Consider the following 144,179-nt stretch of genomic DNA (forward strand, 5'->3'; position numbering starts at 1 on the left):
CTGGGGAGGGTAACAATGGTCTTGAATTTCCTCCATTTGTACACAATCTGTCTGACTATGGATTGGTGGAGTCCAAACTCTTTAGAGATGGTTTTGTAACCTTTTCCAGCCTGATGAGCATCAACAACGCTTTTTCTGAGGTCCTCAGAAATCTCCTTCGTTCGTGCCATGATACACTTCCACAAACGTGTGTTGTGAAGATCAGACTTTGATAGATCCATGTTCTTTAAATAAAACAGGGTGCCCACTCACACCTGATTGTCATCCCACTGATTGAAAACTCCTGACTCTAATTTCACCTTCAAATTAACTGCTAAGCCTAGAGGTTCACATACTTTTGTCACTCACAGATATGTAATATTGGATCATTTTCTTCAATAAATAAATGACCAAGTATAATATTTTTGTCTCATTTGTTTAACTGGGTTCTCTTTATCTACTTTTAGGACTTGTGTGAAAATCTGATGATGTTTCAGGTCATATTTATGCAGAAATATAGAACATTCTAAAGGGTTCACAAACTTTCAAGCACCACTGTACATAGGTGTATAGAGACCCATTTCCAGCAACTATCACTCCAGTGTTCTAATGGTACAATGTGTTTGCTCATTGCCTCAGAAGGCTAATGGATGATTAGAAAACCCTTGTACAATCATGTTAGCACAGCTGAAAACAGTTGAGCTCTTTAGAGAAGCTATAAAACTGACCTTCCTTTGAGCAGATTGAGTTTCTGGAGCATCACATTTGTGGGGTCGATTAAATGCTCAAAATGGCCAGAAAAATGTCTTGACTATATTTTCTATTCATTTTACAACTTATGGTGGTAAATAAAAGTGTGACTTTTCATGGAAAACACAAAATTGTCTGGGTGACCCCAAACTTTTGAATGGTAGTGTATATCTACATTAATTTTTGTATTAATTTAGTGCAAAGGTGTTACATCTGTGCGCCTTGGCGTATGCATCAGATAGACTCTCGGGCGCGCTCCGGACAGCGTGCGCGCCAAGCGGACTCTCTCACATGCTGTAAACAACTCGCACCTGCACAGGATTAAGGCGCAATCAGTGCACCTATATAAAAACTGTGAAAACACACTTACTTTGCAAAGTATTGAGTTGCATTGCTGATACATTACCGAGCCGTATTTCCTTGTTTGGTTTCCTGATTCCCTGTTTCTCGTCTTTGATTCTGCCAAGTCTATGATAGCCTGTTTGTGCCTCGCTCGACCTCTTGCCCGTTTCACTGTTTTATGATTTTGCCTGTCGTTCTGGATTGTTTACCGTCTTCACTTGTATTACTAAACACACCTTCTGCACTTACATCCGTCTCCCAACCATCTCTGACAGAATACTTCACACTCCCTGACAAAGAGAAGCACATTCACCTGTTCAGGAACAAACTAATGTTAATGGCGCTGAAACAGCCACCGTCAAATGGTGCGGTTGGAGTCTTGTTCTTGGACTCGACTCAGATCAATAGTGGACTCGACTCGAAATTTTTTTAATGACTCGGACTTGAACACTGGGGACTCGAGACTGGACTCGGACTCGAGGTTTAGAGACTCAACTACAAGACTGTGTGGACGTGCTGAACAGGAGAAAGCAGGCGAAGGATAATCTGTTTCAAAATGCCTTCCTGTACAGAGAGAATTTTTATTATTATTTTTTTTATTTAGTTTGTATTACCACATACCACCATGTTTCTCCTGTCCATAAAACGTCACGACAGCATTACTGCGTAAAGGCGTAGCCTACTGAACATGCACAAAAGGTTCCAGGTGCAGAAGGCAATCTGATCAAGTGATTAAACAACAACAACAAGTTTAATTTATACAGTGCCTTTCACCAACCCATGGATACTTTACAAAGTAATGGCACTACAGAAAGAGAAGCAAATCAACCGATAGAAAACATGACAGATAGGAGACACGGAAAACAAAATGACAATTTACATGAGCATAAAGATAACAGACAAGCTCAAAGCACTGAAAAAGACAGAACAGTCAGTGATCAGGAGAGGAAATATCAGGAGCAGGAATAGCAGAGAGAGAGAGAGAGAGAGAAGAGATAAGATTTGAGATGATTTTTGAATTTGGGAAGAGATGTACAGTACCAAAAACACTGACGGAGAGAATTACACAGCTTTAGGGCTGCAACCCCAAATGCCCTGTTAAGCTATAGGGCAAATCAGGGAAGTAGGTCCTACACTTTTTTGTTAAAAAAAAAAAAACATGGTATAAAGAATGTAGCTTTATTAACAGTGCAATAGAACAAACAAAGACATAATTACAAATTAACTGGCATCAAATTAAATGGGAAAAGTGCAACAGTTTTCCAGCAAGTCAACTTTTTTTTTTTACAGTAGAGCCTATTCCCTACAGGTGTAGGACAATAAACCCTCAGCAGAAGAGTCCAAGTTTCAATTTCTATAAAGCCAGTTTCCAGAAAAGTTGGGATATTTTCCAAAATGCAATGAAAACAAAAATCTGCGACTTGTTAATTCACGTGAACCTTTATTTAACTGAAAAAAGTGCAAAAAAAAAAAAGATTTTCAGTAGTTTTACTGAACAACTTAATTGCATTTTGTAAATATAAACAAAGTTAGAATTTGATTCCTGCAACACACTCAAAAAAAAAGTTGGGACAGAGGCATTATTACGATTGTGTTACATCACCTTTCCTTTTAATAGCACTTTTTAATCGTATGCGATCTGATAATAGTAATTGTTACAATTTTGCGATTGGAATTTTTGTCCATTCTTGCTTGATACAAGACTTCAGCTACTCAACAGTCTGTGGTCGCCATTGTCTGATTCTCCTCTTCATGATGCCCCATAAATTCTCAATAGAAAACAGATCTGGACTGGCAGCAGGCCAGTCAAACACATGCACTCTGTGTCTACGAAGCCACACTGTTGTAGCCTGTGCAGAATGAGGCCTGGCATTGTCCTGCTCAAATAAGCATGGACTTCCCAGGAAGAGACGTCACCTTAATATCAACATATGTCTCTCTCTAAAATCCCAATATATGCACCAATATATCAATGATACCTTCACATACATGCGACTCACCTATGCTGTGGGCACTGATGCACCACCATATTATCACAGATGGTTGTCTTTGTACTTTTGTCAGTTAAATAAAGGTTCATGTGAATTAACAAATCACAGATTTTTTTTATTGTATTTTGGAAAATATCCCAACTTTTCTGGAAATAAGATTTGTCCAGTATTTTATTTTACTAGGTACAGTTATACATCCTTTCAGGGTGGCATGGTGGTGCTGTGGTTAACATTGTCACCTCACAGCAAGAAGGTTCTGGGTTCAAGTCCAGTTTCTGTCCAGGGTCTCTCTGTGTGGAGTTTGCATGTTCTCCTCGTGTCCGGGTGCTCCAGTTCCCCCCACGGTCCAAAGACATGCAATTAGGCTAACTGGCTACTCTAAATTGTCAGTAGGTGGGCATGTGAATAGTTGCTTCCCAAGCCTAGAACGAAGGGCATCTGGTGTAAAACTATGCTCCAATTAATATGACATGTGGATCAATAGGGTCCGCATGACAGCAACCCCACACGCATACAGTAAGTGTGTATGGGACAAGCTGGAAGACATGAGTTATCATTCCGATTGGCTCCTGAGTAATCTCCAATATTATTCTACATACAGGACACTTTTTTGATGGAATAAAAACGTGTTCTATTCCCTTCTAGCGGGTTTCATTAATTTGGTTTGATGGCATGCAATATTGTTAGCGTATCGCTTATCCTACGTGTATTACATCACTCTACCCAATGGAGAATGAGCATTGAATATCTCACCTCATCTCATTATCTCTAGCCGCTTTATCCTGTTCTACAGGGTCACAGGCAAGTTGGAGCCTATCCCAGCTGACTACGGGCAAAAGGCGGGGTACACCCTGGACAAGTCACCAGGTCATCACAGAGCATTGAATATCTCATCTCATCTCATTATCTCTAGCCGCTTTATCCTTCTACAGGGTCGCAGGCAAGCTGGAGCCTATCCCAGCTGACTACGGGCAAAAGGCGGGGTACACCCTGGACAAGTCGCCAGGTCATCACAGAGCATTGAATATGGTTTACGATATTGCATGGTTGTCAAGACAACATGATGTCACACATCGGAGACATAAAACTTCTGCACTAGTGAGCGACTGTGACAATTTGTAAACAAACATGGCCGTCAGGTTTGCTTCGTTAAATACGGAAGATTTTTAAATAATTTTGAAAGAGATGCGTTGAACACCTGAAAGGAATGTGTACAGTATGTATAATTTAAAAAATAATAATAATATTGGCTTTTTTTCATGGTATATCATTTCCGTTTCCAGTTGAGAGTACGCTGTGCGCATTTTGGCTTCCGCTTCTCACCAGAGCTTTTTATTTTTCTTGTTTTTTCTCCCTTTGTTTTCTTTTTGTGTTTGCATGGTTTGATGTTTGTTTGGTTTTTCCGCCGGTTGTGGCGTACCGTAGCTCTGGACCCAGTTTTGGGCATCAGTTTCCTTTAGGCCTTGGTTTGTGGGTGGTGCCTGTGCTCCTCACTATGGACTGCAGTCAGCTTCTTGCTCTTTTAACATTGGGGTTGTACAGCGCTTATGTGCTTGGTGCGATGTTCCAAGAGATGCTGCCCGGTGGTGTTGCGGTGGCTGTGCAGGTGGTTCGGGACTTACCAGTGCTGTGTGGTGGTGCTTCTGTGCTCACTTTGTGGATCCATAGCGTGGTGTTTCCAAGTGATGTTGCCCGGTGGTGTTGCAACGCCTGTGCAGGTGGTGTGGGATTTATCTTCGTGCGCCTTTTGATGGGACTGTGGGTAGCTACGCCATTGGAATTACAATGTACAACTCGTCGTTGACTCGTTCAATATCGTGCTAGCTGAATGGAATATATCTGATATACCACTCAATGCCAGCCAATATTATTTAATTATTAGACATACGTGCCACTTTTTCCATGGAATAAAAACATGCATTCTATTCCTTTCTAGTGGCTTTATTGATGGCATGCAATATTGTTATCATATTGCTTATCCTCCATGTATTACGCCACTCTCCCCAATGGAGAATGAGCGTGCAATATTGTTATAATATTGCATGTTGTCAAGACAACACGACGTCACACATCGGAGCTCATGCGAAGATGCAATGACAAAACCTTTCTGCTGCGTGTGTGCACAATCATTTCTTTGTCGGCTGGGAAAGAGAGAAGATCCAGTGCTCAGTTTAAGTATGAAATAAATAAATTGAAAACTGAAACTAAAAACATGCCGAACACCCGAAATGCTACCAAAACTTCATTATACTGTATATTCTTCATACATATTTACTAGTGCTGTCAAAAATGTCGCGTTATTAACGCGTTAACTTGACTCAATTTTAACAGCGATAATTTTTTTATCGCGAGATTAACGCTCTGTGACATGATGCCACGCCCCGCACAGCCAGAGTCCTCTGCCCTCCCCCGAAGAGCCACGGTGCTCGGCTGGTTTCGTTTTCCCATCGGCGGCTCCAGCCCCACTTTGCAGTGGCTGTGACAAGACGTGTTATGCTCTGCAATAAAAAAAACCATTGGTACAACCAGTGTTCGAACTATGCCGATATTTTCGGGGGGGTCCCTTATTTTCCCTTGGGGGGGTGCTTGCGCTTGTCTCAGAGCACGGCTCTCCATCGCGCGCTCACTTCGGATGTGCAAATGCTTCCCGTTACACACGATTGCTATGTCAATAAACATCATTTTGCCAATATTTTAGAGACCCCCCAACATTTCCCAAATCATATTTTCAAGGGATCTCATGTCTGTTTCAGGGGATCTCGGATCCCCCGTGTACCCCTGTACTTCGAACGGTGAGCAAGCCCATTCACTTTTTTATGCTGATAAGAGAATTACAATGGTTTTTCATGTGACAAAAATGTGCGATTAAATTGCGATTAATCGCGAGTTAACTATGACAGTCGCGACATTAATCGTGATTAAATATTTTAATCGCTTGACGGCACTAATATTTACAAGAGAAAAACATACCAACGGATATCGAAAAACTGGAAAAGAGACACATCGGAGATGTAAAACTTCCGCGCTAGCGAGCGACTGTGACAGTTTGTACATAAACATGGCCGCCAGATTTGCTTCATTAAAAGTGGAAGCTTTAAAGAGACGGACGCACTGAACACCCGAAAGGCTACCAAAATTTCACTGGATATTCTTCACGCATATTTACAAGAGAAAAACATACCAACAGACATCGAAAAACTGGAAAAGAGAGAAATAGCGGAAATATCGTCAAAGTTCTACATGGAGGTGAGGAAAAGTGACGGAGACTTTTACAAGAGGACTTCACTCGTGGACTTCACTCAGCAAAGCCCTTTTGTTTTGAACAACTGCAATGTAACAATTAACTACGACCAAAAGTAACTGTGAACTTGAACTGTTAACCTGGATATAGCTTGTATATAAGTTGGACTGATGTTCAGGCTTTTTGGACTTGTACCATTTTTATTGTTAGAACATTGACTTTGTACATGAACAGTGAATTACATACATTCAATCAGAATCAGCATTCAATATTGGTAAGTTACCCCCCTGTTCTTAACTTTTTGTAAAATCTATAATTGTTCCATCGAATGTGTAGGTATAATAATAATAATAATAATAATAATAATAATAATGGCTTTTTTCGTGGTATATCAGATATATTCCATTCAGCTACTCGTCTTCGACTCGTTCAATCTCATGCTAGCTGAATGGAATATATCTGATATACCACAAAAAAAGCCAGCCAATATTATTTAAATGTCTGACATGCTAGTGATAAATTCCATGCATTTTCAGTGTAGAGGGGCCTAATCCCTGCTTTGCCTCATGGCTAATATTGTCCTCTAAAATGGATTATCAGAAGTCTACACCCCCTCTTTCAGTCCAGTTCAGTTCTCGATCAGAATGGGGTATTTCACTCGAGTTGACAGAGGTGGACAGTAACGAAGTACATTTACTTGAGTACTGTACTTAAGTACACTTTTTGAGTATCTGTACTTTACTTGAGTATTATTTTTTTTTGGAAACTTATGATTTTAACTTCAATACATTTGAAAGACAAATATCATTCTTTTCACTCCACTACATTTCTATCAAGGTCCTCGTTACTATGAAGCAGCTTTGAAAGTGGATGCTTTTTATTTTATTTTCTAAATCGTGATTGTTTTTTTCCCAGGTGACACTGAGACAGCCTGTCAGTAATCACTAGGGTCACGTCACGTCCATAGACTGTATAAAATCAAGTTCAGTGATTTATCAGCAACATTATTTGAACGCGACCAGTTGATGGCAGAATGGAAGGAGGCGGTTCTTCTGGAGAATGCACGCCCCCATGACCATACCTACAACCCATGTTTCTGAAATGATTAAAGATTCATTCCGTTTTAAATGTTTGCTTTGTTTGCTGAAAACGAACCACATCACGGCCTACAAAAACTCGCTGTCCAACCTGTGGAAGCATATTGAGGTATGTAAAGGTTTTATTCCAAGAAAAAAGCTTGCAATGAAGTTGCCTGTGCTTTTCGAGCTAATTGCAATAGCTATGCAGTCTGGTTAGTCAAATGACTTTTTATGGATTTGCCCAGCAAGTTGCCATAGCCTTGTCCACGGCTAATGTTAACACATAGCTAGTTAACTTGGACACTGTTAGTTAGCATAAAAACAGAGTTACGCTAACATGAATAATGTTAACTTTAGCATAATCTTGCCAAATAAACAGAATGTAGAAATTTTTTCTTTTCTAGTAACATTAGCTACCCAATATGATTTTGAGTTTGAAAAGAGTTTGCTAGCATGTCAGGTGGAACTTCAGCTCTACAGATTATACAACCTAGTCAGAAAATCCAGTAAGTTGTTTCGGAGGCATTAGGGTTTGTAAGCGTTGTGGCAATGATACAACAATGTGTTGACAGAAACTCACTCACTACCCGTTTTGAGTCAGTTGACACATCAGACGTGTGTATGACTAGCAGTCTTCAGCAGAGCTCTCCATTCAGAACGGTCTTGAGTTGCCTCCTCTGCAATATTCCATAGCTTCAAGTCAGCACAGACAGATTCTTTCCAGCTTTTTCGAGGTCGGCCACAGTTGTCCGCTTCTTCAACTTCCAAGGTACTACGTCTCTTGATCCAAGAATTACTGCGTTGGACGTGTCCAAACCAACGGAGACGATTGCATCTGAGGACAGTGTCAAGGCGATGGAGGTTCAGCATCCACAGAAGAGAATACATACTAATTCATGTTCCTCTTTTGACATTGCACATCCATAAAAGCATGGCTCTTTCATTACTCACAAGACGTTTTTGGTCATCTCTTCGGAGTGCCCAACATTCAGAACTACGCATACAACTGCTATATAGTTGACCATGGGTATGAAGTGAGACAGCTTTGCAGGTTAACAATGGCAACGGCTCTCTAAACTTTCCCCAAGCAGAACGAGTTCTGATAATCGTTGCCAGTTCACAACCACCTCTTGGGCAGATACCATCACCAAGGTATACAAAGCTATCGATAACCTCTAGTTTGCTACCTGCCAACGTTACGTCACTGCATGGTCTTGCATCAATCGACCAACCTCCTCTGAGACAACGCTGACACTTGTAATCTGGGTTTTCAACTAACCTCCTCTGCACACCAGAACATCTTTTGTGTACCCACATTTTGCAACCACTACAGAAAATTTAATTCTGGCCAACCCTTTTCACCACAAGGATATTTTCCAGAGATTCTCAGTGCATTTAGGTCATTACCAGAGATTACAGAAAATTTTACTTTTAATACTTAAGTATTTTTAAAAGCAAGTACTTCAGTACTTAAGTAAAAATTTGACTGGAGAACAGGGCCGTAGCCAGCATTTTAAAATCACAGAGGTCCGTGATGCATTTTCGACATATTTAAATGAAAGGGGTGAATTACACGTCACACAAGAGATCTATTCCTGAAATTACTTTTAATGGTGTTTGAACTGAATATCATCAGTTTTGAAAAAAATCATGTATGTGGCAAGAGTAAGAATAATTTAAGCTTGTATAATGGTTTGATCTGGCCCAAGCAATGAGGACAAAAGATACCCTAACCATGTAGCCTATGTAACTAAGATGCATTAACAATCTGACATCCGTTACACCTACACAAAAAAAAAAAATCTGGGAAAAAAATCAGTATACACCACCATGTGTATACTTATCCAAGGCAAACACAAATTGAAACTTTCCACTCTATTGCTTTCGCTTATCGAATGATTTATTTTTAAAATCACAAACAAGGTAGGTTACAACTGCGATGCTTCAAAAATGTAAATTTAACAGCTTCATGAAAATGCGCTGATGGTTACCATGAAAAAAACCCGTCTACTGCACTGCGTTCCTCCCCCGAGTCACGCACTCATTCGTTTTTGTGTTCTTGGTCTCAGATCCGCATGCACAAAACAGACACAGAATCAATGTTTAACATAATTAACAATGCACTTTTTATGGAGACGTTTTAATCTCATCTCATTATCTCCAGCCGCTTTATCCTGTTCAGGGTCGCAGGCAAGCTGGAGCCTATCCCAGCTGACTATGGGTGAAAGGCAGGGTACACCCTGGACAAGTTGCCAGGTCATCACAGGGCTGACACATAGACACAGACAACCATTCACATTCACACCTACACTGTAAAAAAAAAAAAAAATTAGTCAAGCCAACTTAAAAATGTAATGCAACCTGCTGCCAAAGGATTTTGAGCAAACTCAACTCCGGGCCAAATAGTTGTGCTGACTTGCTCTTTTAAGTCAACACAGAGGAGTATTTTATGTTGACCTTACTTTATTTAGCAAGTTCAGTGCATTCAAATTGTGATGTTGAAATAAATTGAAATCACATTCACATCACATTATCTCTAGCCGCTTTATCCTTCTACAGGGTCGCAGGCAAGCTGGAGCCTATCCCAGCTGACTACGGGCGAAAGGCGGGGTACACCCTGGACAAGTCGCCAGGTCATCACAGGGCTGACACATAGACACAGACAACCATTCACACTCACAGTCAATTTAGAGTCACCAGTTAACCTAACCTGCATGTCTTTGGACTGTGGGGGAAACCGGAGCACCCGGAGGAAACCCACGCGGACACAGGGAGAACATGCAAACTCCACACAGAAAGGCCCTCGCCGGCCCCGGGGCTCGAACCCAGGACCTTCTTGCTGTGAGGCGACAGCGCTAACCACTACACCACCGTGCCGCCATAAATTGAAATAATCATTCCAATTAACTTGGAAAAGCAAGCTGGCACAAAAAACATTAAGTTATCCTAAATTATTCTTTTTTTGGGCTTTTTCCACCTTTATTGGGTAGGACAGTGTAGAGACAGGAAATGAGCAGGGGAGGGATTGGGAAATGACCTCAAGTTAGAATTGAACCCAGGTCCTCAGATTTATGATATGGCGCCTTATCCACCTGAGTCACAACACCCCAAAATGTTCTTTTAAGTTCACATAGAAGAGTATTTTATGTTGAGTCGACTTGACTTGCCTTTAGAAGTTCAGTCCAACAAATTGTTTAGTTGAAATAAATTGAAATAATAATGCCAATTAACTTAGAAGAGCAAGTTGGCACATCATGGTTCTAAGTTGAGTTTACTCAAAATCCTTTGGCAGCCGGTTGTGTTACATTTTTAAGTTGGCTTGACTATTTTTTTTTTACAATGATTTAGTGTGCATTACATTTTTTAGTTAACACAAACCTCTCAACACTAAAGTTCTACTTCACTTTGCCTATTATTACACAAACAGAAACAAATGCCGACATACAAGGAGGGCATTCCCTGGCCTCTGTTGAGGAAAGCTTAGTCTATATTCCTATACAACGTCTCATGTCAGTTTCCACGGACTTCTCACTCCACCCGACCGTTGAAACTTTCAAACTTGTGAAGTGCGCATGCGCAGTGGCTAAGGGGCGTCAATCAGCACTTGAATATATAAGTTCACTTAACTTTCCAATTACTATGAACTTGTGGCAAAGGAAAGGCGTCTCAACTATTTTTTTTTAGTTACTTGAACAATTAGAAGGGAAATTTGCTCATTCAACTTAGAAATCTTTTTTCACTCAACAATTTTGCAAGTTACATTTTTTTACAGTGTATGGTCAATTTAGAGTCACCAGTTAACCTAACCTGCATGTCTTTGGACTGTGGGGGAAACCGGAGCACCTGGAAGAAACCCACGCAGACAACATGCAAACTTCGCACAGAAAGGCCCTCGTCGGCCACGGGGCTCGAACCCGGACCTTCTTGCTGTGAGGTGACAGCGCTAACCACTACACCACCATGGTACCCGATGGTCTAATCTCATCTCATTATCTGTAGCCGCTTTATCCTGTTCTACAGGGTCGCAGGCAAGCTGGAGCCTATCCCAGCTGACTACGGGCGAAAGGCGGGGTACACCCTGGACAAGTCGCCAGGTCATCACAGGGCTGACACATAGACACAGACAACCATTCACACTCACATTCACACCTACGGTCAATTTAGAGTCACCAGTTAACTTAACCTGCATGTCTTTGGACTGTGGGGGAAACCGGAGCACCTGGAAGAAACCCACGCGGACAACATGCAAACTCCGCACAGAAAGGCCCTCGTCGGCCACGGGGCTCGAACCCGGACCTTCTTGCTGTGAAGCGACAGCGCTAACCACTACACCACCATGGCACCCGATGGTCTAATCTCATCTCATCTCATCTCATTATCTGTAGCTGCTTTATCCTGTTCTACAGGGTCGCAGGCAAGCTGGAGCCTATCCCAGCTGACTACGGGCGAAAGGCGGGGTACACCCTGGACAAGTCGCCAGGTCATCACAGGGCTGACACATAGACACAGACAACCATTCACACTCACATTCACACCTACGGTCAATTTAGAGTCACCAGTTAACCTAACCTGCATGTCTTTGGACTGTGGGGGAAACCAGAGCACCTGGAGGAAACCCACGCAGACACAGGGAGAACATGCAAACTCTGCACAGAAAGGCCCTCGCCGGCCACGGGGCTCGAACCCGGACCTTCTTGCTGTGAGGCGACAGCGCTAACCACTACACCACCGTGCCGCCCCCCGATGTTCTAACGTTGTTATTATTATTATTTTTTAATCCAGTTGAATATTTAGCGTACAAATGTATTTTCAGCTCTTAAAAATGACCGAGGTCCGGACCGTGGTGGCCTCATAACTGGCTAGGGCCATGCCGGAGAACTTTCACTTCTATCGGAGTAACATTTTCAGTACTTTGACTTAAGTAATGAAGTTGGGTACTTTATCCATCTCATCTCATCTCATTATCTCTAGCCGCTTTATCCTTCTACAGGGTCGCAGGCAAGCTGGAGCCTATCCCAGCTGACTACGGGCGAAAGGCGGGGTACACCCTGGACAAGTCGCCAGGTCATCACAGGGCTGACACATAGACACAGACAACCATTCACACTCACATTCACACCTACGGTCAATTTAGAGTCACCAGTTAACCTAACCTGCATGTCTTTGGACTGTGGGGGAAACCAGAGCACCTGGAGGAAACCCACGCAGACACAGGGAGAACATGCAAACTCTGCACAGAAAGGCCCTCGCCGGCCACGGGGCTCGAACCCGGACCTTCTTGCTGTGAGGCGACAGCGCTAACCACTACACCACCGTGCCGCCCCCCGATGTTCTAACGTTGTTATTATTATTATTTTTTAATCCAGTTGAATATTTAGCGTACAAATGTATTTTCAGCTCTTAAAAATGACCGAGGTCCGGACCGTGGTGGCCTCATAACTGGCTAGGGCCATGCCGGAGAACTTTCACTTCTATCGGAGTAACATTTTCAGTACTTTGACTTAAGTAATGAAGTTGGGTACTTTATCCATGTCTGCTATAATTGATCTGTTTGCATGAAGAAATTTCATATCAAGCTTGAATCGGATTATTAACGGATTTTTATTCTGCATGTAAACGTAGCTGTTGATATTTAGGACACACCCTTCACATCCAGGTTAAGGCCCCGGGTCAGTGCACATGAATCCGCTCCGGCTTTTCCGCCTCACAGCTCCTGGCTGTGAAATTCAATTAATGACTCCGCTTCCCAGATCTCACTCCAGGGCACATCTTCCGGCCCGCTCGCCCTCTGCTAGAAATAGGAAAATGCTATAATAACACAACACAAGAAGAAAAAAAAAATGAAGCAACTTTGATCACGCATGCTCTCTTGGCGTCCAGCTCCTCTTCTTCTTTTTTTTCTCCCCATCACAACATTTCTCCTAAGTTGGAAAGTCAAGGAAAGCCTGAGCGAAGTGTTGTCCACAGGTAAGACCATCGACTAACAGTTCTGATCACTTCTTCTTCTCGCTAAAAAAAAAAAAAAAAAGTAGTCGAGATCTGTGAACTTGAATAATATCACCAGGTGTTCATGTGCTTCAGTGCAAGACATGTGCATGTTGTTATTTAGTGCGCTTGAATGTGTTTTAAATGCGTTCACACGCAGAACCAGCACTCTATTATTATTATTATTATTATAGCTGAACCTCTCTCTCTTATATACAGAAGTCGCTCTGAACCTGTCGGCTTTTTTTTTTTGGAGCTGGAAGTTAAAACTGTGCACGCCTTTAAATCCCCGTTCAAGCACCGTTTCTCATGATCAGCTTATAGACTATGATCTGCATGCATTGCTCAACCTGGTGCACAAATGGTTTTGCACAAATTTATGGATAGAAAGTGAGCTTCCGCGGCTAAACCGACTTCACACGTGCCTTGTGAAACTTGTGCACCGCGTTACACCCATTCCCTTCTTCACTTGTAGTAGGATATGCGTTTCTTTCCCTTACACATAATACATCCCCTCCTCCCTCCTCCTCCTCCACCTCTTCCCCCTCCCCAGGAGCGCTTTCCCCGAGGCTATTTTATTTTCGGATGTTTTCTATAGCAGTGGTTTTCATTCCTGAACTCGAATCCGAGACTTTCCGACTTGTTTTGACGGAACAGCAGGTGATCCAGCCCGAAGTGAAAAGTGAGTGGGGAAAGAAGTTTTGCATGCAATTTTAAATAAATAAACAAATAAATAAATAAAAAGGTGAAACTCTGTCTGTCTGTCTTGTGCGCCGCCAAATCAGTTCTTGTTAAAAAAAAAAAAAAAAAGCTTCTAACCGTGTCCAGGATGTGATTGCGGTTTCTATGACAGACTGCTCGCGCGAGACAGACGGTTCAGCCCGACACTGCGCGCGCGCGCGGGATAAACAACACCGGGATGAATGGATGGAGTTCGGATCCCAGCGCGCGCGCGCGGTGACAGCTGAGGGCTCGTGACACTTTGTAGCGGTTGTTTAGGATGAACCGCGTTTAATATCGCGATATTTGCGCTCTTTAGTAGCGCGAGCTGAATGGACACGAGGTCGCACTTTTTGTTACTTTTGCATTTTGTTCCGGTCGAGTTTGCGCGTGCGGGCGGATACAGAGCGCGCGCGCGCCTCGAACCGCACAGGACGCACGGTCCGATTAGCCTAGTGCTCCAGCTGAGGTTACTAAAGTTAGTGTACTAGGCTGTTCACACACACACACACACACACACACTTCCTTTAGCACAGTGATCGAATTAATTTACATTTCTCAGCATAAAAAAAAAATTGTGATGTTCAGCCTAAAAGAGCTTATAAAAGTTTTGGGTCACTTTGAAATGTCCTTTTTGAAAGAAAAGCACTGTTCTTTTCAATGAAGATCACTTTAAACTAATCAGAAATCCACTCTATACATTGCTAATGTGGTAAATGACTATTCTAGCTGCAAATGTGTGGTTTTTGGTGCAATATCTCCATAGGTGTATAGAGGCCCATTTCCAGCAACTCTCACTCCAGTGTTCTAATGGTACAATGTGTTTGCTCATTGCCTCAGAAGGCTAATGGATGATTAGAAAACCCTTGTACAATCATGTTAGCACAGCTGAAAACAGTTGAGCTCTTTAGAGAAGCTATAAAACTGACCTTCCTTTGAGCAGATTGAGTTTCTGGAGCATCACATTTGTGGGGTCGATTAAATGCTCAAAATGGCCAGAAAAATGTCTTGACTATATTTTCTATTCATTTAACAACTTATGGTGGGAAATAAAAGTGTGACTTTTCATGGAAAACACAAAATTGTCTGGGTGACCCCAAACTTTTGAACGGTAGTGTGTGTTTGTGTGTGTGTATATATATATATATATATATATATATATATATATATATATATAATGTGTGTGTGTGTGTGTATATGTATATATGTGTGTGCATTATACACATACATAAAACTGTCCATGATAAAGCAAATGATGCATTAAATGCATACATAGATGCATGAATGATGGCTTCCACATGCCACCTATCTATCTATCTATCTATCTATCTATCTATCTATCTATCTATCTATCTATCTATCTATCTATATCGACTGCAAATTCATGTTTGTTTCTTTGGTAACTATAATGCATTTCCTGATTTACTGCTCAGACACTGTTTGTTTGTTTTACTATGCAATATTCCATTCACTTATTTACTGCTCCTCTGCTGCTCCTTCTTTACTTCATTTATTTCCTCCTGTACATTTTATTCACATACTCATGTGCTCCGAGCAAGAGAAAAGAACCTGCATGTAAATAAACAACCAATTATTGAGTTGTTGTGGCTGTTTTGTGCACTGTGCGTTCTCATAACCTTACATAACCCTTTAATATATAACCGATATTTATACCACAAGTGCTTGGTAAATATGATCAAGCATTACGTATGTTTTACTGTCTGCAGAATCTGCCACAAGTTGAATGAAGATAACAAAGAGTCAGAAAAGATCACGGGCTCTTTAAACCCTGGGGTGTGCTTATTCTCGCCGGATCTTTCTTCTTTGCTAATTATTGTGTTGTTTTCAGAGCAAATATGTCATATCCATGGCGACCAGGCAGGTTTATTGTCTTTCTCATGCAATGGCTCACATAAGTAATTAATTACACTCTCTCTCTCTCTCTCTCTCTCTCTCTCTCTCTCTCTCTCTCTCTCTCTCTCTCTCTGCCTTCAGTTAAACCAATCATTCGGGGAAAGCCATCTCATATTTAAAATGCCTGTGGTGTCAAGGTGAAGGTAAAGACAAATCATATTTTCAATCATGGATAAATATTTTTAATTGTTTTTGCTTAAATGTATTTTGCACATTATTAGCAATAGGTCTAATTTTAGATGTTTTAATTTTAAGTGTGCATTTTGCAAAGTGAAAGAGAAACAGCACTCTGTGTGTGTGTGTGTGTGTGTGTATACTGTTCTCATGCATCTGGGCTGCTTTTCCTTCACAGTGTCATAAAGCACAGATTCTACACAGGCATTAGGACGAAAACAAGTGTTTGGAAAGAATTCAGGTCTATTAGTGAAATTCAGCCACTGAGTAATCGCAGCGTTGCCTTTCGCCGGGTGATTATCGACAGGCAGTATGTAACAGTTGATTAGTGTGTGACTTGTGGCGTTCGTGCAGCAGTGGTGGCTGTGGAATGTAGCGGCATGTGGCTCGTGTCTGAAGGTGTGCTTCCATCTGGACAGCCAGCCATCTCACACTGGCCCGAGCACTTGTACAGGTGCTCAGCTGTCTCCGTGTTGATGAAGCACTGTCATGCCCATCTGTCACTTATTTTCTTCATGTGACACTTCCTCCCCTCTTCTCCTGTCCCTCTCCCTCCTTTTGTACCTGAATCAGGAGGATACAGGGTCTTGCTGTCAGTTATGAAATTGCATATAAATGACATCTGGAAGCAAACTGTGAATATATTTTATTTATATATAAACATAGACGTTCGATTGTATATGATTTATCTCTCATACACACATTCGATGTAAACAATAAATGTCTCCATAACTGATGAAAACGTGTCAGAAATGTTTTCCATACACAAGTTTTATAACACTTTATGATGGAATTTGCTGAAGTGATTAATATTTTTTTTTCTAATATTTGTTTATTTACATATTAACATCTTTCATATTTTAATCTGAGTTACTTACAGTATATCTGTCATGTAGGCATTACTGGATAGTTTGGGAATCTAACACAAGAACCTGATAATGTTATACACTCGGTAATACTCTGAGAATGTCTGACATCTCGGGTATCGTGTCCAGTTTTATGAAATCTGTATCGAGTCACAGATTAAATAATACTTTTGTAGCTTGTCAATATACATTATATACATCTTTTTCCGCTCTGGTAGTCAGCTTTCATGGCTTGAGAGGTTTTTTTTTTTGTCCTTTTTATCTGACCTTCGGCCCTCGCGCTGGAATATCCACTCGTAATTTCACTCTATACCTGACATAAGTCAAGATGCAGTGTAATTGCTTTTTCATACCTTCCACTTTGTAAACTGCACAATGTAATGATTTGGTATCTGTATTCACACCATTGTGGGTCGTGTAAAATCTACTGCTCTTGACGGAGGAGCACAGCGGGCCTCATGTTTGTTTAATCATCGTTATTATTTTTGTTTTAGTGCAGGGGAAATGTCCTCTTTGCATGCTTGATCAAGCAGTGGAGAAATCCAATATAATTGAGGTTCAAGGTGAATTGCGTCCCGAGCTCTTCCCCTCGACTGAAAGGCAGTGACGGGGACTCTTGAGCAAAATAAACAAATCACGGCGACAACAGTAATATAGGGTCGATTTTGAAGGCATGAAATAAGTATCGATTTAAGCCTTCACTTCATAGATAAAAATGGCTATTTTGGTAATTTGTTCAAGGCCCTTTCAATAGGAACGAGAGAGAGAGAGACAGAGAGAGAAAGTGGTGGTGGTGGTGGGGGGGGGGACTGTGGAAGGAGGGAGCGATAGAAAGAGAGTGAGACATGATGGGAGGGAGGAGAGGAGAGAAAAGGAGACCAGGCTAACAAGACAGAGAAAGGGACATGCTGCCCCTTTCCGAGCTCATTATCATTCTTAATAAGTCTTAAGGAAAGAAGGAGCACTGAGTGTAAATGCAAGGTAATCCTAACACTGGCCAAGGTTAGCAGGGACACGAACACATGCGCCGTTCTCCTGTGCAGGGAATTTGTAGAAACTCCGGCGTCCATAATGAAGCGGAGATTTGTGTAAATCTGCAGTGACAGAAAATTAAGCAGGCTGTAAAATATTGAGCGCACCCTCCGATTGCAACCTGCAGTCTCAACCGGAAAATATCAGGGAGGTGATTTCCAAACCCCCATCCTTGGAATAGATGATGATGATGATGATGATGATGATGATGATGATTTTTTTTTCTTCTTCTTCTGCTGCAATATAAATCATGGACTAGGTGTGTGTGGTGTGTGAGATAGCAGAGCAAGAGTGAAGAGTAAACAGGTACTGGGGTGCGCAGTTGTTTAGACTGCCAGGTATTTATTACAATTGTGAGAAGATTAAGTGATTGCACGAGCAAAGCTGTGTTTAGCTTACGAGTGATTTTGGTGAATTATCACGCTGAGGTGGTTGACTAGTTGAGAGGGATTTAGAGCACACGGACACACATACAACAACAAATCATTTACAGTGGCATATTTGTATTACTGATGTTTGTGTCTGTCTGTGTGTTGTGTTCTCTCCCCCCCACCCCCCCTTGAGAAAAGTTTATTTTCCTCTCATACACTACATTACTCTCACGCCGTGGCAGGTTACACTTTATACTCTGTGTTATATTCCTATTTTTCATAGTCTGTGCATTTTAGAAGCTCGGCTGATTTAGTGTTTTAAGGCGGCCGGCGTTTGAGAAGTGTATAGTGCTGTAGTGCACACTCTGCTGCATTTCTAATCAGTCCACATCTGAATAATACACAATTATGCACCGCGCAACCAATGATGAAATGCGCAACCATGGCAGATCTCAGAAAAGGCGCTGCCCTTTGTCTGGTTCATAGTCGTGCCGTGTCTGCGTCTGTGTGTCAATGTCAAGATGATTTACACCCAAACAGATGTTTGGAGCCTTCAGCATAGGCTGGTTGTTCTATTTTCTGCCCTTTCGGAGGTTATAAGTGAAACGCAGATCCATCCCGGTGTTCGTAGCGCTGTTATTTTTCCGGCTTTCGGATGGAAAGAGTTGAGAAAGCTTTCGAGATGAGCCTGAGGGACTTGTGCAGGTTGGTGAGATTACATCACCTGTAGGAGCATCTCTTTTTCCCTTGTTGTATTTCCTGGCTCAAGTCTGGATGGCAACGTGCAGCCGTCCCCCCCGTCCCCCCCCCCCCCCAGGGGACGAGCCGGGTGGCACAGAGCCATCGCCATGGTGATCAGAGCCTAGAACCTGCACAAAGCAGTCCATTGTGACTGGCGTGCGTTGAGGTGAGAGGAACAAAATGTCACAGCAACGGGCTCTTCTTTTTTTCTTTTCGTTGTTTTTGTCTCGAAGGCCCAGTGGGGTTTGTTTAGCCTTTGATTCATCTGTGCCGCGGTCTGCTAAACGAGCTGTTTGTGATATCGCTTAATTGCCTCTTTTAAGTCCTCCGTTTTGGGTTGACGAGCACGCTCTTGTGTGGGAGAAGCGGTGCTCAGAACCAGGTGGAAGTGTGATGTTTATTTGCATCAGAAGTCGGTTGTCAAAACGGAGTGCGAAGGAACATATCGGAAAGGCAGTTTTGTTTTGTTTTTTTTCTTTTTAAAGCCAATTTTTACTGGGTTTTGCATGAAAGTTGAAGTATAAGGATAGACATGTACACTCACTCACTGGCCACTTTAATAGGATCAACTGTACACCTGCACGTTGATAAGCTGATGATTGAGAAATATTACCATTATCATAGGTTATAGTCCTATGAAAATCCATGACCTTGTGTTTGACATTTCAAGGTCGTTCAAGGTCAAAGGTCATGGCGGCAACTGAAAGCCCATATGGGACTTCTTATATGTTGATAATGGTAAACATCTGTCTATTATGAACCATTTTAAAGTTATAACCCTTTGAAAACCCATGACCTTGAGTTTGATCTTTCAAGGTCAAAGACCATGGCACCAAATGAAAGCCCATATGGCACTTCCTATATATTGATAATGGTAAATGTCTACCATCGACCGTTTTCAAGTTACAGCCCTCTGAAAATCCATGACCTTGAGTTTGAACTTTCAGGGTCACTCAAGGTCAAAGACCGTGGTGCCAAATGAAAGCCCATATGGCACTTTCTATAAATTGATAATGGTAAATATCTGTCTACCATCAACTGTTTTTTCAAGTTACAGCCCTCTGAAAATCCATGACCTTAAGTTTGAACTTTCAGGGTCACTCAAGGTCAAAGACCGTGGTGCCAAATGAAAGCCCATATGGCACTTTCTATAAATTGATAATGGTAAATATCTGTCTACCATCAACTGTTTTTTCAAGTTACAGCCCTCTGAAAATCCATGACCTTGAGTTTGAACTTTCAGGGTCACTCAAGGTCAAAGATCACAGTGTCAAATGAAAAGCCATATGGGAGTTCCTATACACTCATCATAGTAAACATCTGTCTGTCGGCAACCGTTTTTGAGTTATAATAGAAAATGTTATTTTGACCGAAAGGTTGACCTTTCCGGTGACCTTCACCTTGACCCGATTTAAATTTTGGGGGTAATCAGGTAATCTATGAACCATTGCCACCTACCCTGAAAATCTGAAGTCAATCGGTGCAACTGTCTGACACTAGGTTGTTAACAGACACACAAACAAACCGCACTGATTACAATAGTTTGCCCTGCTGACTCCGTCGCAGGCGAGGTAATCAAAACCAGTGGACAGTGTGATCACAGTGACTTTAACTTTGCCAGACTGGCTGGTGTGAGTGTTTCAGAAATGGTTGCGTTCCTGAGATTTTCACGCATAACACTCTGTCTAGAGTTTACTGAAAATTTGAAAATGATCAGGTGATGTTTCTCCAGTCTTTATCAGTCCTCAGTAACTGCAGATTCCTGGCTGACTGGGATGCAACCTGATCACCCTCGGAAAGACTGGCCTTCTTGTTTGGTCATTTTCCTCTAACCTTCTCATCAGCAAAGCTTTTTTTTTTTTGGCAGAACTCCCTCTCAGGGCGGCACGGTGGTGTAGTGGTTAGCGCTGTCGCCTCACAGCAAGAAGGTCTGGGTTCGAGCCCCGTGGCCGGCGAGGGCCTTTCTGTGCGGAGTTTGCATGTTCTCCCCGTGTCCGCGTGGGTTTCCTCCGGGTGCTCCGGTTTCCCCCACAGTCCAAAGACATGCAGGTTAGGTTAACTGGTGACTCTAAGGTGGTGTTTTACATTAGACCATATCCGTCTTGTTTTCGTCGCGGATGCACTGTCCGTTCACATTAAAACGCCGGGAAACGACTCCACAGGCGGGACAACTTGAATCCGCCAGGGCCCACGTATTCAATCCATTACGTATCTGATCCGGTGCTGTGTAAACATTGAGGAACGAGGATACGCTGTGCTGAGCTCTAGCTGACGTCGTTATTGGACAACGTCACTGTGACATCACCTTCCTGATTAGCTGGCGTTGGTCATGCCACGTTGGTCATGTGACGCGACTGCTGAAAAACGGCGCGGACTTTCACTTCCTGCTATTTGTCCCGAATCACTGCTCGTGCGCTTCACTCGCGCGCTCTGTGAGCTGTGCAGGGCCGGACTGCGCACCCTCCAGAGGGCACTCGCTGTTCAGGGCGGAGTGATTTGGAGCGCAGGATGCCTGCGGAGCCGGGCGTATCTGTGTATTGGCGTTGCTGTGTGCACGCGAATCGTTTTAAAAACGTTAATCTGATGATCTGCTGATATGGTCTAATGTAAACACCACCTAAATTGACCGTAGGTGCGAATGTGAGTGTGAATGGTTGTCTGTGTCTATGTGTCAGCCCTGTGATGACCTGGCGACTTGTCCAGGGTGTACCCCGCCTTTCGCCCGTAGTCAGCTGGGATAGGCTCCAGCTTGCCTGCGACCCTGTAGAACAGGATAAAGCGGCTAGAGATAATGAGATGAGATGAGACATTAACTGAAGCTCGTGACCTGTACCTGCATATACCTGCATGACACTTTTTTTCTTCTTTTCATTGACCGATGCGTGAACGTGCAGGTGTACCGGTGTCCCTAATAAAGTGGTTGGTGAGGGTATGTAAATAAAGGTGGTGATAGTTACTATGTACATATCTATAAACGTGAAATAAAATATTACCGAATTGTGTTTATAGTACATGAAGACACAGGTAGGATATCTCTCTGTAGAATTATACAGCAAGCCAGTGACCTTTAGGAAATACCGCTACATTATTCTACAGTTAAATAACATAAACATAAAAAAACAAAGTGATATACAATATTTTAACACTCTTCCTTGACTCTTTTGTGTAAATCTTTATTTTTCTCCAAGTACAGGTGCACTTGATGTCCACTAGGGGCAGTAAGTGGACTCCATTCAGCCGATGAGAACCCCCTCGCTGTGAGAGGAAGCTCTGTTTTGAATAGAAGTACAGAAAACTGGAACTCGGTCCCACACTTCTGGTTTGCACTTCGCTCTCACTAAACCCCAGTCACTGTGAGAATGTTCAACTTTCCCTGAGCAGCTGTCAGACGGCTGAAATGTTGCTGTAAAGTGAGAAAGTAAAGTGAAGTATTCCCTCCCGTCTGTCCGCTGTGTATCCCAGGTTGCGTGCTGTTGCGCTGAGGAGTGGAGGAGCGTTTATTTTATGGTAATTGATGCCAGTGTGGTAGGTGACATACGGTGGGGTGTGACAGGCGGGGCGTGAGGGCCGTGGCCACGGGGCAGGTCAGGGAAAGGGGCCGCTCTTCCTCTCAACCTGTAGGAGCAGGCAGGCCGCAGTGGCTGACAGGCTCAGTGTTGAGTTTGGCCTCCGGTGCAGCGCAGGGGCCGCGGCTCGGCCTCGCAGCGCAGCAGAGCCATCACGCTCCCTACACACACTGCCAACAGCGTGGCAATTACTGCTGCTACACACACACACACACACAGACACACACACACACGCACTGCCCGATTCCTCTTCTCGCATCGCAATCTCAGCCTGCCTTTCTTTTTCTTTCTTTCTTTCTCTCTCATTTTTATTATGCCCTTACATAATTTCCAATAGCTCTCGCTCTCAGATTTTTATTCTGCCCTTATATATGTTCTTGTAGCTTTCTTTCTTTCATTTTATTCTACCCTTGTATATTTTCCTCCCTCTTTCTCTCTCTCTCATCTGCCCTTACATATGTTCGTTCTTTCTTTCTTTCTTTTCTTTCTTTCTTTCTTTCTTTCTTCTTTCTTTCTTTCTTTCTTTCTTTCTTTCTATACTCTTATTCTACTCTTGTATATCTCTCTCTCTCTCTCTCTCTCTCTCTCTCTCTCTCTCTCTCTCTCTCTCTCTCTTTTTAATCTGCCCTTACATATGTTCTTGTAGCTTTCTTTCTTTCTTTCTTTCTTTCTTTCTTTCTTTCTTTCTTTCTTTCTTTCTTTCTTATTCTACCCTTGTATATTTTCCACTCTCTCATCTGCCCTTACATATTTTCCTGTAGCCTTTCTTTCTTTCTTTCTTTCTTTCTTTCTTTTTTATTCTACCCTTGTATATTTTCCCCTCTCTCTCTCTCTCTCTCTCTCTCTCTCTCTCTCTCTCTCTCTCTCATCTGCCCTTACATATTTTCTTTCTTTCTTTCTTTCTTTCTTTCTTTCTTTTTATTCTACCCTTGTATATTTTCCTCTCTCTCTCTCTCTCTCTCTCTCTCTCTCTCTCTCATCTGCCCTTACATATGTTCTTTCTTTCTTTCTTTCTTTCTTTCTTTCTTTCTTTCTTTCTTTCTTTTTATTCTACCCTTGTATATTTTCCTCTCTCTCTGTCTCTCTCTCTCTCTCTCTCTCTGTCCTGTCTCTCTCTCTCTCTCTCTCTCTCTCTCTCTCTCTCTCTCTCATCTGCCCTTACATATGTTCTTTCTTTCTTTCTTTTTTATTCTACCCTTGTATATTTTTCCTCTCTCTCTCTCTCTCTCTCTCTCTCTCTCTCTCTCTCTCATCTGCCCTTACATATGTTCTTTCTTTCTTTCTTTCTTTCTTTCTTTCTTTCTTTTCTTTCTTTCTTTCTTTCTTTCTTTCTTTCTTTCTTTTTTATTCTACCCTTGTATATTTTCCTCTCTCTCTCTCTCTTTTTAATCTGCCCTTACATATGTTCTTGTAGCTTTCTTTCTTTCTTTCTTTCTTTCTTTCTTTCTTTCTTTCTTTCTTTCTTTCTTTCTTTCTTTCTTTCTTTCTTTCTTATTCTACCCTTGTATATTTTCCACTCTCTCATCTGCCCTTACATATTTTCCTGTAGCCTTTCTTTCTTTCTTTCTTTCTTTCTTTCTTTCTTTCTTTCTTTCTTTCTTTCTTATTCTACCCTTGTATATTTTCCACTCTCTCATCTGCCCTTACATATTTTCCTGTAGCCTTTCTTTCTTTCTTTCTTTCTTTCTTTCTTTCTTTCTTTCTTTCTTTCTTTCTTTCTTTCTTTCTTTCTTTCTTTCTTTCTTTCTTTCTTTCTTTCTTTCTTTCTTTCTTTCTTTTTATTCTACCCTTGTATATTTTCCTCTCTCTCTCTCTCTCTCTCTCTCTCATCTGCCCTTACATATTTTCTTTCTTTCTTTCTTTCTTTCTTTCTTTCTTTCTTTCTTTCTTTTTTATTCTACCCTTGTATATTTTCCCCTCTCTCTCTCTCTCTCTCTCTCTCTCTCTCTCTCTCTCTCTCTCATCTGCCCTTACATATGTTCTTTCTTTCTTTCTTTCTTTCTTTCTTTCTTTCTTTTCTTTCTTTCTTTCTTTCTTTCTTTCTTTCTTTCTTTCTTTCTTTCTTTCTTTCTTTCTTTCTTTCTTTCTTTCTTTCTTTCTTTCTTTCTTTCTTTCTTTCTTTCTTTCTTTCTTTCTTTCTTTCTTTCTTTCTTTCTTTCTTTCTTTCTTTCTTTCTTTCGTATCTCCTTCTGCCGTCTTCTCTGGTTTCCTTTTTCACACACTCTGCATTTGTTTATTAATTCATTAGGCTTGTAAAGTTATCCTTAACATTTAATTTTAAACCATTAAAGTAATCTATGTTAATAATAAATTGTTTGTTTTTAATGCCCAAGAAACTACTAAAAATGGCCCAAGAACAATTTTACAACTTCACTTTCATTAAAAATGCCAGAGTGTATGAATATGCATCAACGAACATGAATATGCAAATTAGAAACACCTCCATGTCCTCCCATTACAGCTAGGAAAATGTCTGAAACTTATAAAAATGTCTTTCTTTCTTTTGTCCAACTTTGTTTCCTTGCTATCTCTTTCTGCCTTTTTTCCTCTTCTGTTCTCTCCTTTTCCACACATACTACATTTGTTTATTAATTCATTAGGATTTTAAATTGATCCTTAACATTTTAATTTTAAGCCATTAAAATAATCCGTTAACAATAAATTGTGTTTTTAATGCCCAAGAAACTACTAAAAATGGCCCAAGAACAATTTTACACCTTCACCCTCATTAAAAATGCCAGAGTATATGAATATGCAAATTAGAAATACCTCCATGTCCTGCCATTGCAGCTGGGAAAATTTATGAAACCCTCATGAAAATGTCCTGTTTGTCACAGACGGACTTATCGTCCTGTTCTCAGTGACGCACACTCTCTTTACCAATGGCCAGATGTTAAAATTAATATTTTTGAGTTCAGGGCTACTTTTAAAGCTGCTTGCAGAAGGTGACGGTGATGTATTTAAGGCAGCTAAATCTACACTTGTTCCTTTATGGTTCTTTGGGTAATTACATAATGACCTTAGGTCTCTAATTTCTGAAAAGGAAACCGTCTGTTATAAGGTTAAGTTCTTCGGGGTTCTTCCGGAAGGACAAACTGAAGAACTCATTAGGGTGCTGGATGAAACGTTCCTTTCTCAGAGCGTAGTAGGGTTAGACGTATGGACGCTCGGTTGTGTTCCCTCTGGACACGGCATGTGTTTAGTCCCCCTTGAAGAAGACCACCGCCGCTGCATAGCCTTTCTCAATCAGCCTTCTGCGCTAATTCCACTTCAGGATTCCACTTGGCATGCTGAGTAAATAAAATTTTCAGCATTTATTAGAATCCAGCTCTGCCAGAAGGGATTCCTCTCTTCTCCGATAATAATTAGCAGATTGATTAGGAGAACTTCAGCACACCTCCTCAGCTCTTATCTCCTCATTCTAGGACAATATTGCCGTGCCTTGGGACGGTGTAAATATTATAAGGGGAAACCCTGGGCGAATCTCATTAATGGCTGTGGGACTCTGCAGTCGTTCCTTACTGTAGTTCCAGCCAATTTTCTAAACTGTGATTAAAGAAGTTTTGGATTATTTAAAACATGCAGGACCCCTGTGGGTTTGCCATGTCACTAAGGACCTCTGTGTGCTTTTGGTGTTTCATTATTTCTTTTTTTTTTTTTTTTGTTTAAACTCCATGTCCTTTTGCCAGCTCCCTTAAGATCGATTAATAACTCACTGGAGCAAAAGGGCTTTGAAAGCACTGGTCATTCTGGGATGCATCATGCAAAACATGACAGAGATCTCTCTTTTATGTAGAAATGCTAATTAAATTTTTAGCCCCACCCCGGCACTGCAGCGGCACAGACTTGGTAGCAATTTGGCAGCTAATCAAATTGCATTTTAAATGGAGCCGTTTAAAGACGACTGCAGACTGCTCTCAGGAAGACACACTGGTGCAAATTAAGTCAGAATACGGCACTGTTTTTGTCGAGAGGAACAATAAAACACAATCCGCATCTCGACTGTCTTGTGGGCTTAAGTAAACCGTCAACTTACAGTATTTGATTTGCTGTTTTAATTAGTTAAAAGGAACACAGGTATACAATCAGGCACGTATTTGCGTTGAGAGGCAAGAAAACTGTTTTTCTTTTAATTACACCACCTCCGTTGTGCTTGTGCATGTCCTTGCAATTTAACTAACGGGGGGAAAAAAAATGCGCACAAACAGGAGGCTGTTAGATTGGCAAAAAGAGGTGGCAGTGTGGAAATGATTCATCACTCCTAATTTGAGATTAAAACCTGCTTGAAATGCTCGTCAACAAGTACATTTGGTTACCAAAAAGGCAAAAAAAGGAGAAAAAAACAATGCTGTCCTCACACATTTGATATACATCATTAAGTTCCTTGTAGCCAATCAAATTGCCCATTCACCCGGCATACCAGAACATATTAGTGACGTCTCGTTAGCAGAAAACAGATAACTGAGGGGAAAAAATGAGGAGCAGCCTGGAGCTGTTTGTCATGCAGAATGTCTAGAAAGGGAAATTCTCCCGAAATGAAAGGAGATATCTGTCTGTTTCTCAGGCATGGTATGGCTGCAGGCTCTTTCTCGGTCTCTACTTATTCTAAAACACTGAAATAAGGACTAATATAAAAAAATAATAAACTAGATAGAGATTGGGGTGGCACGGTGGTGTAGTGGTTAGCACTGTTGCTGCACAGCAAAAAGGTTCTGGGTTTGAGTCCAGTGGCCGACGAAGGCCTTTCTGTGTGGAGTTTGCGTGTTCTCCCCGTGTCCGCGTGGGTTTCCTCTGGGTGCTCCGGTTTCCCCCGCAGTCCAAAGACATGCAGGTTAGGTTAATTGGTGACTCTAAATTGACCGCAGATGTGAATGTGAAGGTGTGTGAATGGTTGTTTGTCTCTCTGTGTCAGCCCTGTGATGATCTGGCGACTTGTCCAGGGTGTACCCCGCCTCTTGGAATAGGCTCTAGCTTGCCTGTGACCCTGCACAGGATAAGCGGTTACAGATAATGGATGGATAGACTAAAGCCATAATAATTTGCGTTAGCTGACGTTTGTCAAGGTGAACATCATTTTGCTGAACAAAATAAAAAAAAAAACTGATTGAAAAAATCATGAAAATTGACAGAGTTATAAGTGATTGAAAAAAAATCCCATTTTTCATGGATCATTCTGGTTCAGTGATCCAGATCAGCACCAAAAGTCATAGCAACATAATTCAGCCCAGAGGTATTCTTCATGTGAAATTTAGTGATGATTGGTTAAAAAGTGAGAGAGAAATAACATCCTAAAATCATTAGGGTAATAATAATAATAATAATAAGAAGAAGAAAGTAGAAATATCCTGAGTAACAATTTGTGCTACTGCTGCTAGCGCAAATTAAAAAGTAACCCTTGAAATGTATTTGTTGCTGTACCAACTTGTGCTAGCTTCTTTTTCACATGCCTTTGATATAATTAATTGTCCCAGAATACTGTGTACTAGCATTAGGATATCATTTTGTTAGAGAATATAAAGCACTTCAGTAAGTTGCTGTGGATAAGGGCATCTGCTAAACGCTGTAAATGTAAAATTTGTGCGATGCCGGGATCAGTCTACCCGAAATCAGCCAGGTTTTGACACTATATTGTCATAGCTGACAAATTTCTAGCATCAGGGCCAAATATGAACTTCAGGAATGACAAATAGAGGCTTTGCACCATCACATGACCCCATAGCAACGGTAACTACGCCGCCTGGACAGGGGGCATGCTTGTAGTGCTTCGTTCAGACAAGTTAGTTGTTATTAATCAGTATGGGAAGATTCTGCTGCATGTTTGGATGTGCAAATCATTCTGAATGAAACAAAGGCATCATATTTTAAATTTGCCAAAAGTAATTCATCATCGGGGAAAAATCTCGAGAAATTTGTAAATGCAGAAGGGAAAACATTCAGCTAGCCTAGTAAACTAGACCCACCTGCCTAGCGGCCAAAAATATTTTTTGCCTAGCGAGTGGGTCTAGCCTCGCACCATATAAACAAAAACACCCCGGGCATCAAATCGTGCCCGCCAATCACAACGCAAGGTTTTTGTTTGGATTCTTTGGGCGGGCTTTTGCAGGAGTGACGACAAGGCTGCGCGACGCTGGAGAAAGCACAACAGGAAAGATGGCTACCGCTAGCGAACAGCGCGCGTTTGACTCCGCTTTGGAATCAGTTTTAGAAGAATTAGACTTGGAGTTTTCATTGGAACATGAGCAGGAAGAGGCTCTCCGCTCATTCCTTTTCAAGAAGGACGTTTTCGCTGTTTTGCCGACCGGCTATGGCAAAAGTCTGATCTACCAGCTGGCTCCGCTCGTAGCCAAAAGGATGGGGCTAGTTTGTGCAGTACGAAGAATTAATAAACAGCTTTGAAACATTACTTTTTGATTGTTTCTTATTTTCCCGTTATTTTAAATTTAAGGGAAATTATTTCACCAAACACCACTAAATAAAAACTCTCAAAAACAGTTTAAGCAAACCCTTGAAAAACACTTGGAAAAAAATGTGTATGTGGTACAGACTCCAAACTTGTGGTCATTATCTCCAAACTTCTTAATATCTAGAACCTGTTTATTAATTAATACGCATTTTGAAAAATTATTTATTTCAAAGCCTCCCCCACTGCTTTCTGTCGCTCTGACTACGTCACAGTCACTGTTGCGCTGATTGGTCAGAGTGTTGGCCTATACGCACAGAGACAGTTTGAAAGACAGCGGTTTGTTCCTCCTACCCGCTTCGGAAATGTCTACGGATCGAGGCCAGACTAAATATTCATATTTAGTTTGGCTTGCCAGGCTAACATTCAGCGGGACTTGGTGTCGAACGGAAAGGTCAAAAACCCAATGGTATGCTCACTTCATTTCCACAAAGGTAAGAATTAAAAAAAATAAATTAATCACAACTGCAGCGAGGTGCTCGTTCTTATACAGTGAAGTGAACATGAGCAACACAGCAGCTCTGCATAGCCTAACCTTCACCGAGACTTAAAAAGTGTATTTACATTCAGGAATCCTTCAGAGCGTGTTGTGCATGCACTTGGGACCCAGTCATTATGGGAAATACCTGATGCTGATTTGAGCGCAATCCAAAAACGCAGCAAAACCTTCCTATACTGATCAATAACCACTAACTCGGCTGAATGAAGCACTACAAGTGTGCCCCTGTCATGGCGGCGTAGCTACCATTGCTATGGGGTCACATAACCATACAAATCCTCTATAGGTCTTGTAGTATGACGTCATCAAATCAAAGAATAGCGATGCAGTGTCTGGGATAGCCCCCAGGACAGCCCCTGAGACAGCCCCCGACACGCCGATGAAAAGTCTAGCATGTCAGAATTGTTTGTATTTACTCGCCTAGTTTGACAACTACAACGGATTCTTTGATGTTGACTTGTGTAGCCATGATTGCCAATTTCTTGACCCTTCTCCCAGACAGCATGCAAGGACGTGAACACTGATTGGTCGAGGTCAAACTTGTAGTGTTTCCAATCTCCCGACCAAGACACGGTAAGAATTTCTGGCACCATGATCATCTAATCTGACCATAGTGACCTCGTGAAAGACAAAAATATCATGTAGTGTGATCCCAGCATTAGGAATAAAACACTGTGTTGTGCGAATCACCAACAGGATGGTGTGATGTGGCACAACGCAGAACACAGCTACTGTCATCCTGAAGTAGATTATTTTTCATTAACAGCACATCTTGATTTATCAACATGGACGATTTTTCATTCAGTAAGGAGCGTCATGCACATCAGGTTTTAATTTGAAGTTGAATTTAATAAGACAAAAAAATTGCACAGCTTGTCATGTACCAAGAAACCAACCATCCATCCATCCATCCATACTGCTTATCTATCAGAATCACAGGGGAAGTTGGAGTGAATCCCAACTGACTTCGGGTTAGAGGCAGTGTACACCCTGGGATGATCGCCAGTCTATTGCAATCTATTGCTAACACAGATACGAACAACCATTCGCACTCACGTTCACACCTATAGCCAATTAAAGTAGCCAGTTGACCTAATCTGCATGTCTTTGGACTATGGAAGGAAACTGGAGTACCTGGAGGAAACCCACACAGGCACGAGCTGAACATGCAAACCCCAGACAGAAAGTTAGAAAGTCCCCAGTCGGCTGTGAGGTTTGAACCCAGAACCTTCTTGCTGTGATGTGACTGTGCTAATCATGGCATCACCATGCCAACTCCCCAAGAAACAAGAAAGTGCAAAAAAAAAAAAAAGTAACCTGTCCTGAAGATACTGCTCCAAAGCACTAACAGTGGTGACTCCTTCCATAACATCTCCATATAGAAAACTTCACCATATTAATGATGTATTCTTTATTCGACAACATATTTTTAAAATCTGTTCATTATTATTCTTAGATGATATGGCACACCTGCAATACAAGACCCTGAGGATGTTGTTATTAGAGAAACAATGATGGTGTGACCAGGCTTGCAGTACTCGAGTCCAGAACTTGGAATCGAGTTCAACTCGTGCCCTAATTTTAAGGACTCGTGACTTGACTTGAGCACTGATGACTCAGACTTGTGCATTAACTGCATTCAGACTTGTAAATTAGAGATGACGACTCGGATCTTTTCTTTAGTTTTTGTAACATGCCATAATAATTTGGCATGAGATATTTATATCTACATTAATTTTTATCCTAATTTCGTGCAAGAGAATGCACATTCACCTGTTCATAGATCATGTTCAAGAACAAATTAACGTTAATGGTGCTAAAATGCCTGGAGAGAATGTCCCTAGGATTGTCCGCTTTGCTTATATAGACTTCTCGTGTAGTGGGGAAAAATGCACTGCTGTGTGTTCCATATGTAGAAGAACTATCGAGGAGACGACGGGGACGACCTCGAACTTCAATCGTCATTTGGCAAGACTCCACCCAGAGAAGGAAGTGACACGCTATGTTCATTGCTCTGTTGATAGCTTGCTTGCTGACTGATAAACTAGCTAGTGTTAACCCTCTCTCATGTTATTTGCCCTGTTGATAGTGGGCAGGGTTTGCTGAGCAATGAACAAGCTTTTTATCTGTAGTCTATGAACTAAAATGGAGCAGTCAAGCAGTAACGTTAGTCCAACACAGTAGCAGAGACACTTTCACATAAAGGCAGCAACAGCCACCGTCAAATGGTGCGGTTGGAGTCTTGGACTCAACTCGGACTTGACTTGAACACTGGGGATTCCAGACTGGACTCGGACTCGAGGTTTAGTGACTCGACTACAACACTAAGTATGAGTGCATTCAATAAAAACCTGAGATTTGAATTAAAGCCAGAACTAGAAGGGCACTCGGAAAGTGCAGACAACCGCCAAGGCCAAATGCCATATCTTCCAACGTTTGCGAATGAGAAACTGAATTCGTGTATCCACCCAGTGACTCGGATACACACCGAAATTTACCGGGTTCTTCCTTGGCCTGCGCTATACCCTTCCACCAAGTGTCATGGAAATCAGGTAGGTAGGTTTTGCGCAGTCTTGATTGGAACCAGACAGACAAACAAACCTCACTGAAAACATAACCTCCTTGGCAGTGGTAACTGTGATCAGAGCTGCTTTTGTAGAAAATTAATCCTCACCTTCTGACCAATGGCTGTGGTATAATTAAATAATACTGGCTGGCATTGAGTGCTATATCAGATATATTCCATTCAGCTAGCATGATATTGAACGAGTCAAAGATGAGTAGCTGAATGGAATATATCTGATATACCATGAAAAAATCCAGCCAATATTTATTATTATTATACACTCTCTTCATATCAGCATTCTCGAAGGCCAACGCCAGCTTACCCATGACTCTGTGCTGTTAGCACGGCAGTCCAGTTACCTTCCAGCTGGTGTAGCATTGAGCAGGAGTGTTGGCGAAAGCCAACGCTAGCTTACCTGCGACTTGGTGCTGTTAGCACAGCAGTCCAGTTACCTTCCAGCTGGTGTAGCGTTCATCAGGAGTGTTAGCGAAAGCCAATGCTAGTGCAGTCAAGCCAGTGCTAATGAGAGCTCCTCGCACAGGCTAACGACCGAGAAACTAAGATTTCTGTCTACAGACTCTTCTTCCATACACGCTCACCACGGTATTTTTCACTCCGACTTAAGTATAATCTATATATTCTTATAGTGATATACATTCTATATCACTGCTCAACCAAAGGAGAACAAAATAGCCCTCACACACATTTACATGGAATACATATTTCATTCAATATTATATTACACATCCCAGGAACATTTAAGGTTTTTAATTTATTGGACTGTGCTGCCCTAACAGCTTATGGACTTGGATGCATGACCGGACTCTGTAGGCTATATTGTGTTTTTTATGTGTCTTTTACTGTGCGTGGATTGTGGAGAAGTGCAATGCAAGACAAATTTCTGTGCAAACAGACAAAGTATTATCTTAAGTATTCATTTCTTGATGTAGGGTAGCACGGAAGTTTTATGTCTCTGACATACCGTATGACGTCATGTTGTCTTGACAACCGTGCAATATTGTAAACCATATTCAACGCTCATTCTCCATTGGGTAGAGTGACGTAATACATGTAGGATAAGCGATTATGCTAGCAATACTGCATGCTATCAAACCAAATGAACGAAACCTGCCAAAGGAGAATAGAACACGTTTTTATTCTATTGAAAAATTTCCTGTATGTATAATAATTTAGGATTAGGACTGTTCAAACATGAATAGTGTAGGATACAAGATATACACAGCATCATATATGATATAAAAAGGGCATTTACTAATAAAGTTGTTATAATCCGTACTAAAGAGAATTGTATACCCTTTTTTTTTTTTTTAATATATCTTTTAAATCTATTCACATGATTGATCTCGTGAGAAGACAGTTATCTCGGATGACACAGTCATAGCCATCCGGTTGATCCTGTTTTGCAGTAATAGCTCTTCCATGATCAGCTTTAAATTAATTTAAGAACCTTGATAAGTGCTAAATGAATAGATTTCAAACCCACATTAACATGAAGTATATTGGATTCTATCAGTAGGTGGTTGTGTTAGCAATTCTGATCAGCCATTATTCTCAGTAATCCATGTCCATAAATGGTGCAACCACAATTTCTTATTTGATAACTAGTTAATTAATCCTCTTCATGTTCTTCAGGAGAGGAGGAGGAGACGTAAACCTGAGGCGTGGTATGATGATGGTGTGTGTGCATGTCACCTCGAACACGTCAAATGCAATTATGTTTTATCATGTGATCTTTCTTTCTTGGAAAATGTAAAAAGAAAAAAAAAGAATGTACAAATACATTTTTGATGTTTATTCTGCAGCCGCACCCCAACAGAGCACAAGATTTAACTTGGGTGGAGAAGAATATGGGTGGGGAATGTTTTCTTTTTGTCAACGTAACCTGTCCTTTTATTCACAGAAAGAACCAGTGTGACAAAAATATATGTATTAATTAATGAGGCAAGATGGGGATTGAGAAGGTTTGGTGTTCTACAAAAGTGTCGTTACTTTTTGAAATGAGTATTGGGATGATGAAGCTCCGAACTGAGGAACAGCCTCTGCTGTCAGTCTCTTTGAAATCCACATTCCAAACACTCATGGCTCATTGCCTGCTCTTTAGCTGCTCTATTTCGGGTCTTGTGATAGTGTTATACAGTGCGGTATGTATGGAGACAGACAGGAAAGACATGTTTGGCTTTGGCTGAATCTGTAAAGTTCGTTTTGGGTCGGCTATTCCTCCTGCCTGAATGTGATTGGCTCCTGAAATGACAGGCTACGGCAACTTTTTTTTTTGTTGTTCTTTATTCATAATCCTCAAAGAGCTGCAGTTGGTGAATGTATTAGTGAAAGGCTAGTCAGCGCCAGGTCGTGTCACGTGACACTGATTCGCAAATATTGTCCCTGGGCTGATAGTGCAATGTTAATGACTGGATCAATGAAGTGGATCATGCCAGGCTGATAAATTTGTGGCACACCCGGTTTTACTCATGCTGCTCACGAATGCTCGTTTTCAGAGACATGCGTCTGACAAAATTACAGTTGTTATCTGGTTAGTGTTATACATTTGGCTAATGTCTTTGAAAAACAGACATATTAGTGTGCCTTTGAAGCAGGTTTTAGAGGTATTATCATCTCAGATAAACACCCCTGAGTTGGTGAAATTTTAATTAATAAGAGAATTAAAGCTGTGCAAAGGGGAGTTGGAAATAGAAGCTTTAAAGCTAGACGGCCTTTCGGTTTCATAAAATCGGTGAAATTTAGTTCCCTCGGAAGTTTGGTCATTGCGATATGTGTATTTCTGTAATATCTCACAAAAAACAGGCCATTCTGTGGCTGGGAAGTTATTTAATTTGAGGGGATTAAAGCAAATAATGTGCATGAAATCGCTCGCTTCGCGCAGTCAAGTAGACAGAGGACGTCCGTGTGCGCATGCGCAGGTTTTTCTTCATCTTTTGGGTTTTACGGTAGCCGGCATCACACCGAGGTCCTCGCTGAGCGCTGATATTTATTAGTCTGGTCCTGCGTTTCCTTTCCTTCGTATATAACATAACGTCTTTTCTTCTCGCTTTCTTTCCGTTACTGTAGTCGGTCTTTCACGTTTCATTCGCACACTCGCGTCCTCCATTTTTCTCTCCGGTTTCAAATTTGTATCCCACAATGCCTTGCGTGAACGGGGAAAGCCCACCACGTCATGCATGACGTAGTATCTTGAATTGAGTCATGGTGAAGCAGGAAAAAATAATGGAGAATTTACTGTAAGGCCACGTGGCCTTAAATTCATTAACTGTTCCGTTTAATAAAATAAAATAAAATTGGAAGTCTGTGATTTGAATTCAGTAGCTTTCGTTTCACTAAACAAAACTAATTGGGTGTCGGGAAAATTCTTTTTATGACCTGCGCTTGAAAAATCTGAAAGGCAGTCTTGCTTTAAAGGGTACTTTTTGTTTTTCCATCTTGCCTATACTTAAAAAAAAAAATTAGTCAATTAGTGACTTAAGCTGCAGAAACAAACAAAAAAGCAACAAACATTAGTTCTTGCAAAAATAATAATGGGTTTAAAAGGTTTTGTGTGAGAGGCATTGGAAAAAATTCATAGACCACTTTTAATGATAATCATTGTTAAAAATGGTCTCTCAGTTTGTTTTTTTCTACATACGGTAGCCATATGCATGTGCGTATCATACCAGTCAAAAGTTTGTACACCCCGACTCTACTCATTCATAGGTTTTTCTCTGTATTCTGACTATTTTCTACATTATCGAACAATACCGAAGACACTAAAACTATGAAATAACACCTGGGACATGTATGGAATGTTGTGGTAAATAAATCAGTGTTACAAAAACAAAATGTGTTTCGTATTTTTGATTCTTCAAAGTACCCAGTGTTTACCTTGATGACGCTTTGTACATTGTTGTGTACAAAGAATTATCTTAACCAGCTTCATGCGGGAGTCACCTGGAACGCTTTTCAACTAACAGCTGCCTCGTCAAAAGCTAATTAGTGCAGTTTCTTGCCTTCTTAATGCATTTGAGATCAAATAGCAAATAATAAAAATACAGTAAATAGCCCTATTCCATCCATAACTGTAGTAATCCATATAGTATTATGTCAAGAACCGCTCAGCTAAGTACAGTAAAGAGAAACGATGTCATTACTTTAAGACATGAAGTGACTTTTAATTCATAAAAAATAAAGAAAAACTTTGACTTAGGTGTGTACAAGGTTTCGGCTGGGTGTGTGCATGTGTGCGTGCGTGCATGCAAGTGTTTTTCTGCAGCAAAGCAAATTTGGTGCTCAGGCAAAAATGTTGGCTTCAACAGGAAGAAAATTAAAGATGTAATAATCTCAAAAGAAAAATGTCCCAGCTTTGGAATGAATGCACACACTCTTAAACTGAGAAACAGTAAAGAAACTTTTTTTTTTTAAGAACTAAAATACGTTTTAGGTCTGACAACTTCATGTTTGCTTTAGTGTTCATTATCTCACTGGTTCGTTGCCAGTTTCAGGTGCGTTTTTTGGGATCCTGTTATATTACGGGATGTGATTTCTAAATAATTGTTTGCTTTGCATGGTTGCCTTGCATACACCAGCCACACCCTGTGATATAAATTCAGGATATTTGATATAGACACACAGAAATTGCTCCAATGCCAAGCAGCAGGTCACTGGCACCTGCTAAGTGGAACGGGGGGGAAAAAAACTGAAACGCTTCTTGTATTACTGCAGTTAGAGCCGTCAAAGATGTGACAGCAATCTAATCTGTGCTGTTTATTTTGAAGTATCGTAATGGACACTTTTGATTCACTGTTCACTTCGGTTAAAGCTAGACTGCCTTGAGATTTTTCAAGCGCAGGTCATAAAAATAATTTTCCCCAACACCCAGTTATTTTTGTTTAGTGGACAGAAAGCTACTGAATTCGAGTCACAGACTTCCAATTTTATTAGTTTTTTAAAATAGAACAGTTAATGAATTTAAAGCCACGTGGCCCTGAATTCTCCGCTATTTTTTCCTGCTTCACCATGACCCAATTCAAGATACTACATCATGCATGACGTGGTGGGCTTTCACCATTTGCGCAAGGCATTGTGGGATACAAATTTGAAACGGGAGAGGAAAATGGAGGACGCGAGTGTGTGAATGAAACGTGAAAGACCGACTGCAGTAACGGAAAGAAAGCAAGAAGAAAAGACGTTATGTTATATACGAAGGAAAGGAAACGCAGGACCAAACTAATAAATATCGGCGGTCAGCGAACACCTCGGTGTGATCAGCTGTTCGTTTAGCGACAGAATGTCAGTGTAACTGTCAGTGCACGCTCAAAGGTAAACCTGCGCATGCGCACACACACACGGACTTCCTCTGTCTGCTTGACTGCACGTAGCGAGCGATTTCATGCACATTATTTGCTTTAATCCCCTCAAATTAAATAACTTCCCAGCCACAGAATGGCCTGTTTTTGTTTTGTTTTTTTGTGAGATATAACAGAAATAAACATGTATCACAATGACCAAATTTCAGACGGAACTAAACTTTACCGATTTTATGAAATCGAAAGGCCGTCTAGCTTTAAAGAGTTCTCTTCACGGAAGAACTCATCTCATCTCATTATCTCTAGCCGCATATAAAATGAAAAGGCTGTTGGAGAGGGTTTAGGCATCTTTACCTGTGAGACGGCCATCCAGAATGATTTCTGCTTCTTGTGGTGATGGTGTTTAGAATTAAAAAAAACCCTGGTCCAACACGTGAACGTTTGCAAGTCTCGAGGCCTTTAACAAATTCAGCCGAGCGATTGGCTACAGAGGATCATCAAACAAATTAATTGTTTCCCCTCCATGGTAAGAAGGTGCTACTCTCCCAAATTGAGTGCCTGCACTTGGTTATTGCACTTTAATAGCTTGCTCGCCAAACTAACCATATATTACGCCGTGTGCAGGCTCAGATCGGAGAAGATGAATAGGCTATTAATTAGAGTTGCGCTGAGAGGGCACAGGGGATAGACTACTCATAGCCCTGCAATCAGCGTCAACGGGGCCCTTCTCTCCATACACCAGCCAGGCCACTGTCGGGTCAAAAGGCTCCACTTTTAACTTGCACATCCCAAACGAAAAGTGAAAACATCTCCGCTAGCCAGCGTATGACGTGGATAAGCCGTCTCGGGCTTTGCTGCGAGGATTCAGCCATCCGATTGCCATAAATAACGGCTGTATTGTTACACCGAGGCGAAACTAGTCAACAACTGAATCACGTACTGCTGACTTTAAATGAGAAAGTTATGGATAAAACATTTGACATCTGAGGATGATTTGCAGCAAAAAGTCTACTTTGGCTTCATCGGCGAGCCGCGCTTTCCGAATTAGCTTTTTATCACAATTAATTAAAGGAGTTGTTCCATCTTGCGCTCATCCGTGTGGGATAAATAAGTCAGAGCCAAGGATATATGTCCCTTTATTAGCTGCCGTGATCTCGCCAGCATCTGTAGCTACGGAGCTGTCTGTGTTCGCCGCGACTTTAGCGACGAGTTGTGCGCCATCAATCACACTGAGCGCTAGTTTTATGGCTCGTTTTGTTAAAAACCTCTTTTTTTAATGCAAGGTATCAGAGTTATGGCCTGTCTATGCAAATAAGGCGATTTTGACAGTTCGTTATTCATGCCATCGCCTTTTTAAACACTTAAAGGGAATAAATTCGTCGCTGACAGGCTGCTCTGAAATTGGCACTAAATATTATTAAATATTTTAACAAGTTCCTTGTAAATATGCCTTAAATGTTTGAATGATGGGCAACAAGAAAAATGGCCTTGCATCAACTTATTAGAGGCAATAAAGTGGCCATGATTTATGGCAGAACAACTTAGGACACGGGTTTTCTTTTTTTTTTCTTTCTTTTTTTTTTTTTTTTGCTTATCTTATCCCTTTTGTCCTGATGCGCTCAGTAAACAGTTAAGCGTTGTTTAAAACCCGGTGATTTTTATAAGTCATGATACATCAGGGACAGACATGAAAGGTCCAGGCAGCCCATCAGTTAGACAATCACTCTGATGGTGTACTGTACATCACGGCGTATTTTTAACATCTTTTAAAGTGCTCCTTATCTTTTTATTGTTAAATGCTTTAAATTTTGTGGCGCTGCGAGCCACGAGCGATGACTTCCAAGGCGTGTTTTTGTGTTTATAGCGAGGCGCAAGTGTCCTGTTATGAGTGCCAGTATGAAATCACTTTAATTGAACAGAGCACTATTTGAGATTAGTGTAAGGTGGTTGAGATATATGCCCAATGCAACTAAAGTTTAAGTCTTGCCATGGAAGTTTCATAGCTTCCTCATCAATATGTCCAGATCCTACTTACTACCTGCATGTTGTGTGTGTGCGTGTACTGTGTGTGTATATATAGGGTTACTATGGAGCTGAATGTTTATTGGACATAACAAAGTGTTTTTTTTTTTTTTTTTTTTGGCTATCTGTCAGAAAAGGCAGTTAGATGACTCAGAGCAGATCTTTTTTTTTTTTTTTTCTTTTTTCTTCAGACTCGTAGAATACAACGGCTTCAAAAACCGTCAATGAAAAGCCGCCTTATACTGTTGCATTCACTGTCGTGAACTTTGCCATATAGGAACGGCTATCATTGTTTGGCTTTTTTAATCTTTAATAAAGAGTTTTTGTAGTGGCCGAGGCTGCCCTCGGGCCTGCTGCTGGAACCAGGTGTGGGAAAGGCCTGCAGTTCATCAGCCTGTAGGTCTTGTTTCAGACATGACTCGTCCACGCTCTCCAGATGTTTAATAAGAGGCTCCACTGCTCTGGAGTCTTTATTTGATGGTCGTATATACCAAGTCATTAATTTATTTCAATAAAAAGCCAAGGAAATGGTATTTTCTCGAAATTGATTGCACGATATCAAAACCAGGAGTTCAGTTTGTGGTTTATCTATTATTACAGACCTTTTGTAAAAGAAACAGAACAAGAGATGAATGTTTAAGTCGCTCCATATTGAGGATCACAGTTTTCACAGATGGTTTTAATTGGCTTTATATCGCATGATTTAAGTCAAACTATAAATCATTTCAAAAATAAAAAAAAGTGCAATTCTCACACACACACACACACACACACACACACACACACACACACACACACACACACACACACACAATCTGATCTAATACGACCTATTTGCACAAAAAGAGCAGGCAAATATTGATTGTAGAAAACATATATTAGACACAACGTTCTTTTTTTCCCCCATAATTATTTTTTTTAAATGTAGTAGCTGTTTCTGCCAAAAAAAAAATTTAAAATAAATGCCACCAAATTGCCATAATCAAAAAGGTAATTAAAGGAGAACTGAAGTCATTTTTAAACTTGCTTTATTTTTTAATTAACGTGTTATTCAATTACGTTTTCGGTTTTAGTAACCTTATATCGTGACTTGTATTGGCAACTAATTGCAATTAAATATTATACTTATCGGCCTATTCGGTTTTTAGCCGTGTTGAATTTAGATCGTTTGGTCCACGGCAGGCGTCTCTTATCCACGAGATCTTCACGAGACTTGTGCGAGACTTCAAAACGTGAAGCGTCAGCCAGGTGTCAGTGCCGCCATTTTGAAAACTGTTTTCCAAACGAAATATTGCACAAAAACGAGTTTAAATGACGATTACTGCCTACTTTTTTCAAACTTTCCTGATTGCTGTCAAAACAAACAAAACTTCCGGCTTGATCACGTCAGCATTCGAAAGAGGGCGCGCGCGTCTTTTGACAACGTTGGCAGATGTCGGTCGCTTTGATTTCCGCTGTACGTTTTACTTCCGTCCTACGATGTCTCACACAGGTCTCGACGAATCTTCTTAACGGCCATTGCTTTGGCATATGGGCTGATATATTACAGAGCATATTTCAAACTCTCATAACTTGCTATAGCAGTGACAGAATAGCTATCAGAAATCCTATATTTAATAAAATGAGAGAAATAGAATTTTGATAATAAAAATTTTGCCTTCAGTTCTCCTTTAATTAGCTAGATAGCTAATTAAAAAAAAATAAAAATATATAGACATGGTATCAGAAAACTATTTTATTTATAAGCAGTAGCCACATGGTCCCATAGGGTACCTATTTTTTTTCTGTAATATCTTCCTTCATATTCATCATAAGTGCTACCAGATGAGGTTTGTTTTGTTTTGCCTGGCAACATTTGTTAATTAATTAATTAGAACTACTGTGTCCATGAGTTCTACTTTTGTCTTCAACACGCATGTGACAGATGTCTGTACAAATTTCCTAGACTGTGCAAATTAGTTATTGGACATGAAAATACATGATATGGAGTATAACAAAAAAGTTGTGAAGGAATATGATGGAGGAAAAAAAAAACATTGGAAGGATTGCATGAAACATGAAAGAAGTCCATCCTGAAATAAAACATACGGACCCCCCCCCCACCCCCCCACCCCCCGGACCTAAGCTTTATAAACTTTGAAACTTTGGATCTTGGTTTTGAATTGTGTCATGAGGTCAGATTGAACTTCTTGGCCATCGGTATAAATATAAAGGGCAAAAGGGTGCCAATAATTCTGGAGTTTTCTGGAAAATGTATGGTCTACAGATAGAGTCCATTTTCTGAAAATTGGGATGAAACATGATGGGGTGGTGTAGTGCAGAGTTACCTGTTGATTATTTTCCTAAAATAGAACATCCTGAAGTGTTTTATTTTACAGTAAATTAGTTACAAATTTTAAAATGTTATCGAATGACACATCAATGACTATAGCCATTTCTAGTTACAATTAATGTTATGGAATATCCATGAGAAGGTAGTTAACAGCTATTCCACAAAATCGAGTCGTACATGAGCTGATACGTGCCTCGTCGGTTATAAGCCGTGTACGGGGAGATTGAGTGGAATAACTGTTTTATTCTATCCACATTGACTGACCTGGATTTTGAGAAGCGAAGCATTTTTATTTTTATTTTTTTGCAAATTTGATAAATAACTTTATACAACACCGCTGGGGCGGTATGGTGGTGTAGTGGTTAGCGCTGTCGCCTCACAGCAAGAAGGTCCGGGTTTGAGCCCCGTGGCCGGCGAGGGCCTTTCTGTGTGGAGTTTGCATGTTCTCCCCGTGTCCGCGTGGGTTTCCTCCGGGTGCTCCGGTTTCCCCCACAGTCCAAAGACATGCAGGTTAGGTTAACTGGTGACTCTAAATTGACCGTAGGTGTGAATGTGAGTGTGAATGGTTGTCTGTGTCTATGTGTCAGCCCTGTGATGACCTGGCGACTTGTCCAGGGTGTACCCCGCCTTTCGCCTGTAGTCAGCTGGGATAGGCTCCAGCTTGCCTGCGACCCTGTAGAACAGGATAAAGCGGCTAGAGATAATGAGATGAGACAACACCGCTGACAAAATAATTTCCTCTTGGATTGTAAGCAAACCGGTGTAATGACAGGAACAATTTGTGAAAAATGCGATAAATAATTCTTGAAAAATAAAGGATACGTTCTTACATCACATACTTTTGTTGCTTTCTTTTTTTTTGTATTTTGGGGGGTTTTGTTTTCAAGTAGAGTTTTTATTTCATCCTCGGTTGGTTCAGCAACACGCGCCACCATTTTGTTTTTCTCTACTCATGGTATATGAGCTGATATTCTAATAGTAGAGTAGCCAATCAGAGTGCATGATTGCTCATATCCAGGGAATGTAGATAGAATAAGTCCTGGTATCACTTCTGTTGTACCCATTATGACTAGTCATTCCTTCACTAGCTTCTCTCTCTCACTTTCTTTCTTTCTTTTTTTTTTTTAATCTCTCTTGAAGTTAAGAGGACACAAAAAAAAAACCCCACGGATTTTCTATTTACTGAGGAAACTGAGAAAAAATACCATACTGTATTAGAATGAGTGAATTAACATAAATATACCTGTGATCTGAGGTTCTGCTGTCAGAGCTGTCAAATTAATCAACATGTTTTGATTTGAGAATTCAGTGTCGAGGTAATAAACAGGAACTTTTCCAGTCCAGGCTTTTAAGCGTAACACAAATTCTAAGTCTAATTCGCTGTATAATTGTGATCGCTCCTCCTCTCTCTCGTGCATGTTCGAGTGTGTCATTCCTAAGCTCATTGAGGTGATGGCTGACCCGTCAGTACAGTGCGCTTCAGCTTTCCTCTCTCTCCCACCCTTCTGCAAGTTATTTCTCCGGCTTGGCAGAATACGAGCATCTCGTCAGCCAGGCTGTAACCTTGCCACCAGCTCCTGGGTGCTCCCCCACCCACATCCGTGTTAAGACTGGAACAACGATGACTCAAAGCCCACAATGATGAGTGCACCTCGAGGGAAGAAAATAAAACTTGGGGCGTGGAGGAGAAGCAGGGTAGGCAGAGTGGCTGTAACAGTGGCTGGATGTGAGGGGGGCTTTTGGGCTAAAAGCTCAGGCAGCTCTCGCCTCGCCTTATTCGATTAAGCTGTCTGTTCCACAGGAAGCGCTGAAAGGCACTGGCGATAGTATCGCTATGAGGAGCGCCACGCGCAGACCCACAGACAGTTGCCAGTCCTCCTCTTTTGAATGCCAAAGTGGTCTTCAATCTAGTTAGAGCCGGACTGGCCTATCTCGTTCTCTCCAAACTCCCCCTCAGGTCCTGATTAGCGGGGTTAAATATGAGGAGCTCTGTGTTGGTATTTCTGTGGTCGCTTGTGTGCTGTGCACATTGCATTTTTTAATTATTTATCATCCTTCTGCCATATGCCTTGCAAGTTTTTTTTTTTTTTTTTTTTTTTTGTCTCTGCAGTTGCTCTTTGTAGAAGAGATGAGTATTTTGGAATGTTCAGAGTTTGGACTGCATTATTTAAAACTTGCTTGTAAAACCCAGTTGGGGCAGTGTTGGCACAGTAGGTAAAGTCTCTGGGTTATTGATCAGAAGGTGAAGGGTACCACCCTACTGCCACCAAGCTGCCACTGTTGGGCCCTTGAGGAAAGCCCTTAAAGCGATGAACCAGGAAATTTTTTAATTACGGGGTCATTATACATTAATCCAAGAAGTTCTAGATGAAAAAATTAAGCCGACTTTAGCTTAAAAAACAAGTTGTAACATCAGTCCGTCGGGCCATTTCCCCGGGCGCTGCCATACTGGATTAGCCAGATACATGGATGTATTAGGAGACTAAAACAAGCGTGGCACTGCGTGACACAGGATTCCGCATGACAGCACACCATGTCATGCATCAAACAGATAGAAGATAAGCAGGTAAATTATATATATATTTTTTAAATAAACGGGCAATAAACTAGCCCCTACTTTATTTTGATTCCTTTTCTAATACTGCATTGCCATAATTTTTGTCGAGAAATGCAAATAAATTGACCGAGAAGTCATGCTAGACCATAATATAACCATTAACTATAGTCTAGTTGTCACAACAGAAGGACTCTCAGCTCCGAACTGACTCACGCACACGCCATGAATGTGAGACACCTGCACGGGATTAAGGCGCAATCAGCGCACCTATATAAGGACTCAGAATGCAGGCTTAGTTTGCGAAGTATTGTGTTGTTGTGACACGTTACCGAGCCATGTTTCCTGACTAATTTCCTGGTTTCTGATTCCTGTTTCCTGTTCCTGGCTTTTGACCCTGCTTCTGTCTATGATATTCTGTTCGTGCCTCAGTCGACCTTTTGCTCGTTTTACCGTTCACGATATACGCCTGGGTGGCATGGTGGTGTAGTGGTTAGCGCTGTCACCTCACAGCAAGAAGGGCCAGGTTCGAGCCCCGCGGCCGATGAGGGCCTTTCTGTGCGGAGTTTGCATGTTCTCCCCGTGTCCGCGTGGGTTTCCTCCGGGTGCTCCGGTTTCCCCCACAGTCCAAAGACATGCAGGTTAGGTTAACTGGTGACTCTAAATTGACCGTAGGTGTGAAGGTGAGTGTGAATGGTTGTCTGTGTCTATGTGTCAGCCCTGTGATGACCTGGCGACTTGTCCAGGGTGTACCCCGCCTTTCGCCCGTAGTCAGCTGGGATAGGCTCCAGCTTGCCTGCGACCCTGTAGAACAGGATAAAGCGGCTAGAGATAATGAGATGAGAGATACGCCTGTCGATTTGGACTGTTTGCACTTTTGTTTATAATAAAGATCTTCTGCACTTCCATCCATCTCCCAACCATCCCTGACAGAATACTTTGCCCTGCTGACACTAGTATAGCATGCACTTGTACACCTTTGCTGTGCTCATGGAAAATGACATCATACACAATGGAGTAAATAGTCCCATCAATTTTCATCACTTTTGTGCAGGCTTGTAGCACTCGAGTCCAGGACTCAAGTCCGACTCGTACCCTAATTTTAAGGACTCGTGACTTGACTTGGACTTGAGCACTGATGATTCGGACTTGGACTCGGACTCACACATTAACTGCATTCGGACTCATAAATTGGAGACGAGGACTTGGATTTTTTTCTTTATTTTTTTGTAACATGTTATAATAATTAGGCATGAGATATTTATATCTACATTAATTTTTATACTAATTTCGTGCAAAAGTGTCACACTTGTGCACCTTGGTGCGTGCATCAGATAGACTCTCGGGCGCGCTCTGGACAACACGTGCGCCGTAAATGACTCGCACCTGAACAGGATTAAGGCACAATCAGCGTGCCGATATAAAAACTGTGAAAACACACTTACTTTGCGAAGTATTGAGTTGTGTTGCTGACACATTACCGAGCCTCATTTCCTTGTTTGGTTTCCTGCTTCCTGATTTCCTGTTTCTCGTCTTTGATTCTGCCGAGTCTATGATAGCCTGTTTGTGCCTCGCTCGACCTATTGCCTGTTTCACCGTTTTATGATTTTGCCTGCCGTTCTGGATTGTTTACCGTCTTCACTTGCATTAATAAACACAACTTCTGCACTTTACATCCGTCTCCCAACCATCTCTGACAGAATACTTCACACTCCCTGATAAAGAGAAGCACATTCACCTGTTCGTACGTCATGTTCAGGAACAAACTAATGTTAATGGCGCTGAAACAGGCGCCGTCAAATGGTGCGGTTGGAGTCTTTGACTCGACTTGGACTCCAATTTTTTAATAACTTGGACTTGACTTGGACTTGAACACTGGGGACTCAAGACTGGACTCGAACTTGAGGTTTAGTGACTCGACTTCAACACTGCTTTAGTGGTTATATTGTTAAGAACAAATTAAAAATGCATTTTTTTAATAAAGGACAGACATAAAGATCAACTTTTAGCTCAACTTGTTTATTTGTGAGATATTTTCTTTAACCCTCTCTGCTCCAGGGACGCTGTATCATAGCTGACCCTGTGCTCAGACCTCAACTTCTTAACAAGCTGGGATGGGTGAAGAAAAGAACTACACTCTACTGTATATGTGACACATAAAGGCTTCTTCTTCTTCAGAAAAGCAACACACACATATCTGAGTGAATAAAATGATATGAGTACGAGTCCAACTCTGACTGAGGAACATCTTTCCCGCTGTGGTCCTAAAGCGAAGATGGCAGAGCAGAATGGCTAAGGGAAGAAAAAAAAATTGGAAAAATGGGGTCCTGATCTTCTTGGAAATGCCACAATAAATTGCAGTGTCTCCCCAATGGATGGATGATTAAATGTGCTCCTAAACTGCGCTGATTTGTGGGGGCACCTTGCCGATTTTATTTGCCACTGTTAACATTTTCATTCTTGCATTATGCATGCTGCTCTGGGGCAAGGAAGTGCTACAAACAAATGGCCTGAGGGATGAGCGTAAACACAGCCTGCCTCCAGAGCTGAGAGTGTGAGAACGAAGGAGAGAGAGAGAAGCCTCAATCGCTGGCTTTATTCCTCTTCGATCGTTTACTGTATAATGACTATCAGATGCGTCTTCTTCAGGGTAAAGCTACAGTGTTCCTCAGGTCATGATGTTCTCTATGAGGTTCTTGTATAGTCCTGCAGTGTGTTCTAATGGTATATTCCATTCCATTCCATTACAGGACTTGATTGCAAAGAACATTAGAGGCAAAATGGTTTTAAATCATAATGATTTATGATTTCATACCGAAGGATTCTTTAAAAATCATTTGTATGTAACCCAAACTGCCAATAAGCAATGCTTGTTCTATAACCATTTGTGTTTTATGATTTCATTGGTACATTTCACTTGTAAATCCAGTTGATAATTAACTACCTTTTTTACAAGCTCTGGAGACTCTTTGTCTCTCTCGTAACATACATGGACATCTGTTTATTCATATAAACGTTTATAATTTCACTTGTCTGCTGCTGATGAGTTCGCCACTTGCAAGGCCTGGTTAATGCTGTGAGTCTGGTTAATGCTGGTGTGTGTGTGTGTGTGTGTTTGGCATGGGATTGACATCCCACGTCAGCTCCCTTAGCATCAGTGTGCCGTTAGATTCTCATCGCCTCTCCTCCCGTACTGCAACCTGATAATGCAAATCCATGCAAATAACACTTCGCTGGCAGACAGTTCTTTGTGCCTGCTCTGTATTACACATGTCACAGAGAAACTGTTCACGGTGACACTTTTGATTTACATGAAGGAAATGGAAACGTTAGAAAAACCCATATTTTTACCCAAATATGAATAAAAAGTTGAAATCCATTATAAACCCCCAGCTGTATTTGGTTCCTTCGTTCGTCTCCAGTAAGCTCTTTATTCTGGTCAGGGACGCTGCCAATCCGGGAACACTCAGCCTGGTTGGGATGCCAGTCCTTCACACATTCATCCACACTTACGGTCAATTTCAAGTCAAAGTCCCTCTCATGCCAGAATCTGGTCTTCCCAGGCAGTCTCCTGTCCCAGTAGTAACCAACTCTTCAAGGCGTATGGGCACGGCGCCGATCTCTGTTTCCGTAGCCCTCGGCCTCTTGCCTATACAGCTAGGGTTACAGTGGGGGGGCTAGTCCTTTAGTAACTGCAAGAGTTTGACTTCCCCACTTGCGTCTGTATTGCAGTGTGCCTTGCCAGACAGTAATAGGTACCACTTTTATGATGGTCTTTGGTATGACCTGACCATGAGTAGAACTCACAATCTCCCAGTCGAGAAGTGGACACGCTAACCACTAGGCCAGTTTATCTTTGCTAATTCACTGGCATGGTTCATGGTGGTGTAGTGGTTAGCACTGTCGCCTCACAGCAAGAAGGTTCTGGGTTCAAGCCCAGGGGCCAACAGGGGCCTTTCTGTGTGGAGTTTGCATGTTCTCCCCGTTTCTGCATGGGTTTCCTCCGGGTGCTTCAGTTTCTCCCGCAGTCCAAAGACATGCAGGTTAGGCTAATTGGTGGCTCTAAATTGACTGTAGGTGTGAATGGTTGTTTGTCTCTCTGTGTCAGCCCTGTGATGATCTGGTGACTTGTCCAGGGTGTACCCCGCCTCTCGCCCATAGTCAGCTGGAATAGGCTCCAGCTTGCCCGCGACCCTGCACAGGATAAGCGGCTACAGATAATGGATGGATGGGTTTTGGGATGTGGGAGGAAATCAGAGAACCCAGAAGAAACGTACAAAGGGAAGACATCCGAAACTCGACACAAAAAGTTCAGGTACTGGGGAACCTGGAGCTGTGAGGTGGCAATGCTCTCTACTTCGAATATTTGGTTTTGCCAAGACTGTCAGGTCAAGAGTTTGTCAGTTCTGGCCCACTCTTCCACTGGGTGTGCAATTCATCAGGCATATTTTTGTGTTTCTCCTCTTGTTCTCAATAATCCCACAAGTTTATCATTGTTTATAATCCCAGTGAATCGACATACTTACTTTGACTGGTGTCTTTTTGCCATTTGCCACTCTCTCTAATGTCTTCCTTCCGACCCAGTCAGCATCAACGTTGCTTATGATATGTTAATACCACTGGCGGCTCGTTAATAGGGGCGATTTGGGCGACGCACTCCCAAACAGGGAGGGAGTGTTTTTTTTTTTGTTTGTTTTGTTTTTTTTTTAAATCTACTCCTACTACCAACAGTAATGTCATTGTCCAATCAGGCTAAGGTCGCGCCTGGTGTAGCCACGCCCTTTTGGGGCGATTTCTGTCAGGTTCAGATTTGCCCCAAAATCTCCCATTGACACTAATGGTATGTACGGTTTTTTCGAAAATCATCCTCCCAATGCATTTTCTATTAGGTTTCATGTGCTCGCACAAGCAGGATGCTTACGTCATACGCCTGTTGCGCCGTGGAAGTGTTGCCAGATTGGTTTTAAGTGCATTTTGGCGGGTTTTGAACATAATTTTGGGCTGGAAAACGCAACTTGCGCAGGAAATGTGTGAACATTCTAGGAAGAAGATGGCGAGTGTTGAGTGCAACAATACGATAGCGTCTCTGAAAGAAGTTCCCTTTAGTCGTCGTACCAATGAGGAGAAAACGGCAATCAAACAGCTAGGACCTCCTAGACCGAATTTAAACATCAAGCAAGTGTCTACGAAGGGGGAGAAGACCTACTCAAGAGGTTTTAACAAGAACTGGTACCACCGGAAAACTTGGCTAGCTGGCTGTGATGTAGTCAGTGCTCTTTTTTGCTCCCCTTGCGCTCTCTTCCACCCTGGAAGTAGCACAGCAGACGGTACAGTGATATCTGATATTTGAATTTACTAGGCAAAAGTTTTTTTTGTGTGTGTGTGTGTTACCAATGGCAGTTGTTTTACCAATGGCAGTTTAACATTTGCCATGCTTGGAATATTTCAGTAGCCTCAAGTTCTCTCTGACTTGGTGTAAATTAAGCATATTTTCAGTTTTATATATATTGTACAGTATATGTGTTCATTGGAGCCAGCAGCACCTTACCTTTTTTCCAACTTGTTAAGCCAAGTTGCACTGACTACAAAACCTTGTGTAAAGGCCCGGTCACACAGCACTCCGCGTCTATAACACGTACAAAAAGATACAAAAATCTGGTGGACGTGGTCGTAAGTGGTAATTTTTGGTCAATTTTGGCTTTGCCGTGCTTTGTACGGGGTATGGCCGTCGGCGGCTGTTTCACTGCTGCAGCACTGCCTAAGCACAGCTAACCAAGTCCAGCCAGGTGTAAGGCTAAAAATAGGTTCGCACGTAGGGAAAAAAGCGACAAGTTACCACGGATAACCGCGGCCTCATCGCGTCTGTAGCACTGCCGATCGCGTGTTGAGCGCGGACGTAAAACGGGCACTCCACTGCCATAGCACTGCCAAATCACGGGTAACCGCGGCTCAGCGTCGTTGGAAGAGCGGCTTGCTCAGCAAGGATATGTTGAGCCTGTATCAGTTGGTTCTGTTGGTGCTGGAGCATTAACCCTTTGATGCAAAACATGGGTCAAAAGTAACCCGGCTGAGTTTTTATCTTCTATATCTTTGCAATAAATTAATTCCATCATTCAGTATTCAAGGTATTCCTCAATTAACTTGTTTTTGATCATCATACATCCTTATTTTATTTTTTCCTTTCTTACTTTTTGAATAAAACCCCTTTTTGTATCACTACCCTTCTAATGCACAACATGGGTCAAAAACGACCTGCGTTCATTTTCCAGGTTATTTCATGTATGGCTGAGTGTTTCTATGATATACTTTTGAAATAAATTCATTTTGTCATTTACTTTTCCAAATATGCAGTAAATATCTTGTTTTTGTTTAGCACAAATCATCGTTTTTATTTTTCCTTTCTTAAGTTATGAACAAGCACAGCTTTTGTAATTCTACATCGAGTTTACACACATGGGTCAGAACCGACCCGCATGCATTTACTCCAGCGTTTGGTGGGAACTGTGAATTGTGCTTGTGTCAGACATTTCATAGCTCAGCGCAGCGCCCTTTGCCCATCTCATACATGCAAGTAATGTTATTCAACTGTTCTAACATTACCTTAGAAAAAAATTGATTGTGTTTAGGTTCCCTTGAGAGCGAGTAGATTACTTGTCAGAAAGTTACAAGTAATTACTATTAGCTACCGAGCTGTTGACATATTCTACTTTAGTTAGCTAATTTTATTGTAGTTGGCTTAGCTAACTACATAGTTAATAAATAAATAACTGGCCCCATTCACTGCTAAAGTAATTACTTGAAACAAATTATAATTATAATATTAAGACATTTAATTTTAAATCACACTTGGATGACCCATGTGTAGTAATATAAAAAGTATTCTTGTTCATAAAGTCAAAGAAAAAATTAAATTAATGATTTGTGGTAATTAAAAACAAGATATTTAAAGAATACTTGGAATATTCAATCATAAAATAAATTGATTTCAAAAGATAGAGCAAAGAAAAACTCAGTCAGCATGAAATAACCTGGAAAATGAATGCGGGTCATTTTTGACCCATGTTGTGCATTAGAAGGGGTGCGCATATGTTTTGCATCATGAGGACATCACAGCGTTGAGGGTTCATGTTCACCCCTTGACATCTAGACTGCAAGTGCCGAGGTCTCAGAAAATTACGGTATTTATACATGCCGCAAATCAGAAGTGATGCAGAAGTGATTAGACAGTGATCAATCGAATTTAGAACTTGTTTGAGACGTCGTTTAACGGGCTTAGACAGTGCTATGTACGCGGAAAAATCCATTTCTCAGTGATAAGCCGCTAAACACACGCTATATCCTGTGATACCAACGCGTAACACCCGTCCGATGACCGTGCTCTGCCCGTGATAGACCGCCAAACTTTCGCGTCTTACCACGTCTCCCCAAGTTTTAATAACGGCCGGGACACTGATTATCACGTGTTTTTCACGTGTGTTGCACGTCTTTACCACGTGTGCCGGCCGTGGTTGTCCGCGGTCTAAAGTTTTGAGCAGTCCAAAACTTTTTGCCGCGTCCGACGCCGTTCCGATTTTCCCCTGCGTCCTGTCACGTCTATATATCGACTGTAACACGTCTTAACTTCGACATCAACACGAACAACATCGTCTGCTTCACGGGAGAGCACTTTTTGACGGGTTTTGGCCGTGATAAAGCCGTAAAGCGCTGTGTGACCGGGCCTTAACCTTGTGTGTATATAGCTAAATAACTAAAGCCTTTTGTGTTCATTGACATGCTTGTAATACTTTAAATTTCCTTTTAAGGCATGGCTTTCTGGAGGAATTCTTGGGAAAAAAAACTGCAGAATTTATTTAGAATTATTTGTTGTTAAAATGGTGCAATTCCATATAAAAAAACGCATAATTAAGCTGCACATGTTTGTTTGATGGTTATGCTTTTCTTCATCTTTTTCAAAACTTAAATAAACACTTGTTTTGGATTTATATCCTGCCACTTTAATTGCATTCTTTAGAATTGAAGAAATTAGAATATGTTTATAATTAAGAATTTGTGTCTACTTATTATAGAATACTGGAATAATATGAGAAAATAAATGAGTAATGTAATATTAATTGATTGTGATGCCAAATGTTTTGCTTTGAAGGCTTCACAATGAATCTTCCTTAGTTTTAGCCTGGCAAGCCAGACTAAATGTGAATATTTGCCACTCGTAGGCAAAAATATTTTTGGCCGCTAGGCGGGTGGGTCTAGTTTACTAGGCTACCTTAGTTTGCCACCTTTAATTTGTTTAGTGTTGCCACCTAGTGGAGAGAAGAGATATTGTCTATATTGATATCTGAATTTACCAGGCAAAAACAAGTTCGGCCAATTGATTTGCTACCTAGGTCAATTTACTTCAGTCCTGTGGACATTTACGGTCCGTGTAGACATAACGGGGGAAAATTGCCCCCCCCTGAAAAAAATTCAGGAGCCGCCACTGGTTAATACACTTGAGACTCCATCCAACAACTGACAATCAGGTTTGAAATTAAGGTAGATTTGTTTTTCTAAAAATGTATTTTAACAGTTATTTCACCAAATCGAGTCATACATGAGCTGATAGCCAACTCGGTGCTACGCGCCTCATCGGCTTTAAGCCATGTACGATGAGATTGAGTGGAATAACTGTTTTATTCTATCCACATTCACTGGATTTTGAGAAATGTCGCTTCTTTGTATTTTTGGGGGGGTTTTGTTTTCGAGTAGAGTTTTTATTTCGTCCTTGGTTGGTTCAGCAACATGCTCCGGCATTTTGTTTTTCTCTACTCACGGTATATGAACTGATATCCTGGTAGTAGAGCAGCCAATCAGAGCATGTGATTGCTCATATCCAGTGAATGTGGATAGAATAATCAACCCCCTCGATTATTGCATTTTAATGGAAGCGCATTACTCAACTCAATCCTTTGCTCCAGCTTGGAGTTTTGCATGTTCTCCATGTGACTCTGTGGGTTTCCTCTGGGTTCTCTGGTTTCTTTCCACTTCCCAAAAACATTGACTCACCAATCCACCTGGCATGAGCGTACTCATGGTGCCGTGTCACGAACTGGCCTTCCATCCATGGCGTTTTCCAATCTTGCACCCAGTTTTCCTCAGATAGCCTCCAGATCCAGGATAATGTGGTTAATGAAGATAAATGAATGAATCATTTATTCCCAATATTCAGAACACGGCAGTGATTAAAGCCCTAAAGCATTTTTTTTTGGGGGGGGGGGGGGGGGTGATTTATCACAGGCTTGTGATATATTACATTAGATTAGTGGCATTTAGCAGACGCTCTTATCCAGAGTCAAGTCAAGTTTATTTGTATAGTGCTTTTAACAATAAACATTGTCGCAAAGCAGCTTTACAGAATTTGAATGACTTAAAATATGAGCTAATTTTATCCCTGATCTATCCCCAACGAGCAAGCCTGTGGCGATGGTGGCAAGGAAAAACTCCCTCAGACAACACGAGGAAGAAACCTCGAGAGGAACCAGACTCAAAAGGGAATCCATCCCCATCCGGGCAACAACGAACAACATGACTATAACATTAACAGTCCTAACGATGTCAGCTTCGTTGACGCTATAAACCCCCCACCAACGGAAGCACAAGTGCAAAACCGTTCACGACAGCCGCAGTCCCAAAGTCAGCAAGTCAACTGCAGTCCCCAGCCACAAAAGCACCACTGCAAGAGTCCAGAGTGTCCTCCAGGTGTGACCCCCAACTGTCCACATGGGGCCGCCCTCCACAGGAGCGATGTGATGAGACTCCAACCAGACACAGGGCACCAGGATGGACCAGGCAGGTCCGAGGAGCAGAAGAGGCCAGCATCTCGATCCCAGGACCGACATGTAACTTAGAGGGACAGATTTTTTTTGGGGGGGTTGTGTTACACCTAGATAATCATTATAAATAACCACAACGCCTCCTCCTCTGCCAGTTAGACGAGGCTGGTGTATATAACTGTATCCAGGAGGACTCGCTTCATTTAATGCTATATATTCATTTGGCTTAATCCATGTTTCAGTTAAACAAAGTACATTAAACTCCTGATCAGTAATGAGTTCATTAATCACTAGCGCTTTAGATGTAAGAGATCTAATATTTAATAGCCCCACCTTTAGATCAAAGGTGCTGGCAGCAGCTGTACAGTCAGTATGATCTACAGTAATTTTATATTGATTAGGTTACTGGAACAAACTCTCTGAATATTTCTACCTTTTTGTTGAGCTCGAGGAACAGACATAGTCTCGATGTAGTGGACCCTGAGTGACGACTCTGTGCAGCTAGCAGACAGTCGGTTTAGCCTGTTTGTCTGCTCCCTGGCCTTGGCTCTGGATTGTCAGAAATTAACTAGGCCTGTTCTGAGACTATGACCTATGCTGCAGGAAATGAGAGCAGCACCTTCCCGAGTGGGATGGATACTGTCCCGCCCTAACAGGCCAGCAGTGCCCTCAAAATTAGCCCAATTTATCTATAAAGCCCACACTGTTTTCAGAGCACCACCTGGACAACCAGCAGTTCAGCGACCATAACCTGCTGTAAGCTATATCGCCACGCCGCATTGGGATGGGGCCAGAGCATACTACAGCATCGGACATTGTCTTCGCTAATTTAAACACCTCTACAAAGTTACTCTTAGTAACCTTAGACTGACGAAGGCATATATCATTAGCTCCTGCATGGATAACTATCTTTGAGAACCTGTGCTTGCCTAGGACCTAAGATTACCTGCTATGTCCGGCGCCCTGGCTCCCGATATACACCTGGCTAAAGCTGCTGGTGCCCCTAAAGGCTGAGCTAATTTCACATAGGTGATAGGTTTCTCAGCGGGTGCATCACTAAGGAGAGCAAACCTGTTTGACACGTGACGTGGATGGGAGTGGTGCTCCCGTGGGCGAGCCTCAGTGGTAGCTTTGGCTCTACACTTATGCCGCCAAGCCGTCACCCATTTGCCCTGCTGTAAGGGCTCTAATGCCGGAGTTGGGGGATTGCTAACTCCACCTAGGGCATCCAGACTTTCCTCTACAGAAACTACACTGTTCTCACGCTCACTGACCTTCTCTAAAGCCTGGACATGCGCTTCTAGCACTGTAATCTTCTCCGTCAGAGAGCTAACTAATCTGCACTTATCACAAATAAAGCTATCGCTAGCGACAGAGGAAAAATGACTAAACATCCTGCACTCAGCACACTGAACAGGCTGAAGGTGTGCCATGATGAAAAGATTCACGTACCTTAATCGAAGATCTGTTGATATTAGAGCAACATACAACATACCCAGAGCAGCCTGAGGAGCAGTTAGGGGTTAGGTTCCTTGCTCAAGGTTACTTCAGCCATTCCTGCTGGTCCAGAGAATTGAACTGGCAACCTTTTGGTCCCAAAGCTGTTTCCTCTAACCTTTAGGCCATGACTTGTCACACATCTATTGGTAAGTTCTGCAGAACCTCTCAAACGTTATTAGATTGGATGGAAAATATCACTTTATTGTTATTTTCAGGTCTTTTGGAGATGTTCAATCAGGTATGCTCTGGTTCATTGTCATGGTTGTGGTTTTGGTTATCGACATGTTATCATTTCTGAGCAGTCAAGGGTGCGAAAACCTTTTTTGTAGATTAATGGAAAAAACGTGCCGGCATTTAACTTCACAGAAAGTATAACAAAATAAGAAAAAAGTATAGAGGTCTGAATTCGGTGTGTTTGTAGTATGGACTCCCAGGATCAGGTTGAGTATTCATGGTGGTATTTGTGCTGTGATGGAGTGCAGTGAAACAGAGGCTGCGTTCTTTTTTTTGGCGAAGCTTTCTCAGTTATCTCGGCTCTGGCGGTTAAAGAGCTCTCTTTTGCTTTGACATAATGTGACTCATGCACAGTGCATCAGAGGGAAGGCTGATATTGTCTTTTTATGACTTGACCTTTGAGTTATTAGTTTCCTCTTTGATGAATAACTGTTGTCGCCGTGCCTCCGAATAAGATGAGAGCGCCTTTTTTGTGGAGACTTTCGCTTTTTCCGACAGTGCCTTTGCCACCTTTTGACACGCGGCAGAAAAAAGGAATTTGCTCTCTCATTCGGTTTGACAAGAAGATATGAGGCGATCTAATATGAAAAGTTATGGTTTGATTAATTGAGTGGAAAGTTGTGAGAAGGTCAAGAGCAGTTTGTTGGAAATGACTTTTGGTTCACAGAAAATGACCTTTCTCAGCGTAATTCTTGAGCGTTGTCATATCTATTGGAAACTGAAGTGCAACTGGAAACAATTAACATGACATCCTCCTCATATGTCACTCATTCCATCCCAGTGAGTATGAAGCATTCTGTTCATCAGAGCACACGCATGGCTTGGTGTGAGAATTCATTCTGAGATTTGTACAGAAAACTGACATCGTATCATAATTACAAGATTAAGACTAACCTCAGCGTTAACGGATAGCGTTGACGGTGTGTATAGTTACGCCATGAAACAAAAGCTGCTATAGGTCTTTTTTATTTTTGGACTTTGTGGACCAGCCATTGCTGTGATGTAGGTGGAATATGTTATAGAGTAGAAGTCATAAGTTATCATTGCGAGCCTCACTCTGCCACATGAAGCCATTTGGCAGTGGAATAAGAACCGAAATGATGAAATATAGATGCACTTTTATCGCATATTATTTCTTTATTTTGATTGCACTTCTTCTCTCAATAAGAAATCTGACTTCCAGCCTTTGCTATGTTGACAATCCAGTCCTCGATGAAGGGAGCAAATATTTAAGGTGTCCTCGGGTGTGATGCACATCTGTTTCGCAGCCTGAGGGCCGAATCCAGCACACAACAAGGCAACAAATGCTGATCCTGGCCTTCTCTGCGGCAAAATAAAATATGGCTCAAGTTTTCATTAAGGTGCTATTGATTAGCTTTTCCTGCCGATGAATTACGGGCGACGATAAATATAAAGGAAAATATTTTTATGACTTTTTGCAGTCCATGCCAGAATCGGCTCACTTCTCTCTCACTGGCTGGAACATGCGTGTTGTTGCTTTTTTTTTTTTTAACGCTCAAATTCTTGTGGCTCGCACAATGCTGGAGTGATGCTTTTTTTAATCTCCAGAAACCAGCATTTGGTGTTTTGACGATAAATCGTCTCATCCCTTTTATGTGTCAGGAGTGGAAAAAAAAATCGAAAAAATAAAAAAGGACAGAAACTGCACACAGCCTGCTTGTTTCAGCCAGTCACTGCACTAAGTAAACATGTTCATTGTCGATGCCACGTAGGCTCCTGCATAGTCAGACTAAATAAGAGAAAGTTGCAAGAAGAGAAGAATCAAGAAAAAAAAAAAGCGAGTATGAGGAATGTCGAAGACAAAGTTAAACGGGAAAGTTGTCTCTCTGCGGAAATTTATGTACAACCCGCTTTCAGAACATGTCCTACAGTGTTTTGTTTCTATTCCAACATCAAAGGAGGTTGATTTTCCTTTTAAAGTTTAGCCCGGAGTTCACTTTTCTTCAGCGTTGTAGGCCTCTGTGTGCAGATCAGATTGCGTCTCATGTTGTGAAGATGTACAGGGGCACATTTAGGGAATAAAATCTGAGGTAAGGCAAAGAGAGCGTTGATTTCTGAAAAGATGAAAGGCGTGCGGTTATTAGGAATTTTTCTGCTTCCTTTCTCTTGAAATGAGCTTGACACACTATTGTGCTCCAAAGCTACTTAATGATATATGATCAGTAGTTTGATATATATAATATACAGGGGTTTATATATAGAAACTGGGACTTGTGGACATCCTACAAATTTTGCTGTAGACGATTGGAACAAGTTCGATAAGCCCTTGAGGGAAGTGACATCATTAGGAAAGTTTAAAAAAGGCCTCTGCAAAGTAGCTGTCTGGTGCGTTTTGCCAAAATACACTCTCTTTTTCTCTCTCTCTCGAAGCTAGACGGCCTTTCAATTTCATAAAACTGGTGAAATTTAGTTCCGTCTGAAATTTGGTCATTGTGATATGTTTATTTCTGTAATATCTCACAAAATATCAGGCCATTCTGTGGCTGGGAAGTTATTCAATTTGAGGGGATTAAAGCAAATAATATGCATGAAATGGCTCGCTTCGCGCAGTCAAGCAGACAGAGGAAGTGCATGTGTGCGCATGTGCAGGTTTACCTTTGAGCGTGCACTGACAGTTCCATCATTCTGTCGCTAAACGAACAGCTGATCACACCGAAGTGCTCGCTGAGCGCCGATATTTATTAGTTTGGTCCTGCGTTTCCTTTCCTTCGTATATAACATAACGTCTTTTCTTCTCACTTCCTTTCCGTTACCGTAGTCGGTCTTTCATGTTTCGTTCGCACACTCGCGTCCTCCATTTTCTCTCCTGTTTCAAATTCGTATCCCACAATGCCTTGCGCGAACGGAGAAAGCCCGCCACGTCATGCATGACGTAGTATCTTGAATTGGGTCATGAAAAAATAGCGGAGAATTTAGGGCCACGTGACTCTAAATTCATTAATTGTTATATTTTTAAAAAACGAATAAAATTGGAAGTCTGTGATTCGAATTCAGTAGCTTTCGGTCCATTAAACAAAATAACTGGGTGTCGGGAGAAGTCTTTTTATGACCTGCGCTTGAAAAATCTGAAAGGCAGTCTAGCTTTAATCCTTTTTAGCTTACAGTACTAAAGTTGTAGAAAAAAATTTTTTTTTTCTCAGTGCTCTCTAATCCACTGACTGACTCGATTGGTCAGACCTGTGTTCTTTTACTTTTATTCACAGTTGCGTTTTATTTTGTGGGTGGATGTTAACCAGTCTACTAACTTGTTTTTTTCATATTTCATACTGTATCACTTTTTTTTAATAGTTTTTAATTTATTTATATTTTTTAGGATGCTTCTGTAAATTACTCTGATGTTGGCATCCTCAATAAAGATCAGTATTCATTCTCATATATATAAAACATTGTCAATTCCATCTTGTATGCTTGCGCTAAAAAGACAGAAAATGGGAAAGAGGAAAAAAGGAAAGGAAGAAAGGAAGGGTGGGGCTGGGAGAGGTTTGGGGGAAAACCTGGCATCCGTTCCAACTTTACTGTGCACCTGGGGAATATCTGGATGTTTGACTCAAACACTTTTTATTGAAATAATTACATCTTTCACATTGTCCACCAGGCAGTTTGACTTGTTTTTGTGATCCAAAAGACATCTTGTTTACCATGATATATATATAAAAAACCATCCCCCACCACCCTACGGCAGATTTCATGGGCTGTTCTGCATGTGACCTGAACTGAGTTCATTTATTTAATTTTCTCCCCTAGATTGATTGGCTACAGCGCTCACAAACAAGTGACGAGGATTCAACTGGACATTTGTGAAATTCTGGGACAGAAAGCGTTTCTTGTGTGTCCGTGTGGTGGGCAAGGGGAGACGGGCCCTCCAGCCCTTTGAAACACGAGGCTTCAGAGATAACATTTCACACCCAATAGCGCTACCCAACCATGCAGCCCACATGAAATAAGCCCTCGGCCTTTAGGTTTGGCTTTCTTTTTTTTTTTTTCAAGCTGTTGACAGGCGTTTCAAAACGTTCTGGAAAATGTGTCTGAAACTACACACTGCTGTAAACACGTCTGAAACCACACACTCATATGACAGTAGTCTGTCTTTTGGTACACACAAGGAACACGCAATAGAGATCGGATTTAAAAAAAAAAGGTACATAAGGTTATGCTTTTATTCTCTTCTAAACTTTCTACTTGGAAGCAGTTTTTCTGGTTAAAACATGACTGAAAAAATCAAAACATGCAAATAATCGCTAGGAAAAAATCTCTCTCTTGGTGAAAGGGTTGTCAGGGATGTTAACACAACTATAACGTCATCACTGTCGGAGTCTCTCGATAATGCGGAAATTACTGTATAACTTTTATTTAATTAATATCCCTCATTCTCAACAAACCTCTTCAGCAGCTCCTCACTAACGCCACTGTTGTTTTTAATACATACAGTGGATATAAAAAGTGTACACACCCCATTAAAATGATCGGTTTTTCTGATGTAAAAAAAAATGAGATCACGATAAATAATTTCCAAACCTTCCCCACCTTTAATGTGACCTATAACCTGTACAATTCAAATGATAAACAAACAAATCTCTTCGGGGGGAAAAGAGAAAAAATAAAAAAAAAAACGTCCAATAAGCTGGTTGCATAAGTGTGCACACCTTTAAACTAATACTTTGTTGAAGCACCTTTTGATTTAATTACAGCATTCAGTCTTTTTGGGTCGGAGTCTATCAGCCTGACACATCTAGACTTGGCAATATTTGCCCACTCTTCCTTGCAAAAGCGCTCCAAATCTGTCAGATTGCAAGGGCGTCTCTTGTGCACAGCCCTCTTCAGGTCACCCCACAGATTTTCAATTGGATTTAGGTCTGGGCTCTGGCTGGGCTGTTCCAAAACTTTTTTGGGGGGTCATTGTCGTGCTGAAAGATGAACTTCATCTTCATCTTTCTAGCAGACACCTGAAGGGTTTGGGCCAAAATTGACTGGTATTTAGAACTGTTCATAATTCCCTCCACCTTGACTAAAGTCCCTGTTCCAGCTGAAGAAAAACAACCCCAAAACATGATGCCGCCACCACCATGCTTCACCGTGGGTATGGTGTTCTTTTGGTGATGCGCAGTGGTGTTTTTACGCCAAACATGCCTTTTGGAATTGTGGCCAAAAAGTTCAACCTTGGTTTCATCAGACCATAACACATTTTCCCACATGCTTTTGGGAGAGTTGATTGTATTTTTATTTTTATTTTTTTCAAAATTTAGCCAGGCCTGGATGTTTTTCTTTGACCCTACCTCATAGTCCCGACATATGGAGAATACGGGAGATTGTCGTCACATGTAGTACACAACCAGTACTTTTCAGAAATTCCTGCAGCTCCTTCAGTGTTGCTGTAGACCTCTTGGCAGCCTCCCTGACCAGTTTTCATCTTGTCTGTTCATCAATTTTGGAAGGACGTCCAGTTCTTGGTAATGTCACTGTTGTCCCATATTTTCTCCACTTCTTGATGGATGACTTTATTGTGCTCGATGGTATATCTAATGCCCTGGAAATGTTTTTGTCCCCTTCTCCTGACTGATACCTTTCAACAATGAGATCCCTTTGACGCTTTGTAAGCTCTCTGTGAACCCTGGCTTTTGCTGGATGATGCAACTGAGTAAATATCTGAACTTTATTTGGGGTTAATCAGAGTCATTTTAATTGATAGCAGATGTGAACCCAAAAAGACCGAACGCTGTAGTTAAATCAAAAGGTGCTTCAACAAAGTATTAGTTTAAAGGTGTGCACATTTATACAACCAGTTTATTGGACGTTTTTTGTTTGTTTTTCCCCCTAACAAATTTGTTTGGTTTTCAGTTGAATTGTACAGGTTATAGGTCACATTAAAAGTGGGAAAGTTTTGAAATTATTTATCGTGGTCTGAGGTTTTTCTGATGTAAAAAAAAAAAATTATAATTTTAACTGGGTGTGTACACTATTTATATCCAGTGTATATAATTAGGGCTGCGTACCTAAACGTAACATCAGGTACAGGTACCGGTACAGAGGTTTAGGTACAGGTCCGGACCTGTACCTGAACAATTTGACAAATTCTTCTGAACTTCTTTAATGATGACAGAAACATTAATAAACTGTTGACAACTTGTCAGTATCTTTATTCAAAGAAAACCGAACATAACTAGGTTTCCTACCTCACTTCTCAGTCACCCTATAGTTAACTTGGGACAAAAAGTCATAAGTTGTCTCACAGCGAGAAGTGACTACACTAGAGTACTACAGACTACGCGCAGTCCGCGGCCTTTAACTTACGCAGCAAAATTACACAAAGCAGCAAAGACTGCCAATGCCAGCAAAGGAAAAATGGCTGACCTGCTTTTGAGTCTTTTTGACCAATCAGAACGCTGGATCAGCCAAGCTCTCGCAATGTCTCGTGAGACTGTGGCGAGAGGATCTCAAATCAAAGATGGCTCTGATTTCAAGTTTCAGCGCGGCATTTTACGTCTTTTCCAGTGCTAAATTTTCGTCTTTGTGGTAGGATTTACGCATCTTCAGTCACAAAATAAGCAAATACTTGGTGTAAATTTATATCGGTACAGTACCGGTACTTCATGATCCGGTATTTTGGACCTGTACCGAATCGATTTTCACGGTACAATACCGGTACACAGTACCGGTACACAGCCCTATATATAATTTACACAGAACCAGTTCTTCCTCTCTCTTTCTTTTTTTTTTTTCCCCCATCACTCTTATTTGTTATTTCCAATTTTTGACATTTTGACATGTAAGCACAACGTCTACAGAAGACGCCAGAGGCTCACGAGCTGCCACTTTTCATTAATAATCTGAAGCTGTACTGTAGGTGTGTACCAGGTGTTTAGTTTAGATTTATTTTTCCAGAAGTCAAATGGAAAAGTGCCATCTTCCTCGCAAACCCCATTAACGTCTGATACCTCTGCACATGATCAAGCCCTAAAACATGATTTTATTGCAGAATCTTGTTATGGTGAGGCATGTCTTCCAGTTTACGTTTTCAGTTAATAACAGCTTTGTGCACACAGAGTCCCACAAATCAACACTTTGGGCGAAAGATCATTTGGCTCGGTGCCTGTCAGTACCAGTCTATTGCCAGGACATGAGAGGGAGAGAATACACGTGTTTGCACACATGCACGCACTCATTCAGTCAGACACACTCGCTCTATGAGCATACACACCATTCTCTCATGCTGTTTCTTACTGTCTAACCAATAGAACACATTATATGTCGCATTTAATATAAAGGCAGGATTTATGTCTTACACTGAAGTATTTAGACAGCGACTACTTATTTCTGAACACTCGGGGTGTAACTTGCTGTAACTATGCAGAAGAACAAAGAAGACAGAACTTTTCTCTTTGAAATAACTTTTATTGCACCAATTTTAGTCCAAAAGGTTTCACTTTCCACCCTTTAATTATCTATGATTTTGTAAAATTACCTGTTTTGGAAAAAGAAAATAGAAAAAATTAGAAAAAGAAAATAATTATCCCCTGCCCAAACGAAGTTTGGCGGAGGAATATAGAAACAGGTTCTGTCCGTCTGGTCACGTGTTCATTTCCGGGCCATATCTTTAAAACTACTGAAGATATCTTCATGAAACTTTGTATACATTTCAAGCAACATGTTAACTGGTGCCTTTTGCTATTTTGATTTTTTTTTTTAAGTATTTTTCAATTTTTTTTTTTTTTTACATAAAAATAGATTTTGACTTGGTTTCTAAGAACAATGTTCGTTTCTGGAGCGTATATCCAAAACTATTCATGATATGGATTTGAAACTTGGTATACATGTTAACAGGGTGATGTAGGTGTGCCTTTTCATACTAAGAAATGTGAGAAATTTTAATTTTTAGCTCACCTGGACCAGAAGTCCAGTTGGTTTATGCCATGGGCTGCTGAGGTCATTGTAAAGAGGTAGGGTTGGTTTCCTGCAGCAGAACTTGAAAACTATGAGTGGTATGATCTTGAAAGTTGGTATATGTGTTGATTAAGTAATGTATATGTGCCTTTTCATACTAAGAAATGTGAGAAATTTTAATTTTTAGCTCACCTGGACCAGAAGTCCAGTGGGTTTATGCCATGGGCTGCTGAGGTCCATGTAAAGAGGTAGGGTTTGGTTCCTGCAGCAGAACTTGAAAAATGTGACAAATAATATCTTGAAACTTGGTATATAGTTGGTATATAGGGCGGGGGATATAGATGACTCTGTCTTCTTGTTTGGATTTTGAATTATTATCTTTAATAATAAAATTATCTTGTTGTTGGTTTTTTAACCTGCAATGACCCTAATACAGTGTTGTAGAAGACAGATGGTATTGTTCAAAATAATATATTTTTAGTAACACTTTTTACAATAAGGTTCCCTTAACTAACCTCCTTTACTGCATTATTAAACTAACACTGTAACACTAACACTGTGGGGCGAATTCACAATTCAGAACATAATGTCTGAATTTTCCATAAAAGCAGCTCTGACTGTAGTTTCGGTTTACTTTAATGTGCTCGTTCTTAGCTCTTTCACAGCGACTCGTATGGCAGACGGTCTCTGTAATCTCATCAGTAATAATAAATGGATTAAATCAATCAATTCGGAGTAAAACAAAGTAAAACATATAATCATTGATGTGGTTAAAGGTCGACTGCCTTTCAGATTTTTCAAACGCAGGCCATAAAAAGAATTTTCCCCGACACCCAGTTATTTTTGTTTAGCGGACCGAAAGCTACTGAATTCGAATCACAGACTTCCAATTTTATTTTATTTTTTTGAACAGAACAATTAATACATTTAGAGCCACGCAGCCCTAAATTCTCCACTATTTTTTTCCTGCTTCACCATGACCCAATTCAAGATACTACGTCATGCATGACATGGTGGGCTTTCCCCGTTCACGCAAGGCATTGTGGGATACAAATTTGAAACAGGAGAGGAAAATGGAGAACGTGAGTGTGCGAATGAAACGTGAAAGACCGACTGCAGTAACGGAAAGAAAACGAGAAGAAAAGACGTTATGTTATATATGAAGGAAAGGAATCGCAGGACCAAACTAATAAATATCGGCGGTCAGCGAGCACCTCGGTGTGATCAGCTGTTCGTTTAGCGACAGAATGATGGAACTGTCAGTGCACGCTCAAAGGTAAACCTGTAGATGGCAGTAACGCAACACTGTGGATGCCAGCTGCTGTAAAACTCAAAAGAAGACTAAGAAGGTAACCTGTGCATGCCACTGAGCTCTATATAAAATCTGGAGAGCTCATAGCCTGCAGGGTTCCCGCGGGTCCTTAAAAAGTCTTAAATACAACTTTCGGTTTTCAAGGCCTAAAAACATTTTAAATTGTTTGGAATGACTGGAATTTTCGAAAGGGAGGTATTAAATTTAATATTGGACCGAATTTTGGGGTATCCAGTTTGGGGTATTTTTTTTTTAACCGTAATTTTAAAAGTGACCAGCGTACCTTTTGGGGGCAGCATTGGTTCTGTGCGTCTTATGTGCATTCCGTAGATCAAGAACTAACGTTAGGAGGCTACTGGAGGAAATGTGGTGTGGTGCGGTGGTTGTGAAGAGTGAGAGATGCGCGGGTAGCTTACGCGGGCGCTAGAAAGCGTTGATAATTATGGGAAGATGTCTGTTTAATGACAAGTGGTTGGGGGATGACAAATACCCCCAAAATAAGGAGAAGAATCGTTTGCAATAAAAAGCGCTGCATCACACAAATGTGTTTAAAGATGGTAACGCAGCGCTGGGGACACGGCCCACTGGGAAACTGGCTTTTCACGGACACGAGGCGCGCGCGTGTGTGTGTGTTAGAGGTCAAGCACTCCGGAGTGAAACGCAGGGGGGTTCGCGCATGCGCACAAGAGTCAGGTGGAAAATGGGACTTGTAGGAAATACAACTAATAATAGTGATTAGCATCATTTGTTTACATAATTGACATTGTTTATTGTACTAAGTTTAATATAAATATATAAACAACCTTTATTTCAAAACTCAATTAAAAAGAACTCCAGAAAATACAATAATTCTAAATATAGTACCATATAAATAATTTGTACAAAAAGTTTAGTTTTATTACTTATTGTCTACAACAGTGTTTTTAATATAATAAGAATAATATTAACAACCACTAATAATAATTAGTAGTAATAGTAATTATTATTGATTATTAATCATTACTACTTATGAATTAGTGATTAATAAGTACTAGGGATTATTAAATGTTATAAAATTAAGTTATTAAAAATTATTACAAATAATTATTAAAACGTAGTAATTGGTAGAATACAAACAAATACTTGTGGATTATAGATAATTTTTTTTTTAAATAGTGAACATTGATATAAAATAACTGTACTACTACTACTACTACTACTACTAATAATAATAATAATAATAATAATAATAAACAATACTTGTTAATATTATCAGTTCAATTGTTATATCAATGTTCACTATTAAAAACATTATTATCTATAATCCATGAATAATTGTTTATCACTACTAATAATAATAATTACTACTTTTTTAATAATAATTTTAACTAATCTTATAGCTCAATTTTATAGCATTTTAATAATCACTACTTATTATTTATTAGTATAATTTAGTAGTCGATGATGATAATTACTACTTATTAAATTACATTTTGATAATCACTGCTTATTAATTGAGTAGCAATTAATAATACTGAATTATAATAATTGCTACTCTATCATTAATTAATGTAGCTAATAAGTAGTGATTATTAAAATGTTATAAAATTGAGTTAATTTTTTAAAAATTATTATTAAAGTAGTTGTTGTTGTTGTTATTATTATTATTATTATTAGTAGTAGTAGTAGTAGTAGTAGTACAAACAATTATTCATGGATTATAGATAATAATTATTGATTATTTTTGAATAATGAACATTGATATAACAATTGCACTGATGATAATTAGTTTACAGTTATTAGAACACATTGATTCATATTGATAATGGTTATGAAAGGTGACGGTTGTTTTTCTGTGTTTAATGTAACACTCTGATGATTGTATGACTGCATAAACAGGTTCACGCTGTTACCTGCTATAATGCAGAAGATACTCGAGAACTTCCTCAGCCAGCTGTGTACTGTACGACACTCAGACTGATTTTGTTGTCGGACACAAAATCACACATCATCAAAGATAATCTTTGGGGATTGAAATAATGCCGGCTAAGGTTGTTCAGCGGGTTCTACTTGCCGTTTATTGTTTTCGTTTTTGAAATGATTCATGGTGTTTTCTCCAGTAAACCCCAGTCTTCTCCTTGCTGCTACAGTAGTTCTGCAGGCCCAGAACACACCACTTTGCTTCAGCTGTTTGCATGTCTAACAGTTGCCGTTGATGCACCCTGTTGTTCACCAATTGTGTGCATTCTTCTTAAAGTTAGTAAAGAAAAAACCTATTGCAGAAAACAGTTTTAAGTTGTCGTATTTATCATTTTCTTTGCCATGGTACAGTCTTAATTTTTCCATTTAGAGGTCTTGAAAAGGTCTTAAAAGTCTTAAAATTTGTACTTGAAAAATGTGCAGATACCCTGGCCTGTTCCCCGCTATAGAGACGAGTGAAGCCATCTGGCTGCCATATTACCACTCCCATCACGTGTATTTGGCTTGTGTTAAACCGTGGTATCTGATCAAACTTGCCTTAAGAAAAGTATCTCCTGACTTTTTATTTTTTTTTTCCCCTTTCATTACCTCCTCCTTATTTTCTCAACTTTACCCCCATTCCCATGGGCGGCACGGTGGTGTAGTGGTTAGCACTGTCGCCTCACAGCAAGAAGGTTCTGGGTTTGAATCCAGCGGCTGGCGAGGGCCTTTCTGTGCGGAGTTTGCATGTTCTCCCCGTGTCTGCGTGGGTTTCCTCCAGGTGCTCCTGTTTCCCCCACAGTCCAAAGACATGCAGTTAGGTTAATGTGGGGCGGCCTTGGGCTGAAGTGCCTTTGAGCGCTGTAGTGTGGCTGCCCACTGCTCTGGGCGTGTGTTCACTGCTTCAGATGGGTTAAATGCAAAGGATGAATTTCACTGTGCTTGAAGTGTGCATGTGACAAAGGTTTCTTCTTCCTTACATATCTTTATCGCACTCCCCTTCACCCTTTGTTTTTTTCCCTTTTCCAGTTCAGTCTCTGATCATTTTTTAAATGCCTTTTTTACTACTATAATTATTTTTATGGAGATTTGTTTCAGTTTTTCTCTTATGCAATGTACCTTTGTATAATATTTATTTATTTCATATTTTTATTTCATATATATATATATATATATATATATATATATATATATATATATATATATATGAAAACAATATATATATATTTATAAGAAAAAATATATATATATATATATATATATATATATATATATATATATATATATATATATATATATATATACTCTCAGATGAAATGTCCATCCACAACCTTTGGCCTGATGATTTGTACAGTTCACCGCTGCACATGTAGGTATTTTTCTTCTAATTTTTCTCACCAGCTACATAAATAACTTGTCCAATTTTGTGTAGCCTCCAGTAGCCTAAATAACAGTTCCACTCCATGGTAAGATGACGGCCAGCTGGCTTTACTCTGACGAACCTATGAGCTCTCCAGATTTTATATAGAACTCAGTGGCGCATGCGCACACGGACTTCCTCTGTCTGCTTGACTGCGTGAAGTGAGCGATTTCATGCACATTATTTGCTCGGGAATCCCCTCAAATTAAATAACTTCCCAGCCACAGGATGGCCTGGTATATTGTGAGATATTACAAAAATAAACATGTATCACAATGACCAAATTTCAGAGGGAACTAAATTTAACCGATTTTATGAAATCGAAAGGCCGTCTAGCTTTAAGGTTTGACTTTGGAGACATTTATGTAACTTTTATGGAAGGAGTTTCAGGGATCCATGCTTTGTACTAGTCAGTAAGTTTTGTGTGTGTGTTTTTTTTTTTTTTTTTTTTAATTAAAAACACTTAGAAAGGGAAATGCCACTATGATATTTTTTCGTAACATTTATCCCAGATGTTTGACGACCTTAAAGGTTAAAAAGTATAATGGGTCATATACAGTATGAAGCATTTTTAAATGGTTACTAAAATAATTTAGTCTAGCCCTGTGATGACCTGGCGACTTGTCCAGGGTGTACCCCGCCTTTCGCCCGTAGTCAGCTGGGATAGGCTCCAGCTTGCCTGCGACCCTGTAGAAGGATAAAGCGGCTAGAGATAATGAGATGAGATAATTTAGTCTTCCTCTAATTTAGTATTTGTCTTTAGGTATTTTGTTTCCTTTTGTGTGTGCGTTTATATCTATGATCTAAAACATCATCAGATTTTCACACAAGTCCTAAAAGTAGATAAAGAGAACCCAGTTAAACAAATGAGATAAATATTATACTTGGTCATTTATTTATTGAGGAAAATGATCCAATATTACATATCTGTGAGGGGCAAAAGTATGTGAACCTTTGCTTTCAGTATCTGGTGTGACCCCCTTGTGCAGCAATAACTGCAACTAAACGTTTCCGGTAACTGTTGATCAGTCCTGCACACCGGCTTGGAGGAATTTTAGCCCATTCCTCCGTACAGAACAGCTTCGACTCTGGGATGTTGGTGGGTTTCCTCACATGAACTGCTCGCTTCAGGTCCTTCCACAACATTTCCATTGGATGAAGGTCAGGACTTTGACTTGGCCATTCCAAAACATTAACTTTATTCTTCTTTAACCATTCTTTGGTAGAACGACTTGTGTGCTTAGGGTCGTTGTCTTGCTGCATGACCCACCTTCTCTTGAGATTCAGTTCATGGACAGATGTCCGGACATTTTCCTTTAGAATTTGCTGGTATAATTCAGAATTCATTGTTCCATCAATGATGGCAAGCCATCCTGGCCCAGATGCAGCAAAACCGGCCCAACCCACGATACTACCACCACCATGTTTCACAGATGGGATAAGGTTCTTATGCTGGAATGCAGCATTTTCCTTTCTCCAAACATAACACTTCTCATTTAAACCAAAAAGTTCTATTTTGGTCTCATCCGTCCACAAAACATTTTTCCAATAGCCTTCTGGTTTGTCCACGTGATCTTTAGCAAACTGCAGACGAGCAGCAATGTTCTTTTTGGAGAGCAGTGGCTTTCTCCTTGCAACCCTGCCATGCACACCATTGTTGTTCAGTGTTCTCCTGATGGTGGACTCATGAACATTAAGATTAGCCAGTATGAGAGAGGCCTTCAGTTGCTTAGAAGTTACCCTGGGCTCCTTTGTGACCTTGTCGACTATTACACGCCTTGCTCTTGGAGTGATCTTTGTTGGTCGACCACTCCTGGGAAGGGTGGCCATGGTCTTGAATTTCCTCCATTTGTACACAATCTGTCTGACTGTGGATTGGTGGAGTCCAAACTCTTTAGAGATGGTTTTGTAACCTTTTCCAGCCTGATGAGCATCAACAACGCTTTTTCTGAGGTCCTCAGAAATCTCCTTTGTTCGTGCCATGATACACTTCCACAAACATGTGTTGTGAAGATCAGACTTTGATAGATCCCTGTTCTTTAAATAAAACAGGGTGCCCACTCACACCTGATTGTCATCCCATTGATTGAAAACACCTGACTCTCATTTCACCTTCAAATTAACTGCTAATCCTAGAGGTTCACATACTTTTGCCACTCACAGATATGTAATATTGGATAATTTTCCTCAATAAATAAATGAGCAAGTATAATATTTTTGTGTCATTTGTTTAACTTGGTTCTCTTTATCTGCTTTTAGGACTTGTGTGAAAATCTAATGTTGTTTTAGGTCATATTTATGCAGAAATATAGAAAATTCTAAAGGGTTCACAAACTTTCAGGCACCACCGTGTGTGTGTGCTTGTGTGGCTTGATATGTCCTCTTCTGCTGCTATCCACTGTGCTGCTGCAAACAGGAAATTTCCCCATTGTGGGATAATAAAGGTCTGGTCTTGTCTTGTCGTTTATTCGATCCATGGCTACAAATAATTTCATATTAATTCACAAAAATTAAAAAGATAGAATGTTCCCAAATGTTGACAACTGAACTATAAATACTGGAACTTGTTATTCAGGCTTGGTTCTGAATTTTGCCAGTTAAGAACCGCAAACACTTTCATTAAAGGTCTCATTGCATCGTTTTTTTCATTAATTGTGCGGTGGTCTCTAGTATGAATGAATGCCCTGTGAGCCGGTTTTGGTGAAAAAAAAAAAAAAGCTGTGGTTCTCCTGTTTCAGGCTGTTCTAGTTTGGTGGAGGAGTGGGTGGCGGGAGAATTCAGCTCTTACTCATTAATATTCATGACATGTAAACGTGTTACCTCTGATTGCTGTTAGCCAATCAGTAAACGTGTTACCTCTGATTGGCTAACCGCACTGTGACGCTACCTCCAGTGGGTCAGAACAAGCGGATGTGGGTCTCTTTGTAAAAACTGTTTTGATAGGCTATTATGGTCTCGACATCGATGTTTTGACCAATAACAATGTAGATAACACAACTTTTACATCACATTCAACGAGATTTAAACGAGACTAAAGGTGGCGACTTACAAATAATGTGTAAACATCGTTGGAGTTAATAAAGTTTGAACAGCATGAAGGAACATACCCCAGCCCCCCGAAATTAATAAAAAAAAAAATTCTCAACGGATTTGGCATAATATAAAAAGGTCGTTTTTTACTCAGAAAAAGCGGAAATCCGCCGAAAAGCGGAAAAAACTCATCCCTGCCTAGCTTGTGACCATGTCATGCATGCTAACGTGGAGAATATGAACATGCTATTTTGTAACAAAAACCTTCGAACAAAAAGTTCATGTTTTACTTGCAGCTTGTGAGCTGGTGGTCGATCATCTTGACGGTACAGGTCCAGGGATTAAAAACAACCTCGAAGCAAAACCACTACTGAAGGCACCGATGTTTGAAAAGTCACTGTTGTTGCAATGATCAGAACACAGTACTAACGCTGCATTATACTTCGCTGGTGGTGTTCCAAAGATAAATTCCAACCAGTTCTTCTTCAGCTCTTCTATCTTGCACCGTTGCTCCGCTTAGGTTTCGTTTCTGTCGGCGGCTCCACCCCGACTTTGGACGCTCGTAACTCGGGCAGGGGAGGTCCTAGCCTCCCCAAACTTGGCAGCCAGAGACCTCTGCCCTCTCCCCAACGAACCAGCACTGTCAGGGTGGGCTAGCCCCGCGCCTCGGGACGTAATTCACCCCGAGGCGAGCCGCGGCGCTCCGCTTAGGTTTCATTTCTATCGGCGGCTCCAGCCCGACTTTGAACGCTCGTAACTCGTGCAGGGGAGGACCCAGCCTCCCCAAACATGCAACGTTGATGTGTTACTGCCACAAATAACACAGGCACGAACTTGTTCAGACATGTTTTCAACTTGCTGTTAGGTCCTCTTCGTTAGCTACTGACGAGATGGGCTCTGCTATCTCTCCTCATGCTTAAATCCGAACTTTCTTCCCATGGGCGCTCGCAAGCCAAGGTGGGCGAGGCCATGAATACTAATTTTCGAAGTGACGTAAGTTCGTAGGGCTTTTCCAGATTCGCTCATTTTTCCGACTATTTTCTTTCATAAACTAATACAGGGAATGGGAGTAGAATTACATTTTCACATGCAGCATGCATATGCAACTCGGAGTGAACTATGGTATTTCAAAAAGAGCCAGGATTAAACGTATTTGGTGGAAGGGCACCTTTAAGCTGTTGGTTAATGTTCGTTCATCATTCTCATCTCATCTCATTATCTCTAGCCGCTTTATCCTGTTCTACAGGGTCGCAGTAGCCTAGTAAACTAGACCCACCCGCCTAGCGGCCAAAAATATTTTTTGCCTGCGAGTGGGTCTAGCCTCGCACCATATCAACAAAACACCCCAGGCATCAAATCGTGCCCGCCAATCACAACGCAAGGTTTTTGTTTGGATTCTATCAAGCTGGATCCTATCCCAGCTGACTACGGGCGAAAGGCGGGGTACACCCTGGACAAGTCGCCAGGTCATCACAGGGTTGACACAGACAACCATTCACACTAACATTCACACCTACGGTCAATTTAGAGTCACCAGTTGACCTAACCTGCATGTCTGTGGACTGTGGGGGAAACCGGAGCACCCAGAGGAAACCCACGCGGACACGGGGAGAACATGCAAACTCTGCACAGAAAGGTCCTCGCTGGCCACGGGGCTCGAACCCGGACCTTCTTGCTGTGAGGCGACAGCGCTAACCACTACACCAACGTGCCGCCTCGTTCATCATTGTGTACGTAAATTTGTTCACTGCTCATATGAACATCGGTTAATGCAGGTGTTCATTATTTGTTTTATTTACTTTAATATATGTAAAAAAATTAACTTGGTGTTAGTTTCTTTCTTACTGTTAGTTATGGTTTATTAATGCTGAAGTTCATCGCTTGTTCTTGTTACCTATTGTGCTCAATAATGTCAGTTAAGGGAGGGCTAACGTAAATCATTACCATACTTTTAGTGCCAACAGACATGTTCCCACATGGTGATTGATGCAGTTTGGCCTGTCTGGGCTTCTTCCAGTTTCTGAAATAACTGTCATATGATATTAATGATATCTATATGAAGAAAATCTTCACCTATACTTGATTACAAAACCTTTCCTTTTGCTGCTCTCTTATTTTACCAGTTTATCCAAACACATCGAGTTTTACTGAATGAATCATTAGGTTAAGTGACGTAATCGCTAGCTGCTAGCGCTCACCTCACTGTGGGATATGAGCAGTTTGCACTGCACTGATGGTATGAGTACGCTTTGTCATTACTGACAAAGTTTTAGTCATTTCCTCCATTCGTAGAAGTCTGGAGTGTGGAAGGAAAAACTGAACCACCAGGGTCCTAACAGAGATAAAAATAAAGTTTTTGAAGTGGGTTGTATTCCTATAACAACACACAAGTACAGGAGTATATTTTATGAACTGTTGGCAAGAAACTTGAATCAAGCTTATAAAGGATGTGCATTTTCAATACTTTTTTTTGAGCGTCAGCTAGGGGAATTTAGGTACACTCATCTGATCAAATATACGCTTCATATGCCTTCAGTGTTCAGTATGATGGTGATGAAAATTAAGCATCTCGATCGCTGTTTAATGGAAAATGAAGGCATCTCCAATGTTGCGTTTACGTTATTATGGAAGGTGTGTGTACATTGTAATATGGAGAAAAACATGCAGAAATCATGTGTGTTATAATACTCTAACAATTGTTTCCTAATACAGATATGTTATTTACCAGCTGGGAGGTCCGTATCGTGAAATACCGTGACCGAGGTCTTGAAAGTACTGAGCGAGGCCCTCTGGGCCGAGGTCAGTATTCAAGGCCGAGGTCACGGTATTTCACCATACGGACTGTCCTTAAGCTGGTAAATAATATATTTTTTTCTTTACCAAATTCTAACAAAAAACAAGCGCGCCCAAAAGGGAAAACCGAGCTGAGCCGCCATTTTGAATCCTCATTCACGGCTGTAATGCAAATGGCTTCCTCCTCGGTATACAAGTGCACTTCCATGGCAGGAAAAAAAACTACATTTTGCCGCCTATGTAGTCCCCTATTTATACAAAATTGAATCATTCAGGATTCAGCCATGTTTTTGCTCGGCGTTAGCAACAGTTAGAGGTTTTTAGCTTTCTCCTGAAATGTTTTCTTTTATTTCTTCTTCCTCAGGGTAGTAAAACTCACTTTCGCTGTGAACACTGTCGTTATCACTATCCATGCTGTAAAATTAATGCTATTATGCTGAGAAATGCTGGCAAAAATTTATAAGATTTTTGATAAAAATCTTATAAATCTTATAAAAAAGATAAATGTTGACAAAAATTGCTACTATGTTTGTTGTTGTGAACGAGCGAGTCGCCAGAGGTCCGTAACCGGGGTCCGTACCGTAGGATACAGACCTGCTCGCCAGCCAATCAGAGCGCAGGATTTGATGGAAACCGGACCGCAAAAAAAAAAAAAAAGCAATTATTCGATGAGGCTGAACAAAATATCATGATTTATTAGTGGCAAGCAAGCAATTAATTATTTACTAATGCCAAAGTCAGAGGCAAATAATTGCTTGTGAGAGGCACTAACTAATCATGATATCTTGTGAAAACCAAGCTCAATAATTGTTTTATCTTTCAAATTTATTATTTTTTGAAATACTGATTATAAAGCAAGGGACGGCACGGTGGTGTAGTGGTTAGCGCTGTCGCCTCACAGCAAGAAGGTCCTGGGTTCGAGCCCCGGGGCCGGCGAGGGCCTTTCTGTGTGGAGTTTGCATGTTCTCCCCGTGTCCGCGTGGGTTTCCTCCGGGTGCTCCGGTTTCCCCCACAGTCCAAAGACATGCAGGTTAGGTTAACTGGTGACTCTAAATTGAGCGTAGGTGTGAATGTGAGTGTGAATGGTTGTCTGTGTCTATGTGTCAGCCCTGTGATGACCTGGTGACTTGTCCAGGGTGTACCCCGCCTTTCGCCCATAGTCAGCTGGGATAGGCTCCAGCTTGCCTGCGACCCTGTAGAAGGATAAAGCGGCTAGAGATAATGAGATGAGATGAGATTATAAAGCAGGGCAGCATGGTGATGTAGTGGTTAGCACTGTCACCTCACAGCAAGAAGGTTCTGGGTTCAAGCCCAGTAGCCGACGGGGCCTTTCTGTGTGGAGTTTGCATGTTCTCCCCGTGTCCGCGTGGGTTTCCTCCGGGTGCTCCGGTTTCCCCCACAGTCCAAAGACATGCAGGTTAGGTTAACTGGTGACTCTAAATTGACCGTAGGTGTGAATGTGAGTGTGAATGGTTGTCTGTGTCTATGTGTCGGCCCTGTGATGACCTGGCGACTTGTCCAGGGTGTACCCCGCCTTTCTCCCGTAGTCAGCTGGGATAGGCTCCAGCTTGCCTGTGACTCTGTAGAACAGGATAAAGCGGCTAGAGATGATGAGATGAGACTGTGAGTTTTATTTATTTTTTTTTTTTTGTCTTAATCACTTCAAGGGAGGGGGGGGGGAGAGAGGCTGGTTTGGCGACTTGTCCAGTGTGTACCCTGCGTCTCACCCGTAATCAGCTGGGATAGGCTCCAGCTTGCCCATGTCCCTGTACAGGATAATTGGTTATGGATAATGGATGGATGGATGATTATAAAGTTCGCATGACGAGTCAAATGCTAACAAAGAAATTGAGCCATGTTGACAAAAGTGTGAAGTAACCTGCACATGAGCAGACCATTATCTGTAGGCCATTATTTGCAGTTCGCTCAGCCAATCAAAACGGCATAAAAAATAATTTGAATGGTAAACCTTATTATTTCTAATATTGTATTAGTATTACTTCTTTCAGAACAACTATAACATTGTCTTTCATAACAATTACAGAACTTGTATAACTGTTAAGTTTTCTGTTCTGTTTATTGGGCATTTTTGGAAGGAGTCTCCAGTTTCAGCACTTTGTAAAAGTCAGAGATAAAGCTGTAACTTTAGTTTTTCTGATGTGAAAACGTCTCCTGGATGAAGGACTTTGTCGTTTCCCAGAAACAGGACAAGCTATGATTTTTTTTTTTTTAAAACCTTGGTAACTTCGAGAAAGAGAGGAAATTAGAGGCTGATTTACACTTTGACCACCTGTTTAAAGTTGCCATGTCGTAGGTGATGACAGGAACTAATTTGTTTCATGACCTTTAACAATATTATTATGGAAATATAAACAGATTAAAAAGTATGATAGGGTGGTTTTAAAATAAATAAATAAATAATGGTTAGTATTGGCTAATTACGGTGGTATAAGAGGAATAAAATACTATACTACACACGCGCGTGCAAAACATATTAAAGAATTTCATGATTAAAAATGATCAATTTTAGTGTGGCCATTTAGTAGAAGTACTTTTTAATAATAAAAAACTGATTGGAAGCAGTTGATCTGATGTTTTAAACTTTGCATTTAAGTTTTAAACCTAAAATGTGCAAAAAAAAAATTTGTGGATTAACAAAAAAGTTCCTCTCAGTGTTGTTTATTATTATTATTATTATTATTATTATTGGCGGCATGGTGGTGTAGTGGTTAGCGCTGTCGCCTCACAGCAAGAAGGTCCGGGTTCGAGCCCCGTGGCCGGCGAGGGCCTTTCTATGCGGAGTTTGCATGTTCTCCCCGTGTCCGCGTGGGTTTCCTCTGGGTGCTCCGGTTTCCCCCACAGTCCAAAGACATGCAGGTTAGGTTAACTGGTGGCTCTAAATTGCCCGTAGGTGTGAATGTGAGTGTGAATGGTTGTCTGTGTGTCAGCCCTGTGATGGCCTGGCGACTTGTCCAGGGTGTACCCCGCCTCTCGCCCGTAGTCAGCTGGGATAGGCTCCAGCTTGCCTGCAACCCTGTAAAACAGGATAAAGCGGCTAGAGATAATGAGATGAGATTATTATTATTATTATTATTATTATTATTATTATTTTAACCCTTTCACCACTGCAGACTGCTGTTCCACTCTCACTGTAGAAGGGAAACCCCCGGTGCATTGTACATACCAACTGGTTGAGAAGTCAAATTCCCCAGGATTTCCGACATCGTAATTTAGATAAACACAATGTTATTTTATGTTAATTAGGCTTACGCATGGGCGGCACGGTGGTGTAGTGATTAGCGCTGTCGCCTCACAGCAAGAAGGTCCGGGTTCAAGCCCCGTGGCTGGCGAGGGCCTTTCTGTGCAGAGTTTGCATGTTGTCCACGTGGGTTTCCTCCGGGTGCTCTGGTTTCCCCCACAGTCCAAAGACATGCAGGTTAGGTTAACTGGTGACTCTAAATTGACCGTAGGTGTGAATGGTTGTCTGTGTCTATGTGTCAGCCCTGTGATGACCTGGCGACTTGTCCAGGGTGTACCCCGCCTTTCGCCCGTAGTCAGCTGGGATAGGCAGGATAAAGCGGCTAGAGATAATGAGATGAGATGAGGCTTACGCATCTTTCTTTCAGGAAATATTGGTGTATAAAATGCAAATTTAGAAGAACAATAACTTTATTTATCACACGTACACTCAAACTCTGTGAAATTCTTCTCTGCATTTAACCCATTTGAAGCAGTGAACACACACACACATGCGCACACATGCAAGTGAGCAGTAAGATACGGTAAGATAGCCTTTTATTATCCCACAAGTGGATATTTACATTGTTACAGCAGCAAAATATATAAAGAGAAAAAGATAAGGCAGTGAAGTAGTGCAAAAGTACCAAGTATACATATAAAAGAAATAAACTACAAATTTAAAGATAAAAATTAACAAATTTGCATAAATTAAAAGGTTTGCAGATATACAGTTAACACAAGTGTATTACACAGGTGGAATTGCACGTGTAAATATTGCACAAGTAGGTAGGTATATTGCACAGGAGCCATTTTATCAGTGTGTATCTAGCAGTTTGCTGTAAAGTACTGATGCTGATAGTCAGTGCACACAGTATACGTTCAGAGGGGTTTCTATGGATGTAGAAGTGATCTGGACAGTACTGTTGATTATTGTGAGGAGTGTCTGGTGCCATGCTTGATGAGGTGCCGATTGTACAGTCTCGCAGCATTAGGGAGGAAGGAGCTGCTATATCTCTCCTTAACACACCGCAGATGGAGGAGCCGGTCACTGAAGGAGCTGCCCAGTGCTGCTACTGTCTCCTGCAGTGGATGGGAGGTGTTCGCCATGAAGGATGACAACTTGGCCAACATCCTCCTCTCCTCTACTACGTCTAGTGCACAGCCCAGAACAGATCCTGCCTACCCTAATCAGCTTGTTCATTTTTTTCCTCTCTGCTATTGTGATACTGTTTCCCCAACAGACAACTCCATAGAATATGGCTGATGCCACCACAGAGTCATAAAGAGTTCAGAAGTGGACCCTGAACTCCAAAGGCCCTGAGCCTCCTCAGCAGGTGAAGTCTGCTCTGGCCTTTCTTGTACAGGGCGTGTGTGTGATCAGTCCAGTCCAGTTTATTGTTCAGATGAACACCCAGGTACTTGTAGCTCCTAAGGATCTCAGTGTCCTTTCCCTGAATGTTCACTGGGGTAGGTGAAGAGACCCTCATCCTGCGGAAATCCACCACCAGTTCCTTGGTTTTACTTGTATTGATCTGGAGGGAGTTCCGTTAGCACCAGTCCACAAAGTTCCTCGTCAGTTCTCTGTACTCACTATCATCACCATCTAAGATATAGCCCACAATGGCAGAGTCGTCAGAGAACTTCTGTAGATGACAGGTAGTTGTATAGTATCTAAAATCCGCAGTGTAAAGTGTGAACAGAAATGGGGCCAGGACTGTCCCCTGTGGAGCCCCTGTGCTGCAGAGAATGGTGTCTGACACACAGTCCTTCAGTCTCGCATACTGTGGCCTGTGTGTGAGATAGTCCATGAGGTAAGATGATGGTCCACCCCTGCGCTGTCCATCATACTCCTCAGAAGAGTCGGCTGGATGGTGTTGAAGGCATTAGATAGATCAAAGAAAATGATTCTAACAGTGCTTCCTGCCTTTTCAAGATGAGAGAGAGAGAGATCTGTGAAGCAGGTAGATGACTGCATCTTTCACCCCAATGCCTGGCTGGTAGGCAAACTGCAGGGGATCCATAGCTGGCCCCACCAGTGTGCGGAGATGTGCCAGAACAAGTCTTTCCAGAGCCTTCATCAGGTGAGAGGTCAGCGCCACTGGTCTATATCCGTTTAAATCAGTGGGGTGTGCAGTTTTCGGTATCGGAACTACACACAATGTCTTCCAAAGGACCGGCACTCTTTCCTGTTCCAGGCTCAAGTTGAAAATGTCCCACACTATTCCACACAGCTGGTTAGCACAATGCCTCAGGAGCCCAGGGTTGATGCCATCTGGACCTGCAGCCTTTCTCGCCTTCATCTTACTCAGTTCCCTCTTAACTTGTTCTCTGTCGAAGGACAAAGAAGAGCACAGCTGAGTGCTAGTAGGTGTTACGCATGGAGGTGTGAAGCACTGAGTTGGAGGTATGATGGTTGAGGGGTGCTGAGAGGGTGAGAAGGAGGTCTGTGAGCTGGGTGACGGTGACCAGGAAGAGACAGTAGCAGTAACAGAAGCTGATCTGGGGGGAGGGCCGGTGCCTGATCAAATCTGTTAAAGAAGTTGTTCAGGTCGTTTGCCCATTGCAACTCTCCTCCAAGCTGCCTATTGGACTCCTTAAGCCCTGAGATGGTTTGAGCACACACATACTCGGAGCAGTGGGCAGCTATGCTGCAGTGCCCAGGGAGCAGTTGGGGGTTAGGCGCCTTGCTCAAGGGCACTTCAACTCAACCTCAGCCCAAGGCCACCACATGTTAACCTAACTGCATGTCTTTGAACTGTGGGGGAAACCCATGCAGACACGGGGAGAACATGCAAACTCCACACAGAAAGGCCCCCGTCGCCCACTGGGCTCGAACCCAAAACCTTCTTGCTGTGAGGCGACAGTGCTATCACTACACCACCGTGCTGCCCAACCTGTCTTCAGTTTATTATCATGAGTGTTACATAGTCTTGAAGCAGAATTCCTCTAGTTACCATATGTGTCACGATGCCACATACTCTCTGGTTCATTATATTTTCTTTTAAAATTGTTTACTGGTTTATATTGAATTTATCACAAAGTTATTTACTGTTAATGGTATTTCTTATATTTAACAGTTATTCACCGAAGGTCAAGTGAATATCGGTGAATAATAACCGAGATTAAGTCGAGGTCACCGATATTCACTGAGCCTGAGGTGGATAATTGTTTTGGTCTAAATACACAGGGGATTATTTAAAAAAATTTGAAAAATCATATTTAAAAAGGAATTTATTTCAATATTCAAAAGCCGCATTCAAATATAATAACGGCACGACACAGGGTTGTGTCACTTGTTTATGCTGACTCACATAAAATACTTGGTTTTGAAATTGATAAAACAAATCATGATTCCACCTTACCTTTGAATAGTTTTAGACCAAACTTCATAGCATCTTTAGAACAGCATTTATTTTCTTTCATCATTTGTAATCCTTCCTCACTTACGGTGACCAAGCAATTTGCAGCCATTTTGCTGAGTCACTCAAGGTGATTATCGAGAAATAGTCCAAATCTCTCGACCAATCAGTGTACGCTATTTTCTATAATCACCTACATATTTACACCAACTCTGGGATGTTGGTGGGTTTCCTCACATGAACTGCTCGCTTCAGGTCCTTCCACAACATTTCAATTGGCTTAAGGTCAGGACTTTGACTTGGTCATTCCAAAATATTAACTTTATTCTTCTTTAACCATTCTTTGGTAGAATGACTTGTGTGTTTAGGGTCGTTGTCTTGCTGCATGACCCACCTTCTCTTCAGATTCAGTTCCTGGACAGATGTCCTGACATTTTCCTTTAGAATTCGCTGGTATAATTCAGAATTCATTGTTCCATCAATGATGGCAAGCCGTCCTGGCCCAGATGCAGCAAAACGGGCCCAAACCATGATACTGCCACCACCATGTTTCACAGATGGGATAAGGTTCTTATGCTGGAATGCAGTTTTTTCCTTTCTCCAAACATAACGCTTCTCATTTAAACCAAAAAGTTCTATTTTGGTCTCATCCGTCCACAAAGCATTTTTCCAATAGCCTTCTGGCTTGTCCACATGATCTTTAGAAAACTGCAGATGAGCAGCAATGTTCTTTTTGGAGAGCAGTGGCTTTCTCCTTGCAACCCTGCCATGCACACCATTGTTGTTCAGTGTTCTCCTGATGGTGGACTCGTATTAACATTAGCCAATGTGAGAGAGGCCTTCAGTTGCTTAGAAGTTATCCTGGGGTCCTTTGTGACCTCGCCAACTATTATACGCCTTGCTCTTGGAGTGATCTTTGTTGGTCGACCACTCCTGGGGAGGGTGACCATGGTCTTGAATTTCCTCCATTTGTACACAATCTGTCTGACTGTGGATTGGTGGAGTCCAAACTCTTTAGAGATGGTTTTGTAACCTTTTCCAGCCTGATGAGCATCAACAACGCTTTTTCTGAGGTCCTCAGAAATCTCCTTTGTTCGTGCCATGATACACTTCCACAAACATGTGTTGTGAAGATCAGACTTTGATAGATCCCTGTTCTTTAAATAAAACAGGGTGCCCACTCATACCTGATTGTCATCCCATTGATTGAAAACACCTGACTCTAATTTCACCTTCAAATTAACTGCTAATCCTAGAGGTTCACATACTTTTGCCACTCACAGATATGTAATATTGGATCATTTTCATCAATAAATAAATGACCAAGTATAATATTTTTGTCTCATTTGTTTAATTGGGTTCTCTTTATCTACTTTTAGGACTTGTGTGAAAATCTGATTGTTTTAGGTCATATTTATGCAGAAATATAGAAAATTCTAAAGGGTTCACAAAGTCAGAACATTTTCTAACTTGGAAATAGAAAATAAATGATCAAATTGATGAGTTTTGCCTCAGTGAATATAAATGAACACACTTATGAATAAAACTTTACATTTTGAAGTTTTCAAGAGGGTTCAATATAATAACGGAGTGTTACAATAGATCGATACAGTATATATGTTTTAAAGGAGAACTGAAGGCAAAATTTTTTTAATCAAAATTCTATTTATCTAATTTTATTAAATATAGGAATGCATTTTTGATCGCCATTTTGTCGCTGCTATAGCAATTTGAGTGTTTGAAATATGCTCTGTAATATATCAGTCCATATGTCAAAGCAATGGCCATAAACGAGATTCGTCGAGACCTGTGCGAGACATCGTAGGATAGAAGTAAAACGTACAGCGGGAATCAAAGTGACCGACATCTGCCAACACTATCAAAAGACACGCGCGCCCGCTTTCGAATGCTGACATAATCAAGCCGGAAGTTTTGTTTGTTTTGATAGCAATCAGGAAAGTTTGAAAAAAGTAGGCAGTAATCGTCATTTAAACTCGTTTTTGTACAATATTTCATTTGGAAAATAGTTTTCAAAATGGCGGCCCTGACGCCTGGCTGACACTTCACGTTTCGAAGTCTCGCACAAGTCTTGTGAAGATCGTGTGGATAAGCAACACCTGCCGTGGACCAAACGAACTAAATTCAACACGGCTAAAAACCGAATAGGCCGATAAGTATCATATTTAATTGCAATTAGTTGCCAAAACAAGTCACGATATAAGGTTACTAAAACCGAAAACGTAACTGAATAACACGTTAATTAAGAAATAAAGCAAGTTTAAAAATGACTTCAGTTCCCCTTTAAAATAAGCACTTTTCTACTAGTGGAGTCAAACAGTTGAATGATGTTTTATATAGGATTCTATATATAGTTCCTAACCCTTGTCCTGACCTACACCTGCCATATATAATCTAATCCAACTAATCAACTAATTAACAGCTCCTTCCTGTCTTCATTGTGTATTCGAATGATCTCCCGGACCAGGTTTGGAAACCGTTACTCTCTACCCGGCATGGATGAGGAGAGTTGCTCTATATACTCATTTCCTGCAGGGGCTATGACACACGCTGGAGAGAGAAAAAGAGAGAGAGGGGGGCAAGAGAGCGTCTTTCATCCGGGTCGTAACCGCTACCATTCCCATGAGGGCCACGCATAAGGTCTCAATTAGCCAGGCAGTCCTGCTCCAGGAGCATTTTGCTCACAGATTTGTTGAGAGGAATGGATGTCATACGCTGGGCTGTATGAGTCCAGGCCCATGGCTACGGCACACCGATGCAGAGCTTACAATTAAAACCAGTTCCTTCTTATTACAAGTGGAATTTCCTTCATGCTGATTGAAGTTGCAGCATATTGCTGCCACACGCCCTCCCACAAAAGAGCAAAGAGTTTTACAGATTTTTGGAGTGTGGAAGAGGGAGCCTGGCAAAATGGAGTCTTTTTTTTTTTTAAAACCCTCCCACGATTTTGGGCCATGTGTGTACAGTTTCAAAGTTACTTGATTTAGTGTAAGCGTTCCACAAACGACCGTTTTTGTCATTTTGTCGTTTCTGCCGTGAATGATTTTTCTTTTTTTTTCTTTTTTTCTTTTTCAGAAGTGGCTTCCAGTGACTAACTGATTTATGTGATCAGTTCAATTACCAGCAGTTGTGTGGACGGCCAGATGAATTTACGCGCGCTTTGAAGTGAGATCTAAGCAGCGTGAATTCATATCGGAAATTGATATGGATATGCTTTTTGTTTTAATCAAGAAAAAAAAGCGAGAAAGCTGTGCAACAATAATCAAACTCGTGCCATTTAGCTTCTCTTTGCTAAGTTAATGGAATCCTGTAATGTTTAGTGTGAAGCATCAATCATGCAAAAATCTATTGTTGCATTAGCCTTGAAAGAACAATAATAATAAAAATGCTATAATGGCTTTAGCTTCCTTTCCATAAATCATGGTGCAGGGGGTACAGTGAGGGGTGTATGTGTGTGTGTGTGTGTGTGTGTGTGTGTGTGTTTATTATGAGGATGACTTAACTTTGTCGAATATGCTATTTCAGCCCTTTCAGGCTGTTGAGGACACTGAATATTGATGTGATAGTAAACAATAATAAAATAGTGGGGGTTTTTTTTCTCCACCTCTCATGTCTCATGGCCAAGTACAGCGTATAACAGCGTGTATTTCTGGGTGACTGCGTCGGCTCTGGCACATTCGGCCATGACTCTGAGCCGTGGCGTGCTGGATGCTGGATAGCTGTTCAGCATTGGGCTGTAAATCACTGGTAAATGCATAAAAATGGTGTCGAGCCAGAGATTTACTGTAACGCTGAAAATCCTTTTAAACAAATATTAAAATAAGGCAACAAGGCGCCTGAAAGTCGTTTAAGAGGGCATCGCACTTCAGTTTGGACGCAAGCAGTGAAAGTTGACAGGCTGTCGGAATTTACATTGGTATTAGCATTTGATTGATGACCCGCTGCACGCACTTTGTTAAGTTGCGAAGGTGGCAGTGGGGGGGAGTGGGGGGGGGAGTGCATTGTGAGGTTTCATTCTGCCAAGTACGTGTGTGGAGAGAGAGAGAGAGAGAGAGAGAGAGCGACAAAGAGAAACAAGGATTCTAAGACGCAACAAAGTCAGGTCTCGAATGGAATGTATACTCTCACAGGCCACTTTATTAGGAACACCTGTACTCCATGCTTCTATGCAATAATAACAACATAGATCCCCGTGTCTGTGTGGGTTTCCTCCGGGTGCTCAGGTTTCCCCCACGGTCCAAAGACATGCAGGTTAGGTTAACATGGGGTAGCCTTGGGCTGAGGTTGGGCTGAAGCGCCCTTGAGCAAGGCACCTAACCCCAACTGCTCCCCGGACGCTGTAGCATAGCTGCTCACTGCTCTGGGTGTGTGTGTGTGTGCGCGCATGCGTGTGTTCACTGCTTCAGATGGGTTAAATGCAGAGGATGAATTTCACTGTGCATGTGACAAATAAAGGCTTCTTCTTCTCAATTATTCAATCAACTAATCATGTGGCAGCAGGTCAAGCGTTTCAGTTAGTGTTCAGTGGGGAAAGTGAGTTTGACTGAGGGATGTTTGTAGTCAGGCTGACTTGAGTTTTGAGACTCCTGAGATTTTAATTCCACGGAATGGTGCAATAAAACATCCAAGAAGTGACAGTCTTGTGGGCGCAAACACCTTGATGAGAGAGGTTTGAGCTGAAAGGAAGGCTACAGTAAACTAAATAATTATTTACAACCATTGTGAGCAGAAAAGCATCTCGGGACGCTCAACATGTCGAAGTTCCAGGCTCATGGGCTACAACAGCAGAAGAGCGTATTGGATTTTGCTTTTGTCAGCCGTGAAGAGGAATTTAAGGCTACAAAAAATGAACAGTTAAAGATTAGAAAGACCAGGAGTTGTTTTTTTTTCAAAATGTTTCCAAAATACTCAAGCCAGCCCGTCTGGTACCAACAACCATGCTTTGGTCAAAGTCACGAAAATCACAATTTTTCCTCATTCTGATGTTTAACGTGAACATTATCTGAAGCTTTTGACCTGCATCTACTGTACATGATGTTACATGTTGTGCTGCTGCCATACAGTTGGCTAATTGAATAATTACAACCCCAATTCCCAAAAAATTGGGACGCTGTGTAAACTGTAAATAAAAACAGAATACGATGATTTGCAAATCATGGAAACCATATATTTCATTGAAAATTAGTGCAAAGACAACATATTAAATGTTGAAACTCAGAAATTTTATTGTTTTTTGAAAAATATATGCTTATTTTGAATTTGATGTCAGCAACACATTTCAAAAAAATTGGGACGGGGCGTGTATACCACTGTGTTGCATCACCTCTACTTTTAACAACACTCCTGTAAACATTTGGGAACTGAGGAGACCAATTGCTGTAGTTTTGAAAGAGAAATGTCATCCCATTCTTGCCTGATACCGGTATCTAATTTCAGTTGCTCAACAGTTCGGGGTCTCCTTTGTTGAATTTTGTGCTTCATAATGCACCAAATGTTTTAAATGGGAGAAAGGTCTGGACTGCAGGCAGGCCAGTTTAGCACCTGGACTCTTTTTTTTTTTTTTTTTTTTTTTTTTTTTTTTAAAACTACGGAGCCATGCAGTTTTAGGCCCTGTCCACACGGCAACGGATTCAGGTGAATCTGATAAAATTGTTTCGGCCTGGCGTCCACACGGCACCGGCGTTTTGGGTGCCCCAAAACGAAACCTTTTGAGAATGGGTTCCAGAGTGGAAAAATCTGGCAACGGCGCCGTTGCGAAGTCATCTGGATGAGTAGAACGGATTTGTTTACGATGACGTCACAACCACATGACTAGAATGAGCAGCACTCTCACGCGCATCATTCGTAACAACAGAAATTGAAATTGTTTACACATTAACCTGACTGACCTGCCAGACAGACAATTTACACCTGTTTTGATGAACAGAAAGTACAGCCTTCCACCCAAAGCAACAGTTACCTGACTATAATGGAGGCAGAGGGGAAAAGGGTCAGAAGACCCTTCAACAGACTGTTTTGTATGAACCACTGCATTGCATTCACTTTTGTATACAGCTTTTCTTTTAAATAAACAAGTAACTGAACCATTTCTTGAATTTCTTTTTTTTATTGGATAAGACTGCTTTTCAAAATGTTCACACACATTGGCGCTTACATTTCCAAAACGAACTGAAAGAGGCCAGCGCCTCATTCCCATAACTACCTGCGCTCTTAAAGGGCCAGCGCAGAATTTCCCCACCACTACACACAATGGCAAGTGGAAAAAAATAAACCCTTTACATGCGCATGCGTCCTACTTCTTCTTGTATTGTTCTGGTGTCTCCGATGGGACCGTCTTACAGCGCACGTAGTGGTGTGGCATGTGTATTGCATCGTTTTCAGCAAGCGTTGCGTTGCCATATGGACCTGATATTTTACTGATCCGTTGCCCATGTGGACGCGATATTTTTAAAAAAAAAATCTCATTGCTGTTGTCGTGTGGATGTAGCCTTAATATGTGCAGAAAGCAGTTTGGCATTGTCTTGCTGAAAGAAGGAAGGCCTTCCCTATGGCAGCATATTGCTCTGAAACGTGTGAGATACATATATATATATATATATATATATATATATATATATATATATATATATATATATATAAAATTCAGCATTAATGATACCTTCCCAGATGTACAAGCTACCCATGTCATGTGCACTAATGCCCCCTCATACCATCACAGAGGCTGGCTTTTGAAATGTGCACTGATAACAAGCCGGATGGTCCCTCTCCTCTTTAGCCTGGAGGACGTGGTGTCCATGATTTCCAAAAAGAATTTCTACTTTTGATTCGTCAGACCTCGGAACAATTTTCCACTTCGCCTCAGTCCATCGTAAAAGAGCTCGGGCCCAGAGAAGGTGGCGGTGTTTCTGGATATTGTTTATATCTGGTTTTAACTTGCATTTGTGGATGCAGTAATGAACTGACGATGGTTTTCTGAAGTGTTCCTGAGCCCGTACAGTGATTTCCACTCCAGACACATGTCTGCTTTTAATGCAGTGTCTCCTGAGGGCCTGAAGATCACAGGCATCCAGTGTCAGTTTTCAGCCTTGTCCCTTGCATACAGAGATTTCTCCAGATTTTTGGAATCTTTCAATTATCTGTACCATAGATGATGTGATCCACAAATTCTTTGCAGTTTTACATTGAGAATCTTGCATTATTCTTAAATTGTTGCACTATTTGCCCACGCAGTCTTTCACAGAGTGGTGAGCCCCTCCCCATCTTTACTTCTGAGAGACTCCGCCTCTCTGGGATGCTCTTTTTTATACCCAGTCATGTTACTGACCTGTTCCCAATTAACCAAATTATTTTTTTTCTAGCATTTACATAACTTTTTCAGTCTTTTGTTGCCCCTGTTCCAACTTTTCTGAAACATGTTGCCGACATCAAATTCAAAATGAGCGTGTATTTTTCAAAAAACAATGTTTTAACATTTGATATGTTGTCTTTGTACTATTTCCAATGGTATAGGGTTTCCATGATTCGCAAATCTTCACATTCTGTTTTTAATTCATGTTTTACACAGTGTCCCAACTTTTTTGGAATTGGGGCTGTACATGAATGAGTAGATGTACCGGTGTTCCTAATAAAGTGGACAGCGAGTGTATGCTGTATATTAGAAACATTCATGTTTAAAAAAACAACAACAACTTGCATATGATTTATATCCATGTATGAATGGTGCTATAGACAGATGCATATATAGAAACCAGGGTTAAGTGTAGGGATCTCTGTAACCTCAGTAAGTAGGTTTAATGTCTGTGCAGACATTTAGACTCACTCCACGGCCCGAGGAGAAAAACAAACCAAAAAAATCTCCATTACCTGACTCTATACTTAACACCCAGTGCTGCACTTACACCGTGGGTGGAGAAGATAATGCTCTGAAAAGAGAGGTGGGGAGAAGGAAAAAAAAAAAAGTATGAAATTAATAAAGCTTTTTAGCTGGCATAATCAGTCATTTTGAACTTGACTGGAGAGAGCAACAAAACAAATAAATTTTGGGGAGAGAATACATGTATTTTAATGCCTTCAAGCAAAACTAATTAAAGACGACACCTCATTTACATAAATAAGCATTATAATTTGCATGGAGGCACTAGGGAATATGGTGAGGGGGAAAAAAAGAGAAAGCAATATTTTGCACTCTGCTAATTTCATTTTATTTAGGATTTAAGCCTAATAAAGATTCATTTTGGTGGGGAAGAGAATAATCAAAGGTGGGGAGGGGGGAATTTAAACTATCTCCAAAGATGCAGCAGTGCCGATTCAAACCGCTCCTTTCAGAGGCAGGAGAAACTCCTAATCAGGAGTAGCACTTCCTGGCCTGGTTCCAACGTTCCCAACTCCTTGAAAGGTGAAAAAAAAAAAATTTTTAGAGCCCAATTTATTAGTATGCAGTTCTGGCATTGGTGGCTGAATTAATGGCGGTGACTGATAATGACTGTAATTGTGGCACAAATGGGGTGTTGAAATAGCAAACAACGGGCACCAGGCATGTAATGGGGCTTTTATTAATTATCCGAGCTGGGGCAGGAGCGAGATGCAGGATTTACAGTAGTGGCAGGAGCAGCCGGTCGGTCCGGGTCGGTCCGGACTAATCGACATGGTAGAGAGGTTGGGGGTGGGTTGGGGGGGGACGCTGCTCGCACACTCTCACTTTAAAGGTACTTTATAATCATGCTGCTGGAGTGACGCTGGACAGGCGATGTGGTGAGATCAGCAGCTTCAGCTCAGCTCACATCATGTTAAATGTGTGAGAGAGAGAGCAACATGAGGGGAGAGAGAGAGAGAGAGAGAGAGTTTCTGGATTGTATGACCTTTTTAGACTTAGCAAATGCAGATATCTTGAATAAATAAAAATATTTATCTCATCTCTCATTACGAAATTACTATATAAAAAATACAAGACCTATTTCTAGATATACTAGTCATTATCATGTGTAAAATGGTCTTATTCTATTGGCAGATAATTTTGCTTCCTTTGAGAAATAAACATTTGAAGTAAATAAAATGATCTGTCAATAGAATCAGATTTCATGCATGAGTAAGAATAAGGGATTTTTAACATCTTAAAAGAGAACTGAAGGCACATTTTTTTATCATCAAAATTCTATTTCTCATTTTATTAAATATAGGAATGCATTTTTGATCGCTATTTTGTCACTGCTATAGCAGTTTGAGTGTTTGAAATATGCTCTGTAATATATCAGTCCGTATGTCAAAGCAATGGCCGCAAACGAGATTTGTTGAGACCTGTGCGAGACATCGTAGGACGGAAGTAAAACGTACAGCGGAAATCAAAGTGACCAACATCTGCCGACGGTGTCAAAAGACGCTGCCGCCCTCTTTCGAATGCTGACGTAATCAAGCCGGAAGTTTTGTTTGTTTTGATAGCAATCAGGAAAGTTTGAAAAAAGTAGGCAGTAATCGTCATTTAAACTCGTTTTTGTGCAATACTTCGTTTGGAAACCAGTTTTCAAAATGACGGCGCTGACACCTGGCTGACACTTCACGTTTCGAAGTCTCGCACAAGTCTCGTGAAGATCGTGCGGATAAGCGACGCCTGCCGTGGACCAAACGAACTAAATTCAACACGGCTAAAAACCGAATAGGCCGATAAGTATAATATTTAATTGCAATTAGTTGCCAATACGAGTCACGATATATAAGGTTACTAAAACCAAAACTGTAATTGAATAACACGTTAATTAAGAAATAAAGCAAGTTTAAAAATGACTTCAGTTCCTCTTTAAGTACAGTATAATGTTGATGACTCAATTTTATGACATTCTGTCTCAGATCCCATATTATATACAACAATCAGCCATCACATGATGACCACTGACAGGTGAAGAAGTGAATAGCATTGATTATCTCATTACAATGGTACCTGTCAAGGGGTGGGATATATTAAGCCTAGGTCACAACCGGACGTACGATTTTTTTGGCCGTGCGATTTTTGGCGTTTCCCAAATCGCTGCGTTTTTTTTTTTTTGTTCGTGGAGAAAGGCGCACGTTGGCTGCAAGTTTGTCTTGCAACCTGAAAAAACCGTAAGCACCCGTAGAGTTTGTTTGACATGACAAAGAACCTCTGCGGCCAGTCTACGGCTCGAAAATCAGCACGTCACACGCACGCCCTCCATGCGTTTCACGAACGCCCTTCGTGCGTTTCTTGCGTTTTTTGCACGTAGACCGGCCGTAGGAGCACGTATGGCCGGTTGTGACCGAGGCATTAGGCAGCAAGAGAACATTCAGTTCTTGAAGTTGATGTGTTGGAAGCAGGAAAAATGGGCAAGCATAAGGATCTGAGTGACTTTGACAAGGGCCAAATTGTGATGGCGAGATGACTGGGTCTGAGCATCTCCAAAATGGGACATCTTGTAGGGTGTTCCCAGGATGCAGTGGGTAGTACCTACCAAAAGTGGTCCAAGGAAGGGCAACCGGTGAACTGGCGACAGGGTCATGGGTTTCAAAGGCTCATTGATTTGCACAGGGCACGAAGGCTAGAACATATGGTCCAATCCTATAGAAGATCTACTGTAGCACAAACTGCTGAAAAAAAGTTAATTCTAGCTAAAACAGAAAGGTGTCAACATGAACTTTTTCAGCAGTTTGTGCTACAGTAGTTCTTCTGTGGGATTGGACCATATGGACTAGCCTTCATGCCCCATGTGAATCAGTGAGACTTCAACACCCATGACCCTGTCACCAGTTGACTAGTTGTCCTTTGGATTCTTGGACCACTTTTGGTAGGGACTAACCACTGTATACCAGGAACACCCTACAAGATATGCCATTTTGGAGATGCTCAGACCCCGTCCTCTAGCCATCACAATCTGGCCCTTGTCAAAGTCGCTCAGATCCTAACGCTTGCCCATTTTTCCTGCTTCCAACACATCAGCTTCAATAACTGAGTGTTCTCTTGCTGCCTAATATATCCCACCCCTTAAAGGAACAGTCCACCGTACTTCCATAATGAAATATGCTCTTATCTGAATTGAGACGAGCTGCTCCGTACCTCTCCGAGCTTTGCGCGACCTCCCAGTCAGTCAGACGCAGTCAGACGCGCTGTCACTCCTGTTAGCAATGTAGCTAGGCTCAGTATGGCCAATGGTATTTTTTGGGGCTGTAGTTAGATGCGACCAAACTCTTCCGCGTTTTTCCTGTTTACATAGGTTTATATGACCAGTGATATGAAACAAGTTCAGTTACACAAATTGAACCGTAGCAATTTTCTATGCTATGGAAAGTCTGCACTATAATGACAGGCGTACTAACACCTTCTGCGCGCTTCGGCAGCACATTGATATCTGAGCTCCGTATCAATGCGCTGTCGAAGCACGCAGAAGGTGTTAGTACGCCTGTCATTATAGTGCGGACTTTCCATAGCATAGAAAATCACTACGTTTCAATTTGTGTAACTGAACTTGTTTCATATCACTGGTCATATAAACCTATGTAAACAGGAAAAACGCGGAAGAGTTTGGTCGCATCTAACTACAGCCCCAAAAAATACCATTGGCCATGCTGAGCCTAGCTACATTGCTAACAGGAGTGACAGTGCGTCTGACTGCGTCTGACTGACTGGGAGGTCGCGCAAAGCTCGGAGAGGTACGGAGCAGCTCGTCTCAATTCAGATAAGAGCATATTTCATTATGGAAGTACGGTGGACTGTTCCTTTAACAGGTGCCACTGTAATGAGATAATCAATGTTATTCACTTCTTAACCTGTCAGTGGTTTTATTGTTATGGCTGATCGGTGTTTGTTTTATATTGATTCTATACTACATTTAAGATTTTTGTGTCTCGAATCTAAATTTTAATCTCTTGGGAAACTTTATTCACGTATTATACTTGTTGAGTAAAATGTGCCTTTGTTCAACTGAAATTGTCTTCTTAAGCCGAGGCAAAAAGAACACTGACTCATAGATTTTTTTTCATAATAATTGGAGCAGCTGTTCCAAACCAACTCTGTTTTATACAGTATTTGCACATTTTATTAAAATACGACCTCAGCTGAGATTTTACAGATTATTAGCTGACCTTCATCATCGAACCATATGTTGAGGAAGTCATGGCCTGCTTTCAAGCTTCTCTTTCTGTGGAGGTGGAAGGTGTGGTATAGCAGACTCTGGTCTTTTTTTTTATAGGATATTATACTATAGTAGTAGCAATATCATGGACCAGACTGAGAGACCATCACACCACTCAGATGTCAACTCATCCACATGAAAGGCTTGATTAAAAAAAAAAAAAAGTTCCTTATTATTAAACATATCCTTAATGAATAATGCGCTTTAAAATGAAATGAACAGTTAGATTTTTATTGCTTTCTGGGCAGTCGTGGTTTATATAAATCATGGGTGTAAATGTTACAATAAAAACAAACAAACCAGAGGCCGTCTTCGCATGCATAATCAACAAGTGCATGAGATCACACTGAGAACAATCTGCTTCTTGCTCTGTTTCTTTAACTGTCCTTGATCTTAAATGTTCTCAGCTCAGTGTTTCAGGAAAAAAAAAAAGGATTTATGCATAAATATATAATTAAATATCTCATCTCATCTCATTATCTCTAGCCGCTTTATCCTGTTCTACAGGGTCGCAGGCAAGCTGGAGCCTATCCCAGCTGTCTACGGGTGAAAGGCGGGGTACACCCTGGACAAGTCGCCAGGTCATCACAGGGCTGACACATAGACACAGACAACCATTCACACTCACATTCGCACCTACGGTCAATTTAGAGTCACCAGTTAACCTAACCTGCATGTCTTTGGACTGTGGCGGAAATCGGAGCACCCGGAGGAAACCCACGCGGACACGGGGAGAACATGCAAACTCCGCACAGAAAGGCCCTCGCCGGCCACGGGGCTCGAACCCGGACCTTCTTGCTGTGAGGCGACAGCGCTAACCACTACACCACCGTGCCGCCCCATAATTAAATCTAAAATACAGTACTGTTTCTTCTGTTGATGATATATTACTATGTATTCTATCCACATTCACTGGATATGATCAGCAGCCAGTTGCGCACTCTGATTGGCTGCTCTACTACTAGGATATCAGCTCATATACCGTGAGTAGAGAAAAACAAAATGGCGGAGCATGTTGCTGAACCAGGCAGCACGGTGGTGTAGTGGTTAGCGCTGTTGCCTCACAGCAAGAAGGTCCGGGTTCGAGCCCCGTGGCCGGTGAGGGCCTTTCTGTGCGGAGTTTGCATGTTCTCCCCGTGTCCGCGTGGGTTTCCTCCGGGTGCTCCGGTTTCCCCCACAGTCCAAAGACATGCAGGTTAGGTTAACTGGTGACTCTAAATTGACCGTAGGTGTGAATGTGAGTGTGAATGGTTGTCTGTGTCAGCCCTGTGATGACCTGGCGACTTGTCCAGGGTGTACCCCGCCTTTCGCCCGTAGTTAGCTGGGATAGGCTCCAGCTTGCCTGCGACCCTGTAGAACAGGATAAAGTGGCTACAGATAATGAGATGAAATCTTTACTTTTATGAATTAAGTCACTTCATGTCTTAAAGTAATGATGGATGTCGTTTCTCTTTACTTAGGCCCTGTCCACACGGCAACGGATTCAGGTGAATCTGATAAAATTGTTTATCGTTTCGGCCTGGCGTCCACACGGCACCAGCGTTTTGGGTGCCCCAAAACAAAATCTTTTGAGAATGGGTTCCAAAGTGGAAAGATCTGGCAACGGCGCCGTTGCGAAGTCGTCTGGATGAGTAGAACGGATTTGTTTACGATGACGTCACAACCACATGTGCTTCACGCCGGGTAGAAGTGTAACGAACTCGATGCGAGTTGTCAACAAATCCTATAACTTGGTTCATGAAACGCGCTTGCAAAATATTTTCACTGTGAATATTTATTGTGTAATGGTGCAAATTAAGAGAGAGAGAGAGAGAGTATAGCCCTTAGGGCAGAGTCAATCCCGCCAGCAAAAATAGGGAAAAAAAAGGAGCGATCTCACCTCTTCAGATGTTGGTTTAAGTTCGACAATACATTCCTCAAAAAGGGCGTAGAAGAACAAATTAATCCATCAACGTGTAGCATTCAATTTATTCTGGACCATTAAAGACGCCGCCTTCCGCGTAGAATCATACGTCATCCTCGCCGCCATATTGGATGGGGCAAAGCGGAGAATAAAAATGCCTCATTCATGTGCTGCGTTTAACTGTACCAACAGGTTTACCGTCCAAACGAGATCACATGGGATTAGCTTTCAAAGGTGAGACTGGAAAAATACTTTTCATTGTATTTGGTCATTATAACGTAATTTTACGAACAGATTTTTCTGACTGTGGCTAATATGAAGTCTCACGCATAATAATTTATGTGCATGCGTCCTTACTACTTCTATTATTCTGGTGTCTCTGATGGGACCGTCTTACAGCGCACCTAGAGGTGTGGCATGTGTATTGCATCGTTTTCAGCAAGCGTTGCGTTGCCATATGTACCTGATATTTTACTGATCCGTTGCCCATGTGGACGCGATATTTTTATTATTTTTTTTAAAAATCTCGTTGCCGTTGTCGTGTGGATGTAACCTTAGTTGAGCGGTTCTTGACATAATATGGATTAGTACAGTTGTGGAATAGGGCTATTTACTGTATTTTTATTATTTACCATTTACTGTTTGATGGTTTCAAATGCATTAAGAAGGCAAGAAATTGCACTAATTAACTTTTAACGAGGCACCTGTTAATTGAAAAGTGTTCCAGGTGACTCCCTCATGAAGCTGGTTAAGATAATGCTAATAGTGTGCAAAGCGTCATCAAGGTAAACTCTGGCTACTTTGAAGAATCTAAAATATGAAACATATATTTTTGTTTTTAGTAAACACTCTTTTTGTTTATTGCATAATCCCGTATATGTTCCATGTGTTATTTCATAGTTTTGATGTTTCAGTATTGTTCTACAATGTAGAAAATAGTCAAAATACAGAAAAACCTATGAATGAGTTGGTGTGTCCAAATTTTTGACTGGTTTTGTATACAGTCTGTTTGTCTAATATAATTTCATACAGAAAATTCCATATATACAGTATATACAATTTCACATAATTACAGTCTGTATAAGTTTTCTAACTAAACATGATTCTGCTGCCCTTTGCTAACCCTGTCACCCGTCACCCTATCTCATCCCAGTACCAAAAGTGCATCTCTCTCTCACACACACACACACACACACACACACACACACACACACACACACACTACAAAGGGAGCAGCTGGGATTTATTTCACTGAATAAAAGCAATACTGGTTGGAGGCCTTTGAAATCATTAATAGATAAAAGAATGAAAGCTCACATTACATCTGGGAAGAGAGAGATTGAAGCCTGAGCATTCATCTCTCAGATCCCACCATTAGTTTGAATTAGCTATGTTTAACACGGACACTAAATGACTGTAATCTCCAAGCTATTGAGAAAAAGATCTCGATGCTGTGAAGTGCTGCTGATTTCAGTTTAGCGAGCACTTGATGATCGGTAATAAATGTGGGTGATGCCGAGTGCAGTTAGAGGGGAATCTGCACATCTGAAATAAGCACCCAGCTTTTGTGACCAAAACTATTTTTGTTCACCACAGGTGGGGCAGAGTATGGCTCAAAAACAAAAAGAAATGAGAGAGAGAGAGAGAGAGAGAGAGAATTAATAAAAACATCACAGTCTGCTAATTGGCTGGGTTTGCTGGAACTTAACTGGAACTTCTGGCTCCATCTTCAAGTTTTAAAAAGCAATTTCCTTGACATGACTTGGCTCCGTGTCACCGCTTTGCTTTTGCCTGTGTATCATATAATTCTACCAGTGACTCAATAAAACTCACAGAAATCATAAAAATACACTTTGAAATACAAAGTTGCACAATTTTCATAATTACAGTCCATGAATAACTAGCTGGTGTGATGGAATTTAATGTTCGACTCAACTTTAAATCTTTAAACATCCAGCAAGTTTAATTATTTATGTTAAAGCGTGTCATTTAGTGAATATTTAGGAGTGCAAGAAATGTAACAGCAAATCTGTCTGTCTGTCCATCCATCAGCCTATCCGTTCATCTGCCCCTCTCTCTGTGTATCTATCTGGCTGTCCACTGATCCATATGTCTGTCTGTCTGTCTGTCTGTCCATCCATCAGCCTATCCGTTCATCTGCCCCTCTCTCTGTGTATCTATCTGGCTGTCCACTGATCCATATGTCTGTCTGTCTGTCTGTCTGTCTGTCTGTCTGTCTGTCCATCCATCCATGAGCCCATCCATTCATCTGCCCCTCTCTCTGTGTATCTATCTGTCTGTCTGTCTGTCTATCCAGATGTCTGTCTGCCTATCTGCATGTCCGTCTGTCTGTCTGCCTGTCCATATGTCTGCCTTTCCAGATGTCTGTTTGTCTGTCTGACTATCTGTATATCTGTCTATCCATTTGTCTGTCTGTCTGCTTGTCTGTCCGTCCATCCGCCTTCCTGTTTGTCTGCCTGTCTGTCTGTGTATCTATCTGGCTATCCATTGATCCAAATGTCTGTCTGTCTGTCTGTCTGTCTGTCTGTCTGTCTGTCTGTCTGTCTGTCTGTCCATATATCTGTCTATCCATCCATCAATCAGCCCATCCGTTCATCTGTCTCTCTCTTTGTATCTATTTGGCTGTCCACTGATCCATCTGTCTGCCTGCCTGACTATCTGCATGTCCGTCTGCCTATCTGTCTGTCTGCCTATCCACATGTCTATCTGCCTGTCCATATGTCTGTCTGTCTACCTATCCAGATGTCTGTTTGTCTGTCTGACTGTCCGTATATCTGTCTGTCTGTCTGTCTGTCTATCCGCATGTCTATCTGCCTGTCCATATGCCTGTCTGTCTGCCTATCCAGATGTCTGTTTGTCTGTCTGTCTGCTTGTCTGTCCATCCATCCGCCTGCCTGCTCGTCTGCCTCTCTGTCTGTGTATCTATCTGGCTGTCCACTTGTTCATCTATCTGACCGTCTATCTGTCCGTCTGTTTCTCTGTCTGTCTTTCTGCCTGTCTCATCTTTTTGTCTGTCCACCTGTCTATCAGTCCATTTATCTATCTGTCTGCATGTCTGTATATCTGTATGTCCATCCATTAGCCCCTCTCTCTATCTGTCTATCTTTCTGGCTGTCCATCTGTATATCTGTCTGTCCATCTATTAGTCCATCTGCCTGTCTGTCAAACCATCTTTCTATTAGTCTGTCTGTCTGTCTGTCTGTCTGTCTGTCTGTCTGTCCCATCTCTTGCCTGTAAAACGATTGTCTGTCTGTTGTGTGTCACATGATGAATAATGCTTTTTTTTTAAAGCTCAGATAATCAACACTCATTTCTGTTGAGTTTTGTATAAAATGTGGCTGATGTTATTGTTGTAAAGAATGTGTTAATCGCGGTACAACATTATAGACGTTATTACTTTGATAAGCTTCAGGAGGTTCAGATAAAGGTTCCTGATGTTCACTGAACACGGATCTAAACACAAGCCACTGCAAACATCCACCCTCCAATTTGCTGATACGGCACTGTTTTTAAGGCAAACAACACATCGGCTACAAAACGGGGTGGTTTTCTGGATCAAAGTGAGTCGTCTGACACACTAAACGTTGTCCTGTTGAACTAGCATTTCTTGTAACTGTCATTTGTCAGGAACCAAATCTGAAACATACAACAACAACAACAAATAACTGAAATTTAGCAAGGATTATTGACACTTATCTTGTAGTATCATGACGCACGTGTTAAAATGTTGAAATGATTTCTGGGTCAGACAAAGGGCGGGCGTGTGTGTGTGTGTGTGTGTGTGTGTGTGTGTGTGTGTGTGTGTGTGTGTGTGTGTGTGTACGATGGACAGTAAACATTGATTTGAATGTGTTTGTTTGTTTAAATAAGCTTAGCCCTTGACTCATGTTGTTCATGCCTTTTCACTGTGTGTGTGTGTGTGTGTGTGTGTGTGTGTGTGTGTTCATATTTAAAAATTGCTCATTATGTTTCAGAGTAGGCCATTGCTTCAAGATTTTTTTTTTCTCCTAAATGTACCTTTTGGGTGTGTGCTTATTTGCAGTTTATGAGATCATGCTTAAGAAATGTGGCAAAAAACATTTCATGTTGCGACACATCAAGCCGTTCTCCTATATAATCAACGGGTTTTTCATATCCGACCAGACAGTCACTAAACATGAGATGAATAATGCCATTCTTCCTGAGTCTGGTGTGCTGTGTTTTTTTTTTTTTTTTTTTTAAATTCTCCTTTCCATCTTGCTTTTACTGGATCCGTTTGATTCAGGTATATAAAACGTGGCGGCATTTTCTGTAGAAAACTTCAGGGTTCCGCTTTTATTTTCTTCTGTAGGTCATCAGAACCACCGCAATGCAGTGTATAGGCAAATAAAGCAGCTTCGTTTGATCAAAGACAACAATGACACTTGTTTATCCTGTATGTGTGTGTGTGTGTGTGTGTGTGTGTGTGGTTGCGTGCGTGCGTGCGTCAAAAATCTCCACATATATCTACACATACACGCACATACTGTATATATTCTTTTGTTGAATATAATATTTAGACAAAAATATCGTCAATCTACATTTTTACAGTTTTTTAAGTAATGTAGCATTACAGTGTTTGTCTAGATGTTTCTTATAAAGATAAAGTGTACACTGTACTACCTATCGTGTGTATTGGAAATGTTTTAAGAGTGACGATATGCTATTTTTGTCATATTGCTCACTCCTAGTGTGAACGTGTGAAACTTGCAGCAGATACCAAATTTCAGCACAGATGACTAGAAGAGATGATAGTTATAATCTGTTAGTAATTAGGATTAAATTCCTCGACATTACATTTTTACTTGTGTCGCATTTGATAAAGCTAGAGAGATAAAGGACTGTCATTAAAGAAGGAAACAACTTGATTCAGACTTATGACGATAATTAAACTTTAGTTTTAACATATTAGAAGCTCTTCTGATGTTCCTGTTTAATGATGCACTGCAAAATGGAGTCTATTTTTCAAAAACCGTTAAAAAAAAAACAACCCTTCAAATCTGAAAACAGATTAAAACTCGAAGCTTTACATTGTACCGACACGGACTGATTGTCATTCAGCGCTAATGTCATTTTAAAACCACAACACACGGTGCGCTCATGCGTCTCAGACGTCCATTTTGACTTTGTTCTTGCCCTTTCTGTGTGAACTGTTATGGCGGCATACATCACGCTGAGCTAATTAGCAATATAATTAGCATTGTAATTAGCAGCTATAATAATTTCTTTTATTTATTATGGTTTTGGTTATTTATCCGGTATAAAAGAGGAATGTATGGTCATTAGGTGGTCTTTTTATTATGTTGATTTCAGGCCTGATGTGACTTAAAGAAAGTACTCGCAAATTAGCGTATACTGTATCGGCATGGCAGTGTTAGCATGGTGGTGGGAGTGAACGAGGACGATTGCTTTAAAGACTAAAACACACCTATAGTGCATGCTGGCTCTTTGACATGATAGAACACGCTTCCTAGAATATCTGGCTTTGCCTCAAGATTATGTCGATGCCCAATGATCTCTTCTACCATATTGTGATTGTGGGGAAAAAAGACTCTGCCTGACATCCATCCTAATGCGAATGTGACCGGTTGTGTTTCTGGAGAGCCCTTGGCGAAGGAGAGATGAATGGCAAATTAGTTTTCTCTTGAGGATAGACTAATTCAGTCGACTCTCAGAAGAACTTTATATGAGCGAATAAGAGCTGCGTTGTTTCAGTAGTACATCGATGAAGATGTCTGTAAATGGTAGTCTACATAGACAGACGCTTCCTGCTTCAAAAAAAAAAACCCAAAAGGGTTTTCAGCCATAAGATGTCTCTAAAAGGCTATATAATTCCTTTTTATCACTCTGACTGTCTTTGTCAGTAAGCTTCTCAGACTGCTGAATGCTCTCTTACGGCTTTTTTTTTTTTTTTATAAAGCCAGAAGCCACTGTTTTCCCTTTGAAAGGGTTGCATGCAGAAATGCACAATCTAATAAGAGCACAAGATGGATGATAATGTCTTTTTATTAACTTAGTGAGTGGTTTGTTTTGGTAAATTGAAAGTCGTATTTTTCTCTCTAAACATCTAATTGGGCTTTTGGCGGATTTTACAATGAAATGAAAGCAGTTATTGTGCCTTCGAAAGCTGCGCTGTTCGTAAAATCCAGTGTAAAAACAAGCCATTGACAAAACTAATATAAAATGATATATAAAAGCTGTCACATGAACCGAATGCTGATTTGTCTATGTGGTATTCACTTTGAGAACTTCAAGGAAAAAAAAAAAATCCAATAGAAAAGATTGCATGTGACGGTTGTGTTATGTATGGTGTTTCTTTAGGGATCAGCTGGCAGAGATGTAAGTGTGTGCAGAGTGTGTGCATGAAAAGAGACTGGAAGAGGAAGCGATCGACAGAGAGAGCCCAGTCCAGCTGGACACAACAAGGTGAGTTTTACTCAGTGTATGGATCCAAGTGAACCCGATTCTGAGACTTTAGGCCAAGTTTACATTAGACCGTATCTGTCTCGTTTTCTTTGTGGATGCACTGTCCGTTTACATTAAACCGCCGGGAAACGGGAATCCGCCAGGGTCCACGTATTCAATCTAGATCGTGTCAGGTCCGGTGCTGTGTAAACATTGAGAATACACGGATACGCTGTGCTGAGCTCTAGCTGGCGTCGTCATTGGACAACGTCACTGTGACATCCACCTTCCTGATTCGCTGGCGTTGGTCATGTGACGCGACTGCTGAAAAACGGCACGGACTTCCGCCTTGTATCACCTTTCATTAAAGAGTATAAAAGTATGAAAATACTGATGCAAATACTGCCCATTGTGTAGTTATGATTGTCTTTAGGCTTGCCATCCTTCCACTTGCAAGTGGTAAGTGATATGCGCTGGGATCACACACACAGTGGCTCAGTCCCGAATCATGGCTCGTGCACTTCACTCGCGCGCTCTGTGAGCTGCGCAGGGCCGGAGTGCGCACCCTCCAGAGGGCACTCGCTGTTCAGGGCGGAGTGATTTGGAGCGCAGGATTCCTGCGGAGCCGAGCGTATCCATGTATTGGCGTTGCTGTGTGCACGCGAATCGTGTATTGGTGTCGCTGTGTGCACGCTAATCATTTTAAAAACGTTAATCTGATGATCCGCTGATACGGTCTAATGTAAACCCCACCTTAGTTACTCTTTAGGACTTAGGGGTGGCTTTACGATTAATTTGACCATTGATAAAAAGAATAGAAGACTAGTCAACTAGTTGATTGACTATTTATGCAGCAAAGTGCTCTTCAGTTACAGCCATACATAGTGTGCAAATTAAATTTCTAGCTTCACTGATTTTTAAGTTACACCCTTAACAGAAAATTAAACGAGAGCGTAAATGACAGCGTAGCTCACTTCGGCCCCGTCTAGTCCAGAAGGACCGATCTAAAGTGGGCCACTTTGCACAATAAATGTTGCGAGCTATATACAAGCTATATATAGGAGCAATATCCACCCTAGGAATACCGACCTATTTGCCAGAAAGAATCCAAAACGGTGAGGAATTGACTGAGAAGAAGCGATTTTTGTTGAACTACTCAGTCATTAAAGGAGAACTGAAGTAATTTTAAACTTGCTTTATTTCTTAATTAACGTGTTATTCAATTATGTTTTCGGTTTTATTAACTTTATATCATGACTCTTATTCGAGTCCAGCGGCCGGCGGGGGCCTTTCTGTGTGGAGTTTGCATGTTCTCCCCGTGTCAGCGTGGGTTTCCTCCGGGTGTTCCGGTTTCTCCCACAGTCCAAAGACATGCAGTTAGGTTAACATGGGGCGGCCTTGGGCTGAAGTGCCCTTGAGCAAGGTACCGAACCCCTGACTGCTCCCCGGGCGCTGTAGTATGGCTGCCCACTGCTCTGAGTGTGTGAGTGTGTGTTCACTGCTTCAAATGGGTTAAATGCAGAGGATGAATCTCACTGTGCTTGAAGTGTGCATGTGACAAATAAAGGTTTCTTCTTGGCATATTATATTACACTTATCGGCCTATTCGGTTTTTAGCCATGTTGAATTTAGTTCGTTTGGTTCACGGCAGGCGTCGCTTATCCGCGCGATCTTCACGAGACTTGTGCGAGACTTCAAACGTGAAGTGTCAGCACCGCCATTTTGAAAACTGTTTACACAGCGGCCGGATCGCCATATCATTCCAATTTAGATTAATTTCGAGATTGGCCAGCTTCATCAGTGATGGAGATTGTTCCATACGACTTCGAACCAACGTGGAGTAGAAAAGAGTTGGAAAGACGACAGGATAAGCACAAGTCTGTCGCGCTGGTATTTACTGTCGCACAATTAAAACGTGCCAGATCAGGTGGTTGGTGGGTTTTCAAAATAATAAATACATGCATGTATTTTTGTGATAAATGCATATTATACCGAGCGCATTTCCCACATAATCCTCACTAAGGTTTTGGACAGCACTACAAAATGGTGTCTCCACTATATAAAGCCCTATATAGTGAGTAGGGAGCGATTTCAGATGCAGGGAAAACTTCCGGCTTGATTACATCAGCATTCGAAAGAGGGCGCACATGTCTTTTGGCAACGTTGGCAAATGTTGGTCACTTTGATTTCCGCTGTACATTTTACTTCCGTCCTACGATGTCTCGCACAGGTCTCAATGAATCTCGTTTATGGCCATTGCTTTGACATATGGACTGATATATTACAGAGCATATTTCAAACACTCATAACTTGCTATAGCAGTGACAGAATAGCTGTAAGAAATGCATTCCTATATTTTATAAAATGAGAAATAAAATTTTGATAAATTTGCTTTCAGTTCCCCTTTAAGGCTTAATTAGTCCATAACTTCATTAATAATTGTAATTAAGCAAATCTGGGTAGAAGTTATATGCACCCTAGGTACCCCTACCTACATACCAGAAAGAATCAAAATCGGTGAAGAATTGAGGGAGAAGAAGCGATTTGTGTGGAAACTGCTCGTTAGGGATTGATTAATTACTCCAGATCTTCATTATTAATTGCAATTATGCAAATTTGGGTAGAAGCTATCTATATGCACCCCAGGCAGACCAGCCTTCCTGTCAAAAAGGATAAAAATCGGTGAGGAATTGACCGAGAAGAAGCGATTTTTGCTGAACTGCTCACTCTTTAAGGCTTAATTAGTCCATAACTTCATTAATAATTGTAATGAAGCAAATCTGGGTAGACGTTAGATGCACCCTAGGTCCCCCTACCTTCATGCCAGAAAGAATCAAAATCGGTGAAGAATTGAGACAGAAGAAGTGATTTTCGTGAAATGTGGACGCCGCCGGACGGACAACACACGATGGTGTAAACTTGTCTCCTGTCAGCCGGATGAGCTAATAATAATTCAGGAGGGTTTTCTGGCATGCTCTAGCAGCATCCAAAAACAGTTCTGGATCAGCTTCGTTGAGCTGGGATGTGCTGCTGATCTGACTCTAATCTAGCTGAGTGGGATTGGATAGTGATGTGCAACCCACGGCTCCGAAAGCACTCTTTCAACAGTACCCAAGTACAAGGATTTATTTTATTACTTCTGCCAACTGTGTTGGAGCAGGTTATGTTTTCGCCTCTGTTTGTTTGTCTGTTCCCAACATGGCGTAAAACGTAATGGACGGATTTTGATGAAATTTGGAGGAAAGGTGAGCCATGGGCCAAAGAACAATCGTTCAGACAACTTTATTTGATTAGATTTTGATACAAATCCAGATATGTATGAGGATCCAGGATTTTTTTTTTTTGTCTTTTCCCAGCATAACTTAAAAAGTAGTGAATGGATTTGGGTGAAATTTGGTGTACAGTTTTAGTATTATCCTAGGTTCGAGTGATTTGATTTTGATGTTGATCATATGTGATTTGGCAGAGGTATGGACTCTATCTAGTACCTAGTTTACAATTTATTTAGCTTTGAAGCAGAATGAAAATAACTACAATCTTGCATACACCTCTCCAGTTCGAAACATCCATCCATCCATCCATCCATTATCTATAGCCACTTATCTGTACAGGGTCGCAGGCAAGGTGGAGCCTATCCCAGCTTACTATGAGCGAGAGGCGGGGTACACCCTGGACAAGTCGCCAGATCATCGCAGGGCTGACACATAGAGACAAACAAACATTCACACAACTTCACATTCACATCACGTCAGTTTAGAGCCACCAATTAACCTAACCTGCATGTCTTTGGACTGTGGGGGAAACCGGAGCACCTGGAGGAAATCCACGTAGACACAGGGAGAACATGCAAACTCCACACAGAAAGGCCCTCGTCGGCCACTGGGCTCAAACCCAGGACCTTCTTGCTAACCACTACACCACCGTGCCGCCAGGTTCAAAACATTAAAAAGCATAATGGGTGTCAAGTGTGGTCTTGTGCACTTGAGGGTACCTAAAGTACATTTAGCTGCCATCTTTACTGTCTGTCTCACTGTTTTGTTTTGTTTTTTTCCATCGCCCCAACCAACATCCTCACAGCTAAGACTTGAGACTATATTAGTTGCCTACTCAATGGAATTTCTATTGCAAATCAGTATTCATTTATTTAAAGAATTTGTTAGCCATCTTGTGTACTTGCTGTTCACTTTTTTTTTTCTTAACATTGCCGTCCAAGAACAAGGAAAGTTTCCGCTATGATAGCATAGCATTTTTCAATCCAAGCTAATAATCTGTTTAATAAATCAGCAGGGGAGCATGTATTATACAATGCCAGTGAAGCAGATGAAGATATGAGCATGTTTATGATCGTCTTGGTTTCACACGACACAAAAGCCGACTGGCAGTGGTACAATAGCGGAGACTCGGCGCACCATTGAAGTTGCACCTCTGCTTCACAACACAGCTTAATTGAGTCACACATGCAGAAGAGCAGCCCAGTCACATCATGATACCCAGAGGCCTGGATTAATTAAGGTCTGAAAACCCAGGAGTACTCTGTGTTCAGCAAGTGCAATTTGTGACTGCGTTTTACCTCTAAGTGAGAGTTTACCTCTCAGTCCTGTATAAAATAGGTCTTTTGTATGTCACGCTTCTTTTATAAACCTGTAGTGCTTCGAAATACAACTTATTAGTCCAGAACAATAACGGAATATTTATAATGGTGTAGCACGCCTTGCTCTTTCGACAACCTGTATGTGTTTTATGACTCCAAAGTAAAGATGTTAATCCCACTACTAACCCTGCTGGTTGCAGGAATAGACCCCTGCTTCCCTGCTGTTCCAGCCATCCTGCTACACTTTTCTAAGTGAATAGAGAGAGGTAGGTCTCCGTGGGTAACGGCTGCCATGGAGGCACCTGGAGCGAAAGAGAGCCAGAGAGAAAAAGCTAGGGTTGATTGGAGAGATTTTACTGGGCCTTAAAACCCCTCCTCATCCCACTGTCGTGCTGTGCATTGGTGGTCAGGCCCTGGCGGGGGGCAGGAGGAAGCTCCCTGCTAGACGAGATGTCTGCCAAGAGCTAGAGGAAGGTAGGCCTGTCCCTGCGAATGGGCAGAAAATTGAGGTTAACAAGCATGGCGCATGCTAAGTGGCGATGGGAGTCCCCAAGCTCATGGCTAGGGCCCTGGCCCAGCAGCAGCCTCCTCCTCCTCCTCCTTGCAGAGATGCTGGCAGCATTCTCTGGCAGGAAGTGACCCGAACTCCCTGTATGCCTTCCTCTCAAATTAAGCCATCATCACACTATGAGCTATAGATCCAACTGAATTACTGATCTTACTGATGTTACATGGAAACGTGCTCTCTGGATCTGTCAAATACGGTGCCTTGTCTTGTATGTTGCCCTGGATGATATTTTGTTTTCATAGATGGGATGGTAGTCAGTCTGGATGTGATTTGAACATACTGAGTCAACTGTATTGTAGATTTGGAATAGAAAGAAACTTTTTACTTTGGTATAGTAATGTTAGGCCACTTTCACACTTGCCTTTCTATCCAGACTCATTTGCCCAGATAGTGTGGTATAGTTGGTGAAGTTTGAACATTGTTTTCAAGGCTTGGAATGATCCATAGACTTGAGATCCCTAATCCTCCTGGAAATTCTGGTCTCGTACATGCATCCACTGGACTGTAGTATGGTCTGCGTTAGGTGCGAAGGCTATCTGCTCTTGGTGCCACACTAACATGGGGTGGGTTTCCCCAAAGTCTCTTCACGCTAAGAGCATCTTAACTAGGGGGGGGAGAGAGAGAGTTCATGGTGATGTCTGCTTTACCATTTAACAATGATCTTTGTGCTACAGTGCTTTTGGGAAACCACCCCATGATCAGTTAAAGTTGGCTATGGTGAGTGGAAGAGGCAGAAAGCCTTAGTGATATATAGAACTGGAGCATTGTAATTAGTTCACTTTTGTTGTACAGTAGTTGCACTGAGCACATCACATTAAATGCCTTGTGCCAATCCGTATGGTTAAAAACCTTCTTATACCAGAACGGCTCCTCATGATCAGGTATTCCTGCTTTTGCCGTGTGTTGAAAAATCGCTTTCCAATGTCACTTGAGCAAATAAGGCGAATAATAAAACTTGATGTCGAATATTTTACAAATCTCTATGTAGAAAAGTGGAATTACATGATCAAAACGTGGTTCTACCCTAAACAAGCCCAGAATCTGTCCTGGGTATGGACTCAAATATTGGGTATGGACCAAGTGTGAAAGCGTTCTTAAACCAACAGCCAGAGATACTAAGCTGTTTGTGTATTCTGCATAAAAAATCTTGTGTGTTATGTGCATTACATTTTAGAGATGTTCTTATCCAGAGCGACATACACCATACCCAGAGTAGCCTGGGGAGCAGTTGGGGGTTAGGTGCCTTGCTCAAGGGCACTTCAGCCATTCCTGCTGGTCCAGAGAATCGAACCAGCAACCTTTTGGTCCCAAAGCTGCTTCTCTAACCATTAGGCTCTAGCCATGGCTTTCCCCATGCCCTAATGTTTGGCCTTTTTGTGCAAAACTGGCTTAGAAGCCTAAACACACAATCTAAGCACCACATATGCAGCAAAATATATTTTCTCAACTTATGCAATACACGCAGAATTGCACCAAAGGGTGGAGAAATAGGAAGTGTGTCCGATTAACATATATTCGATTTGATGAACTACCAGCAACCAGTTTTGCGAGTAATTTTGTACGCCTCTCAAAACCAGGTAGAAATTAGCACCATGGGTGTTGCTTGGAGCTTTATAGGTAGCTAGTATTGCCAGGCATGTTGTTTATTTCCAGAATTGGGCTACACTTGTCCTGCCACTGCATGTCTTCAAGTTCTTATTCATTCACATATACAGTTTTAATTTATGATAAAATGTGTAATAATATGAGATCATTTTCAGACCTTGACAAAATAACTATTAAGAGAAGCGATGTTATTTCTTACCGCTTGTCAGTTGGGATGTTTTTGTCTTGCAACCTTGACTATAGCACGTAGACCAGGAGGACATATCTCAGATCTTACAAAGAAATTCAACACATTAAAGAGGACTTCTGTGACATTTTCCTGATATTACAGGATCCACAGCTGACCACATGAACCACAGTTTAATTGCACACTTTTTTTTTCTATAAATTAGCTACTTTATTCAATACTCAGCCATCTGTTTATTAAAACCAATTAGCAATCAAACAGCATATTAGACATATTCATTTACTCCAGACTGTGTACTTGTTCTGACACGAAAATCTTCACAGCTCATAGCTCCAGGGTTTCGTTTTGAGCTGGGGTGACATGTCTTTATCGAGTTTCTGTGCATGTTCTCCAGGTGTCCCATCCACAATGCAGTGCATTCACACTTTACTATAAAGTGAGGTTTTGGGACAGGGCTCAGATCCACTGCAACCCAGATCCTGAAAGTGAATGAATGAGCTTCATTTATGAACACATGATCTTCATTAGTGAGCATTGCATTTCTTTAGTTTCAGTCTTTTTGACAGCTATGTGGTTGACCAAGTCCAACACTTCACATTGACTTTTAAATTTAAGGGTCATTCTAAAATCCAGGGTACATTTCGCATCTCCAAGATAAACCTTTTGTTATTTTCCATGAAATAAATCTTTATTGAATCAGTTTTGAACAATAATGCAAATTATGACAAACTTTCACCAATAGCAATGCTTGATGTACCGTGCTCAGCGTAAATGAGTGCACCCCCTTTGAAAAGTAACATTTTAAACAATATCTCAATGAACGCAAACAATTTCCAAAATGTTGAAAAGACAAAGTTTAATATAACATCTGTTTAACTTATAACGTGAAAGTAATCTCATCTCATCTCATTATCTCTAGCCGCTTTATCCTTCTACAGGGTCGCAGGCAAGCTGGAGCCTATCCCAGCTGACTACGGGCGAAAGGCGGGGTACACCCTGGACAAGTCGCCAGGTCATCACAGGGCTGACACATAGACACAGACAACCATTCACACTCACATTCACACCTACGGTCAATTTAGAGTCACCAGTTAACCTAACCTGCATGTCTTTGGACTGTGGGGGAAACCGGAGCACCCGGAGGAAACCCACGCGGACACGGGGAGAACATGCAAACTCCACACAGAAAGGCCCTCGCCGGCCCCGGGGCTCGAACCCAGGACCTTCTTGCTGTGAGGCGACAGCGCTAACCACTACACCACCGTGCCGCCGTGAAAGTAATGTTAATACTATAAACTTAGATTACACATTTTTCAGTTTTACTCAAATTAGGGTGGTGCAAAAATGAGTACACCCCACAACAAAAACTACTACATCTAGTACTTTGTATGGCCTCCGTGATTTTTAATGACAGCACCAAGTCTTCTAGGCATGGAATGAACAAGTTGGCGACATTTTGCAACATCAATCTTTTTCCATTCTTCAACAATGACCTCTTTTAGTGACTGGATGCTGGATGGAGTGTGATGCTCAACTTGTCTCTTCAGAATTCCCCATAAGTATTCGATTGGGTTCAGGTCAGGAGACATACTTGGCCAGTGAATCACTTTCACCCTGTTCTTCTTCAGAAATCCAACAGTGGCCTAAGATGTGTGTTTAGGATCATTGTCATATTGGAAAAGTGCACAACGACTAAGGGCACGGAGTGATGGTAGCAGCTTCTCTTTCAGTATAGAGCAATACATCTGTGAATTCATGATGCCATCAATGAAATGCAGCTCCCCGACACCAGCAGCACTCATGCAGCCCCACATAAGGACACTGCCACCACCATGTTTCACTGTAGGGACCATGTATTTTTCTTTCTATTCCTCACCTTTGTGACGCCATACAGTTTTGAAGCCATCAGTTCCAAAAACATTTATCTTGGTCTCATCACTCCAGAGTATAGAGTCCCAGTAGTCTTCATCTTTGTCAGCATGGGCCCTGGCAAACTCTAGGTGGGCTTTTTTGTGCCTGGGCTTTAGGAGAGGCTTCTTTCATGGACAGCATCTATGCATGCCATTCTTCTGCAGTGTACGCCGTATTGTGTCACGGGAAATAGTCACCCCTGTTTGGCTTTCTACTTCTTTAGATAACTGCAGTGAACTTGCATGGTGATTTTCTTCAACCCTTCTCATCAGAAGACGCTCCTGTCGAGGTGTTAACTTCCGCGGATGACCTGGACGTCTCTGTGAGATGGTTGCAGTTCCATCTTTCTTAAATTTTTGTGCCACTTTTGCGACAGTATTCTGAATGATAAGTAAAGCTTTGCTGATCTTCTTGTAGCCTTCACCTTTGTGGTAGAAAGAAATAATTTTCTTTGGGGAATTCTGAAGAGACAAGTTGAGCATCACTCTCCATCCAGCATCCAGTCACTAAAAGAGGTCATTGTTGAAGAATAGAAAAAGATTGATGTTGCAAAATGTCACCAACTTGTTCATTCCATGCCTAGAAGACTTGGTGCTGTCTTTAAAAATCATGGAGGCCATACAAAGTACTAGATGTAGTAGTTTTTGTTGTGGGGTGTACTCATTTTTGCACCACCCTAATTTGAGTAAAACTGAAAAAATGTGTAATCTAAGTTATATTATTAACCTTACTTTCACATTATAAGTTAAACAGAGGGCGGCACGGTGGTGTAGTGGTTAGCGCTGTCGCCTCACAGCAAGAAGGTCCGGGTTCGAGCCCCGTGGCCGGCGAGGGCTTTTCTGTGCAGAGTTTGCATGTTCTCCCCGTGTCCACGTGGGTTTCCTCCGGGTGCTCCGGTTTCCCCCACAGTCCAAAGACATGCAGGTTAGGTTAACTGGTGACTCTAAATTGACCGTAGGTGTGAGTGTGAATGGTTGTCTGTGTCTATGTGTCAGCCCTGTGATGACCTGGCGACTTGTCCAGGGTGTACCCCGCCTTTCGCCCGTAGTCAGCTGGGATAGGCTCCAGCTTGCCTGCAACCCTGTAGAACAGGATAAAGCGGCTACAGATAATGAGATGAGATGAGAAGTTAAACAGATGTTATGTTAAACTTTGTCTTGTCAACATTTTGGAAATTGTGTTCACTGAGATATTGTTTAAAATGTTACTTTCCAAAGGGGGTGTACTCACTCACACTGAGCACTGTACATTTTAGACCCAATTTATCCATAAAACATTCACTAAACGACTCCCACCCCTCCCCCCACATTATTGGCTGTCTTCGACTCCTGATTCATCCATTCAACTCGAATAAACATGAAGTGATTCAGTCTAACAGTCTGTTTTTTGGTGCTTATTCTATTCAGTGTTATAAAATCAATTGCATAGAAAGTCCGTTTTCTGTATTATGTGAAATTTCGGTCATAAAGTATATAATTTTTATCCGTCCCAGTGTTCTTGTCAACTCTGTTAACTCCGTTATAAAACCGCATAAAATCCACAAAGACTTTTAATAATACGCATGACACCCGCACCGAGAGATGTCGCTTCCTCTGGTGGGAAACTTCATAAAGGCAGTGAGGTATGTTCTGTTTCTTCTCTCATTAATTTGAACAAAATATTGAGAATTTTACACCAACAGTCGATTAATTATTCGTCAAATCTGTTATTGGACTGAATCTCTCGCTCATTTTTTAAAAACAGTAACATGATTAAAATCCATCACATTCTGTTTTTCATACGTGCCATGTGGTAGCTGGCTTGAGGTTAGCATGTGGAATTAAGACACCAAAATGGTGGGACGCGTCAGTTCTGCTTATGGATTTCCCAGTTTGGTGACAACAGAGTTGACGACGGCTAATAGACCCGGCACTTGAAATGTACCCGCGATTATAGGATGGGCCTTAAATGTGTGCTTCGTATATAGATCGCGTATAGAGTAGTAGGCGATCCCAGGTGCAGTTTGCATGAATTTCAGATGCAAAGAAGTGTACAGTATTTCTTGGACAACCAGGGTAGCCTGGAAGTAGCAGCTTTGACTGACTAACTGACTGATCCCCAGTGTTGAAATGTGCATGTGAGGGAGTCGGCTGGTATATGTTTAAAACAAGGAGAAGCAACCCATCAATAAACTGGGAAAAGAATAGCCAGGAACTCAGAGTGATTTGTTTAGCTCCTATATCCTTACAAATTCCACCCTCGTTGTTCCTTCTTGCTGCTACAGGACTGACTAGTCCCTGACAACAAAAGTATATTCAAGTGCGCTTCTAGTTGACTTTTTTTAAACTAAAAATAAGAGTATGCTTTCAGTTTACTTTTTATTTACTTATCAGAGATATACTTAATAAAGTTGTACATAAGTGTACTTGGCTTATACTGAAAAGTACCCCGATTCCAAAAAAGTTGGGACAAAGTACAGATTGTAAATAAAAACGGAATGCAATAATTTACAAATCTCAAAAACTGATATTGTATTCACAATAGAACATAGACAACATATCAAATGTCGAAAGTGAGACATTTTGAAATTTCATGCCAAATATTGGCTCATTTGAAATTTCATGACAGCAACACATCTCAAAGTTGGGACGGGGCAATAGGAGGCTGGAAAAGTTAAAGGTACAAAAAAGGAACAGCTGGAGGACCAAATTGCAGCTCATTAGGTCAATTGGCAATAGGTCATTAACATGACTGGGTATAAAAAGAGCATCTTGGAGTGGCAGCGGCTCTCAGAAGTAAAGATGGGAAGAGGATCACCAATCCCCCTAATTCTTTTTTTTTTTTTTAAGATATTTTTTTGGGCTTTTTGCACCTTTATTGGATAGGACAGTGTAGAGACAGGAAATGAGCGGGAGAGAGAGACGGGAAGGGATCGGGAAATGACCTCGGGCCGGAATCGAACCCGGGTCGCCCGCATTCATGGTATGGCGCCTTAACCACCTGAGCCACGACGCCCCAAAATCCCCCTAATTCTGCACCGACAAATAGTGGAGCAATATCAGAAAGGAGTTCGACAGTGTAAAATTGCAAAGAGTTTGAACATATCATCATCTACAGTGCATAATATCATCAAAAGATTCAGAGAATCTGGAAGAATCTCTGTGCGTAAGGGTCAAGGCCGGAAAACCATACTGGGTGCCTGTGATCTTCAGGCCCTTAGACGGCACTGCATCACATACAGGCATGCTTCTGTATTGGAAATCACAAAATGGGCTCAGGAATATTTCCAGAGAACGTTATCTGTGAACACAATTCACCGTGCCATCCGCCGTTGCCAGCTAAAGCTCTATAGTTCAAAGAAGAAGCCGTATCTAAACATGATCCAGAAGCGCAGACGTCTTCTCTGGGCCAAGGCTCGTTTAAAATGGACTGTGGCAAAGTGGAAAACTGTTCTGTGGTCAGACGAATCAAAATTTGAAGTTCTTTATGGAAATCAGGGACGCCGTGTCATTCGGACTAAAGAGGAGAAGGACGACCCAAGTTGTTATCAGCGCTGAGTTCAGAAGCCTGCATCTCTGATGGCATGGGGTTGCATTAGTGTGTGTGTGGCATGGGCAGCTTACACATCTGGAAAGACACCATCAATGCTGAAAGGTATATCCAGGTTCTAGAGCAACATATGCTCCCATCCAGACGACGTCTCTTTCAGGGAAGACCTTGCATTTTCGAACATGACAATGCCAAACCACATACTGCATCAATTACAGCATCATGGCTGCGTAGAAGAAGGGTCCGGGTACTGAACTGGCCAGCCTGCAGTCCAGATCTTTCACCCATAGAAAACATTTGACGCATCATAAAACGGAAGATACGACAAAAAAGACCTAAGACAGTTGAGCAATTAGAATCCTACATTAGACAAGAATGGGTTAACATTCCTATCCCTAAACTTGAGCAACTTGTCTCCTCAGTCCCCAGACGTTCACAGACTGTTGTAAAGAGAAAAGGGGATGTCTCACAGTGGGAAACATGGCCTTGTCCCAACTTTTTTGAGATGTGTTGTTGTTGTCATGAAATTTAAAATCACCTAATTTTCCTCTTTAAATGATACATTTTCTCAGTTTAAACATTTGATATGTCATCTATGTTCTGTTCTGAATAAAATATGGAATTTTGAAACTTCCACATCATTGCATTCCGTTTTTATTTACAATTTGTACTTTGTCCCAACTTTTTTGGAATCGGGGTTGTATATAGAAAAGTCTAAGTATATTAAGCTTATACTTAAACTTTTGATCAAGATATACTTAACAAAAGTATAATCCATCCATCCATTATCTGTAGCCGCTTATCCTGTTCTACAGGGTCGCAAGCAAGCTGGAGCCTATCCCAGCTGACTATAGGCGAGAGGCAGGGTACACCCTGAACAAGCTGCCAGATCATCGCAGGGCTGACACATAGACACAAACAACCATTCACACTCACACCTACAGTCAATTTAGAGCCACCAATTAACCTAACCTGCATGTCTTTGGACTGTGGGGGAAACCGGAGCACCCGGAGGAAACCCACGCAGACACGGAGAGAACATGCAAACTCCACACAGAAAGGCCCTCGTCAGCCACTGGGCTCGAACCCAGGACCTTCTTGCTGTGAGGTGACAGTGCTAACCACTACACCACTGTGCCGTCCAAAAGTGTAATAATGTATTAAAATATTTGCGCCTTATGTTTAAGTGTACTTGCCCTGTAGTTGTGCTTCAGCATTGTTGACTCTTAGGTATGTCTGTGGTTGCATATAAGTTTTTTTTTTTTTTTTTTTTTTTTTTTTTTTTAATTTCTCCTGAGTGGGATAATTAATTTTTATTTATTTATTTATTTATTTTTCTTTAGAGTTTGGATGTCAGTTTCAGTTGTCATTGCCGTGTTTTTATACTTTGGCATTTAATACAATGTTGCTTTAAATTTTGATTTTTAAAGAAAATGAATATGTTCTTAGTCCTGAGTATCTGTTGTTATTTTGTGAATCCTTACCTTTATAACTTCATTGTAACTTAACATACAACACACTTAAGTTGTCGACTGGTAGTGTGCATGAGGTAAGGGTTCGGGCTAGAAAACTAATAGTATACCTAGAAGGGTAATTGCAGTATACTTCAAAACTAAAAAGTGGACTAGATGTATATAACCAGTAACTAATAGTATATTTCCCAATATGCTATAAAGTATACTTTTATAAACTTAAAAAATGGACTAGAAGTGTGTAACGAGTAAACCAATAGTATATTTCCAGTATACTACAAAGTACACTTTAGTAAACTAAAAAGTGGACTAGAAGTATAAAACAAGTAAACTCATAGTATATTTCCAGTAGACTATGAAGTATGCTTTTGTAAACTAAAGAATGGACTACAAGTATAGAACTAGTAAACTATTAGTATACAAGTTTACTTGTGGTATACTTGCAGTACAAAATAAAAAATACTAGTTGTATACTCAGAGTTTACTTCTCTTAGACTTAAAGTATACTTTTTATAAACTAAAAATTGCCCAATTTAGTCCCAAGAAGTATTAGATTAGTTTACTTACAAGTATACTATAAGTACATTGATATCAGTATACTTGGTACACAAAAGTATACTTAACAAAATTAACTTGAAGTATACTCAATTTATCTCATCATCTCTAGCTGCTTTATCCTGTCCTACAGGGTCGCAGGCAAGCTGGAGCCTATCCCAGCTGACTACGGGCGAAAGGCGGGGTACACCCTGGACAAGTCGCCAGGTCATCACAGGGCCGACACATAGACACAGACAACCATTCACACTCACATTCACACCTACGGTCAATTTAGAGTCACCAGTTAACCTAACCTGCATGTCTTTGGACTGTGGGGGAAACCGGAGCACCCGGAGGAAACCCACGCGGACACGGGGAGAACATGCAAACTCCACACAGAAAGGCCCTCGCCGGCCACGGGGCTCGAACCCAGGACCTTCTTGCTGTGAGGCGACAGCGCTAACCACTACACCACCGTGCCGCCTTGAAGTATACTTCTTTTTGATAAGGGGTCGTTCTTGCTCAAACTCAAATTGTGGAAAATTGAGACGCGTATTGGAATGCAGGTGCAGCTCCGAAATAGTAAACCAGAGGACAAACATGTTCTTTGTAGTATTTGAAAGACAGCCGATATAACGAAGATCATTGTAATTATTGTCAATATGGCAGGGAGCCAAGACCCACGGGTCGTATTTGAGGGTAAGTTCAGGTATTGTGAGGCTTGATAGTGTTATCAGACTCAAATACTGACACCTCTGTGCTCTGCTAGTGTCAGCGGCCCTCTGCGCTTTCCCCGCTGATACCGTCAATGTGGGTACTAAGGATTGAGCTGAATGCTCCACATCCTGCTTAAATCCCCTCCTCAGGTGTCCCGAGGCCTATGTATTTTTCCACCACCTTTCCTGCGGCAGTGTTTCCAGATGGCAAAGGGAGCTTATGTGCTGCAGTTTCAGTCAGGTGTACTTGTTATGCTCTTAAAGAGAAGGCTGAGTTGCAGAGTTTTCTTAAGACAGCGGCTCAGGAGAGGCCTTTCAGATCTAATCCTCTTCCCCTGATTCCAAGGGCTTGCAAATCTCCCTCGTTAACTTTGGACTGTGTTTGTCAGTGGGGCAATATTAAGTTGCTCTGATGAAAAGAGCTCAAGTTTAGACTGCCTTTGACTTTGGTGTTTTTAAAAGACATCAAGAAGATCTCTTTTTCTTTTTTTTTTCTTTCTTTTAGTTGCTTGATTGAGTTTGTGTGTGTGTGTGTTTAAATGCTTAGAACTTAATCTGCCATACCTTGACGTTGTAACCTAAATTCTCCTTCTGCTAATAATTTATGGAACTTTTTTATTATCTTATTTCTTCTTCGGTTCTTTGACTTTGGCAAGTTTTCCAAGAGGACCGTTTACAATTTACATTGCATTTCATGGAATATAAAAAGTGTGTCAGATACTACGTTAAATCTCTTTATAGTATCCCAACAAAAATGCATCTTCAGCTTCTGGCTATTCCTGTATGATTGACTAACTGTAGATTCCCTGGGAGGACACATACAATGTGTGTCGTGAAAATTCCCCTGCTGACATGTTTCATAAAAAAGGATGAAACAAAACAAAACAAAAAAAGACGGTCTCGGGTCCCCACGTTTGATTTTTTTTTCCCCCCTCTTTTTAGGCAGTGCCTGGCTGATTGTGTGAGACACATGAAAGAGCCGAGGCATGGCCAGGGAGCCTCTATTCAGGGCTACACTTCTCGAAAAGCTGGCCGTATCTAACCCCTGGCGACTGGCTGGCCCTATCACTCAAATGTCCCAGCAGTCTTTGTGGCTTTCCCAAGACCACAGTGAAATGATCTCTTTTGTTGCGCATCATTAGTTCCATCTGCTGTGTGAGCCTGGCTGTCTGTTGCGGGGGCAGGACGCCGTCATGGTGGCCAGGGGGCGAGGCGAGAGACCCACGGCCCTGACGCTCGTGTCCCGACCTCCTCCTTCTCATCCACCGCTCAGGACGCCTGCCTCTCTTTCTTTCTCTCAGCCTCTTCCTTTTTTCATTTTCTTTAGTCTCTTTCTTTCAGTCTCGCTCTCTGTCAATTCAATTCAAGTCAATTCAAAGTAGCTTTATTGGCATGACCATATTAATATACAGTATTGCCAAAGCATTCGAATACATTTACACACACACACACACACACACACACATACACAGTCTTAGTAACCTTGTAGGGACCTTCCTTTGACATAATTAATTCAGCTAATTAATGCTTTGCCTACACCTAAATCTAACACTACCCTTAACATCAGAAACCAAAAGGAAATCTTTTCACTCTTTCTGTTGAACAAAAACTGCAGTTTTTATTTCAAGTAGCAGATTTCATTGTTGGAACCAACCAAATGGCCAGAAATACCTATCCTTGTGAGGACATTGTGTTTTACAATATGTGATCATATCTGATGTATGAAAGAAGCAGTGATGTAATACAATGATTTTGATGCAATACAATATGACACAATGCTGCATTTGCATTAAAATTCTAATTTATTAAAATTCTATCTTTTTGCCATGGCACTTGATATTACCATTGTGACCTATAGCCAGATCTGCCCTGAAATGACCCATATTTTGGAAACACGTTTAATAAACCCATAAATGATGACTAAATCTGTCATACTTGCAAGATCATACGTCATTTCAGAAGTGATAAATTGAATGAACTAGTAGCACAAGCCTTAATTATTTGCTCTGGAGGCCAGCTGACAGCCCATCAGCTGTTCATGATTAGAGCCAGAAGGGGGAAAAATAGACCTGATGCATAGCTTTTGCTATTTTTGCAGCCATTAATGGTAGTCCTGCTTCCCCCCAATAGTAATCTCCATTCTCATTCTCATTGCAGTCACATGACCACATGTCTGAGGCATGAAAATGGGTTAGATCTAATTAGGAAAGATCGTATTTCTATGTTCATACATGTGATTTGTGTGACTTCAACAATGTATTGTCAGTGTAAATGGTTCATGTTTGTGCACTTTGCAAAACTCAAGACAGCATATTTATAGAAGAGAGAGAATCTTCTTCATATAGTTATTATACCCCCGCTCTGTATCTCCGGATCACCGTCTGTCCGAAACACCCTTTTCCTCAGCAACCACAAATCATAACCACTTGGTACCAAAGTTCAGCTTGGGGTTCTATACCGTGTATACCGTTTTCAAGTCTGTCGCACATCAACGTCCTGTTTACCGCCTGAATGTATTTACGAAACCTATAGCGTGGATTTACAAAATTTTCACAACATTTTTCTCAGTAACTACAAATCACAACTGCTTGATATTTGGTACCGAGCTTCAGCTTGGAGTTCTATACCGTGTATACCGTTTTCAGGTCTGTTGCACATCGACTTCCTGTTTACCGACTGAATGTATTTATGAAACATATAGCGTGTATTTACAGAATTTTCGTAACACTTTTCTCCGCAACTACAAATCGTAACTGCTTGATTATTTAGTACCGAGCTTCAGCTTGGGGTTCTATACTGGTGTATACCATTTTCAGGTCTGTCGCATATCAACTTCCTGTTTACCAACAATGTATTTACGAAACATTATAGCATGGATTTGCACAATTTTCATAACGTTTTTCTCAGCAACTACAAATCACAACTGCTTGATATTTGGTACCGAGCTTCAGCTTGGGGTTCTATACAGTGTATACCATTTTCAGGTCTGTTGCACATCAACTTCCTGTTTACCGACTGAATGTATTTACAAAACATAGCATGGATTTTGACGCTATTTCAAGAAGCGAAATGCTATTACAGATTGACAGTTTACCAGGATGCTATTTGAAATCCCTGGGCAGAGACATGGCTCTTTACTTACTTGTTTGAGGGTTCATTATTTGTTGAAGTCAACATTCATAATAAGTGTCCTATTCCTTCGATTGCTTGCATTCTGATATAAGTGAGAGCGGGGGGATACGTAAGTGAGCAGTAGCTCACAGTTGATCTTGTTTTAACAGATAAAAAAAATGTTCTACTTAATATTTGACCAGTTGGCTTACGCCACACCTCAATCATTGCAGCTGACAGGCACTGAGACCGCACCTTATTCACTAGGACTGATGAACAGAGAAGCCACGCCTCCTTCACTGGGACTGACCTTGTGACCACGCCTCCTCTTCACTGAGACTTGCATTGTGACCATGCCTCCTCTTTACCGGGACTGGCAAACATTGTGACCACACCTGCACCTCTTCACTGGGACTGACATTGTGACCACACCTCCTCCTCCACCAGAACAAACAAACATTGTGACCACGCCTCCTCCTTCACTGAGACTGTCTCCTTTTTACAACTATAAGCATGTTTGACCAGTACAGATGCACTTTTCTCTTTCTCCCTCTCTCTCTCTGTATTGATTTCATGTTTTGATATTTATTCAAGCATTTGACAGAAAGGCAGTGGGGCTTGTGCACGTTTTTCTGTTTGGATGGAGGCATGTTAGAAATAAATAACTCCTCTTATTCCTATGGAACACACAGGCTAGCGTGGAGTTAACAGATATGTGCACACAGATGGTTGGTGATTTCGCAATATGATGAAGTGTCAATTTGTGAATATTCATAAAGGCTAATGAAGTATCCCAGTAAAGCTCGGCTATATTACAGTCCAACTCTCCTGAGAAAAATGCATCCCATTTTGAATACATAACCAAAGATGTATGCAAATTTAAGGGCAAAAACAATGATTCATACTTTTTATACAGGACCAGCCAAAAGTTTGGACAAAGTTTCTAATTCAATATTTATTCTTTCTCATCTCATTATCTCTAGCCGCTTATCCTGTTCTACAGGGTCGCAGGCGAGCTGGAGCCTATCCCAGCTGACTACGGGCGAAAGGCGGGGTACACCCTGGACAAGTCGCCAGGTCATCACAGGGCTGACACATAGACACAGACAACCATTCACACTCACATTCACACCTACGGTCAATTTAGAGTCACCAGATAACCTAACCTGCATGTCTTTGGACTGTGGGGGAAACCGGAGCACCCGGAGGAAACCCACGCGGACACGGGGAGAACATGCAAACTCCACACAGAAAGGCCCTCACCGGCCACGGGGCTCGAACCCAGGACCTTCTTGCTGTGAGGCGACAGCGCTAACCACTACACCACCGTGCCGCCCTATTTATTCTTTATTTTTATTAATTAAAAGTCACTTCATATCTTAAAGTAATGATGGATGTCGTTTCTCTCGAGCAGTTCTTGACATAATACTATACGGATTACTACAGTTGTGGAAAAGGTCTATTTACTGCATTTTTATTGTTTACTATTTACCGTTTGATCTCACATGCATTAAGAAGGCAAGAAATTCATCCACTAATTAACTTTTGATGAAGCACAGCTGTTAATTGAAAAGCATTCCAAGTGACTACCTCGTGAAGCTGGGTAAGATAATGCCAGTAGTGTGCCAAGCGTCATCAAGGTAAACGCCGGATACTTTGAAGAATCTAAAATATGAAGCGTACTTCGTTTACCACATAATCCCATGTATGTTCCAGATGTTATTTCATGCTTGTGATGTCTTCGATATTGTTCTACAATGTAGAAAATACAAAATAGAGAAAAACCTATTGTACGATAAACATAGAGCTAGTTAATAAAGTTAAGGGACAAAAGTCATTCATCAGCTGTGCAAATGAAGTTGTGAGATAGATAGATAGATAGATAGATAGATAGATAGATAGATAGATAGATAGATAGATAGATAGATAGATAGATAGATAGATAGATATCTTAGGTATTCATGTTAACATGTATAATAACATGTTCGATATAAATGAAAGCTCATCTTCGAAACGTTGCTTTATTTTTTATTTAGATGGTCACTGAAGTTCAGCTTGTACTGATTTCTCCTCTATCCAAGATGCATCAAACAGATGTAACATTTTCTCCCTGCAAGAAAATATTTTATTCATGATTTATATGAAAGATAAATCTTCAGAAAGTCTTAGAGCTGATGGGCATACACAATTTAACATCTGTCTTCCTCAGAATAATTAATAGCGCAGAGGAGCACTGGGGACCAGGACGTCAGGACTTTTCCTCCCCTTCCTTTTCTGTAATTATTGTCAAAAACAAAGCAAGCATGGATTTGCATCTAAAAGTTGTGTCACTGTTTTCTAGGCTGGGAAAGAAACTAAAGGGGATAATTAATCCTGAATGTACCGAAGTTCTGTTCACGTGCATTTTTGAAATGCTCGTGATGGAAATGAGATAAAGGCTGGAGCTGTATTTGATAAGACTTGTGTTCGTAGTCCGTTTCTGTACTGTCATGTGATTTCTTGTAATGCCACACCCTTGATATCTTGAGTTTTCACCTCCTTGTTTAATGTGATTAGCTCTGTTTTACTTAAGGTGTCACTCTCTCCCCATACAGTAGGACTGTACAATGGTGATGATAATGCATATCACAAGTGGTGTGTATGTGTGTGTCTATGGATTTTCTCAGCCTATGTTTGGAGGCCCCAGAGGTCGTCTAATATAACCTGACCTCACACGTAACATTTTGGAACGGCAAGCTAATCCTTTACTGTAGGATTACTGTAATGTCTGCCTGACGCGTAGAGCGCAGAGACAGAGGGACACCGCAGATTGACTGCAGGACTCGACACTATTGGATAAATGACTGTGTTGCTATCGCCCTGAGTGACATCCTGTTGCCCAAAATCCAAAGTGCTATATTTGTTGCAGCTATTATGAAATAAAAACCCTCTGAAAAAGGCCACTATTCGGTTTGAATTGATTCCCTGAAAACTCCTGCGGTGAATGGGCTTTCATTTTGATGGCATTACTATGGAGAGAATGTGTTGTGTCAGTTTCACCTCTCCATTACTTTGTCCATTAGGGTGAAACCGCCTGATTTTATTTCTCGCACTCTATTTTCTGTGATAAAATGGAAATTCAAACGCTTATTAAGTCTGAGTGACATCTATGTCTGGGAGCTGGAAGGAAAGTAAGTCAACTATATCTCGTTTCAGTTCATTTTTGCTCAATTTCCCTCTCGTGATCAAATATTTCACTTTCCAGTAGGGTCCTAATGGGAGTGTCAGTTTCGGGAGGCCCTATCTCGCTGCTCTGCTGCCATTAGCGGCTCTCTTCAGCTGTTTCAAATTTCTACCTGTCAACAGTAAAAGCAACGGGTCTCCATTTTAAACCATTTCTCACCCGTTGCGCGTTAACTAATGTTGACGGTTTAACTGCCACTTTTAAACGATAGGAGTATATTGTATAAAGGCTGAGATTAAACCTGCTTATGTTGGGTGTTGACTTTTTATTGCCTCTCCCGTGTTTTTTTTTTATTTCTGTTTTTTTTTTTTTTAACATGACTTATTCTGTTCCAGTGGTATGTTGTTCAACAAGCACTCATTTTGTAACGACTTTCTCTTTGGCCTTATTTCCTCTTTATTTTGATCAAGCATGTCAGTCATCCACCCTCAGCACACCCAAGCTTAAACATTCTGTTTTCTGACAGAATTCATTGCTCGTACAGTAATTAGTGAATAATACAAGAAAGGCTCCGCCACAAAATTATGAGGCATGATGAATGTCACAACATTTTCAAACTCTGAACTACGCCTCAAAATACAGTCGATCTTTTCTTTATGTAGTGTGCTTTTACAGCTCTATTAGTTTAAAAATAAATGACCTTTGAAGTCTTTTCTATAAAACACTTTCGGGTTTTATAGAACCTGCAGAAACTGTGTCATACAGGACAGAGCAGGACCCCCCCCCTCCAAATTCCCTTCCTAAAATAAGCCCTCCATTTCCTTTTTGGTTCTCTCTGGGGATTTGTTGTTATTCTGTTGTCTTTATCTAACCTTGCCAGGAAGGTCTAGGTTGTTTTTTGTTATATAGTCAATCCTTTTGCAGATCCTCGAACATGTATGTTTATTTAGACTCCCATCTTCAGTGTGACATAACATGTCTGATTTTAATGATATTATGACTACTTCCTAAACCATGTGTCTTTCTCTGCTGCTGAAAATGAACGTGAATGATGGCATGGAGCACCTAAATGGGTAGTGGCCTGGGAAAGCCCTTCACATAGTCAAATGTGGACATCTTCAAGAACTATACAAGATGTCTTTAACTGAATCATGTTTCTCTTTTGCAGGGCGGCACGTTGGTGTAGTGGTTAGCGCTGTCGCCTCACAGCAAGAAGGTCCGGGTTCAAGCCCCGTGGCCGGCGAGGGCCTTTCTGTGTGGAGTTTGCATGTTCTCCCCGTGTCCGCGTGGGTTTCCTCCGGGTGCTCCGGTTTCCCCCACAGTCCAAAGACATGCAGGTTAGGTTAACTGGTGACTCTAAATTGACCGTAGGTGTGAATGTGAGTGTGAATGGTTGTCTATGTGTCAGCCCTGTGATGACCTGGCGACTTGTCCAGGGTGTACCCCACCTTTCGCCCGTAGTCAGCTGGGATAGGCTCCAGCTTGCCTGCGACCCTGTAGAACAGGATAAAGCGGCTAGAGATAATGAGATGAGATGTTTCTCTTTTGCATGTATCTCAACCAGAAGTGACGATCTAGCATTTTAAACCTGGATTAATCCTAAAAGTGAAACGGTGATAAGTACTGTGTATTTAATGATACCACCGAAACACGCCGGCCTCTACATTTATAACCTAACCTACTTATGGAAAAAGCACCAAGCTAATTTTAAAGTATTATGTGTTTCGAGTAGGAAATGAGTTATCTCTTTGCTTATCAGTCTCCACATCAGTCTCTGTCTCATCACGTGAGATAAATGCCACTCCCGGCATTTAAACATAAGCCTCATTGTCGTATCTTCAATCGACTGATCTCTGTCTATGCTAACAATTCTGCTGAAATAATCATAATTCATTCACGTACTTTTCCTTGCTAAATTTATTGTCTTTTCTTTTTATTATTAGGTCATTTACATATTTAAAACTTTGTACATAGTCTGTTGTCTGTCCTGGCAGCCTGTATCTGATTACAAACTCAATGATGCCTATTTCACTATAGCACATGCTGTAGCTATGCAAAAACTTCATTAAATCGTGACTCATTGCGTGAGAAAAGCGCACTTAGCTAGCAGGTTCTTTTTGTTTTTAATGCCGTGTTTATTTCAGCAACTTGACCTTTACAGACGCATGCCAAGGCAACGTTAATTAGCCTATAAAAAAAAAATTCCATGTATTCTGGTACAACCCCAATTCCAAAACAGTTGGCATGCTATGTAAACTGTAAATAAAAACTGAATATAATGATTTGCAAATCATGGAAACCCTATATTTCATTGAAAATAGTGCAAAGACAACAGATCAAATGTTGAAACTGAGAAATGTTTTTTTTTTTTTTGAAAAATATATCCTCATTTTGAATTTGGTGTCAGCAACACATTTCAAAAAAGTTAGGACAGGGGCATGTTTACCACTACTTTTAACAACACTCTGTAAACGTTTGGGAACTGAGGAGACCAGTTGCTGTATATTTGAAAAAGAGATGTTTTATTCTTGCCTGTTATACAATTTCTGTTGCTCAACAGTTTGGGGTCTCCTTTGTCGTATTTTGCACTTCATAATGCACCAAATGTTTTAAATGCGAGAGAGGTCTGGACTGCAGGCAGGCCAGTTTAGCACCCGGACTCTTTTACTACAGAGCCATGCAATTTTAATATGTGCAAAAAGCGGTTTGGGATTGTCTTGCTGAAAGAAGGAAGGCCTTCCCTGAAAAAGATTTTGTCTGGATGGCAGCATAATGCTCTGAAACGTGTATATATCATTCAGCATTCATGATGCCTTCCCAGATGTACAAGCTACCCATGTCATATCCACTAATGCACCGTCATACCATCACAGACGCTGGCTTTTGAACTGTGCACTGATAACAAGCCGGATGGTCCCTCTCCTCTTTAGCCTGGAGGACGTGGTGTCCATGATTTTCTAAAAATAATTTCTACTTTTGATTCATCAGACCTCGGGACAGTTTTCCACTTCGCCTCAGTCCATCGTAAAAGAGCTCGGGCCCAGAGAAAGTGGTGCCGTTTCTGGACATTGTTTATATCTGGTTTTAACTTGCATTTGTGGATGCAGTAATGAACTGTTTTCACAGACGATAGGTTTCTGAAGTGTTCCTGAGCCCATACAGTGATTTCCACTACAGACACGTGTCTGCTTTTAATGCAGTGTCTCCTGAGGGCCTGAAGATCACAGGCATCCAGTGTCAGTTTTAAGCCTTGTCTCTTGCATACAGAGATTTCTCCAGATTCTCTGAATCTTTTAATGATATTATGTACCATAGATGATGTGATCCACAAATTCTTTACAGTTTTACATTGAGGAAAGTTATCCTTAAATTATTGCACTGTTTGCCCATGTAGTCTTTCACAGAGTGGTGAACCCCTCTCCATCTTTACTTCTGAGAGACTCCGCCTCTCTGGGATGCTCTTTTTATACCCAATCATGTTTCTGATATGTTGCCAATTAACCAAATTAGTTTTTTTTTTAAACATTACATAACTTTTTCAGTCTTTTGTTGCCCCGTCCCAACTTTTCTGAAACGTGTTGCTGAAATCAAATTCAAAATGAGCATATATTTTTCAAAAAACAATAAAATTTCTCAGTTTCAACATTTGACATGTTGTCTTTGTATTATTTTCAATGAAATATAGGGTTTCCATGATTTTGCAAATCTTCACATTCTGTTTTGATTTATGTTTTACACAGTGTGCCAACTTTTTTGGAATTGGGGTTGTATAATATATATGAATGTTTTCTTAAAACAGACACGTCGAAGCATATTACTGACTCAATTTTGGGTCTCAACATAAGGTTTTTCAATCATTTTTGGTTGCTTTCCCGAATTTTGCCGACCTCTGATAGGTTTTCCCAGACCACCGCATAGTTCCCAAATGAGCTGCACATCACTTTCAAGGTGCATCACTTTAGTTCTAGCAAACACAAATAACCCTAAAGTGTTTCAGAGCGTGAAATGTTAAATAACTGTTAGAAGCCATTTCACCTTATTACCCCACCATATGGAGACCATGTCAGTGCTATAGTGAAAGGAACAGACCAAGCTGATTTTGGAAACTGAGTGTGAACAGAAGATGTTTACTCTCAGGCTTGGCCTTCACTCAGAATCACAGCTTTGTGAAATGAAGTGCGTTTTAATGTTTAATCCAAGGGAACATCTAAAACAAATGCTAACTGTTTTCTTTACGTTCGTGCTCTTATAATATGTTTAAAATGTCGTCTTTGTGTTTGTACAAAGAGTAGGAACTGGTTTTATTTTCTTTATTTTTCATTCGTATGGTTTATTTACTCATAAATGGCAAAATGTTTCTGTGTACTCTGACATTCAGCTGAACCCACTTTTCCCTTAAAGCATATGATTTCCCCCCACCGTTTTTTGCACCATCATAGGAGGATAATTGTACTTGAGCCAAGAGCGTATTGGACCATTAAACCACTGCCTCTCCCAGTAAAGCTATTCTCCTTTGTATAAATGCATTGGAATTACTTTCAGGGGGCGTTACAGAAAGAATATGTGAAAGGCTACTTATTCTCTTAATGATTCTTTGTCCTTTTAAAAGTCATCAGGCTCGTTTCAAAGTGGATATGTACAGGGGAAGACGTGCCCCCTGAGACTGAGGTCATCTACATCTCCTCGTCCAAGGCCATGAAGTAAGTTTGTGTGAATGGATGTCTGCCAGTTGAGGTTGCTCGGGCTGGTAATGTAGGTTACGTGTCTGTTGTACAGCCCACGAGCGTCTTTTAAGTGAGTGCTGAGCCTGTGTATTAGCATGGCATCTTGCGAGAGTTAAAGATGCCATAGGATTTTTTTTTTCTCCCCCGTTTCTTACTAGTAGAAATAACCAGGAAAAGATGTAGAACATGTAAAAGAATCCTTGTTTAAGCAGTGGCTTCACCACAAATATATATATCTTTGGAATGCTTGTCTGTGTTTACATGGGCCTCCTGTAAGTCCTTTTATAGACCCTCACCATTGGCTCTTCATTCCACCTCCATCTCAATCTGTTTAGAAATGAAAACAGGGCAGAATCTGCTGTGTTCCCAGACACTTTTCTTCTTCGTACCATAGCCAGCAAGGGCACCACTGATGACATTTTAATGTGTCTAGGGCATTTAAACTTGGTGGAGCCCATCCCTTTCCAAGCTAGATCAATGGACAATTTAAAGTAGCCAGTTAGTCTAACTGCATGTCTTTGGACTGTGGGGGAAACCGGAGCACCTGGACGGAGGAAACCCACGCAGATACGGGTAGAACATGCAAACTCCACACAGAAAGGCTCCCATTGGTCACGAACCCAGAACCTTTTTGCCGTGAGGCAACAGTGCTAACCACTTCACCACCATGCCGTTCCAGATACTTTTACTGTGAGCAACAAAAGTGTCATTTAAAAAAAAAAAGTAAGATAACTAGAATAAACTTTGGTAATGCTATTCCAATATGGAAGAACGTATAACTGGTGAATAGTATGAAGTTGTACATGGAATTAACAACATTTGCTCAAGGACATGTTTATAAACACAATGGCCCTCATTTCTGAAACAAATGTACGACAGAAGACTGGGCGTACAGTCATTTCCACACATCTCAGCATTTATCAATATGGACATGAACGGAGGCTACGATCAAACCTCACGTCAAGTTTCACCTCATCTACGCGACTTCTCAAGTCAGCATGGACTTGCTATGCTGCATAGTAAATCTGGCAGAGTCCAAGACATGGCGTTGCTAGATGCCTTTTACTGGCACACGTGCCACAGTATTGATCTTCTGTTCCCCAGTAAAATCTCCCTTTTGAGTTTTAACAAACTCCTGAATTTGGCAGTGGATTCGTTTATATTGATAGTAACAGGAAACATTTTTTTTTTCCCCTAATCCACAATGTCAAAGCAAAACATTTGAACCAAGCTGAGGTGCACACCTTCCTTGAGGTCTGGGTTCATATACTGCAGCACTCCCATTACTATCCATTAGGGCTGTAACGATACACCCAACTCACGATTCGATTCGTATCGCAATTTTTGACCCACGATTCGATACGCCCACGATTTTTTTTTTAATGTTTTTTTAAAGTAGTAAATTTGACTTATTAACATTTACTTACTTACATTAACTATTTAATAACAAATAATTCAGACCACTGCAGAGAATGAGTAATATGTATGCAAAAATGAACAAATGTATATCCAAAGATTGTTTTATTTCTCAAAATAATACTGTTGAGCCGGAAGCTCTGTTTTTTTCGGTTCTGAAAAAGTCATTTTTCCAAATCGTGTAAATCCGTTAAGATTTTTTTTTTTGGGGGGGTGGCTCTCTCACTATCTCACTCTCATAGGGCCAATGATTTTCTGTGATCGCGGAAAACAGATGGAAATTACGGAATTTTTATGGTGAAACATTGCTCGCGTGTCAAAATGTAACTGCCGCAGAAGGCTTCCGCCCAAGCAGACATGCCTTCAGTGTTGCCAGATATTGCTAACGTTTTCCACCCCAAAATATGTTCAAAACCAGCCAAAAAGCACCTAAACCTGCCCAATCTGGCAACACTGCATGCCTTTCCGGTCAAGTGATTGTGATTGGCTTGTGGCACACCTAGCCAGCCAATGAGCTGCTTGTTTACAGATTCGCTCCCTGCGTCGCAACCAGAATAGTGACCGCTTAAAAGAAATGAATGCTCTGCCAGTGGCGAGTGTGGACGTTGCGTGACTCGCAGAAGATTGTCGCAGGTCGGCGAAAAAACGACTTACTAATAGATATTAAAAAATAAACGTAATTTAAGTAAGTTTAAAATGTAATTTAAATAAAAAGTAAAGTATTCATAAATTGAAGTTTGGAAGCACCTCTGTTTTTGGGCTGAGGAGAAGTTTGAAAGGGTGTACCGCGATTCTGCCGCCTTGTATCGCGATACGGATCGTGGCTCTGCGTATCGCGATTTCGATTTCGATACGCATATCGTTACAACCCTACTATCCATGCACAGCAGTATCCGTGTCATAGCCAGTGCACCACAGCATGCACACAGCAATCCGTGTGTCGGCACATGAAATGAGAATCGGGATTGAGGAATGACAACACATCGAGGAACAATCCTGTTCGGAGAAGTGTGATTAGACCTTAGTTATATTCTGACTGGCATCTAAGCATATGCAGGTGCATATACATCACTTAAAACTATGTAGTGTATGGCAAAATATTATAGTTAATAAAGGCCTACATCGACTATGTGTAATATATCCCTAATATAAATATGTATTGTCAAATTGTTTGCAGTTAACAGGGTTTTGTTTTGTTTTTTTAAATGTAAGATTAAGTTCTCTGTCACTTTGAGATAGCCTACGTGTTCAGCTTGGCTACTGCTGACAAGCAATTAAAATTAAGCAATTAAAAGCAATGGGTAGGCTAACCAATTTGCAACGTGATAGGTTAGATGCTTATTCAGTCACCTATTTAAACAAGAGCTTTCCCAGTCATCAAATGAAGAAGCCTTTATTTGTCACATGTACACTCAAGCGCAGTGAAATTCGTCCTCTGCATTTAACCCATCTGAAGCATTGAATACACACATGCAACACAAGTGAGCAATGAGCGCACACACATACCCAGAGCAGTGGGCAGCTACGCTACAGCACCCAGGGAGCAGTTGGGGGTTAGGTGCATTGCTCAAGGGCACTTCAGCCCAAGGCCGCCCCATGTTAACCTAACCTTTGAACTGTGGAGGAAACCCATGCAGACACGAGGAGAACATGCAAACTCCATACAGAAAGGCCCCCATTGACTGCTGGGCTCGAACTAACACCCAGAACCTTCTTGCTGTGAGGCCACAGTGCTCACCACTACACCACCATGCCGCCCAGATCTCACTATCTCAATCAGATCTCAGCAATGGCACATCTGGCTCTGTTAGAAGACCTCTACATGATGCGAGATGGTTTTTCTGGACCATGAGGACTTCCTTTGATGCCGTATTATATACAGTATCTCTATGTTGTAAACTCTAGAGGTGAAACCTCTAAACCAGGAGCATAATATTTAAATGACGATTTTTTTCAGCTGCCATATTTACAAATACCTGATCGTTCTTACACTGGGATTGGTGAGATACGAACGTTTCATGAATCACACACGAACCGTGTTGTACACTTTATGTTGGTTTCTGTTAGATTGAGAAATGAGTACCGATCTATATAAAGCTGTCAAATGGCCAGCTTTACATAATGAATCAAGTCAATGCAAGTAGATTTGTATCACTTAATGCTAGCTGACTCATGTGTAGGTAACAGGGCTTAGTAACGGAGTGACATTCGGCCTAAAGGCCTCTGCATGCTCTTGCGACAAGGCTTTCGCAGATAGCTTTTCGCAGACAGTTGTAATTTATCGTTGAGCGGGGAGTAATAGGCGTGCGCGATGTTATTCACTGCCACAACGCAAGGGGGCGCGAAGTCGCGAAATCGCTAGGAGTAGTTGGTGGGTGTGGTTAGTGGAGTGTTTATCCTCCGGTTACTTATAATGACTAGAACTGGAGTCGTATAGATGTACGTACTTCCTCGATCAACCGCTCTTCGTGCTGCTTCATCTTCACTCGTGTTTTTAAAAATGCCGGTCGTGAAAACAAAACAAACCGGGAAAGTAGGGAAGCGGAAGTGCGTGTACAGCGGATGTAGAGTGGACCAATCAGAGCCCTCTTGTCTGCGACGCTGTCTGCGAGGCTTCTGCGGTGGTCACAATTTTTGGGAGGTGCGCGCAGAGCGTCTGCGAAGGTGGGGGGGCTACGCAGACACTGTCTGCGATGCTATCTGCGAAGACTGGGTTGTCAGCATAAATTGGCCTTAAAACCTCATAGGAGTTCATTACAATAAAAAGAGGACAATGAAGACACTCCTGATCATCTTCACAGCAGCAAATCAGAATTTTGCATGCTTATACTGGGATGTTATACAACTGTAACTTTGCCGTTAAAGCGGACGAGACTGTCAGTGACAGCGTAGCTCACTCCGGCCCTGTCTAGTCAAGAAGGAATGATCTAAACGATCTGGGCCACCTTGCGCAATAAGTGTTGCAAGCTATATACAGAAGCGATATCCACCCTAGGAATACCGATCTATTTGCCAGAAAGAATCCAAAACGGTGAATAATTGACTGAGAAGAAGCGATTTTTGTTGAAATCCTCACTCATTAAGGCTTAATTAGTCCATAACTTTATTAATAATTGTAATTAAGCAAATCTGGGTAGACGTTATATGCACCCTAGGTACCCCGACCTTCATGCCAGAAAGAATCAAAATCGGTGAAAAATTGAGGGAGAAGAAGCAATTTGTGTGGAAACTGCTCGTTACGGCTTAATTACTCCATGTCTTTGTTATTAATTGCAATTATGCAAATTTGGGTAGAAGCTATCTATATGCACCCCAGGCAGACCTACCTTCCTGCCAAAGAGAATAAAAATCAGCGAAGAATTGAGAGAGAAGAAGCGATTTTCGTGAAATGTGGACAACGCCCGCTGGACGACGGACAACACGTGATGGCGTAAACTCATCACCTGTCAGCCGGATGAGCTAATAAACCATCCGTTTTACTGCGTCTCTGCTTTGGCATTCCCATGGGCGGGAACGGGAAGTGTGGAGAAGGAGAAAAATCAGCAGAGTGTTGTTGTATTTCTCCTATTTAACCACTAGAGCTCTAGTCTTGACTCATCTTGACCAATGCACCTTTAAAAAGTTGTGATATCTGGGTGTATATCGTCGAAATGTATATAATATATTTCACAAGGATGTCTGGAAAAATATTTTTCCAGGGTGTAGCCTGTGAAACTTTAATCCCACTACAGTATGTTGTTAACACCTAGATTCTGTGGTTTCAAAAGAGCATTGCCAAAGAAAAGGAGCATTATGATGAAAATAATTTCATACGAGTACGGTTCAGGTACACACCTCGGTTCGTAAAAACACGTTTTCCCATGGAAGTCATCTCACCCGGATTCATACACATGAGGTGAAAAATATCACCCTTTGCACAATTAGTCCCGAGTTCCAAAAATCAAAGCACTCTTGTCAAAGTATGGGAAACGATGCCAAGCTGTAATTCCCTGTAGCAAGAGACCTGGGCTCTCAAACCAGAACAGAGACAAGTTCTCCTATGTCACATGAGAAACCATGCAGCTTTCCATCCCTCGGCTTTTCCTCACTGTGCCAAAAATGAAACGGTAGACCTTTTTCCTCTTGACTTCTTCTTCAAATTATATGTTTTGTCGAGTTTTCACCTGTTCGTGACTTCAGGCATGGGCAGGCCACAGCACCGTTCTGAAAAAGTACAGCTGAATCACTCAGATCTGCTGTAATCTTTCCAGACTTTTCATCAACATCTCTTGTGCAAAACAAAAAAAAAAAAAAACTGAGACTCTCAAATCTGGGATGTTTTACCCTGAGGAAATATTCTGCTCTGTTTGTTCGGTCTGATTTATGAGCATTTTATGAAAAATGATCAAAGTGACTCTAATTTATGCTCCATAAACTAATTCTTTATTTTTATATATTGTATTGATGACGAACGGCTTCACTGAAAACCTAAAGCTTGTGGACGGTATAGAATTATTACCCAAGTAAATAAAAGCAATGTGAAAAAAAATCAAATTAAATCAAATAACGTTTGATGGCGAGGTCCATCCCGAGAGCTGTTAAAGAGACATGTCGACTTTATTGGATTTTGCTGCCATTTTAGCAGCTCTGTGAGTCGTCATTGTCCCTTGGGGCAGGTCGGTTGGTCAAATACATCTCCTGAGGTCAGTTTACAAGTCATCCATACCTGTGTGTTTAAAAAAAAAAAAAAAGATGGAAAAGAGAGAGAGAGGGAGGACAGGATAAAAGCATAGTTCAAATAAACAATTACAGTTGACATTATTTCTATACATACTGTGCAGTATGCCTGGTTTATTCACCTACCAGTCGATTTTCAGTGTGGGTGACATCAGATGTAAGAGGACAGTGCCGAAAACCATGGCGAGTCGGTCTGTTTGAGTTTAAAATTCAAGAGGAAAGGAATCCATCTGGAGGATGAATAATTTAGATGGCTCAAGTTGGTTCCTGTTGCTGTTGTTTGTGCCGTGCTCCCCCTCCTCCCAGCAGCCCCCTGAACAGATGTGGCTCCCGAGGCTTGTTCTTCACACACTGAGGTTAGATATGGCACTGTACATGAGGGACTGCAGTGTGGTGGATAGACTGACTCAAAACAAGTCATCACACCTTCAGTGCAGGTTTGCGTTCTCTGAATCGTCTGTATTTGATGTAATAAACTTTAATGTACATATGATGTGGGGTTGCTAAATAGGTTTGCCTGTGGCCTTGGCAAGAAACAGCTTTAATATTTTTCCGCCTCAGCTAAAATGGCAGGAAGTGTTGTGATTGATATTTTCAAGTATTGGGATTGGAGCAAAACCTTCATGTGTGCGATATGAAAAGTGATACATACTGTACATCATTTTGGGTGTAAGAGATGAAGTCGTGGTTATTATTCACCCATATTTACTGAGCCTGATGCAGATAATTGTTTCAGTATAAATACATAGGTAATTATTTTTAAAAAATCGTAATAAAAAAAATTAGTGCGGTCAAAGTTAACGCGATAATAACGCGTTAACGCGATCTCAATTTAACGCGATTAAAAAAAATAGTGCCGTTAACGCAAATTCTAATTTGGCTCTGCGAGTCACCCGTAGTTCCTGTTGAGGCTTGTCGCGCGCTGCTTCAATAAGAGTACGTGTGAGTGATGGAGAAAGGCACAGACATATAAACATCCTCGCCGCCATATTGGATGGGGCAAAGTGGAGATTCTTCAACTGTCTCTGGTGTAGCGTCTAGACAGTAGCCGAGAATAAAGATGCCTCATTCATGTGCTGCGTTTAACTGTACCGACAGGTTTACCATCCAAACGAGATCACATGGGATTACCTTTCACAGGTGAGACTGGAAAATACTTTTCGATACTGTTCCTTCAGTCTTCAGTTTCCCAGCTCATCTCCACCGGGTAGGTGTAGAGTTATAAGCAGTGAGAATTAGAGAATACAGTGCCACACTATGATGAATGTTTTTGAACGTATGATGAATGTTTTTATTTTTGTTATCTGTTTTTTTTCTTCTTTTATGGCAAATACTTCTCTTCAAAAGAAACTATCTCATCTCATCATCTCTAGCCGCTTTATCCTTCTACAGGGTCGCAGGCAAGCTGGAGCCTATCCCAGCTGACTACGGGCGAAAGGCGGGGTACACCCTGGACAAGTCGCCAGGTCATCACAGGGCTGACACATAGACACAGACAACCATTCACACTCACATTCACACCTACGGTCAATTTAGAGTCACCAGTTAACCTAACCTGCATGTCTTTGGACTGTGGGGGAAACCGGAGCACCCGGAGGAAACCCACGCGGACAACATGCAAACTCCACACAGAAAGGCCCTCGCCGGGCCCGGGGCTCGAACCCAGGACCTTCTTGCTGTGAGGCGACAGCGCTAACCACTACACCACCGTGCCGCCCCCAAAAGAAACTAATGAAGAGTAAAATAAAACTTTTTTTTTTATTTTCACAGTGATATGCACTTCATTTTTCATCCCTTGGTTTTCTCATCTAATATGGAAGTTATGGATGTCAGTGGCTGTGACAAGACGTGTTATGCTCTGCAATAAAAAAAAAAACATTGGTACAAAGCAAGCCCATTCACTTTTTTATGCTGATCAGAGAATTACAATGGTTTTTCATGTGACAAAAATGTGCTATTAAATTGCGATTAATCGCGAGTTAACTATGACAGTCGCGACATTAATCGCGATTAAATATTTTAATCGCTTGACAGCACTAAAAAAAATTTATTTCAAACTTTAAAAGTGGCATGCAAATGTAATGCGCACAGACTTGTCTCGCTTATCTATGCTGAATCACATAAAATACATTGTTGTGAAATAGATAGAATGATTCACAATTCCACCTTCCCTTTGAATAGTTTTAGACCAAACTTCGTAGCATCTTTAGTGCTTTTAAGAACAGCATTTTCTTTCATCATTTGTAATTCTTCCTCACTTACGGTGGCAAAGCGATCGGCCGCCATTTTGCTGAGTCGCTTGAGGGGATTATCGAGAAATGGTCAGAATTTCTCGACCAATCAGTGCACACAATTTCCTATAATCACCTGCGTATTTATACTTGTATATTTTAACAGTTATTCCATGAAATCGAGTCGTACGTGAGCTGATAGCCGACGAGCCGCAGAGCACCGAGTTAGCTATAAGCCATGTACGACGAGGTTGAGTGGAATAACTGTTTTATTCTATCCACATTCACTGGATTTTGAGAAACAAAGCATTTTTTTTTTTTTTTGCAAATTCGATGAATAAAAAATTTATACAAAATGTCCGACAAAATAATTTCCGCTTAGAATGTAAACAAACCGGCGTAATAACAGTAGCAATTTGTGGACAATGCAATAATAATAATTCATGAAAAATAAAAAACAGATGCATTCTTACCATCAAATGCTTTTATTCCATATTTTGCTGCACTTTTTTTGGGGGGGGGAGGTTTGCTGCTTCTTCAGGGATTTTTGGTGGTTGGCAAACCAACTTAAAGGTGCATTATCGCCACCGACTGGGCTGGAGTGTGGAGCAGGAGATATTGGGGTGGGGGGAACAGCTATATTCTTTTAGCGATTGTCATTCATCTGTACATTCAGAATGCACATTTGAACGAAATTTCATTCCACTGGCTTATGTCAGTATTACTATTGCACATAGTCCGATAAACAAAACATACAATTTTACAATTAGATGCTTATATTAAAAAAAACTTGAATAAAATAACTATGCTACGTATATTAAAGGGTAACTAAAGGCAATTTTTTTTATTATCAAAATTCTATTTATCTCATTTTATTAAATATAGGAATGCATTTTGGCGGCACAGTGGTGTAGTGGTTAGCGCTGTTGCCTCACAGCAAGAAGGTCCGGGTTCGAGCCCCGTGGCCGGCGAGGGCCTTTCTGTGTAGAGTTTGCATGTTCTCCCCGTGTCCGCGTGGGTTTCCTTCGGGTGCTCCGGTTTCCCCCACAGTCCAAAGACATGCTGTTACCTGTCCTCCTTATGCCTGGTGGCACATAGAGCCTTCACATCACTTTTCCCTGTTCGCTGCCTTTGACCGCACCTCCTCCCAGGTCCTCCACCCGGCCTTGCCTCTCTCCTTCTCCACAGTCCTTCGCCATGTTGTTTTTGGTCTTCCCTGTTTCCTTTTGCCTTCTGGTGCCCAGGTCAATGCTACGTTGCAGTCGTTCTCTCTCTCCTGCCTCAACACGTGTCCAATCATTTTCCATCACCTCCTCTTCACTTCACAGCTCAATTGCTGTATGCCTGCTCTTCTCCGCAACTGTTTGTTCGTCACATGGTCTTCCCAGCGAATCTTCAGGATCCTTCTCAAGCACTTCTGTTGGAATACGTCTAACATTTTTTCATCCTCCTTATTCATCTTCCGAGTCTCACAACCGTACAACAAAACCGAAAGTACCAACGACTTGTAGAGTTTTATCTTTGTTCTTCTCATGATCTTCTTTGAGTTCCATATACGTTTCAGCCTAGTGTACGCACTCCTTGCTTTCAATAACCTATTTCTGAAATCCTTCATCCCCTCACCCTCTCTGCAGACTTTTGCTCCCAAGTAAGTAAATTCACTGACATCTTCGATCTCCTTTCCATTGATTATAATCTTTCCATGTTGCTTTGCGTTTATCCTCAACATCTTCGTTTTGTCCCAATTTATCCTTAATCCCACTCGCCTGGCCTCACCGTCTAGTCTTGCTGTCTTCTCCTGAATGTGATGTTTAGTGGAGGAAAGCAATGCTATATCATCTGCAAAGTCTAGGTCGTCAAGTCTGGTTGTAAATTTCCATCTTATTCCATTTTCACCTTTTCCAACCGTTCTTCGTAGTATCCAGTCCATGACCAGTAAAAACATGAAACCTGACATATTGCAACCTTGTTTCACTCCTGTCTTGATATTAAACCACTCTCCAGTTTCACCCTGATCTTCAACCGCACATTGGAAATCTTCATAAAATAGCCTCACAATGCGTATAATCTTCTCTGGAATTCCATACTTTTGCATTATTACCCACAAGCTTTCACGATGAATGGAATCAAACGCCTATTCAAAGTCTATGAAATTTACATACAGAGTTGCTTGCCATTCATTTACTTGTTCTATGATGTTTCTCAGTATAAATACTTGCTCTATAGTTCCTCTTCCTCTTCTGTAGCCAGCCTGTTCTTTCCTTAACCTATTGTCAACACCATTCCATATCCTGTCAATAACAATTCTTCCAAGTATCTTCCCTACAATGGACAATAATATGATACCTCTTGAGTTCTTGCATTCCTTCAAATTTCCTTTCTTTGGAAGCTTTATTATTAGCCCTTTCTTCCAGTCATGTGGGATGGTTTCATGACTCCACACTTTTCCAAGTAGTCCATGCACTCGCTTGGCCGAGAATTCTGTCTCTGCCTTCAGCAACTCCGCTGTGATGTTATCAATACCCGGAGACTTTCCATTCTTTAGCCTTGTTATTACATCTTTTTTACTTCTCCAATAGTTGGTTCACTGATGGCTATTTCCTCTATCAATTCTCTGAATTCAAATCCTACTTCATCCTTGGGTCCTATGGGATTATTTGGCTGTTCTCTATTCAATACCTCCTTGAAGTGTTCTGTCCACCGCTTCTGCACTTCCTCTTTCTTACTGAGAAGGTTCCCATCCTTGTCCAACACCGCAGCGCTATGCCTTGGTCTCTCATTGCATAGCTTCTTTGTCAAACCATATAAAGTCTTCATATGCTGGCTACACGCCGCCTCTTCAGCTTCAGATGCAATGCCCTCTAACCATGTCTTTTTGTCCTCTTTCAAACTTCGCTTCACTTCTCTGTCTTTCTCTCTGTACTTCTTTCTCAACTGCCCCTTTACTCTTTCCGACCGCGTGCTCAAGATCTTCTCATTCATCTGTTGTCTTTCGTCTATCAGACTCCATGACTCTCCGCTGATCCATGGCTTGTTCTTCTTCCGAGGCTTACCTAAAACCATCTCAGCAACCTCTAAAAATGCCTTCTTCATGACACTGAAGTCCCTTTCCACTTCGTCCTCTGCATCTGCCTCTTCTTCCACTTTCCCTTCTTCACCCTCTTGCTCCACTGCCTGGAACCTATTTCTCAATTTGATGCTAAATGTGCTCCTCACGTCTTCTTCCTTCAATTTTGATGTATCATATTTCACCCTGATGTTACTCTTCCGTGCTGGGGCTTTCCTTGACCTTAGTTTCACAGTTGCACACACCAAGTAGTGATCACTTCCTACATCCGCTGATCTGTATACTCTTGTGTCTTCCACTGAATTCCTGAACCTCCTATTCACCAAAACATGGTCTATCTGGTTATTTGTCTTTCCATCTGGTGAAATCTATGTTGCCTTGTGGATGGTTCTGTGCGGGAAAAGCGTTCCGGTTATCATTAGCTCGTTAAGGTCACACATCTCACATAATCGTTCTCCGTTATCATTACGTACTCCCAATCCATGCTTCCCCATGACTCTTTCAAAGTCCCAGTTTTGGTCTCCAACCTTCGCATTCATATCGCCAGTGATGATTAACATGTCATGCTGATTCCTCTTATCCAGTACCTCCTGCAGTCGTGTATAGAACTTATCTTTTACCTGTTCATCTGCTTCCTCCGTAGGCGCGTATATGTGAATGACGGTCAATTTAATGTGCCTGGAGTAGAATCTTGCTTGAATCATTCTTTCACTCAAAGGAGTCCATTCCATTAAACAAGCCGCTGCATTTTTCGACATAAGGATCCCTACTCCCTCTCTATGGATGTTATCCTCCCTCACGGAATAAACCATTGTCTCGCCATCTCTCAGCTGCATTTTCCCTTGACCTGTCCAGTGAGTTTCACTGATTCCCATGATGTCAGTATCCCTCCTGCTCATTTCCCTTGCTACTTGGGCAACGTTGCCACTACTATATAATGTTCTGACATTCCAATTACCAATTCTCATTGCATGTTTTGGGTGGACCAATGGCCTTCTAGGCCCAGGGGCGTCCGGATGGCTTTGGCCTCTGTGCGTCATACAATCCCTTCCATGAGATGCAGCCACGGTCTTCCCTCTAAGTGGATTTGCTCTGCTTCTGGTTTCTGTGATAGACTGGGTTTTTTTTTTTTATGGGATAGGGTTATCAACCCTTTGCCCAACCCCCAACCTGGAGGACCAGGGGATCATTCTTCGTCTGGCCCCTACCTTTCGACCTGTCCGGCATGGGTGACCCTACCAGGGGCATAGCTCCAGCCAACATGGCTCTAGAGGTCACTGGGGCACACAAACACCCTCACCACGGTAAGGTGGCGATCTCAGTCGAGGATGCCAAAGACGTGCAGGTTAGGTTAACTGGTGACTCTAAATTGACCATAGGTGTGAGTGTGAATGGTTGTCTGTGATGACCTGGCGACTTGTCCAGGGTGTACCCTGCCTTTCACCCGTAGTCAGCTGGGATAGGCTCCTGCTTGCCTGCCACCCTGTAGAACAGGATAAAGCGGCTAGAGATAATGAGATGAGAGGAGGAATGCATTTTTGATCGCTATTTTGTCACTGTTATAGCAAATTATGAGTGTTTGAAATATGCTACGTAATATTAGTCCATATGTCAAAGCTATGGCCGTAAACGAGATTCGTCGAGACCTGTCCGAGACATCGTAGGACGGAAGTAAAACCTACAGCGGAAATCAAAGTGACCAACATCTGCCAACGTTGTCAAAAGACGCGCGCCCTCTTTCGAATGCTGACGTAATCAAGCCGGAAATTTTGTTTGTTTTGATAGCAATCAGGAAAGTTTGAAAAAAGTAGGCAGTAATCGTCATTTAAACTCGTTTTTGTGCAATATTTCGTTTGGAAAACAGTTTTCAAAATGGCGGCACTGACACCTGGCTGACGCGTCACGTTTCGAAGTCTCGCGCAAGTCTCGTGAAGATCACGCGGCTAAGCGACGCCTGCCGTGGACCAAACGATCTAAATTCAACATGGCTAAAAACCGAATAGGCCGATAAGTATAATATTTAATTGCAATTAGTTGCTAATACGAGTCACGATATAAGTTTACTAAAACCGAAAAACGTAATTGAATAACACGTTAATTAAGAAATAAAGCAAGTTTAAAAATGACTTCAGTTCTCCTTTAAATATATATTAAATATATTGCACAATAAAGGATTTATAGAAGCATGTAGGATATTGCACATATTCCAGATAGTGAGATTCTTGTCCAGATATATACAGTTGCAGTCAAAAATTTACATACACTGACATGAATGTCATCTTGGATATGAATGTCATGGCAATATTTGGGCTTTCAGTCATTTCTCTGAACTGTTCTTTTTTCTGTGGCAGAATGATTGTACAGCATACATCTTTAATTAAAAAAAACCCACTAGATTTTGGTGCACAAGTTTTAATTTTCTTTGGATTTTCTGAAATCAACACAGGGTCAAAATTATACATGCAGGGTCAAAAATATACATACAGCACACCTAATATTTTGGGTAAAATGTCTCTTTGCAAGATTCACCTTGACCAAACATTTTTGTTTACCATGAACAAGCTTCTGGCAGAATTCTGGTTTGATATTTTACAACTCTTCATGGTAGAATTGGTAGAGTTCAATTAAATTTATTTTTTTGTTTTTTTTTCTTGGCATGGACTCGACTTATAAGCACGGTCCATATATTTTCAATAGGGTTGAAGTCAGGACTTGTTTTAAGCTTAATATTAGCCTGCTTTATCCTCCACAACCAGCTCTGATGTGTGTTTGGGTTCGTTGTCCTGTTGTAACTCCCAAGTCATGTTCTGATGGTTTATGCTGAAGAATTCTGAGGTAGTCCTCCTCCTTCATTATTCCATCCACTTTGTGCAATGAACCAGTTCCACTGGCAGCAAAACGGCCTCAGAGCATGATGATCCTACCACCACCACCAGCTGGTACAGTGTCCCTCTGTACATGGTGGTCATTGTGGCCAAACAACTCAGTCTTTGTCTCATCTGACCATACAGCTACAGTATCCTCCAGAAGACCTTTTCTTTGTCCTTGTGGTCAGCTTCAAACTTTAAGCTTGAAGGTGTCAATTTTGGAGCAGGGGGTTATTTCTTGGATAGCGGCCTCTTAGTCCATGGTGATCTGAACTGTAGACAGTGATCCATCAGCTTCCAGTTCATGGCAGGGCTGTGCCATGGTGGTTCCCAGGTTGTTTCTGACCATCCAAACCAATTTCCTTTCAGCTGAGGGTGACAGTTTGGGTTTTCTTGAAGCAAAGTGGCTTGGCAAAGTGACTACACCTCACAATAACTTGGATACAATTGTTTGAACTGATCTTGGAATTTGCAGTTGTTTAGAAATGGCTCCAAGAGACATTCCGGAGTTGTGTATATCTGCGATCCTCTTTCTCAGATCTGCACTGAGCTCCTTGGACTTTCCCATTTTATTGTGTGTTGGTCAGTCAAATGAGTGCTGTCAACAAACCCTTTTCATGAAGGCACAGAGAAGCTACCAGCTGTAGTCAATCATGATCACTAACAGGAAGTCAAGCGACTTTGGCCTTGGCAAGATAAGACGTTTTGGAAGTTTCAGCACCTCTGAATTAATAATCTAAGTGAGCGTATGTACATTTTTGACCCTGTATGTATAATTTTGGCCCTGTGTTGATTTCAGAAAACCCAGAGAAAATTTAAACTTGTGCACCAAATTCTAGTGTTTTTTTTTTTTTAATTAAAGATGTATGCTGTACAATTATTCTGCCACAGAAAAAGAACGGTTCGAAGAAATTACTGAAAGCTCAAATATTGCCATGACATTCATATCCAAGATGACATTCATGTCACTGTATGTAAACTTTTCACCACAACTGTATGGTAGGGGATTATTTAGAGTTCAGGAATCTGATGACTTGGGGGAATAAGTTAGTCACTATACTAATAGCTAGCAGTATTAGCAAAGCTAAAAATTGCAACACCTCTAGCTAGTTCTTCATAAACCACACTTTTGCAACTTTCTCAAGTCAGTGAATGGACCACATTCGATTTAAATTTCTTGTGTTTCAGTACAAAACGGATCATGTGTTATTGTGGTGAATAAAAAGACTAACGCTATTGATAAGACTTAACATCATGCTGCCATATGCTCGGCTTCTGAGAAACATCACCACATGTGGAGCTCTTCACCAAACTTTTTTTTTTGAGAGAGAGAAAGAGAGAGAGAACTTTTCATAAGTCTGCACAAGAGTCTGGGAAAATATGTAATTTCATAAAATGGACAAAATGTTGGATATTGTGCTGTTAGCGTAAAACACCTAGAACCCCAAGGTTCTAAATGTGTCATCTTAAACATTCCCTTATTCTCTGCACTAATGCTGCCTTCCTGATGCACATCACATTTCTGTTTTCCATTTCCATTCGACATTGAAATAATCTGGGCTGGCCTTGAGTGGTATATCAGATATATTCTATATATAACGAGTTGAAGACAAGTTCAATATCATGCTAGCTGACCGGAATATATCTGATATACCATGAAAAAAAGCCAGCCAATATTATTATAATTTATTATTATAATACATACACATTCCTTTCGGGTGTTCAACGTGTCTCTTTCAAAATTCTCTCAAAATCTTCCGTATTTAACAAAGCAGACCTGGCGGCCATGTTCGTTTACAAATTGTCACAGTCACTCACTAGCATGGAAGTTTTACGTCTCTGATGTGTCTCTTTTTTCCAGTTTTTCGGTGTCCCTTATGTTTTTCTCTTGTAAATATGAGTGACGAATATCTAATGAAGTTTTAGTAGCCTTTCGGGTGCTCAACACGTCTTTCTCTTTCCCGGCGAACAAAGAAATGCTTTTGCGCATGCAGAGCAGAAAACTTTTTCTCATTGGATATTGGCATCAGCTCCGACGTATGACGTCATGTTGTCTTGACAGCCATGCAATATCGTAAGCCGTATTCAGCGCTCATTCTCCATTGGGTAGAGTGACGTAATACGGTGCAGGTAGAATAAGAGACATGCTAACAATATTGCATGCTATCAAACCAAATGAATGAAACCTTTTTATTCCATCGAAAAAAGTGTCCTGTATGTATAATAATGTTAATTAT

The 144,179-nt window shown here is 41.3% G+C and overlaps 1 long non-coding RNA gene across 1 annotated transcript; it reads left to right on the forward strand.

Annotated features, from left to right (window-relative positions):
* Positions 1-13,231: 13,231 nt before the first annotated feature.
* LOC132897081 (uncharacterized) lies at positions 13,232-118,510 on the forward strand. Its single transcript, XR_009656235.1, has 4 exons — positions 13,232-13,349; positions 16,083-16,144; positions 101,449-101,553; positions 117,590-118,510. It is a non-coding gene; the product is annotated as an uncharacterized LOC132897081 (long non-coding RNA).
* The last annotated feature ends 25,669 nt before the right edge of the window (positions 118,511-144,179 follow it).

Source organism: Neoarius graeffei, chromosome 13 (assembly GCF_027579695.1).
Source record: "Neoarius graeffei isolate fNeoGra1 chromosome 13, fNeoGra1.pri, whole genome shotgun sequence".
NCBI classification, from domain to species: Eukaryota; Metazoa; Chordata; class Actinopteri; order Siluriformes; family Ariidae; genus Neoarius; species Neoarius graeffei.